The sequence below is a fragment of the Scyliorhinus torazame genome, chromosome 9 (genome assembly GCF_047496885.1).
Source record: "Scyliorhinus torazame isolate Kashiwa2021f chromosome 9, sScyTor2.1, whole genome shotgun sequence".
NCBI lineage: Eukaryota > Metazoa > Chordata > Chondrichthyes > Carcharhiniformes > Scyliorhinidae > Scyliorhinus > Scyliorhinus torazame.
Window position 1 is genome coordinate 118,404,673 of NC_092715.1, and position 144,179 is coordinate 118,548,851.

The 144,179-nt window shown below is 50.3% G+C and overlaps 1 protein-coding gene across 9 annotated transcripts; it reads right to left on the reverse strand.

Moving 5' to 3' along the window:
- Positions 1-2,201: 2,201 nt before the first annotated feature.
- On the reverse strand, positions 2,202-69,798 carry stard4 (StAR related lipid transfer domain containing 4). Of its 9 annotated transcripts, none has more exons than XM_072516426.1 (6): positions 69,658-69,798; positions 61,919-62,033; positions 40,402-40,451; positions 37,571-37,697; positions 10,103-10,220; positions 2,202-8,411 (listed from the first exon to the last, which is right to left on the reverse strand). In XM_072516426.1, the coding sequence occupies exons 2-6, from the start codon at positions 62,021-62,023 to the stop codon at positions 8,185-8,187; spliced, it is 627 nt and encodes a 208-aa protein (XP_072372527.1). In that variant the 5' UTR covers positions 62,024-62,033; positions 69,658-69,798; the 3' UTR covers positions 2,202-8,184. The 9 variants fall into 9 exon arrangements, with proteins under 9 accessions (XP_072372527.1, XP_072372526.1, XP_072372523.1 ...); XM_072516425.1 differs by having other exon boundaries at positions 69,629-69,775; XM_072516422.1 differs by lacking the exon at positions 69,658-69,798 and adding an exon at positions 62,438-62,876.
- Between the last annotated feature and the right edge of the window lie 74,381 nt (positions 69,799-144,179).

The following is a 144,179-nucleotide window of genomic DNA, read 5'->3' on the forward strand; positions in this document are numbered from 1 at the left end:
ATTCGGAGGCTGTGGTCGCACAAGATCTGAACATTCAGGGAGTGGGACCCCTTCCATTTAATTTAGGGCACTCCCTGATGTACAGAGAGCGACTTGCATGCCATCAATGGCCTACTCGACCTGGGGCATCCCAGCGATGACAGCAAATCCTGCAACTCGGGCATCTGGGTGGACGTGGTCCAGCTTGAAGATGATATAGTTGGATGCCTGGGCATACAGAGCATCCGTAACCTCCCGGATGCACCTGTGGGCTGACGATTGGGATATGCCACACAGGTCCCCACTCGAGCCCTGGAATGACCCGGTGGCATAAACGTTCAGGGCTGCAATGACTTTTGTGGCCACCGAGAGCAAGTGTCCTCCTCCTTCATGGGGTGCCAAGTCCGCGATGGTGTAGCACAAGTACTGCACGGTCTCCCACACAGTCTTCGATGACACATGGTGCTGTCAGCTCATTGAATGACCAACTATGCCTGTACACCTAGGGATCTCGCTGGCCTCCCCCTCTGGGTTCCTCCTCAGCCTGATGGGTGGCCGGGTCATAAGGGTGTGCGCAGCTCCCTCCACATGGGTTGCTGTCTCCAGCCTGTGTTGGCATTGCTGCCATCTCCGGTGTCTGCCTATCTCTGCTGCCACCAACAATGCAAGGGCAACCTCTGCGGGATTGATTCCACCAGACATACTGTTACCTGGAAGGAATTGGAGGAGAGACTCAATCAGTTAGAGCTTCCACCCTGGGACACTCAAATCCCCCACCCTCACGTGTCCTACCTTCTCTCAGAGTGCCATCCAGTGAGCCAGTTGTGCTGGCAAGCCATGATCTGCATTCACCCCTGGCCACATCTGGAGCCCTTAAACCCAGACTTCAGCTGGGAGATTAGGGAGACCGTGCTGAGCTGCTGTCCACTGATCCACACACTTCCCCTTTGGTCGCAAGAAGATCCACGGTGCTGAAGCTCTGTTCTTTAGTGTTTGATTGTTGGCAGCTGCCTCCATGGTGCTGACTCTCCTACAGTTCAGGCACAATGTCCAGACATCATAATTTGCTGGACCTGCAGTGCACTAATCATCCTCTGAGACATGGCACTTGTGCCCTCGAGGAAACACTTGAGAATTGAGGTGTGTGAAGTGTTGTCACAATTAACAAGGCTAATTCCTCATTTGAAATAGCCTTCAGCTGTGAAGCTGGAGGCTGCTCAGTCAAAAGGAGTGAGATTGAATTTCAGGATAGAAGCTACAGCAGGGCTCTGTCCTGGAGGAGTTTCATAGAATCCCTACAGCAGGAGGCCATTCGACCCATCGAGTCTGCACCAACCCTTTGAACAAACACACCACCCATTTACACTACCCTATCCACCCCGCCCTATGCCTGTAACCCAGAGCCTAATCTGCACATCCCTGGACATTAAGAGGCAATATAGCATGGCCAATTCATCTAACCTGCACATCTTCGGACTGCTGAAGGAAACTGGAGCATCCAGAGAAAACCCTAACAGACACATGGAGAATGGACAAACTCCACACCGACAGAGGCTGGAATTGAACCCGGGTCCCTGCCGCTGTGAGGTAGCATTGCTAACCGCTGTGCCACCGTTTTGTAGTACAGAAAGGCTGCAACTGTGTTTGCCCGTTATGGGTCTCCACAATGTTTAAAGATGCTTGAAGGTTACACAGACGTAAAGTCCCTCAACCCACATCCCGGGGCGACCCCTGACCTAGAATGCTTCAGCTCCCTGACCAAGCCCAACCGCCGCCCTGAGGGGTTCCCCCCTACCCTCCAAGCACTGGGGCAGCAGGTCCTGTGTCCTTGGGCTGCATGCCAGAAAATGTAAAGGGCTACCCACCTCTTGACCCCCTCAGTGCCAACCTTTGTGCCAACTTAACGTTTTTGAAAAGGAGTATTAAACAACGCCTGTGTGACTTCCCGGGAGGCCGCTGCATTTGACTTCAATCTCGTTGATGAGATTGAAATGAATGCAAATGAGGGTTAATGATATTCTGGCCATTTTGGGGTGAGATCTGGAACTCGTGATCGGGGGCAGGTCGGGTGAATCACAAAATGATTCGCGCCCAGCACGAACCTCGATTTTGACCTTTCGCGCTATTCACCCGGCGTGCCGGAATCCGCAGCAGGCGCAACATGCAGGCTGAATCACTTCCCCAGTTAGGGACCAATAATGTTTTGTTTAAAACAGAAAAAATTGAGATTCAAGATGTTTATTAAGTGAACCAAGCCACAAGACTCCATGAGCTTGGAACAAACAAAAGTGAACTTTATTATACAAGTTCAGAAAGATAAAACAATTTGCAATCTGTATCTTATACTCTAACAAAAGTATGAGGTACATGTGAATTAACATGCGAACTGTAGTCAAAAAATAACACAGCAGAATAAATGATAGATGCCACCAAACCAGATTCCATTGATTTCTCAACAACCTACCCAGATGTTTGAATGTTTGTCACATTGTATCAAACAATGTCACTGAAACTTTGTTTAACTTAAGAGGATTTCCAATCTTAAACTTTGAAGATTGTGCCTTCGAATTCTCTCCAAATGTTGTTTCTGCCACGATGGTTTCAACAATTATCCGCCTTACAGGGTTTAAATCTTGCCTTCTGAGATTCCTTTCCCCTGGATCTCCGAGTACACTGAAGCTTCACCTTCTGGGTACAAACTCAGGAGTCTTGGCAATGCCAAGCATGATACCACTGCTTCAAAGAGGTACCTTTACTTGCAGCATGGAGTCACCAACCTTTGGTTGCGTTCTTGGATCTTCAGGGCAGCACAGTAACAGTGGGTAGCATCGTTGCTTCACAGCTCCAGGGTCCCAGGTTCGATTCCCAGCTTGAGTCACTGTGGAGTCTGCACGTTCTCCCTGTGTCTGCGTGGGTTTTTCCGGGTGCTCTGGTTTCCTCCCACAAGTCCCAAGATGCGCTGTTAGGTAATTTGGACATTCTGAATTCTCCCTCTGTGTACCAGAACAGGTGCCGGAATGTGGCGATTAGGGGCTTTTCACAGTAACTTCATTGCAGTGTTAATGTAAGCCTACTTGTGACAATAAAGATTATTATTATGTCCACTTTGCTCAAAATCTGCTCCCTGCAGCTTTTATAAAATTTGGAGCGCATGTCTTTTCTCCTTTTTCTTTGAAACATGACTTAATGAGACCCATTTCTGGCCTGTCTTTTATGCCTTCCCTGGGACTTCCTTGTGGAACCTCTCCCGATATTCCTCCCTGATTTGGGATCTCTTCCTGTTCTCCTCCTATGCCCTGCACCTGGGACACTTACCAGATAATGGCACTCTGTATCATGTCATCTGACCTGCATTCTTTGCAGTGTTTTTCTTCTTACTTCTATGAGGGCCAGTCTTTGGCTTTAAGAACATAAGAAGATGGTACTGTGTATGTGCGGCCAATTCCCAACCAGGGCATGAGCAAAATGTTCAAAGATCATCGGGAATCAGAGTTTGCAACCTCTGAACTAAAGAAGTTAAGTTTATGTTTCACCACACGTTTGATACAGGATTTATTTGTTGACAACATTTTGTCATGCAGTAGAACACCAAACATTAGAAGTACTATTTTCAGCAGCTTTACATAGATTCAAACACAGAGTTCATAGAATCCTTACAGTGCTTAAGGAAGGAATTTGGCCAATCGAGTCTCCACCGACCCTCTGAAAGAACACTACCCAGATCCATTTCTCTGCCCACCCCGCCCTATCTCTGTAACCCCACCTAACCTTCACATCCCTGGAAACTAAAGTGCAATTAAGTGTGGCCAATTCACCTAATCTGCACATTTGGTGGTAAAGATGCAAATAGAATTGAGAGGTAAGGGTGTGGCGATAGTTTACAAGGCAGAGGAATCAGGGGGATTTGTTGGGTTATTTTGAGGATGGGGGTATGATGCTGATTTTAAAAAGGTACCTGAGGAAAATGAACCATTTATAATGTCAATATGCACACCGCAGCAAACACCTACTGGGTTTTTACCTTTCGGCAATGAGACCCTACACAGACTCAAATGGGATAAATTCTACATTGCTGTTTAGAAAGCAGGTTATATAATAAATACCTCTTGTGCTTCAATCCCCTCTTTACTATTTTTCATGGAATAATGCAGATTGGTTAACCAATGTTTAGCCAATAGAATTTATCTGCAGCATAGATAAAGCTGTTGCACGGTCACAAATTTAATGTTATGAGATTGGTCAGGTTTTATATGAAGTCACTGCATTATACTGCATTTACTAATTGAACTACTGTTTAAATGTCATATTCACGAAACTGGACTTTAAAAGTGACTGTCTATACTTACCTGAGCATTGACAATCCTGGGAATTAAATTAAGAATTTTTGTTAGTGGTCAATACTCCTGACAGTTTTCTGGGTGCACATGTTAACTATGCCAAAACCAATTCTGAACAACACGCATTAGTTCTGAACACAGAGACACAACAAAACATCCAAGAAAGAAGGAAAGTCAATCTGTTTCTTTTGGTTGACTGACTGTGCAGTTCCAGTTTTCATTATGCATGTCTAGATTTAGCATTTACACCGTTTCATCACTGCCTTGAAAAAATATGAAATGAAAAAGAATTAAAGATATTCTGTGCAAAAGTGTTTAAAATACAAACTATTTACTTGCACACATTTCAAACGATTTTTTTCGATAGAATCTTGGAACACTTGAAGCTTGACAGGTCCTTGCAAGCACTCACCACTATTAAATCATGGAATTGTCTACATAGCTTTGTGTATTGGTTATCCACTGGAGTCAGTAACATGGTCAATAGATTGCCTGACCACCCAGAAGCCATCCTGTGGTGTCTTGTTGGCAGGTGGGGAGAGCAGGCTACATGGAATGAAGACAATATGACTGCTGCCAGGATACCAGGCCTTTACCTGCATAATTTGCTGTATGTGGTCACACGCCAGCAGGATGAGGGAGTGAAATCTCTTTTGGTTGTGGTACATCTCAGATGTATGGTGCCCAAAATATAGGAACATCGGACTTAGGAACAGGAATGGCCATTCAGCCTTTGAACCTGCTCTGCCATCCAATAAGATCATGGTTGATCTGCTTGTGGCCTCAGCTCAATTTTCCTGTCTGCCACCCCAACCTCCCAGCCTCCACTGCTTTCTTAGAAAGAGAATTTCACAGACTAATGATCCTTTGCGAGAAAATATTTCTCCTCATTTCCATTTTAAAAGTGAGGCTTGTTCGGGCAGCACGGTGGTTAGCACTGCTGCCTTACGGCGCCGAGGACCCGGGTTTGATCTCAGACCCGGGTCACTGTCCGTGTGGAGTTTGCACATTCTCCCTGTGTCTGCGTGGGTCTCACCCCCACAACCCAAAGATGTGCAGAGTAGGTGGATTGGCCACGCTAAATTGTCCCTTAATTGGAAAAAAAAAGAATTATTATTCCTAAACTGTGTCCCTGAGTTTAGTCTCTCCCACAAGTGGAAACAGCCTCCCAGTATCCTCTTTGTCTAGTCCCCTGAGGATCTTACATGTCTCAATAAGATCACCTTTCATTCTTCTAAACAATGGATATAGCCCAACCTGTTCAATCTTTCTTTATAAGATAACCCCTTATCCCAGGTATGAGTCCAGTGGACCTTCTCTGAACTGCTTCTAAAACAATCATATATTTTTTCGAATAGGGAGGCCAAAACTATCCAGTTCTCCAGATGTCTTCTCACCAATGCCTTGCTGCAGTAAAACTTCTCTACTTTTATATTCTATTTCCCTTTCAATAAACACCTGCATTCCATTTACCTTCCTAATTTCTTGCTATGCCTGTATAATAACCTTTTGTGATTTGTGTACCAGGGCGCCCAGATCCCTGTGTTACTGAGTTCTGCAATCTTTTTCCATTTAAATAGTATATTTTGTTTCTATTGTTCCTGGCAAAGAGGACAAGTTCATAGCTACGCACACTATATTCTGTCCACCAAATTTTACCCACTCACTTAACCTGTCTATATCCCTTTGCAGGCTCTCTGGGTGTGATCTACTGGCCGCATCCCGCTGGAACCGGGAGAGATCGCCCCCAGGATTCCCAACGGCCATTATGCCTCGTGACATCTAACCACAAAGGGCGGGACCCAGTCTCGGATGACTAAGTGAGTTTAAGAAGCCACTTAATCATGCTCATGCCAGATCTAACGGCCGCCCGGCATCTATGGGCCTTGCTAAGGAGATCCCAGCTGGGCACCGTCCAGTACTGGTCCCCACAAACGGGGACATGGCGGAATGGAACCGGGGGGGGGGGGTTCGAGTCGAGGTCGCTCCAGTGATCGGATTTAAAAATGGCGTCCCAATTTCTTCCTGCATGGAGGCGGTCTGCTCGCCGGAGCTCCTCAGTGCAGGAAATGACGCTAAGTGCGGCCTCAGTTTGGGGGAAGGGGGGCATTCTCCACCAGGGCACAAAAAAAAGAGTACCGTTCGATAGCGGGGTTATTTCCCGCCATTTATGACCATGATAAGTCCACCCCAGTTAGATCGCACCCTCTACCTACTTCTCGACAACTTACTTTTCTATCTTGGTGTCATTAGCAAACTTAGCTACTTCAGTCCCTTCAACCAAGTCATTGATAAAGATTGTAAATAGTTGAGGCCCCAGCAGTGATCCTGTGATACTCCACTTGTTACCAAAGGCACATTTCAAAGGGGCTTTTCACAGTAACTTCATTTGAAGCCTACTTGTGACAATAAGCGATTTTCATTTCATTTATCCCTACTTCTCTGCTTGGTGTTAGCTAACCAATCCTTTATTTATGCTAATGTGTCCCCCTCCCCACACACATAATCCTATCTTGTGTTGTGACAAGTGGTAAATGGAGTGTGTAGTCAATGGCAACTTGAACCATGGGGAAGCCTACATTCCTTACAAAGCTGCCTGCTCTCTTTGTTTCTCTCTGACAAGTGAGAATTTGACCACTTCCAAAGAATAGTCCACTTAATACCTACTTGAGTTCTGTAACAAAGCAAGGAAGGAATCTGTATCAAAGAATTATAAAAAATATATATTAAAGGTTGACTGTAGTAATTGTTTTAGTTTAGGCCTAAGTTTTAAAACATTCAGAAATTATCGTAGAAGTGGAATACAGAGCCTTAGTAGTTTACCTTTGTCAACAGCAAAAGGTGTTGAAAGTTCCAGGAAGAGCCAAGGGCATAAATATCTTGGAGATGATCTCACTTTCCCAGACATTGCCAATGTCATCCTCACCCTGCTTTGGGGTTGTAGTTGTGGATGAAGCAGGTGTCATATTTCAGTGAGGACATACTTAGTGAGGCAGAGATGTCTGGCACCATTGTTCCTAACTGAGGTTCAGGGAGGGGGATTCGCCCTTGAACATTCTGGGCAAGTATGATCGCCTGCTAAAGAGCCTTCTGCCTGCTTTGTGTTGGCTCTGCTCATTGACCCTTTAATACCAAAGACAATGCATCCATGTCTGGGGAAAAGTGGATTGTGTAGAATCCGTGAAGCCAGGACAATCAAATCTTAAAGTAATGCTAGTGGGAGGTTCTTCCTACTGCTGAACATATATTCTGCTGTGTGAGGTTACGACAGGGTGAGTTGACTGGGTAAGACAGGTTAGTTGGAGTGTTACAGCACAAAATAACACTGCTGGCAGAAAACCAGCATTACACGCTGATCATGATCTTCCAATTCTGCACAATTCCTGAGAACACTCTCTGCATGCATAAACTAATGCCCTCATCAAAATTATGTCCTGTACATCCAGCTTTAGCAGTGCATAATCACACAGCAGATGCCATTTTGGTGGTCAAAATTACAGATGGCATACATTTGAATTTTGTGGCGTTTCAATTTTCAGCCTGTAGGCTAAACAGATCATTTTGATTTGTTGAATTACAATATCTAAATTTCAGATTATGGAATTAAAATATAGTGCACCACCAGCAAAATTCAAATCCACGAGCTGTAAACAGTTACTTATATTATTACATTGAAATTGTAATATTGCTTTCATACACAGAAATAGAATATAATGTTTTTCATCATTAAAGTATGGCCGCAGCCAAAGAATATTGCACTTATTACCTACCCAAGCTTTGGGCATGGTAGGAAAGAACTTGCATCAAAGAGCTACAAGAAAAAAATATTCTTTAAAAAATTGTCTATAGTTATTGTTTTAGCTGAGAATTATGTCTTCAAAGCATTCCGGAGTTCGTTGTAGAAGTTAATTAATGTATTTGCCATTGCAGTGCCCACTACAGTCTGTGGTAGCATTCCTCGTAAATCAGTCTGAATAAAGCCAGTTAAGAGGCTGTGATCCGGGTCATTCTTCAAAGGAATGCAAAACCATCCACATGGGTGATTAAATCCACGAACAAAATTAGGTTGTTCTATCCCATATTCAACACTGACTCCTGTGTTGGGTTAACAAAAAGATTGTCCTTTAATACAATTAGACATTTCAAAGCATCACTTTCCAAAATAACTAAATCCTTCTTCCAAATTATATTACATGTTCTGAAAAAAAATCATGGGGATACAATGGTGAATTCACATAAAAACTTGTTTTTAAATCACCTTTTTTCAGAAAAAAACTGAATAAAACATTAATTATGTTCATAGTATTTAGGTATGGCCATTTAGTTGGGGATGGGTTGAAACTAAACAGCAAATTTTATAAATATGCAGCCTTGGGACAAAAGCATTGCCCATTGGGAGCACACACCAAGAATCCAGGTCCTTGCAAGGCTCTCAGAGATGGACGATTTGTATAATAAACTTTTATATTGGTAATTATTCCTGCCATTTGACAAATGCAGTATATAGTGTTCAAAGTAAACATTTTGGGTGAGATTCTCAGTTTCTGAGACTAAATGTTGATGCCAAGGCAGAATTCGTGGACTTTCAAGACAGAAAAACTGGCGACACACCTGGAGCAATTCTGCTACTATTGAGGGGTTAGCACCGGTGCCACGTGGAACACAATCGATTCCAATGAAAAACGGTGCAGGATTCGCCAGGTCCATGATTGACACTTGAGAGGCTGACAAGCTGCAGTCGCACATACACATTACACTCCCCACACACAATCATCCCAGCCAACAAGATGGTACTGGTTGTGCTGGAGCGCGTCCATACAGCTGATGGGGCCAGAGGGAATCTAGGGTGGGTGCCCTGGGGGGACATCTATACGACCCATGGCACTAAGTTCAAAGTGGGCTGTTAGCAGTGTGTGCAGCTGCACAGCTGCCTTGCCGGCTGCGGCAATGGTGTTCCATGCCCACCCACCCCATCCCCACAGCCCACCTCCTGGCCACACCCTGCTGTGTCCCCCAGCCCTGGCAGAAGCCCCCCGGCGAGTGGCACAACTGTCAGCAAACTATGGCGATGTTGGACACTTTTCGTATCCCCTCTCTCCCTCAGCAGCCACCACAATTTTTAAAAGCGTAAGTGAACCGTGCCGTCGGGAACTCGGCCCATTGCAGGCGGAGAATGGCGGAGACCCCGGAGAATACCGGGTCGGGCCCGCTAATGATATGCAAATGGTATCTACTGTACGTGCGTTCCAGAACGCATTGACGCCGCTGTCAAGGTGATGGAGAATTGTGATTTGGCTCCAAATCGGCACCTTCCGCAATTTTGGCGTCAGAACCGATTCTCCGCCCAATCGCCTTTCGCGATCTCAGCGTCGATTACTGTAGAATCCCACCCTTTCTATTTTTCATCTACTTGCAGTAAATTGGGGGCAATCAGCTGCAAATATGCAAAATTGAAAACTAGACGTTGAGGATCAATAAATAAAAAGCTGAATGAGAAATTAATGGACTTAAGCTGCTTACAACTGAAAAATGTGCAATAAGTGAAATAACCTTGATGCTGTTTGTCTTTGAAGTTAAAACCTCTCGCAGCTTAATGTAACAAAAATTGCGATTGTATACCATCAATAACATCTTAAAACTCTAGAGTAGTGAATTGCTTTGTCATTTCTTTTTACCCGCAATTCCAAAAATTTCCACAATCAAAATCAGGTAGAAGTCGGCAGAAGACTCGTGTTCCTCTAAAGAAAGGGAGCAAAGGTTATAAACATAGCTACATATGTGCTCACCGCAAGAGAGTAGCCCATTCTGGTAATCTGTGGTAAAGGAGAAGTCGATGAACTCTCTTGGGGCAATGACATTCCACAACTGTCCTGCTGTGGTGTAATGCATCAAACAACAGCCCTGCTGTATAAAATAATTGGATATTAGTACATATTTAATAATATTTCTTTTACATATTCCACCATTAGGTGTTTGCCTGCATAAATAACAACAATATGTATTTATATAGCACTTTTAACATAGTAAACCATCCCAAGGCGCTGCACAACTATTATTAACAACATTAGGAGACATTAGGACAGATTACCAAATCTTGGTCAAACAGGTAGATTTTAAGAATTGTTTTAAAGGAACAGAGAGGTATGGAGAAGCTGAGAGAGTTTTCCGAACTTGGGGTTTTAGCAGCTGAAAGTATAGCAAGCAATGGTGGAGCAATTAAATCACGTTCCACAAGAGATCAGGAATTGTGAAGCACAAAGATTTGCCACAGTCCAGGGCTGATGGAGGTTAAAGAGCGGCAAGACCATGGAGGGATCTGCAAACAAAATTTGAAAATTGAGGCATTCTTATACCTGAAGGTACATTCTTATACCCTAGATCAGTGAGCTCAGGGTGATGGACGGACAGGACTTGGTGCAAGTTGGGATACAGAAGGCAGAATTTTAGATGAGCGCTAGTTTAGGTAGGATAGAATATGGAAAACCAATCAGAATAGCTTTGGACTAGTCAAATTTTGAGGTAAAAAAGGCATGGATGGGTGTTTCAGCAGCAAGCTAGCTGAGTCAGGAGGTATTACTGAGGGAAACGTAGTGGTGCGAATGGGATCAGAGGCTCACCTTGGGGCTAAATACAAGGCCTTACATGTTTTCAAGGGACAGGGATGCAGTTGGTGGTGGGGACCAATAGCAATGGCTTCAGTATTCCCAATATTTAGTTGGAGGAAATTTATGCTCCTCTGGTACTGGGCGTCAGACGAGCAACCTGACAATCTGGAATAGGATTTGAGGAAGTAATGGTGTGGAGAATATTGTCGACGTGCATGTTGAGCCCGACATGTTTTGGGATGATTGTGTCTTGGAGGCTAAGGTTTGAACCTTCCAGGTGAACAGAGGTACAGTAATGGTGTGACAGTGGTAAGATAAGTCATTGAAGGTAGTTGGTGGTTATGATAAGTTCGATAAGAGTGGAACCAGATGAATGCAGTTCCACCCAACTGAATAATTGTGCAGAGGTACTGCAGGAGGATGGTATGGTCATCTGTGTAAAAGGCAGACAAATATTTTGTTATATATGTGAAATTGATCATTAAGTAAATAAACAACTGATAATCAAAGAAAAGAAAACAGAAAGTGTTGCAGTTAATCTTTAATAAACTGGTCTTTCCCAATGCCATGCGTGACCTCGACATTCTAATTTCTATGGAAGTTCTCTCTCCCTACTTTACGTCATAATTTATTTTTGTTTTTTTTGTCTTTTCTCTTGTTTCTACCTCAGAGTTAACCCTCTTTGCTCCAAGCCAGCCTCCATCCCATGAAATATTTTTTGATTCTCACCTCCCTTGTCATGGCTGTCATTATCCTTCTTTACACCTGCTTTCAATCATTTTTGGTCCAGCTTTTTCACTTTCAGTGTAGCTACTTCTCAGTGTCCAAGGATTAAAGCATTTTTGTGTCAGTCCATAGTAGCAGAGCATAGAGGGAGGCGTTAACGTATTGGTATTGTCACTAGACTTATAATCCAGAGACCCTGGCTAATGCTCTGGGGACACGGGTTCGAATCCCACCACAGATGGGGAAATTTGCATTCAATCAACAAAAATCTGGAATTATAAGTCCAATGATAACCATGAAACGATTGTTGTAAAAGCTCCATCTGGTTCAATAATGTCCCTTTAGGGAAGGAAATCTGCTGTCCTTACATGGTTTAGCCGACATGGTTGACTCGTAAATGCCCTCTAAAATGGCCTAGTAAACCTCTCATGGGTGTCAAACTACTAGAAAGTCTGTACGGAATGAATCCGGGTGGACGAATGGGTAGTGACCTAGGCACTGGAAATGACAATGGCAAACTCAGCCTTGTTGGCCCTGCAACGTCTAACATCTGGGACCTTGTGCCAAAATTGGGAGGGCTGTCTCACAGGCTAGTCAAGCAACAACTTGACAAACTCATACTCAAGAAATCACATCTTACAGATAATGTCCCAGATAACACCCAGCACCATCTCTGAATGAAATGAAATGAAAATGAAATGAAAGAAAATGAAAATGGAAATGAAAATGAATGAAATGAAAATCGCTTATTGTCACAAGTAGGCTTCAATGAAGTTACTGTGAAAAGCCCCTAGTCGCCACATTCCGGTGTATACTCCATCGTGTTGTGTAGCACTACTACCATGCTAAATGGGATAGACTTTGAAGAGATCCAGCAATTCAAGACTGAGCGCGGTGGGCCATCAGCAGCAGAATTGTTTTTGACCACAATCTGTAACCTCATGGCCTGGCATATCCCCCCTCTACCTTTATCCCTGTGATGAATGATATCTGTATACATATGTACCTTTAATGCGTAGGCCCCTTTAAGACCGGGTTTGGAACCCTGGGGGACTCCGCCTGCGGCACCGCCCCCAGGAAGCTGTATATAAGGTTACGTTCAGTAGGCAGTGTGCAGTGCTAGCAAGCAGAATTTGTTTAGCAATATCTGCTCACTGACACAGTTTGGGTTCCGCCAGGGTCACTCATCATCTGACCTTATTACAGTCTTGGTGCAAACATGGAAAAAAGGTTTGGGGCATGATTCTCTGTTTCTGAGACTAAGAGCGGGGTTCTCCGATTGCCGACGGCGAAATCGCATTTGGCGATTGGCCAGAAAATCTCTTTAGACGCCGAAATCGGGGGCGGTGCCGTTTTTCGGATGCTCCGCCCCCTCCAACACAGTGTCATCGCTGAGTACGCCGCACGCTGTTGGGACGGCCTCAGGTCTCACCTGAAGGCCGTCCCCACCCCCCATGGGCCGACTTCCCAACAGGGTGGATCACTTGTGCTCTGCGTTTTCGTCAACCTCGCGTGGCGGCTGTGGACTGTGTCCAGCACCGGCAGTTGGGGGGGGGGGGGGAAGCTGTTCCGCTGGCCAAGGGAGGCTTCGGTAGGGGTTGGGGGGACTGGTGGGGGGTGGTCCGGAAGTGGATAGGGGGGTTACAGCGGGGCATGATCTGGCAGACCGGGTCCGCACGTGGCCGGCGCCATGTTGTACGGCGCGCCCGCTGCAGGTCAACGCGTATGCGCGGCCACGGACTCGGCAATTCTCCGTCCGGATCTGCAGGTAATGCCGGGGGCTTTACGTGATGCGGTTGCTAGCCCCCCACCGGGCGGAGCATCAGATCGGGGACGCCACCGACATTTTGGTCGTAAGACTAGGCACAAGCTCCGGACATAGCCTCAAAATCGGTGAATCCAGCCCTAAGTGTTGACGCCAATGCAGAATCAGTAGACTTTTCCGACAGAAAAACTGGCGCCACAACTGCACCGATTCTGCTACCGTTAAGGGGCTTGCACTGGCGTCACGTGGAACAGAATTGATTCCAATGAGAAACGGTGCCAGATTGACACCCAAAGGTTGACAAGATGCAGCCGCATTTAAACAATTCTCCCCCCCCCACACACACCATTCCAGCCAACAAGATGGCAGCGAGGAGGGCAGCCCCGAGGTTCACAGACGCCGAGCTGGAGACCCTGTTAGATGCGGCGGAGGAGCAGCGTATCACCCTGTGCCCTGGCCCGAGAAGGAGGGTGCCAGCCGCTGCCGTTCACAGTACCTTAGCGCAGGTGGCAGAGGCCGTGAGTGCCGGACAAAACTGCACAACCTCCTCAGGGCGGCCAGGGTGAGTAGGCAGCAGTGTGCCCCGGCACAAAACCCCGTCCCACATAACCGGAACCCTGTACACACCCACTGGAGGGCAGCCGAACCCCACCCTGCACAGCATGCGGGCACCCATGCCACCTGCTATGGCCGGGTGGCCTGGCCGTTGCGCCATCACCTACCCACCCCCTGAGCTGCATGCATCGGATTATCTAACACCACCATTTTCTGTGTCTCAACACTTCCCGCCCTCAGGAGAAGGTCGTGCACAACCGCCGGGAGCAGGAGAAGACAGAAGGGGCACCACCGACCTGCGGCCCCTGACTGTGGCAGGGCAGAGGGCCCTGGACGTGTGTGGCGGCCCGGAGGTGGCCGAGCTGGAGATCGGCCGCAAGCGAGGAAGTGAGACCTTGCTGAGTTGCGGTTCTCTGTGACATGTGTCAAGTACCCCCCCCCAAAAACGCCCCCACCCCTACGCTACAGTCACCCTACACAACCCTTACCCCCACAACACCATCACCCTACACCACCCTCAACCCCATCCTCACCCCCACACACCCTCACTCCCAACCACACTCTACGCCACCCCCCCATGCGCGTCTAATCATGCGTCTTGTCTTGTGTCTTGCAGGACCTTCTGGAGATGGGGCAGGTCCATCCGGCACCCCATCCCAGCCAGTGCTGCAGGATAGGGCATCAGGAGGCTCGTTCAGCTTCTCGGGACGATACAAGATCTCATAGCTGTAGGTGGAGAGTTCGATTCTCCACCGTAAGATCTTGTCGTTTTTTATCTTGCCCAGCTGTGCATTATCGAACATGAAAGCAACTGACCGTTAGTCAGTGAAGAGAGTGAATGTCCTGCCGGCCAGGTAATGCCTCCAATGTCGCACAGCTTCTAATATGGCCTGGGCCGCCTTTTCGACTGAGGAATGGCGGATTTCAGAGGCGTGGAGGGTGCGTGAGAAGAAGGCCACGGGTCTGCCCGCTTGGTTGAGGGTGGCCGCCAGAGCTACGTCGGACGCGTCGCTCTCGACCTGGAAGGGGAGGGACTCGGCGATGGCATGCATCGTGGCCTTTGCAATGTCTGCTTTGATGCGGCTGAAGGCCTGGCGGGCCTCTCTCGACAGGGGAAAAATTGTGGATTGGCTTAGTGGACGGGCCTTGTCCGCATAGTTTGGGACCCACTGGGCATAGTAGGAAAAAAAAAACTAGGCAGCACTTCAGAGTCTTGGAGCATTGCGGGAGTGGGAACTCCATAAGGGGGCGTAGGCATTCATGGGTCGGGGCCTATAACCCCATTACGCACCACGTAGCCGAGGATGGCTAGGCAGTCGGTGCTGAACACACTTGTTATAAGTGAGGTTAAGGATTTTTGCGGTCGGGAGGAATTTTCGGAGGTTGGTGTTGTGTTCCTGCTGGTCGTGGCCGCAGATGGTGACATTATCGAGATACGGGAATGTGGCCCGTAAACCATACCGGTCAACCATTCGGTCCATCTCGCGTTGGAAGACCGAGACCCATTAGTGACACCGAAGGGAACTCTTAAGAAGTGGTAGAGCCGCCCATCTGCTTCGAAAGCAGTGTATTTGCGGCCACTAGTGCGGATGGGGAGCTGGTGGTAGGTGGACTTAAGATCCACCATGGAAAAGACCTTGTATTGCGCGATCCTGTTGACCAGGTCGGATATGCGGGGTAGAGAGTATACGTCAAGCTGCGTAAACCTGATGGTCTGACTGTAGTCGATGACCATCCTATGCTTCTCTCCGGTCTTTACAACCACTACTTGAGCTCTCCAGGGGCTGTTGCTAGCCTCAATGACACCTTCCCTCAGTAACCGTTGGACCTCTGACCTAATAAAGATCCGGTCCTGGGCACTGTACCATCTGCTCCTGGTGGCGACTGGTTTGCAATCCGGGGTGAGGTTCGCAAACATGGAAGGTTGATCGACCTTGAGGGTCGTGAGGCTGCAAACAGTGAGGTGGGATACAGGGCCGCCGAATTTGAAAGTTAGACTTTGGAGGTTGCACTGAAAGTCCAACCCTAGGAGTGTGGCCGCGCAGAGGTGGGGAAGGACGTAGAGTCGGTAGTTTTTGAACTCCCTTCCCTGGGCCGTGAGGTTAGCTACATAAAACCCCTTTATCTCTACTGAGTGAGATCCGGAGGCCAGGGAGATTTTTTGATTAACGGGGTGGACGGCGAGAGAACAGCGCCTTACCGTGTCGGGGTGTATGAAGCTCTCCGTGCTCCCAGAGTCGATTAGGCAGGACGTTTCATGCCCATTGATAAGCACCGTCGTAGCAGTCGAGAGTGTTCGGGGCCGAGACATGTCCAGGGTCACCGAGGCTAATCGTGGCAGCAGTTGGGTGTTCTCTTCGGGCGGTGTGTGGTCAGCCGAACTGGGGTCCTGGGAGTCCATCCAAGATGGCGGCGCCCACTGGTCGCACATAGCTGGGGGTGCACAAAATGACGGCACCCATCCATCGCACGTGGCGCCCGCGGGACAAGATGGCGGCGCCCGGAGGCCACACGTGGCCCTGAAGGAGGAAGATGGCGGCGCCCGCTGGCCGCATGGGGTCCGTGGAAAGGTTTGTGATGGCGGTCCGTATTCACCTCCGGAGACCGCAGCCTGGCATACCGCCACGAAGTGGCACTTTTTGCCGCATCCCTATCAGATGGATGAACGGGCCGGACAGCGCTGTCGGGGGTGCTTGGCTTGCCCGCAAAAATAGCAGCGGGGCCCCCCGGGGCTGCCAGGCCGTCCCGCAGCACAAGCTTGTGGGGGGATGGGAGATGCCTTGGGGTCGGCCGCGGGGGGGTTCCACACTGCCATGGGGGCTGCCGCGCGGTCGGGGACGTAAGCACGGGCGTTTCGGGAGCCACATCCAGGGAGCCGGCAATGGCCCGTGCCTCCTTGAGGCCTAGTGTCTCTTTCTCCAGCAATCGCCGGCGGATTTGGGAGGACAGCATACCTGCAACGAAAGCGTCCTGAATCAAAGGTTCTGTGTGGTCGTTTGCTGAAACTTGCGGGCAGCTGCAGTTTCTCCCCAACACCAGGAGCGCACGGTAGAATTCGTCCAGTGATTCCCCAGGGATTTGTCGCCTCGTCGCTAGTAGATGTCGGGCGTAGACCTGGTTTACAGGGTGAATATAATGTCCTTTCAGCAGCTCCATTGCGGCATCAAAATCATCCGCGTCCTCGATGAGGGTGTAGATTTCTGGGCTCACCCTCGAGTGCAGAATTTGTAGTTTCTGTTCTCCCGTGGGTGTGTTTTCGGCCATCCCGAGATATCCGTTGAAGCACGCCAGCCAGTGCTTGAAGGTTACCCCTGAGTTTTCCACGTGGGGGCTGAGTTGCAGACACTCCGGCTTGATTCGGAGCTCCATTCTTTAAAAACTAGCGTATTAAATTGATGATAGTCCAGGATTCTCTGAAGGTAAACTTGCAGGTTGAGTCCGTAATTAAGAAAGCAAATGCAATGTGTCATTTATCTCAAGAGGCTTGGAATATAAAAGCAGGGATGTACTTCTGAAGCTTTATAAAGCATTAGTTAGGCCCCATTTAGAATACTGTGAGCAATTTTGGGCCCCACACCTCAGGAAGGACATACTGGCACTGGAGCGGGTCCAGCGGAGATTCACACGGATGATCCCAGGAATGGTAGGCCTAACATACGATGAATGTCTGAGGATCCTGGGATTATATTCATTGGAGTTTAGGAGGTTGAGGGGAGATCTAATAGAAACTTGCAAGATAATGAATGGCTTAGATAGGGTGGACGTAGGGAAGTTGTTTCCATTAGCAGGGGAGACTAGGACCCGGGGGCACAACCTTAGAATAAAAGGGAGTCACTTTAGAACAGAGATGAGGAGAAATTTCTTCAGCCAGAGAGTGGTGGGTCTGTGGAATTCATTGCCACAGAGGGCGGTGGAGGCCGGGACGTTGAGTGTCTTTAAGACAGAAGTTGATAAATTCTTGATTTGTCGAGGAATTAAGGGCTATGGAGAGAGAGCGGGTAAATGGAGTTGAAATCAGCCATGATTGAATGGTGGAGTGGACTCGATGGGCCGAATGGCCTTACTTCCGCTCCTATGTCTTATGGTCTTATGCACCATCAATAACTCCAGAAGCGAGATTGGAGATGTTTCCCCCAGCAGCGCAGGTACAGACGAAAGCTGCTGGGGCGGTACGGGCTCTTATACCCCGCCTTGCAGGGCGGAGCTAAATTACAGGCTTAACCAATGGGAACAAGTACATTCTCCACCAAAGGTATTCCAGCATTACCAGGTACCATAATCCTTCTAACACAGACTACCACAGTGCTGCAGTCCCAGACGGAGATGGTCCACTCCCTGTGCTCCATGGCCACAAGCATGCAAACGCTGGTTGAGATCAGAGCGGGCTCCAGAGTGGGCAGTACGGCGGCATAGTGGTTAGCACTGCTCCCTCACAGCTCCAGAGTCCCAGGTTCGATTCCCGGTTTGGGTCACTGTCTGTGTGGATTTTGCCCTTTCTCCCCGTGTCTGCGTGGGTTTCCTCCGGGTGCTCCGGTTTCCTCCCACAGTCCAAAGATGTGCAGGCTCAGGTGGATTGGCAGTGCTAAATTGCCCGTGTCCAAAATATTAGGTGGTGTTACTGGGTTCCGGAGATGGGGTGGAGGCATGGGCTTAAGTAGGGTGCTCATTCCAAGGGTCGGTGCAGCCTCGATGGGCTGAATAGCCTCCTCATGCAGTGTAAATTCTACGGCTAATTCTATGGCTATCCAGGATTGGCAGTGCCAGGTGTCAGGGGAGCCTCAATAGTTATCTCCCCTTAAACCCCTGTGCCATTGAGTAGACCGGGGGCCATCGGCCATCCCGATGGAGGAGGAGGTGATGGGGCCCATGCCGGTGACTCCCGCAGGGGAGATGCGGAACACGGCAGCACCTCGGACTCCCTCCCTCCTGTCCCTGGTGCATCCGGTGGGCAGTGGGCAGAACAGGGTGGCATGGTGACACCCGAGCAGCAGCTGGGCTCATCCAGGCCTGGTCGCCCAAGAAACAGACCACCAACTGGAACCCATGTCGCAGGGCGGGAATCACTGCAGGCCATCTCCACTACTGCTGTACCATCTGGGAATCCACCTAGATGTAGCAATAGGGCCCATAAGGCCAGAAGAGTACACAAAACTTAAATTGGCATGGGTTCAGGGCATAGTTTAGTTATCGGGGCTAGGGTACAAATCAGTAAATATTTGTCCACAGTAAATACCTGTTACCAATGTTACAACCTGCCTCAGTGCTCTATCTGATGGGTGTGAGGGGTTAGCTGGTCTGGCTGGCCAGTGGGAGTAAGGGCGGATGTTGGGAGTGGGCAGGGGCAGACCCTGTGGGTGGCCCGTGCTACACACCCCGACCAACCCCATCACCGCCACCCCAGGGATCCGATGGGACTGTATGATGGATTGGCCATCTCGCATGCAGGGATCACCCAGGTGGACGGTGGAAAGTGCTACCGTGGGCAAGAGTCAGACGTTATCAAACGATGTGGAGCACCAGAGCTCATCGCAGAGCGGGTTGTCATCATCCTTCATCCCATGGACCAGACCCGGTGTTACTGCCAACCCAGGGCCTCCACCCCGTAGTGGTGCATCACGGAGGGAGTTGCCGGCGGAGGGTGGCCGGGAGGACCGGGGGGCACGGGGGGAGTGAAGGAGAGTGGAGTTGGGATGCGGTGCCTGTGCCCCTGGCTAGTTCCGATCCCAACCGTCAGTCGGTGAACCTGGAGCCGATCAGTGAATTCCGTGCGTGTTGGCCCTGGCACACACATTGTGCGGCCTCCCATGCCTGCCTGGGCCCTATGTCCTGCCCACCCTCCCCCTCCCCCACACCCCCTCATCGGACGAGGCCTGGCGTTCCTCCTCCTCCTCCTCCAACACATTGCCCCTCTGCTGTGCGATGTTATGGAGGGTGCAGCAGGCCTCCACAACGTGGTCGACCCTCTCAGCATCAAACTGGAGGGGCCCTCCAGAGCGCTCCAGGCACCTGAACCTCATCTTCAGGAGGCCAAAGCACTGCTCAATCACGACTTTACTCAATTTTCCATTCCGATTCTTGACTTCAGTTTTACTGAAGTTCCTTGGTGCTACACTGTGGTTTTGAGGCACTTACTTCGCCTGCAATTCCATTGGCACACAATCTAGATCAGTATTACCATTGTTTGGGCATAATAAGTGATGTTCGGTATCTAGAGTGGTGTCTCCGGCATGTGCACACATTTTGAGTGAGTTATGCTAGATATAATATCGGTGAGGGTTCTAGTACAGGTGTCGCGAATGATCACTGGAAGTATACAGAGTAGAAAGATCATAATGTCAATCAGTGTGCAATACTGATCTAATGTCAGCAAACACACTCTCAACTCACACAACTGAACACAGAGGAAGGATCACCTCCAACCATTAATACTTAAAGGGTACATCCACTCTTTACAGGTTTGTTACTGGTTGATTTTCATGGCTTAAGCTTTGACTGAAGTACTTGGTGTTTTCTACAGTTGTTTCAGGTTGCCAATGTCTACAGTGGGTGTTGTGGCAGGTGCTCAGGTTATTGCTGGCATTCCCCTTGGAATACAGCACGACTTGAAGAATGAACAGAAGCAACAAACAACAAGGCAAGTTGCTGGAGGATGGAGGAGGGGAAGAAAAACTGGAGGCCATATCTACCCTGGATAGTCAGGAATCAATTCTCCTTCATGCACTTCAGTAAGGAACAATATGTGAGATATCTGTACTTAAGTAGCGGAGTGCACAATGAAACCCACTACCTGCTCAAGCCACAACTGCAACTTCAGAACATAGCGAGGACCACATGGCAAGTAGTTATGAAGGCGACTATGCGCTTGGCTCCTTTGAGGCTGCAGATATTTGCATTATCCAGCAGTTTGCCATCAACTGTTGCATGAGAGAGGCCAGTAAGAAACTTTATTCATTGAGAGCAAAGTATATTTCTTTTTATCTTTCCAGGGTGAAACAGGCAGATTGATCATGTAGCTTCACTAGAATTGCCAGTCTTCCCATTCTCTAGGGCGCAACTGGCTTCATACATATCACTTTTTAGGTGGAGGGACAGTAAAAAGTAAGAGGTGTATGTTAATGCCTCTGGAGTTTCCAAATCAGAAGAGAAGGATGGATGAGATGGAGATGGAATGTGAGGTGAAGGATTAGATATGAGGATGCAATCACCTTTGATACTTCCAGCACCTCCGCAGGCCAAAGCCTCAGCTATGGGTCTCCCAATAATAGCCAGCACTGCCAAGTCCACGGTGGTCATGTAGGTGCGCCTTTTTCACTCTGGTTAGGTCCTGCTTCCTCGGATTGCATGCCACCTTGTCCAACAAGATGGAAGCATGTCATCCATCTATTTGCTATTTGGAAGTATGACCATCATGGCTGAAGTGTGAAAAAACTATGAAATGCAAGTATTAGGCTTGCAACAATGTTAAGTGTGAGGGTGTGGTGTAGCATGTGATACAGATACGAGTCCTGACTGACAAGATTAGTGGCGGGTGAATGGTGGGACTTGGTTCAATTGAACAGCATCTATGCTAGTGCTGCATTTTGAAGGAATACAGCATTTGACGATATATTAACTGGCATTGACCATTTTTATGAGGTCACTGAGCTCCTTGCATCACTGCAACTAGATCCTCAGGCTTGACTCCGCCACGACTATCTGTGCTCAACGCCTTCTGAGAACACGTCTGGAGGGCCCCCTGCAAAGTGGGATATCTCTCTTGTCAGGATCCTCCTGTTAATTCTTGTTTGCCCTTGTTTTCCCGTTTTAATTTCTGTTACTTCGCTATTTCAATTTTTGTACCTGGACAATTAGTGGGACTTATACCTTTAAAATGAACTGCACCTTTAATTCGAGTAGCTGGTAAACTGAGGATTGCCTTATGGCCTCAGGCAAAGCAGGTTGCAAAGAGCTGTTTATATTTCAGATCAGCAGATTCAAGGGATATGAGTGCTGATACATCGTGATGGGCCTGGCTGTCGGCCAATGGACTGTTTCGAATTGCCGGGCCTTACCAAAGGCCCCTGCCGATTGGTCGTGGTTTTCATTGAATGTTCCTTCCTCTCTGTGACTCTGTTTGCTTTTACTTTCATTTTGGCCTGAAGCTGGAAGGCCACATCCCTAGTCTCTCTTTCTCTCTCATCTAATGGATTCTTTCTGAAGATCCAAAGTAAAGACTTTTCATTCCACAGCCAAACTGAACTATAAGAAAATTTGGTCCAGCACTAGCTGCAGGCAAAGTCAGTTGTTTAAAATATGTTTTTTGCGTGGGGAACTGTTTTTATCTCAGTAAGGCTGCTGGACATTCTAGTGGAGTTGTAAAAAAGTAAGAACTCAACAGGCCTGAGACAAATCCTTTGAGTGAAGGCCCAGGTTGATAAAAGCTAAAGTGACCCTCCAGAAGAAATCCTACAGTCTGGGAGTTCTGACTGAATGTTCCTGCCAGAAGTTTCTCATTAGCAATCCAGCCAGTGGCTGCGATCCCTAAGCATCCTGGGAGGGCAGTCTGCATCAACAACCTTGACATTGGAAGCAAAGACACTCATCTTATATTTCATTTTAACTATTATTATTTACCCCTCCCTCTGTGTGTCTGTCTTACGTTTGTTTGGGTAGAGGGTGGGACGGTAAAAGGGGGGAGTAGTAGATTAGCTGGCAATTAGTTTGTTACAAATTACATCATGTTTGAACTCTATTTCTGTTATAAATAAACATTTGTTGTGTTTAACTTACAAATCTGGGGCGAAATTCTCCGGAAACGGCGCGATGTCCGCCGACTGGCGTCCAAAACGGCGCCAATCAGACAGGCGTCGCGCCGCCCCAAAGTTGCAGAATGCTCCGCATCTTTGGGGGCCGAGCCCCAACATTGAGGGGCTAGGCCGACGCCGGAGGAATTTCCGCCCCCCAGCTGGCGGAAACGGCCTTTGTTGCCCCGCCAGCTGGCGCGGAAATGACATCTCGGGGCAGCGCATGCGCGGGAGCGTCAGCGGCCGCTGACAGTTTCCCACGCATGCGCAGTGGAGGGAGTCTCTTCCGCCTCCGCCATGGTGGAGACCGTGGCGGAAGGGAAAGAGTGCCCCCACGGCACAGGCCCGCCCGCGGATCGGTGGGCCCCGATCGCGGGCCAGGCCACTGTGGGGGCACCCCCCGGGGCCAGATCGCCCAGCGCCCCCCCCAGGACCCCGGAGCCTGCCCGCGCCGCCTTGTCCCGCCGGTAAGGTAGGTGATTTAATTTACGCCGGCGGGGCAGGCAATTTATCGGCGGGACTTCGGCCCATCCGGGTCGGAGAATCGAGCGGGGGGGCCCGCCAACCGGCGCGGCCCGATTCCCGCCCCCGCCGAATCTCTGGTGCCGGAGACTTCGGCAACCGGCAGGGGCGGGATTCACGCCAGCCCCCGGCGATTCTCCGACCCGGCGGGGGTTCGGGGAATGTCGCCCCTGGTGCCTGTAAGTCATTAGAACATAGAACATTATAGCGCAGTACAGGCCCTTCGGCCCTCGATGTTCCGCCGACCTGTGAAACCACTCTAAAGCCCATCTACACTATTCCCTTATAGTCCATATGTCTATCCAATGACCATTTGAATGTCCTTAGTGTTGGCGAGTCCACTACTGTTGCAGGCAGGGCATTCCACGCCCTTACTACTCTCATTGGAGTAGTCAAGGGCCTAAGATCAGAAATGTTATGCAAATTATTGGTTCGTTCACTTGTGCTGGGACTCAGGAGCCTGTGCAGCTGCAATTGACCGAGCACCTGCCCAGGGTGTCATAACACTCTCTTTGCACTTCTCCCAGCAAGATTTCAATCACTGAATCCAGAAACCCTGGAGCTCTCTTTCTTCCATATTGTCATATTTTTCTGTCTTTCCCAGGTTACATTCAGCTCCCACGAAACTGTCAGCACATACGAATATATGAATTAGGAGCAGGAGTAGGCCACTCGGTCCCTCGAGCCTGTTCCGCCCTTCAATGAGATCATGGCTGATCTAGTTGTAACCTCAATTCCATATTCCAGCCTATTTCTGATGACCTTTCAGTCCCTTGGTAATCAAGGATCCATCTAGCTCTACTTTAACGCAATGCAAAGCTACTGCTTCCACTGCTTTCTGAGGAAGAGAATTCCAGAGGCTCATGACCCTCAGAAACAAATTCACCTCATATCTGTCTTAAATGAGTGACCCCTTATTTTTAAACAGTTCTATTTTCTCCTACAATAGGAATCATCCGCTCTGTCAATACCCCTTATGATCTTAAAAGGATTTGATCAAGTTGCCTCTTACTCTTCTAACCTCTCCACCTTTTCCGTATAAGAAAACCCGCTCATTCCTGGTATTAATTTAATAAGAGGAGTTGGAGGTGTAGTGATATTATCACTGGACTAATAATCCAGAGACCCAGGGAAATGCTCTGGTTCAAATCCCACCACGGCAGATGGTGAGATTTGAATTCAACATAAATCTGGAATTAAAAGTCTAATGATGACCATGAAACCATTGTCGATTGTTGTAAAAACCAATCTGGTTCACTAATGTCCTTTAGGGAAGGAAATCTGCCATCCTTACCTGGTCTGGCCCACAGATGACTCCAGATCCACGGCAATGTGGTTGACTCTGAAATGGCCGAGCAAACCACTCAGTTCAAGGGCAATTAGGGATGAGAAATAAATGCTGGCTTTGAACGAATAAAAAATACAACATTCTAATTGCTTTCCTAATTATTTACTGTATCTGTATACTAACCTTTTGTGATTTATGCACTAGGTCACCCAGATCCCTCTGCATCTCAGAGCTCTGCAATATTTCACCATTGATATGTTTTTTATTCTTCCTGTTAAAATGGACAATTTCACATTTGCCCACATTATACTCCATTTGCCTGATTTATTTGCCCACTCACTTAACCTATGTCCCTTTGTTGCCTCCTTTTGTCCTTTTCATAATTTACTTTCCGACCTATCTTTGTGTCATTAGCAAAATTAGCAACCATTCCCTTCATCCAAGCCATTTATAAAAATTGTAAAAAGTTGAGGCCCCACCGCTGATCTTTGTGGCACATACCACTTGTCACAACCTGCCAACAAGAAAAAGACCCATCTGTGCCAACTGTTTCCTGTTAGCTAGCACATCTTCAGTCCATGCCGATATATATTACCCCCTGCACCATGAGCTTTTATGTTCTGCAATAACCTTTGATGTGCAATCTTATCACCTGCCTGACCCAAAATGCACCTCTAGCTTTAACTGGCGCAAGTCAGATACAATATCAGCCTCTGTTCAGTCAGCACTCACCGCACTGCTGATTGGCTGGACACAGCAATTAGGTAAAACAGCAGGCTGCAAGAACTAAACGGCTGTGGGTTAATCACACATCCTAATTCCTGCATCAAATCTAGTCGCACAGTTATATTGTTCATGCTTGGACCAAGGCTGTAATGGGATCTGGAACTAAGTGGTCATGGCAAAACCCCAACTGAGCACCAGTGAATTGCCACAAAATAGCACTGTCAATGACAGCTACCCTGTTTACAGATGGTCAAGGTAGAATTACTGTTCTATCATATATTAATTGGTTAAATTGGATTTTCCCTGCTTTTAATAAGCTCTACACACTCAGTCAATTTTCCATTCTGTAGGATAGACACCAGTCGCTGGAGTGGAATAGCTGGCTAGAGGTGCTGCTAGTTTTGGAGCACAGGTCTTCAAACCTACAGCTGTTTTTGTTTTGCACAATGGCATTGGCAATCCCCCAGTTCCCTGGTTCCATGCCAATATGCAATCAGAATGGTCAGAGCTGAAGCTATCTTCGTTCTTCCATCGTAGGCTGCTGAGGAAATATTATATCTGCTCTGCTTGACCTGTGACAGAACAGTAGAGGTAACAAACGATAGCCAGCCAGATAATCTCACAACCAACATATCAGATTCTAAATCTGCAATCTTTCCACATCCAGTTGTCAATGGTGGTGAAAAACTAAACATCTAACAGGAGGACTCTGACGAACATTCCCATCGGACGGCGCCCCCCCGTGATGGGCCGAAGTCCCGCTGCTGGAATGCCTGTCCCGCCGGCGAGAATGAAACCACCTCTCTTCCCAGCGGGAATAGGTGGCACGGGCGGGCTCCGGGGTCCTGGGGGGTGCCCCATCGGTGGCCTGGCCCACGATCGGAGCCCACCGATCCGTGGGTGGGCCTGTGCTGTGGGGGCATGCTTTTCCCTCCGCCTCGGCCACAGTCTTCACCATGGCCGACGCGGAAGAGACACCCCCCCATGCATGCGCGGGGATGATGTCAGCAGCCGCTGATGCTCCCGCGCACGCGCCTGGTAAAGTCCTTTCGGCCCCGGCTGGCGTGGTGCCAAAGGCCTTTCCCGCCTATCGGCGGTGCGCCAACCACTCCGGCGCGTGCCTAGCCCCTCATGGTGAGGGCTTGGTCCCTAAAGGTGCGGATTTCTGCACCTTTGGGGCGGCCCGACGCCGGAGTGGTTCACGCCACTCCATCCCGCCGGGACCCCCCGCCCCGTCGGGTAGGGGAGAATCCCACCCCTGGTCTATCTCAAGGTATTTGATTCAAGTACCTCATAACAGATATCTGTGGAAAATAGAAGCATATCTTATTAAAGGAATGTTGGCAACTTCAGCGCATCTAGGTCAAATATAGTACAGGCAGAGGAAGAATAGTGCTCACTATACCTTGCCCAACAAAATATCTCTGCCCCAATGTACCAGTATTCATTTTCCCATTTCTTACATAAAACATATAATTGCTGTCTTAATTTCCGACATAAAACATCTTGGGCTGGATTCGCTGAATCTGAGACAAAGTGCTGACGTCGTCGTAGGAACAGTGGCCTTTTACGACCGGAAAAACAGCGCAAAACGGCCACCGATCCCCCATCTGGTGGGGTGCTAGCAGGCAGGCACAATAGAGCACCCAGATCTAGCTGCCAATATGGCCGGAGAATTGCCTGGTCCATGGCCGCGCGCGGACCCGGCCTGCCAAATATTGCCCCCCTTTGGCCAGGCTTGCCACGTCTGGACCACACCCCACCATAGAACATAGAACAATACAGCGCAGTACAGGCCCTTCGGCCCACGATGTTGCACCGAAACAAAAGCCATCTAACCTACACTATGCCATTATCATCCATATGTTTATCCAATAAACTTTTAAATGCCCTCAATGTTGGCGAGTTCACTACTTAGCAGGTAGGGCATTCCACGGCCTCACCACTCTTTGCGTAAAGAGCCTACCTCTGACCTCTGTCCTATATCTATTACCCCTCAGTTTAAAGTTATGTCCCCTCGTGCCAGCCATTTCCATCCGCGGGAGAAGGCTCTCACTGTCCACCCTATCCAACCCCCTGATCATTTTGTATGCCTCTATTAAGTCTCCTCTTAACCTTCTTCTCTCCAACGAAAACAACCTCAAGTCCATCAGCCTTTCCTCATAAGATTTTCCCTCCATACCAGGCAACATCCTGGTAAATCTCCTCTGCACCCGCTCCAAAGCCTCCACATCCTTCCTGTAATGCGGTGACCAGAACTGTACGCAATACTCCAAATGCGGCCGTACCAGAGTTCTGTACAGCTGCAACATGACCTCCCGTCTCCGGAACTCAATCCCTCTACCAATAAAGGCCAACACTCCATAGGCCTTCTTCACAACCCTATCAACCTGGGTGGCAACTTTCAGGGATCTATGTACATGGACACCTAGATTCCTCTGCTCATCCACACTTTCAAGAACTTTACCATTAGCCAAATATTCTGCATTCCTGTTATTCCTTCCAAAGTGAATCACCTCACACTTCTCTACATTAAACTCCATTTGCCACCTCTCAGCCCAGCTCTGCAGCTTATCTATATCCCTCTGTAACCTGCTACATCCTTCCACACTATCGACAACACCACCGACTTTAGTATCGTCTGCAAATTTACTCACCCACCCTTCTGCGCCTTCCTCTAGGTCATTGATAAAAATGACAAACAGCAACGGCCCCAGAACAGATCCTTGTGGTACTCCACTTGTGACTGTACTCCATTCTGAACATTTCCCATCAACCACCACCCCCTGTCTTCTTTCAGCTAGCCAATTTCTGATCCACATCTCTAAATCACCCTCAATCCCCAGCCTCCGTATTTTCTGCAATAGCCTACCGTGGGGAACCTTATCAAACGCTTTGCTGAAATCCATATACACCACATCAACTGCTCTACCCTCATCTACCTGTTCAGTCACCTTCTCAAAGAACTCAATAAGGTTTGTGAGGCATGACCTACCCTTCACAAAGCCATGCTGACTATCCCTGATCATATTATTCCTATCTAGATGATTATAAATCTTGTCTCTTATAATCCCCTCCAAGACTTTACCCACTACAGACGTGAGGCTCACCGGTCTATAGTTGCCGGGGTTGTCTCTGCTTCCCTTTTTGAACAAAGGGACCACATTTTCTGTCCTCCAGTCCTCTGGCACTATTCCTGTAGCCAATGATGACATTAAAATCAAAGCCAAAGGTCCAGCAATCTCTTCCCTGGCCTCCCAGAGAATCCTAGGATAAATCCCATCAGGTCCCGGGGACTTATCTATTTTCAGCCTGTCCAGAATTGCCAACACCTCTTCCCTACGTACCTCAATGCCATCTATTCTATTAGCCTGGGGCTCAGCATTCTCCTCCACAACATTATCTTTTTCCTGAGTGAATACAGACGAAAAATATTCATTTAGTATCTCGCCTATCTCTTCAGACTCCACACACAATTTCCCATCCCTGTCCTTGACTGGTCCTACTCTTTCCCTAGTCATTCACTTATTCCTGACATACCTATAGAAAGCTTTTGGGTTTTCCTTGATCCTTCCTGCCAAATACTTCTCATGTCCCCTCCTTGCTCGTCTTAGCTCTCTCTTTAGATCCTTCCTCGCTACCTTGTAACTCTCCATCGCCCCAACCGAAACTTCACACCTCATCTTCACATAGGCCTCCTTCTTCCTCTTAACAAGAGATTCCACTTCCTTGGTAAACCACGGTTCCCTCGCTCGACGCCTTCCTCCCTGCCTAACCGGTACATACTTATCAAGAACACGCAGTAGCTGATCCTTGAACAAGCCCCACTTGTCCAGTGTGCCCAACACTTGCAGCCTACTTCTCCACCTTATCCCCCCCAAGTCACGTCTAATGGCATCATAATTGCCCTTCCCCCAGCTATAACTCTTGCCCTGCGGTGTATACTTATCCCTTTCCATCATTAACGTAAACGTCACCGAATTGTGGTCACTATCCCCAAAGTGCTCTCCTACCTCCAAATCCAACACCTGGCCTGGTTCATTACCCAAAACCAAATCCAACGTGGCCTCGCCGCTTGTTGGCCTGTCAACATATTGTTTCAGGAAACCCTCCTGCACACACTGTACAAAAAACGACCCATCTATTGTACTCGAACTATATCTTTTCCAGTCAATATTTGGAAAGTTAAAGTCTCCCATAATAACTACCCTGTTACTTTCGCTCTTATCCAGAATCATCTTCGCCATCCTTTCCTCTACATCCCTAGAACTATTAGTTCTAGAACACCAGTGCCCACAGCCCCTGCCAAAGTCCCTCCTGCCCGCAGATTGGCTCTCCCTCGACTGTGGCGGTGCTGGACTCAGTCCGCAGCCGCCACACCGAGTTGCCGACAAAAAGTAGCATGAGACCCACACGCCGGGAACCTGGCCCGTTGGGGGCGGAGCATTGGGGGAAGGGCCGCAGGTAACGTCTTGAAAAGCAGCGCCCCCCCATTTCGGCGCCAACGTGGATTCTCCAGCCGATCGGCATCAGAGACTGGAGAATCATAGAACATAGAAAATACAGCACAGAACAGGCCCTTCGGCCCACGATGTTGTGCCGAACCTTTGTCCTAGATTAATCATAGATTATCATTGAATTTACAGTGCAGAAGGAGGCCATTCGGCCCTTTGAGTCTGCACCGGCTCCTGGAAAGAGCACCCTACCCAAACTCAACACCTCCACCCAACACCAAGGGCAATTTGGACATTAAGGGCAATTTATCATTGGCCAATTCACCTAACCCGCACATCTTTGGACTGTGGGAGGAAACCGGAGCACCCGGAGGAAACCCACGCAGACACAGGGAGGACGTGCAGACTCCGCACAGACAGTGACCCAAGCTGGAATCGAACCTGTGACCCTGGAGCTGTGAAGCAATTGTGCTATCCACAATGCTACCGTGCTGCCCTTGAGAACAAATAAATCTACACTATATCATTTTCCCGTAATCCATGTACCTATCCAATAGCTGCTTGAAGGTCCCTAATGTTTCCGACTCAACTACCTCCACAGGCAGTGCATTCCATGCCCCCACTACTCTCTGGGTAAAGAACCTACCTCTGATATCCCTCCTATATCTTCCACCATTCACCTTAAATTTATGTCCCCTTGTAATGGTTTGTTCCCGCCCCTTATTTCTGTCGATTTTGTACTGTATATTCATAGGCACTAGAAACTGTATTGGGACTGTAAGGCAGCACTAAGGCACAGTGGTTAGCACACCTGCCTCACAGTGCTAAGGAATCAGGTTCGATTCCGGCCTTGGGTGACTGTCGATGTGGGGTTTGCATGTTTTCCCAATGTCTGAGGGGTTTCCTCCCTTAGTCCAAAGATGTTCAAGTTAGGTGGATTGGTTGACTTCCGGCGGCGGCATGTAGAGGGGAAGCCACATGTTTGGTGGCGCCTGCTTGAGGTGTGTTTTTAAGTCTGGTCCTGGGGGCAATTTGTGAATGATTGAATGAAAGAATATACAAGGAAGGCAAAGGATGTCAAAAGGATTAAGAAAAACAGCTGTGAAGAAGGAAGGGAGTGAGTATTCACCATCGAGTGAGAGGGCCAGCCATGGAACTAGCAAGATGGCGGAGGTTAGGCTGCCGGTGGGGCCGCACTGTTCACAGCAGAGAGGATGACTGAGGTGATGTCTTTGGAGCTGGAGAAGCAGTTTGCGAAGCACATGGAGGCGTTGAGGAAGGAGATGGCGGTGGCATCAAAGACGTTGGTGGAGGAGGCAGTTGCCCCGGTGAGAGTAGCTGTGGCGAAGACAACGGCCGAGGTGAGGGAGCAGAGCGAGAGGATGAAGGGAGTGGAGGAGGCCATGATGCAGCATGGCGATCAGCTCACCTCGATGGGGGATGGGCTACGGAGGGTGGTCGAGGACAATAATGTGGGCTTGTCCGAGGGAGTGGAGGGCTCGAGGCTGACGGAGTACTTTGCCAAGATGTTGGCGGAATTGATGGGTGAGGGTGAGGAGCCCTCCCGAGCCCATCGGTCACTGAGGTTGAAGCCAAAGTTAAGTGAGCCGCCAAGGGCAGTGATCATCTGCTTTCCACTGGGCGAAGCAGAAGCGGGAGGTGCAGTGGGCTGGTGCTGGAGTTTGCATGCCATTGCCAGAGATTTCTACTTCGAGATGATGGAGGCGTTCGTGAAGGAAGAAGGTCTGGGACAGAAGTGAAGACTGGAACTGAAGAGGGATTGTGGACTCTGAATGGGGAGCTGGGAGAGTGTGTAAATATGTTATTTTTTTTACCTACATAGTTCTTCATTTACTTTGCGCTGTTATAGAGTTTAATTTTTTGATTGTCATTCTTTGTTGCGATGGTTTTATGTTTTTTATTCAGATGTTTGTATTTGATTGTTTTACTGGGACTGGGTGGGAGTGGATGGGAGGGAAAGCCTTGGATGGGGGCTACCTAACTTTTTTTTCAATAAACATTTTATTGAGGTATTTTTTGGTATTATAACAACAACACAATAAACAATGTACATGAAATTATAAACATAGTGCAAAATAGTCCCACCTTTATTAACCCCCTACTCTAAGCGAAACCCTCTTCTGCTGACGATTAATTTTCCGCGAAGAAGTCGACGAACGATTGCCACCTCTGGGTGAACCCTAACAGTGACCCTTTCAAGGCAAACTTGATTTTCTCCAAACAGAGAAAGCTAGCCATGTCCGATAGCCAGGTCTCCGACTTTGGGGGCTTAGAGTCCCTCCAAGCTAATAGTATCCGTCTCAGGGCTACCAAGGAAGCAAAGGCCAGAACGTCTGCCTCTTTCTCCTCCTGGATTCCCGGGTCTTCTGACACCCCGAAAATCGCCATCTCAGGACTCAGCGCCACACTTGTTTTTAACACCGTGGTCATGACATCTGCAAACCCCTGCCAAAATCCCCGAAGCTTCGGACATGCCCAGAACATGTGGACATGGTTTGCTGGTCCTCCCGCACATTTTGCGCACCTGCCTTCCACCGCAAAGAATCTGCTCATCCGGGCCACTGTCATGTGAGCCCGCTGAACGACCTTAAATTGTATAAGGCTGAGCCTGGCACATATTGCGAACGGGTCGACTCTGCTCAACGCGGTCGCCCATAGACCATCCTCTATCTCTCCTCCCAACTCCTCCTCCCACTTGCGCTTCAGCTCCTTGGTCTGCATCTCCTCTGACCCCATAAGTTCTTTGTAAATGTCCGAGATGCTCCCTTCTCCTACCCACCCTCTGGAAACTACCCTGTCCTGAATCCCCTTCAGCGATCGGAGCGGGAAGGTTGACACCTGTTTACGTAGGAAGTCCCGTACCTGCAGATACCTGAATTTGTTTCCCCTCGCCAACCCAAACTTCTCCTCCAGCGCCCTCATACTCGGAAAGCTCCCCTCTATAAACATATCCCCCATCCTCTCAATTCCTGCTCTCCGCCATATCCGGAACCCCCCATCCATACTTCCTGGGGCAAACCGGTGATTATTACAGATTGGGGACCAGACCGGTGCTCCCTCTGCTCCCACATGTCTCCTCCATGGCCCCCAGACTCTCAGGGCCGCCACCACCACGGGACTGGTGGAGTACCGTGCCGGCGGGAACGGCAGTGGCGCAGTTCCCAACGTCCCCAAACTGGTGCCCTTGCAAGAAGCCACCTCCATACGCTCCCATGCCGACCTCTCCCCCACCACCCACTTCCTGATCATGGCTATATTCGCCGCCCAGTAATACCACGCCCGCCTTCAGTCCCCTAAGATGTGCGAACATACGTGCCCTCTTGACCGGCCCATTTAACCCTCGAACATTCCAGGTTATCAGCCTAGTTGGGGGGCTCATTGCCCCCCCCCACTTCACCAATCAGCCATCCCCTTTTTTGGGCCCGCTCCAACCCATGCTCCATGCCTCCACCGGCCTGCCCCCAGGCAGCCTCCGCCCCCAACCTCCTCTCTGTCTCTTGGCCCAAGTCCCCCCCTTGTCAGCAGAACCTTTCCCCCCTCTTTCCCCAGTAACAATACTGTTACCCAACCCCTTTGATAAACCGAACATATGCACACCCCCCACTGTGCTTCCGTGAGCTAGCCCGCCCAGCTAGCTTGGTAGCCCCCAACCTTTGGTGCCGGACAGTCTCCCACCTATTGTTCCCTCCCCACCCTCCCACCCCGCTCATACAAACATACTCCAACATCAAACAATCCCCACACAATTGCCCAACAGAAAAACATTAAAATCTAAACAAGCACACCTCCATCCCCCAACAGTGCAAATGAAAACCTTAACTCACTCAGCTCTGCCACTGGTCCCAAATCAATACAGAAGGCATTGCAAACAGCTTCCACAAAACGATAAACGAGAAACTATTTTTTAAAAAGAACAGAGAAACAAAAAGAAAAAAAAAACATGAACATTGCAGCAAAGTTCAAAAGTTCTCAGTCCACCACCAGTCCTTTCCTTTTCACGAAGTCCAAAGCATCCTCAGGCGACTCAAAATAAAAGTGCTGTTTCTTGTACGTGACCTAGAGACGTGCCGGATACAACAGTCCGAACTTCACCTTTACTTAAAAAGGATCGGCCTAATCTGGTTGAAGCCTGCTTTTCTCCTGGCCACCTCCATACTCAGGTCTTGGTAGACCCGCAGGATACTATTGTCCCACTTAAGCTCTGTGTCTGCTTGGCCCACTGCAGAATGCGCTCCTTATCCAAGTACCTGTGGAATCTCACCACCATTGCCCTCGGGGGATCTCACGTTCGCGGCTTCCTTGCGAGTGCTCTGTGAGCTCTGTCCACCTCCAAGGGTCGGGAGAATGCCCCATCCCTCAGCAGCTTCTCAAACATATCTGCGATGTATGCCCCAGCATCCGCTCCTTCGGACCTCTCCGGGAGCCCAACGATTTTCAAGTTCTGCTGGCGGAACTTATTCTCCAGGTCCTCCACCTTCTCCAGGAGCTTCTTCTGCTGGTCTCTCAGCGTCCCCACCTCCAACTCCACCGCAGTTTGATGTTCCTCCTGGTCAGCCAGTGCCTTCTCCACCTTCTGGATCGCCCGATCTTGGGCGTCCAAGCTAAGCTCCAGCCACTCAATCGACTCTTTGATCGGGTCCAAGCAATCCCGTTTCTGCTTAGCAAAGCCTTCCTGAATAACTTGCATCAGTTGCTCCGTTGACCGCTGGGTCGACAAACCAGAGGTCCGGTGCCTCTGCCATGCTGTCTCCCGCTGCAGCTTCAGCCCAAGCCTTCTCTGTCTTTCTGTTTCTGCCTTTACGAGCACTTCTAGTCCTTCTCTCCATGCACCAATGTGGGAATTCAGTACACAATTGCCTCTGTCTTCAGTTTTACAGTAGTAGTCCGGTAGAAAATCGGGGTAAAAGGTCCAAAAGTCTGACCCGTGCGGGAGCCACCAAATGTGCAAATTACTCCTTCATAGCCGCCACCGGAAGTCCACGCGAGCTATTTTAAGTCGGATAGTGAACGGAAGTGAGGTGGGGGAGGGGCTGCGGACATTGGAGCCTGGCAAGCAGGTTTTGATGGGCCTAAGAGGTGTGAAAGGGGGGGGGGAAGGGATCAATACTGGGTGAGGGTTTTTCGAGGGGAACTGCAGGGGGGATGCTGGGAGGGGAGGAGGGAGTTTGATGTTAACAATGGATAGGGGCGGGTCAGGCTCATGGACAGGGCCCGGTGTTACGATGATGGTGGATAAGAAGGGAATGTGGGGGGGGCGGGGAGAGACTCCTGGTTAGGATAGTTACGTGGAACGTGAGGGGGTGGCCCAGTCGAGAGGTCAAGGGTGCTGGTGCATCTGAAAGATTTGAAGGCCGATGTGGCGATGGGGCAGGAGATTCACTTGAGGGTGAAGGTCAGGTGAGCCTTAGGAAGGGCTGTGTCAGGCAGGTGTTTCATTCGGGATTTGATGGTAGGGTTCAAGGGGTAGCGATCCTGGTTAACAAAAGAGTACGGTTCCAGATGGAGAAAGTGGTTGCAAACCAGGGAGGCAGGTATGTGATAGTGACAGGTGCATTGGAGGGGAGGCTGGTGGCGCTGGTAAGCATGTCTGGTCCCAACTGGGATGATCTTTGATTTGTGAAGAAGGTGTGTGGGACCATCCCCGACTTGGATTCACACAAGTTGATATCGGGTGTGGTCTGGAATCTAGTGCAGGAGCCGAGACTGGACAGGTCACGGCCCCGCTCGCTTGTCCCATCGGGAGGGGCGTAGGCATTAGCTGGACTAATGGCGGAAATGGGAGGGGTGGACCCTTGGAGGTTTCTGCACCCAGGGAGCAGGAGTACTCTTTTTTTCTCCTCGGTCCACAAGGTTTATTTGCGAATTGACTTTTTTGCGGTGGGGTTTAGGGGTCGGAATACTCGGCAATTGCGATATCGGATCATGCGCCGTATTGGGTGGATATGGTGTTGGAGAGGGGGGCAGTGCAGAGGCCGGGGTGGAGATTAGAGGTGGGGCTGTTAGAGGACTGACGGTTCCGTGATAAGATTGGGAAAGTAATCGAGGAATATGTGGGGTTCAATTGTACGGGGGAGGTTTCGCAGGCAGTGGTTTGGGAAGCTCTAAAGGCGGTGGTAAGGGGGGTGGTGATCTCGTTTAAGGCAAAGGTGGATAAGGAGGAACGCCAAAGGTTAATAGATGTGATGCTGGAGGTAGACAGGAGTTATACAGAAGATGGGAATCGAGCAAAGTTGGAAAAGAGGAAGGGGCTACAGGCGAGTTTTGACCGGCTGTCCACAAGAAAGGCGGTGCACCAATTGAGGCGGGCAAGGGGAGCGGTTTACGAATATGGCGAGAAGGCATGTTGGCAGGCCAGCTGCGGAGGGAGGCAGCAGCGAGGGAAATTGTTCAGGTGCGGGATAGGGAAGAGAAGTTGGTGGTGGCTTCGGATCAGATTAAGAGGGTGTTTGAGGAGTTTTTTGAGAGATTGTATAGGTCGGGAGCCACCTGGGGGAGATCGGGAGATGAAGGAATTCCTGGATGGTCTGGAATACCCGAGGTTAGGGGAGGGGGATAGAGACATATTGTCTGGGGCGATAGCGGAACAGGAGATAAAAGATGCGATTGGAAGGATGTAGTCGGGGACGGTAGCAGGGCCAGATGGGTTTCTGTTGGAGCATTACAAGAAATTGAAAGATAAGTTGGTGCCGCTGATGGTGGGGATGTTTGAGGAGATGATAGGGAAGGGGGTGCTGCCACAGACTTTGGGGCAGGCATCAATCTCCCTGTTGCTCAAAAAGGATAAGGATCCGACAGAATGTGGGTCGTATAGATCCATATCACTTTTGAATGTGGATGCAGGATGCAAAGATGTTGGCGAAGGTATTGGCAGGTAGGTTGGAGGAGTGCCTCCCGAAGATGATAGGCGAAGATCAGACGGGGTTTGTGAAGGGGAGGCAGCTCTTTTCGAACATTAGAAGGGTATTGAATGTGGTTATGGCACGCACTGGCGGAGGGGAAGCAAACAGAGGTGATTGTGGCATTGGATTCTCTGGACTGCCAACAATAACAACTTAATATTTATACAGCACCTTTAAACAAATATTAAAAAATTCAAGACGCTTCACTATAAACCAACATTGGATGTTGAACCACATAACGTCACTCCTGCAGCTGTCCAAACTTTAAGCTCTCGAATTTCCTCCCGATACCTCTCTTTCTTTGACAAAGCTTTTGGTCATCTGTCCCAATATTGTCCTTATTTATTTCATACAGGATCCTTACAGCACAATAGTGTAACCCACTGAGGTGCCCAGTTCCTCAATGGAATAATCAACACCTATGTGAACCAGTAGAACAGGAAGACTAGATCTCACTTTAACATTTCATTCAAAAGTTGGACCTTCAACCACCTAACACTCAGTATTACATTGGAGTGTTAACCTAGGTTATGTGCTCAATGGAAGTTGACAGATTTTGTCCTTGAACTAAAGGACAAAATCTTGTTGACGAGATAAGTCAGTTCTACTAAGAGGTAAAGCTCTTTCATCGCAATCCTGTAAATGTTAATTAAATAAAATTGACAATTTTAATTAGGATGATAGCAGCATGTCTTCATGATAGGACAAAAAAATCAACTGAAAAGCTGAGAGTTCTAAAGAGAAACATGGAGAGAGAGAAAACATTTTGAAAGCTAGATATTGAAAAAAGCACAACAAAATCCCACAGGATTTGCCTATATGTAGTATTGCAGAGAAAAATCTCCCAATAGATGCAAGAGGCAAATAGCAAAAAAAACCCACATCATCTCTAACCTACAAATCATCTTACCTGTTCAAATTCCCCAATAATGTCCATGGAGGTCATTAGACTGTCCCAATTTAATCTATATGGCCCAGGGCGGATGTAATCCACTATCCTGTTTGGAATCTCCTTCACAATCCCCTGAGTTTTGTACCTGAAAATCACATTTATGTGCCTTGTTAAAAATCTGTACATATGTTCTTCGACATGAATTTACTGCTTCTTTTCATAAAGGAAAGATTACAATGCTTCCCATCAGAATTGTGTTTGAAAGAGCATAATCCTTCCCTTCTCCCCATTCACCTGTGTCTTGGGTATTCTCCTGAATTCTTCCTCCCAGTTTACCGTTGCCGCCTCCTAATTTGAAGTAAAATTTTGATATTGTTGCTTTTGTACCCAAGCATAATCCCTAGCATAAATTTAAAACAATTGCCCCTATTTTCAATAACAAATCTCTTTTGTGACCCCATAAAACTGCCTCCAAAAATCCATAAATCAAATACAGGGCATTTCTGCACACAAAGCAATGCTTTGGATCTTCTAGACAGCAAATATTGGAACATTTGGCTGGGGGAAAATGGCACCTAGAGAACCTAAGCATAGCATAACCATGTAATTAATATGTGAGAGGACTCAACTGAATATCTTTCCCTCAAAGCTTATCGGAAATGTCCTGGTGCCAAGGTAGAGGACATCTAAAGTCGGCTTGAAAGGATACTGGAGAGGGAGGGCAAGGATCCAGTTGTTGTGGACAACATTGGCAAGGGTAGGCAAGAGGTCCTGATTGGGGAATATCAGGAATTAGGAACAAAATTTAAAAACTGGACCTCAAAGGTTGTAATCTCTGGATTATTACTTGAACCACATGCAAATTGGCAGAGGTAAGAAGATTAGGAAAGTAAACACATGGCTAAAGGGGTGGTATGGGAAAGAAGGGTTCCATTTCATGGGGCACTGGCATCAGTATAATAATAATAATCGCTTATTGTCACAAGTAGGCTTCAATGAAGTTACTGTGAAAAGACCCTAGTTGCCACATTCCGACGCCTGTTCGGGGAAGTTGGTGCGGGAAATGAACCCGTGCTGCTGGCATTATTCTGCATTGAAAGTCAGCTGTTTAGCCCACTGTGCTAAACCAGCCCCTACAGGCCCCTTGTATTGGGACAGAAGGGAACTATACAGTCGGGACAGATTCCACCTGAACCGATCTGGAACCAGAAGCCTAGTGGAAAGGCTAAATAGGTGGTCACAAGGACTTTAAACTAGTTAAAGGGGCCGAGGGCTCAGGAGAATTTAGTAAAGTTTCCAGAACAAATAATAGAACAGAGTGTATGGAAAGTGGCAGGAATCTAACTTCAGGCACTGCAGATAAGGGGACAACTCTGAGAAGGGGGAGGGCGATCAATGCAAGACTGAAGGAGTTGTATCTAAATGCATGCAGTACATGAAAGAAGGTAAATGAGCTTGTAGAGCACATTGAAATTGCCATGTACGAATAGTGGGCATCACAGAGACGTGGCTGCAAGGGACTCAGGGCTGGGATCTAAATATGCAAAGATATGTTTCCTATCGAATGGACAGGCAGATGGGCAGGGGGGTGTTGCTTATTGTTAATAAGAAATTAAATTAAATAAATAACAAGAAGCAATATAGGATCAGAAGGCATAGAATCTGTGTGGCTCGAGTTGAGGAATCGTAAAGGAAAAAAGACCCTGATGGGTGTTATGTACAAGCCCCCTAGCAGTAGTCAGGATGTGGGGGCAGAAATACATCAGGAGATAGAAATGGCATATAAGAAAGGCAATATTACGATAGTCATGTGGGACTTGAATATGCAGGTGGACTGGAAAAATCAGATTGGTAAGGGATTCCAAGAAAGAGAATTTGTGGAATGTCTATGAATTAGTTTTTTGGAGCAGCTTGTGGTAGAGCCACTAGGGAACAGACAGCTTGTGGTAGAGCCACTAGGGAACAGACAGCTTGTGGTAGAGCCCTGCAGGGAACAGTTGGTTGGATTGAAAAAAGCCACCTCTCAGAAATAATATGCTGAGAATGGCTTTAACGAGCTGAGGGTGAGACTTCTATTTTTGGATGGGGAAGGATTGTAGGAAGGGCGGGGGGTGCAGATTTTGGAGGCCAGGTTTAAAGGCATGGGGGGGTGGTGAATGATTTTAAGGCAATGTCCTCGATAAACACAGGGCCCCCCAAAGGATGTACTTCCTCTCCTTCCTTCCTGCCTTTTCACCAACTTGGGTGCAAAAATAGCTTCCCACTCTCACCACTTCCACTGCCCAGCATATTATGGCAGTGCAGCAGGATTGAGGACCTTAAATTGCAATAATAATTTTGGGGGGATTTTCATTTCATTTCATTTCATTCATAATCGCTCTCTTAAGGGCCTCAATAGACCTCAGGGAGGATGGGCTATTGGCACCTTACCCACATCACCACCTGCAACTGCCCACCATGCTCTCTGCCCCTTGTATCATGGTTCAGAGTTGGGCGGCAGGAGATGGTCTAGCTATCAACATATTTAAAGTGCCACTCTCTGACTTCCTCAGTTTCAGTATGCTCCTTTACATCTTGAAATAATCCCATCTCGTCTTGACAACCATTTAATTTTCCAATTCCTTATTGCAACAGTGACAATAATTTAAACGTAAAATTACATGCATTAAAAAGTCATGAAAGGCACAATATGAATGAACGTCTTCCTTTCCCTTGTGATTTCCCTTTATTTGGCCTGCTGGACTAACTTAATACACCTGCTAACCTTCTTAATCTCTTCGTGCTTATTCTCTTATATTTCTCACATATATCCTGTGAACGTGAGGGTTAAATTAAAAAAGGACACTTACAGAAATCCCCCAAATTCTTCTGAAGGTTTTTTCCAAACAGTTACGTCTTTCTACAAAGTCAAAAAATGAAAAAAAGAAATAAAACATTTTTGCCAAATAATTTATACATGTTACTAAAGTTGCAGCTTTCTAAATGCTCCAGAATTGCTAACCTGCCAGCTGTAAAATAAAAGATAACAGAGACAAAGGAGGGTCATGTTGTCTAGCCAACTTACCATATGCACGACTTCTGGTGGTGGCTATGAGGGAGTAAGTCGCGCATTTGGTGGCTCCCGCTCTGGCGGGACTTTTGGACCTGTCCCCCCGACTTTTTTGCGGTTTTTAGCGCTGGCTTTGAAGGCGAAGTCAATTTGGCACTGGATCCACACATTGGTGTATGGAACGAAGAACCCCAAGGGATTGAAAAGGGAGAAATAAGAAGACAAGCAAGGGCTGGGTGGAGGTTGCGGCAGAAGACAATATGGTTGAGGTTCGGACCCCTGCTGTGACGGCCCAACCATCAACGGAGGAATTGATGCAGGTCATCCAAGAGGGCTTTGCTAGGCAGAAACGGGACTGTCTTGATCCGATAAAGGAATCGCTCGATCGGCTGGAGTGCAGGCTAGATGCCCAGGATTGGACGATTCAGAAGCTGGAGAAAACGCTGGCGGACCAGGAGGAGCACCAAATGGCAGTTGAACTGGAGGTGGGGATGCTGAAGGATCAGCAAAAACGGCTGCTGGAGAAGGTAGACGACCTGGAGAAGAGAGCTCGCCGGCAGAACTAATTGTCGGTCTCCCGGAGAGGGCTGAGGGGCTGATGCTGGCGCATTTGTGCCGAGTATGTTTCAGAAGCTACTGGGGGAGGGGGCTTTTCCCCGATCATTGGAGGTGGACAGGGTGTACAGAACGCTGGCGAGGAAGCCGCCGTCGGGGGACCCCCCCCCAAGGGCGATGATGGTCCGGTTCCACAGGTTTTTGGACAAGAAGTGTGTTCTCCAGTGGGCCAAGGGTATGTGGAGCTGCAAATGGGACAGCAGATCATATAGGTCGGTCTCACTGCTTAATGTGGACGCCAAGTTGCTGGCCAAAACTTTGGCCTCCAGGATTGAAGATTGTGTGCCGGATGTGATTATGAGGATCAAACCGGGTTTGTCAAGGGCAGGCAGTTGGTGGCCAATATAAGAAGGCTGCTCAATGTGATTATGATGCCCCCGGAGAGTAGAGAGGTTGAGGTAGTTGCGGCAATGGATGTGGAAAAGGCGTTCGACTGGATGGTGTGGGACTATCTATGGGAGGTGCTGGGATGATTTGGGTTCGGTAGGGGCTTTATCGACTGGGTCAGGCTATTGTATCAGGTCCCGGAGGCTAATGTAAGGACGAATATGACGACCTCGGAATATTTTAGACTGTACCGGGGGACGAGACAGGGATGCCCCCTCTCCCCACTGCTGTTTGTGTTAGCTATAGAGCCGTTGGCAATTGCTCTGAGAGCTTCAAGGGTCTGGATCGGGGAGGGGGGGCGGTGGACCATAGGGTCTCACTATACGCGGATGACCTGCTCTTATACGTATCAGATCCAGGGGCAGGGATGGGTGAAATTATGACGATTTGGGAGGAATTTGGCCGGTTTTTGAGGTATAAACTGAATATGACAAAGAGTGAGATGTTTGCAGTACAGGCGAGGGGCCAGGAGGGTCGGCTGAGGGAGCTGCCGTTTAGGTTAGTAGGGGATAGTTTCAGGTACTTAGGGATACAACTGACGCGCAACTAGGGCTGGTTACACAAATTGAACTTGTCCCGGTTGGTTGAACAGATGAGGGGCGAGTTTCAGAGATGGGATGCGCTCCCGCTGTCGTTAGCTGGGAGAGGGCAGACGGTCAAAATGACGGTCCTACCAAAATTGTATTCATATTTCAGTGTCTCCCAATTTTCATCCCGCAGTGCTTTTTTAAGAGGGTTAATAAAATCATCCTGGGCTTTGTGTGGGCGGGTAAGTCCCCGCGAGTGAAGAAGGTGATGCTCGAGCGGAATCGGGGGGAGGGGGGGTGTGGTAGTATGCATTAGGGGTCATGTGGGACTGTGAAGCCGTGATGTCATTGGCTGACAGATCCCGGGTCCTGGTTGGCTGTTGACCTCTAGCTCCGCCCTGAAGGCGGAGTATAAGAACCAAGAGTTCTCCCCCGCAGGCCAGTCTGTTACTGAACTGCGGGGAACAAGTCACGCTTAATAAAGCCTCATCGACTTCACCTCTATTCGTCTCTCGGGAGCCTTTGTGCGCTACAATTTATTAAGCGTGCTTAAAGGACTATGGAGCTCAGGATCATCCCGGAATACCTGAGGATCAGCCCCCACGCAGTGAACTCAGCAGCAGTTTTTAAACACTGGCAGACTTGTTTCGAAGCATACCTCCGAACGGCCCCCGGCCGGGTCAGAGAAGACCAGAAACTACAGGTCCTGCACTCGAGGGTAAGCCCGGAAATTTTCCCTCTCATCGAAGACGCAGAGGATTTCCAGACGCCGTTCGCAGCACTAAGGAGCATCTATGTTCGCCCAGTGAACCAGATCTACGCACGCAACCAACTCGCAACGAGACGGCAAAGTCCCGGAGAATCGCTGGACGAATTCTACGCCGCACTGCTAATTTTGGGACGGGCCTGCAGCTGCCCGCCGGTAAACGCGATTGAACACATGGACATGTTGATGCGCGATGCTTTTGTCGCAGGTATGAACTCTCCCCAAATCCGCCAAAGACTTTTGGAAAAAGAGTCGCTGGGACTCTCAGAGGCACGGGCCCTTGCAGCCTCCCTGGATGTAGCCGCGCGAAACGCCTGCGCGTACAGCCCCGACCGCGCGGCAGCCCCTTGGGCTCCGTGGACCCCCGTCACGACAAACCCCCCCCCCCCCCCACCCCACAGGCTTGCGCGGTTCAGACTCCAAGTCGTCCCGGGGGGGGCCGCTGCTATTCCTGCGGCCAGGCGAAACACCCCCGGCAGCGCTGCCCGGCCCGCGCAGCGATTTGCAAGAGCTGCGGGAAAAAGGGCCATTTCGCGGCTGTGTGCGGTCCCGGGAGGTCGCCGCTGTCCCAGGAGAAGAAGCAGTCCTGCGCGTTTCTAACGCTCCCCAACCCCCCCAGCGCCCTATGTACGACCCGCAGGCGCAGCAATTTTGGGTCCCGGCCACCGCTGTCCCCGGAGAACAAGGAGTCCTGCGCGTTTCAAACGCTCCCCAACCCCCCCAGCGCCCCATGTGCGACCCGCAGGCGCCGCCATTTTGGGTCCCGGCCACCACGAGGGGAGGAGGGGCGCCGCTATCTTGGGACCCCCCAGCCCTGTGCGACGCACGGGGGCGGCCATTTTGTCCACCCCCGCCGCCATCTTGTGACCCCCAGCCATGTGCGATGCATGGGGGCGGCCATTTTGTTCACCCCCGCCGCCATCTTGGACAGCAACAATGGACCCCAGCATCGACGCTTCAACGGGGTTCGAGGAAGACGCTGAAGCACTACGACCACGTCTGGCCTCAATGATGCTGGACCAAGCACGGCCCCGGACGCTCCAGACGACGACAACAACGGTGCTGGTCAACGGGCACGAGACACCATGCCTGGTCGACTCCGGGAGCACAGAAAGCTTCATCCACCCCAACACAGTAAGATGCTGTTTTTTGACCATCCGTCCCAGTGCGCAAAAGATTTCCCTAGCTGCAGGATCCCACTCCGTACAGATCAAAGGCGACTGCATAGTGACCCTAACGGTGCAAGGGAGGGAGTTTAAAAACTACAGGCTCTACGTCCTTCCCCAACTCTGCGCGCCCACATTACTGGGATTAGACTTCCAGTGCAACCTGCAGAGCCTAAATTTCAAATTCGGCGGCCCAATACCCCCACTCACTATCTGCGGCCTCGCAACCCTCAAGGTTGAGCCCCCATCCTTGTTTGCAAACCTCACCCCGGATTGCAAACCCGTTGCCACTAGGAGCAGACGGTACAGCGCCCAGGACCGGACATTCATTCGGTCCGAAGTCCAGCGGCTACTGAAGGAAGGCATAATCCAGGCCAGCAATAGTCCCTGGAGAGCACAGGTGGTAGTAGTAAAGACAGGGGAGAAGCAAAGGATGGTCATAGACTATAGCCAGACCATCAACAGGTACACACAGCTAGATGCGTACCCTCTCCCCCGCATATCCGACATGGTCAATCGGATTACCCAATATAAGGTCTTCTCCACCGTGGACCTCAAGTCCGCCTACCATCAGCTCCCCATCCGCCCAAGTGACCGCAAGTACACAGCCTTCGAGGCAGACGGACGATTATACCACTTCCTAAGGGTCCCATTTGGCGTCACAAACGGGGTCTCGGTCTTCCAACGAGAGATGGACCGAATGGTTGATCAACACATGTTGCAGGCCACGTTCCCGTATCTCGACAATGTAACCATCTGTGGCCACGATCAGCAGGACCACGACGCCAACCTCCAAAAATTCCTCCAGACCGCTAAAGCCTTGAACCTCACATACAACGAGGACAAGTGCGTTTTTAGCACAAACCGGCTCGCCATTTTGGGATATGTAGTGCGCAATGGGATAATAGGCCCCAACCCCGAACGTATGCGCCCCCTCATGGAATTTCCCCTCCCTCACTGCTCAAAAGCCCTAAAACGCTGCCTGGGGTTCTTTTCATATTACGCCCAGTGAGTCCCCCAGTACGCAGACAAGGCCCGCCCCCTAATACAGACCACGACCTTCCCTCTGTCGACAGAGGCTTGCCAGGCCTTCAGCCGCATCAAAGCGGATATCGCAAAGGCCACGATGCGCGCCATCGACAAGTCCCTCCCCTTCCAGGTCGAGAGCGACGCCTCCGATGTAGCTCTAGCGGCCACCCTTAACCAAGCGGGCAGACCCGTGGCCTTCTTCTCCCAAACCCTCCACGCCTCAGAAATCCGCCACTCATCAGTGGAAAAGGAAGCCCAAGCCACAGTGGAAGCTGTGCGACATTGGAGGCATTACCTGGCCGGGAGGAGATTCACTCTCCTCACTGGCCAACGGTCGGTAGCTTTCATGTTCGATAATGCACAGCGGGGCAAAATTAAAAATGACAAGATCTTAAGGTGGAGGATCGAGCTCTCCACCTTCTTTTTTTTTAAATAAATATTTTATTGAAAATTTTTGGTCAACCAACACAGTACATTGTGCATCCTTTACACAATATTATAACAACACAAATAACAATGACCTATTTTATAAACAAAAAATGAATAAATAATAAATAACAAAAATGAAAACTAACCCTAATTGGCAACTGCCTTATCACAAGTAACACTCTCCAAAAATATAATTTAACAGTCCAATATATAATTATCTGTCGCAACGACCTATACATATTATACAGTATATGTTAACAACCCTGAGAGTCCTTCTGGTTCCTCCTCCTCCCCCCCCCCCTCCCCCCCCCCCCCGATCCTGGGCTGTTGCTGCTGCCTTCTTTTTTCCATTCCATCTATCTTTCTGCGAGGTATTCGACGAACGGTTGCCACTGCCTGGTGAACCCTTGAGCCGACCCCCTTAGAACGAACTTAATCCGCTCTAGCTTTATAAACCCTGCCATGTCATTTATCCAGGTCTCCACCCCCGGGGGCTTGGCTTCTTTCCACATTAACAATATCCTGCGCCGGGCTACTAGGGACGCAAAGGCCAAAACATCGGCCTCTCTCGCCTCCTGCACTCCCGGCTCTTGTGCAACCCCAAATATAGCCAACCCCCAGCTTGGTTCGACCCGGACCCCCACTACTTTTGAAAGCACCTTTGTCACCCCCATCCAAAACCCCTGTAGTGCCGGGCATGACCAAAACATATGTGTATGATTCGCTGGGCTTCTCGAGCACCTCGCACACCTATCCTCCACCCCAAAAAATTTACTGAGCCGTGCTCCAGCCATATGCGCCCTGTGTAATACCTTAAACTGAATCAGGCTTAGCCTGGCACACGAGGACGACGGGTTTACCCTGCTTAGGGCATCTGCCCACAGCCCCTCCTCGATCTCCTCCCCCAGCTCTTCTTCCCATTTCCCTTTTAGTTCATCTACCATAGTCTCCCCTTCGTCCCTCATTTCCCTATATATATCTGACACCTTACCATCCCCCACCCATGTCTTTGAGATCACTCTGTCCTGCACCTCTTGTGTCGGGAGCTGCGGGAATTCCCTCACCTGTTGCCTCGCAAAAGCCCTCAGTTGCATATACCTGAATGCATTCCCTTGGGGCAACCCATATTTCTCGGTCAGCGCTCCCAGACTCGCGAACTTCCCATCCACAAACAGATCTTTCAGTTGCGTTATTCCTGCTCTTTGCCACATTCCATATCCCCCATCCATTCCCCCCGGGGCAAACCTATGGTTGTTTCTTATCGGGGACAACCCCCAAGGCTCCAGTCTTTCCCCTATGCCGTCTCCACTGTCCCCAAATCTTCAGTGTAGCCACCACCACCGGGCTTGTGGTGTAGTTCCTCGGTGAGAACGGCAATGGGGCTGTCACCATAGCCTGTAGGCTAGTCCCCCTACAGGACGCCCTCTCTAATCTCTTCCACGCCGCTCCCTCCTCCTCTCCCATCCACTTACTCACCATTGAAATATTAGCGGCCCAATAATACTCACTTAGGCTCGGTAGTGCCAACCCCCCCCTATCCCTGCTACCCTGTAAGAATCCCTTCCTCACTCTCGGGGTCTTCCCGGCCCACACAAAACCCATGATGCTCTTTTCAATCCTTTTAAAAAAAGCCTTCGTGATCACCACCGGGAGGCACTGAAACACAAAGAGGAATCTCGGGAGGACCACCATCTTAACCGCCTGCACCCTCCCTGCCAGCGACAGGGATACCATATCCCATCTCTTGAAATCCTCCTCCATTTGTTCCACCAACCGCGTTAAATTTAACCTATGCAATGTGCCCCAATTCTTGGCTATCTGGATCCCCAGGTAATGAAAGTCCCTTGTTACCTTCCTCAACGGTAGGTCCTCTATTTCTCTACTCTGCTCCCCTGGATGCACCACAAACAACTCACTTTTCCCCATGTTCAATTTATACCCTGAAAAATCCCCAAACTCCCCAAGTATCCGCATTATTTCTGGCATCCCCTCCGCCGGGTCTGCCACGTATAGTAGCAAATCGTCCGCATACAAAGATACCCGGTGTTCTTCTCCTCCTCTAAGTACTCCCCTCCACTTCTTGGAAGCCCTCAACGCTATCGCCAGGGGCTCAATCGCCAGTGCAAACAATAATGGGGAAAGAGGGCATACCTGCCTTGTCCCTCTATGGAGCCGAAAATATGCAGATCCCCGTCCATTCGTGACCACGCTCGCCATCGGGGCCCTATACAACAGCTGCACCCATCTAACATACCCCTCTCCAAAACCAAATCTCCTCAACACCTCCCACAAATAATCCCACTCCACTCTATCAAATGCTTTCTCGGCATCCATCGCCACTACTATCTCCGTTTCCCCCTCTGGTGGGGCCATCATCATTACCCCTAACAGCCTCCGTATATTCGTGTTCAGCTGTCTCCCCTTCACAAACCCAGTTTGGTCCTCGTGGACCACCCCCGGGACACATTCCTCTATTCTCATTGCCATTACCTTGGCCAGGATCTTGGCATCTACATTTAGGAGGGAAATAGGTCTATATGACCCGCATTGTAGCTGGTCCTTTTCCTTCTTTAAGAGAAGCGATATCGTTGCTTCAGACATAGTCGGGGGCAGTTGTCCCCTTTCCTTTGCCTCATTAAAGGTCCTCGTCAATACCGGGGCGAGCAAGTCCACATATTTTCTATAGAATTCGACTGGGAATCCATCCGGTCCTGGGGCCTTTCCCGCCTGCATGCTCCTAATTCCTTTCACCACTTCTTCTACCTCGATCTGTGCTCCCAGTCCCACCCTTTCCTGCTCTTCCACCTTGGGAAATTCCAGCCGATCCAAGAAGCCCATCATTCTCTCCCTCCCATCCGGGGGTTGAGCTTCATATAATTTTTTATAAAATGTCTTGAACACTCCATTCACTCTCTCCGCTCCCCGCTCCATCTCTCCTTCCTCATCCCTCACTCCCCCTATTTCCCTCGCTGCTCCCCTTTTCCTCAATTGGTGTGCCAGCAACCTGCTCGCCTTCTCCCCATATTCGTACTGTACACCCTGTGCCTTCCTCCATTGTGCCTCTGCAGTGCCCGTAGTCAGCAAGTCAAATTCTACATGTAGCCTTTGCCATTCCCTGTACAGTCCCTCCTCCGGTGCTTCCGCATATTGTCTGTCCACCCTCAAAAGTTCTTGCAGCAACCGCTCCCATTCCTTACTCTCCTGCTTCCCTTTATGTGCCCTTATTGATATCAGCTCCCCTCTAACCACCGCCTTCAACGCCTCCCAGACCACTCCCACCTGGACCTCCCCATTATCATTGAGTTCCAAGTACTTTTCAATGCACCCCCTCACCCTTAGACACCCCCCCTCATCTGCCATTAGTCCCATGTCCATTCTCCAGGGTGGGCGCCCTCCTGTTTCCTCCCCTATCTCCAAGTCTACCCAGTGTGGAGCGTGATCCGAAATGGCTATAGCCGTATACTCCGTTCCCCTCACCTTCGGGATCAACGCCCTTCCCAGCACAAAAAAGTCTATTCACGAGTAGACTTTATGGACATAGGAGAAAAACGAGAACTCCTTACTCCTAGGTCTGCTAAATCTCCACGGGTCTACACCTCCCATCTGCTCCATAAAATCTTTAAGTAACTTGGCTGCTGCCGGCCTCCTTCCAGTCCTGGACTTCGACCTATCCAGCCCTGGTTCCAGCACCGTATTAAAATCTCCCCCCATTATCAGCTTTCCCATCTCTAGGTCCGGAATGCGTCCTAGCATCCGCCTCATAAAATTGGCATCATCCCAGTTCGGGGCATAGACGTTTACCAAAACCACCGTCTCCCCCTGTAGTTTGCCACTCACCATCACGTATCTGCCCCCGTTATCCGCCACTATAGTCTTTGCCTCGAACATTACCCGCTTCCCCACTAATATAGCCACCCCCCTGTTTTTTGCATCTAGCCCCGAATGGAACACCTGCCCCACCCATCCTTTGCGTAGCCTAACCTGGTCTATCAGTTTCCTGTAACATAACCACATCTGCCTTAAGTTTCTTAAGGTGTGCGAGTACCCGTGCCCTCTTTATCGGCCCGTTCAGCCCTCTCACGTTCCACGTGATCAGCCGGGTTGGGGGGCTTCCTACCCTCCCCCCTTGTCGATTAGCCATCCCTTTTTTCCAGCTCCTCACCCGGTTCCCACGCAGCTGTATCTCCCCCAGGCAGTGCCCCCCCGCCCATCCCCTCCCATACAAAGCTCCCCCCTCTCCCCAGCAGCAGCAACCCAGTAATTCCCCCCTCCCAACCCCCCCGCTAGATCCCCCGCTAGCGTAATTACTCCCCCCATGTTGCTCCCAGAAGTCAGCAAACTCTGGCCGACCTCGGCTTCCCCCCATGACCTCGGCTCGCACCGTGCGACGCCCCCTCCTTCCTGCTTCTCTATTCCCGCCATGATTATCATAGCACGGGAACCAAGCCCGCGCTTCTCCCTTGGCCCCGCCCCCAATGGCCAACGCCCCATCTCCTCCACCTCCCCTCCTCCTCCCATCACCACCTGTGGAAGAGAGAAAAGTTACCACATCGCAGGATTAGTACATAAAACTCCTCTTTCCCCCCTTTTTAACCCCCCTCTTCGCCCCCCACATTCGCCCCACCACTTTGTTCAAACGTTCTTTTTAATAACCCGCTCATTCCAGTTTTTCTTCCACAATAAAAGTCCACGCTTCATCCGCCGTCTCAAAGTAGTGGTGCCTCCCTCGATATGTGACCCACAGTCTTGCCGGTTGCAGCATTCCAAATTTTAACTTCTTTTTATGAAGCACCGCCTTGGCCCGATTAAAGCTCGCCCTCCTTCTCGCCACCTCAGCACTCCAGTCTTGATAAACGCGGATCACCGCGTTCTCCCATTTACTGCTCCGAGTTTTCTTTGCCCATCTAAGGACCATTTCTCTATCCTTAAAACGGAGGAATCTCACCACTATGGCTCTGGGAATTTCTCCTGCTCTCGGTCCTCGCGCCATCACTCGGTATGCTCCCTCCACCTCCAACGGACCCGCCGGGGCCTCCGCTCCCATTAACGAGTGCAGCATCGTGCTCACATATGCCCCGACGTCCGCTCCCTCCGCACCTTCAGGAAGACCAAGAATCCTCAGGTTGTTCCTCCTTGCGTTGTTCTCCAGTGCCTCCAACCTTTCCACACATCGTTTCTGATGTGCCTCATGCGTCTCCATCTTCACCACCAGGCCCTGTATGTCGTCCTCATTCTCGGCTGCCTTTGCCTTCACGACCCGAAGCTCCCGCTCCTGGGTCTTTTGTTCCTCCTTTAGCCCTTCGATCGCCTGTAGCATCGGGGCCAACAGCTCTTTCTTCCTTTCCTTTTTAAGTTCTTCCACACAGCATTTCAAGAACTCTTGTTGTTCAGGGCCCCATGTTAAACTGCCACCTTCCGACGCCATCTTGGTTTTTGCTTGCCTTCCTTGCCGCTGTTCTAAAGGATCCACTGCAATCCGGCCACTTTCTCCTCCTTTTTTCATCCGTATCCAGGGGGGATTCCCTTCTGGTTTACCGCACAGTGTTTTTAGCCGTCAAAATTGCCGTTGGGGCTCCTATCAAGAGCCCAAAAGTCCGTTTCACCGGGAGCTGCCGAAACGTGCGACTCAGCTGGTCATCGCCGCACCCGGACGTCCGAGCTCTCCACCTTCAACTACGGGATCTTGTACCGTCCCGGAAAGCTGAACGAGCCGTCCGATGCCCTATCCCGCGGCACATGTGCCAACACACAAATAGACCGTCTCCAAGCCCTCCACGAGGACCTCTGCCACCCGGGGGTCACTCGGCTCTACCATTTTATAAAGTCCCGCAACCTCCCCTACTCTGTGGAGGAGGTCCGTACAGTCACCAGGAACTGCCACATCTGCGCAGAGTACAAACCGCACTTTTTCAGGCCAGATAGAGCGCACCTGATCAAGGCTTCCCGTCCCTTTGAAGGCCTCAGTCTGGATTTCAAAGGGCCCCTCCCCTCCACCGACCGCAACGCATACTTCCTGAACATGGTGGACGAGTACTCCCGTTTCCCCTTCGCCATCCCCTGCTCTGACATGACAGCGGCCACAGTCATTAAAGCCCTTAACACCATATTCACACTGTTCGGTTGCCCCGCATACGTCCATAGCGACAGGGGGTCCTCCTTCATGAGTGACGAGCCGCGCCAGTTCCTGCTCAGCAAGGGGATAGCCTCGAGCAGGACGACCAGCTACAGCCCCCGGGGGAACGGGCAAGTAGAGAGGGAGAACAGCACGGTCTGGAAGACCGTCCTACTGGCCCTACGGTCCAGGGATCTCCCAGTTTCACGGTGGCAGGAGGTCCTCCCGGACGCCCTCCACTCCATCAGGTCGCTACTGTGTACCACTACTAACCAAACGCCTCATGAGCGCCTCCTGGTCTTCCCCAGGAAGTCCTCCTCTGGAACGTCGCTGCTGACCTGGCTGGCGGCCCCAGGACCCATCTTGCTCCGGAAACATGTGCGGGCGCACAAGTCGGACCCGTTCGTCGAGAGGGTTCACCTCCTCCACGCGAACCCGCAGCACGCCTCCGTGGAGTACCCCGACGGCCGACAGGACACGGTCTCCCTGCGAGATCTGGCGCCCGCCGGCAACACGCACACCCCCCCGACACCTATCACCCCCTCCCTGCCACCGGCGCACCCCGCGACAGCCCCCTTCCCGGGAGGATCGGTCCTCCTCCCAGGTCCGACCAGAAGTGAAGCTGAAGCAGAAACCGTAAAGCTCCCGGAGGCGACAACACTGGAACAAGCACCACCACCATCAGGGCTGAGGCGATCGACAAGGATGACCAGACCGCCCGACCGACTTGTGGCATCGGTGTAACACTAGAATGTTGTGGACTTTAACGAGAATTTTTTTACCTTTTTCCTTCTTACGAATACTGTAAATAGTTCAAAACAAAAAATACCCTGTACATACTGTGATGACATGCAAAAGTTTTTCCTCCCAGGACCAACCTTGTAAACCTCTACCACCATGCGAAGCACCACCCCGCCGGGTTCATTTTTAACAAGGGGTGAATGTGGTAGTATGCATTAGGGGTCATGTGGGACTGTGAAGCCGTGATGTCATTGGCTGACAGATCCCGGGTCCTGGTTGGCTGTTGACCTCTAGCTCCGCCCTGAAGGCGGAGTATAAGAACCAGGAGTTCTCCCCCGCAGGCCAGTCTGTTACTGAACTGCGGGGAACAAGTCACGCTTAATAAAGCCTCATCGACTTCACCTCTATTCGTCTCTCGGGAGTCTTTGTGCGCTACAGGGGGGTCTTGCGCTACCGAATTTCAGTAATTATTACTGGGCGGCTAACATAGACATGATAAGGAAGTGGGTGGTGGGGGCGGGGTCGGTTTGGGAGCGGATGGGGGCAGTATCATGTAGGGGCACCAGTCTGGGGCATTGATAACGGCACCTCTGCCATTCCCGCCGGCGAGGTACTCCACCAGCCCCATAGTGGTGGCGGCCCTGAGAATCTGGGGTCAGTGGAGGAGGTATGATGGAGCAGTGGGTGCATCGGTCTGATCCCCAATGGGTGGCAATCACCGGTTTGCCCCGGGGTGCTTGGATGGGGGGGTTCCAGGTATGGCGAGGGGCGGGAATTGAGAGGATGGGGGACCTGTTTTTAGAGGGGAGCTTCCCTAGCTTGAGGGTGCTGGAGGAGAAGTTTGGGTTGGCAAGGGGGAACAAATTTAGATATTTACAGGTGCGGGATTTTCTGCGCAGGCCGGTATCATCCTTCCCACTCCTGCCACTAAGAGGAATCCAGGATAGGATAGTGTCTAGGGGATGGGTGGGAGAGGGGAGCATCTCCGACATCTACAAAGAACTCATGGGGGTGGAGGAGACGCAGACTGAGGAGCTGAAGCGTAAGTGGGAGGAGGAGCTTGGTAGTGAGATGGAGGATGGCTTATGGGCGACACCCTACTCAACGCAACTGCAACATGCGCCAGGCTCAGCTTGATCCAATTCAAGGTGGTCCACCAGGCCCATATGACAGTGGCCCGGATGAACAGATTCTTTGGGGTGGAGGACAGGTGTGTAAAATGTGCGGGAGGACCATCGAACCACGTCCACATGTTCTGGGCGTGTCCAAAACGTAGGGGATATTGGCAAGGGTTTGCAGATGTCATGTCCAGAGTATTGAAAACAAGGGTGGCAATGAGTCCAGAGGTGGCGATTTCCGGGGTGTCGGACGACCCGGGAATCCAGGAGGAGAAAGAGGCAGATGTTCTGGCCTTTGCTTTCCTGGTAGCCCGGAGACGGATACTGCTAGCTTGGAGGGACTCAAAGCCCCCGAAGTCGGAGACCTGGCTAACTGACATGGCGAGCTTTCTCGGCCTAGAGAAGATTAAGTTCGCCTTGAGAGGGTCATTGTTAGGGTTCGCTTGGAGGTGGCAACCGTTCATCGACTTCTTCGCGGGGAATTAATCGTCAGCGGGGGCGGTCAGGGTAGCGTAGAATAGGGGGTCAATTAGGCGGGTCTTGGCGGGATGGGAGTCGGTGATTGCACTATGTTTATTGTTCTTTGTACATTGTTTTTTTAAAATATTTTATTGAAACTTTTTGGCCAACCATCACAGTACATTGTGTATCCTTTACACAGTAATATAACAATATAAATAACAATGGCCAGTTTTATAAACAAGAAATAAATAATATATAAACAAAAACAAAAACAAAACTAAATGGAAACTGCCTTGTCCCAGATAAATATTCTCCAAAAATATGTTTCAACAGTCCAATATACAATTATCTATAACAACAATCTATACATATTATACTTATATATTAACATCCCTGAGAATCCCTCTGGTTCCTCCCCCCCCCCTCCCTGGGCTGCTGCTGCTGTCTTCTTCTTTTCCATTCCCTTTATCTTTCTGTGAGGTATTCGACGAACGGTTGCCACCGCCTGGTGAACCCTTGAGCCGATCCCCTTAGGACGAACTTAATCCGTTCCAGCTTTATAAACCCTGCCATGTCATTTATCCAGGTCTCCACACCCGGGGGCTTGGCTTCCTTCCACATCAACAGTATCCTGCGCCGGGCTACTAGGGACACAAAGGCCAAAACATCAGCCGCTCTCGCCTCCTGCACTCCCGGCTCTTCTGCAACCCCAAATATAGCCAACCCCTAGCTTGGTTCGACCTGGACCCCCACTACCTTCGAAAGCACCTTTGTCACCCCCACCCAAAACCCCTGTAGTGCCGGACATGACCAGAACATGTGGGTGTGATTCGCTGGGCTTTTCGAGCATCTCGCACACCTATCCTCTACTCCAAAAAATTTGCTAAGCCGTGTTCCAGTCATATGCGCCCTGTGTAACACCTTAAATTGTATCAGGCTTAGCCTGGCACACGAGGACGATGAGTTTACCCTACTTAGGGCATCAGCCCACAGCCCCTCCTCAATCTCCTCCCCCAGCTCTTCTTCCCATTTCCCTTTCAGCTCGTCTACCATAATCTCCCCCTCGTCTCTCATCTCCCTATATATGTCTGACACCTTACCGTCCCCCACCCATGTCTTTGAGATCACTCTGTCCTGAACCTCCTGTGTCGGGAGCTGCGGGAATTCCCTCACCTGTTGCCTCGTAAAAGCCCTCAGTTGCATATACCGGAATGCATTCCCTTGGGGCAACCCATATTTTTTGGTCAGCGCTCCCAAACTTGCAAACGTCCCATCTACAAACAGATCTCTCAATTGTGTTACTCCTGCTCTTTGCCATGTTCCAAATCCCCCATCCATTCTCCCCGGAGCAAACCTATGATTATTTCTTATCGGGGACCACACCGAGGCTCCCGTCTTTCCCCATTGCCGTCTCCATTGCCCCCAAATTTTCAGAGTAGCCACCACCACCGGGCTTGTGGTGTATTTCTTCGGTGAGAACGGCAACGGCGCCGTCACCATGGCTTGTAGGCAAGTCCCCCTACAGGACGCCTTCTCCAATCTCTTCCACGCCGCTCCCTCCTCTTCTCCCATCCACTTACATACCATTGAGATGTTGGCGGCCCAGTAGTACTCACTCAGGCTCGGTAGCGCCAGCCCCCCCCCTATCCCTACTACGCTGCAAAAATCCCTTCCTCACTCTCGGGGTCTTCCCGGCCCACACAAAACTCATGATACTCTTCTCAATCCTTTTGAAAAAAGCCTTCGTGATCACCACCGGGAGGCACTGAAACACAAAGAGGAATCTCGGGAGGACCACCATTTTAACCGCTTGTACCCTCCCTGCCAGTGACAGGGATACCATGTCTCATCTCTTGAAGTCCTCCTCCATCTGTTCCACCAACCGCGTTAAGTTTAACCTATGCAATATACCCCAATTCTTGGCTATCCGGATCCCCAAGTAGCGAAAGTCCCTTGTTAGCTTCCTCAACAGCAAGTCCTCTATTTCTCTGCTCTGCTGCCCTGGATGCACCACAAACAGCTCACTTTTCCCCATGTTCAGCTTATATCCTGAAAATTCTCCAAACTCCCCAAGTATCCGCATTATCTCTGGCATCCCCTCCGCCGGGTCCGCCACATACACCAATAAATCATCCGCGTAAAGAGATACCCGGTGTTCCTCTCCTCCCCTGAGTACTCCCCTCCACTTCCTGGAACCCCTCAATGCTATTGCCAGGGGCTCAATCGCCAGTGCAAACAATAATGGGGACAGAGGACATCCCTGCCTCGTCCCTCTATGGAGCCGAAAATACGCAGACCCCCGTCCATTCGTGACCACGCTCGCCATCGGGGCCCTATACAGCAGCTGTACCCATCTAATATACTCATCTCCAAAGCCAAATCTCCTCAACACCTCCCACAAATAATCCCACTCCACTCTATCAAATGCTTTTTCGGCATCCATCGTCACCACTATCTCCGCTTCCCCCTCTGGTGGGGGCATCATCATTACCCCTAGCAGCCTCCGTATATTCGTATTCAGCTGTCTCCCCTTCACAAACCCAGTTTGGTCCTCATGGACTACCCCCGGGACACAATCCTCTATCCTCATTGCCATTACCTTGGCCAGAATCTTAGCGTCTACATTTAGGAGGGCAATAGGTCTATAGGACCCGCATTGCAGCGGGTCATTTTCCTTCTTTGGGAGAAGCGATATCGTTGCCTCCGACATAGTCGGGGGCAGCTGTCCATTTTCCTTCGCCTCATTAAAGGTTCTCATCAGTATCGGGGCAAGCAAGTCCACATATTTCCTATAAAATTCGACTGGAAATCCATCCGGTCCCGGAGCCTTCCCCGCCTGCATACTCCTAATTCCTTTCACTACTTCCTCTATCTCGATCTGTGCTCCCAGTCCCACCCTCTCCTGCTCCTCCACCTTGGGAAATTCCAGCCGGTCCAGGAAGCACATCATTCTCTCCTTCCCATCCGGGACCCGAGCTTCGTATAATCTTTTATAGAATGTCTTGAACACTCCATTCACTCTCTCCGCTCCCCGCTCTATCTCTCCTTCCTCATCCCTCACTCCCCCTATTTCCCTCGCTGCTCCTCTTTTCCTCAATTGATGGGCCAGCAACCTGCTCGCCTTCTCCCCATACTCATACTGTACACCCTGTGCCTTCCTCCACTGTGCTTCTGCAGTACCCGTTGTCAGCAAGTCAAATTCTACGTGTAACCTTTGCCTTTCCCTGTACAGTCCCTCCTCCGGTGCCTCCGCATATTGCCTGCCCACCCTCAGAAGTTCTTGCAGCAACCGCTCCCATTCCCTACTCTCCTGCTTTCCTTTATGTGCCCTTATTGATATCAGCTCCCCTCTAACCACTGCCTTCAGCGCCTCCCAGACCACTCCCACCTGGACCTCCCCGTTATCATTGAGTTCCAAGTATTTTTCAATGCACCCCCTCACCCTTAGACACACCCCTTCATCTCCCATTAGTCCCATGTCCATTCTCCAGGGTGGACGCCCTTCTGTTTCCTCCCCTATCTCCAAGTCTACCCAATGTGGAGCGTGATCCGAAATGGCTATAGCCGTATACTCCGTCCCCCTCACCTTCGGGATCAACGCCCTTCCCAAAACAAAAAAGTCTATTCGCGAATAAACTTTGTGGACATAGGAGAAAAACGAAAACTCCTTACTCCTAGGTCTGCTAAATCTCCACGGGTCTACTCCTCCCATCTGCTCCATAAAATCTTTAAGCACCTTGGCTGCAGCCGGCCTCCTTCCAGTCCTGGATCTCGACCTGTCCAGCCCTGGCTCCAGCACCGTATTAAAATCTCCCCCCATTACCAACTTTCCCACCTCTAGGTCCGGGATGCGTCCTAGCATACGCCTCATAAAATTGGCATCATCCCAGTTCGGGGCATATACGTTTACCAAGACCACCGCCTCCCCCTGTAATTTGCCACTCACCATCACGTATCTGCCCCCGCTATCCGCCACTATGGTCTTTGCCTCAAACATAACCCGCTTCCCCACTAGTATAGCCACCCCCCTGTTTTTCGCATCTAGCCCCGAATGAAACACCTGCCCCACCCATCCTTTGCGTAGTCTAACCTGGTCTATAAGTTTCAAGTGCGTCTCTTGTAACATAACCACGTCTGCCTTAAGTTTCTCAAGGTGTGCGAGTACTCGTGCCCTCTTTATCGACCCGTTCAGCCCTCTCACATTCCACGTGATCAACCGGGTTGGGGGGCTTTTTACCCCCCCCCCCCCTTGTCGATTAGCCATCCCCTTTTTCCAGCTCCTCACCCGGTTCCCACGCAGCTGTGTCCCCCCCAGACGGCGCCCCCCCCCCCCCCCCCGCCCACCCCACCCCATTCCGGCTCCCCCCTCTCCCCAGCAGCAGCAACCCAGTATCTCCCCCCTCCCACCCACCCCGCTAGATCCCCCACTAGCGTAGTTACACCCCCCATGTTGCTCCCAGAAGTCAGCAAACTCTGGCCGACCTCGGCTTCCCCCCGTGACCTCGGCTCGCACCGTGCGACGCCCCCTCCTTCCTGCTTCCCTATTCCCGCCATGATTATCATAGCGCGGGAACAAAGCCCGCGCTTACCTTTTGGCCCTGCCCCCCATTGGCCAACGCCCCATCTCCTCCACCTCCCTTCCTCCCTCCACCACCACCTGTGGAAGAGAGAAAAGTTACCGCATCGCAGGATTAATAACATAAAACTCATCTTTCCCCCCCTTTTTTCCCCCCTCTTCGCCCCCCATACTCGCCCCACCACTTTGTTTCAAACGTTCTTTTTTAATAACCCACTTATTCCAGTTTTTCTTCCACAATAAAAGTCCACGCCTCATCCGCCGTCTCAAAGTAGAGGTGCCTCCCTTGATATGTGACCCACAGTCTTGCCGGTTGCAGCATTCCAAATTTTATCTTCTTTTTGTGAAGCACCGCCTTGGCCCGATTAAAGCTCGCCCTCCTTCTCGTTACCTCCGCACTCCAGTCTTGATATACGCGGATCACCGCGTTCTCCCACCTACTGCTCCGAGTTTTCTTTGCCCATCTAAGGACCATCTCTTTGTCCTTAAAACGGAGGAATCTCACCACTATGGCTCTAGGAATTTCTCCTGCTCTCGGTCCTCGCGCCATCACTCGGTATGCTCCCTCCACCTCCAGCGGACCCGCTGGGGCCTCCGCTCCCATTAACGAGTGCAGCATCGTGCTCACATATGCCCCGACGTCTGCTCCTTCTGCACCTTCAGGAAGACCAAGAATCCTTAAATTATTCCTCCTCGCGTTATTCTCCAGCACCTCCAATCTTTCCACACATCGTTTATGGTGTGCCTCGTGCATCTCCATCTTCACCACCAGGCCCTGTATATCGTCCTCGTTCGATGCAGCCTTTGCCTTCACGACCCGAAGCTCCCGCTCCTGGGTCTTTTGCTCATCCTTTAGCCCTTCGATCGCCTGTAATATCGGGGCCAACAGCTCCTTCTTCATTTCCTTTTTAAGTTCTTCCACGCAACATTTCAAAAACTCTTGTTGTTCAGGGCCCCATATTAAACTGCCACCTTCCGTCGCCATCTTGGTTCTTACTTGCCTTCCTTGCCGCTGCTCCAAAGGATCCACTGCAACCTGGCCACTTCCCTCTCCTTTTTCCATCCGTTTCCAGGGGGGATTCCCTTCTGGTTTACCGCACAGTGCTTCTAGCCGTTAAAATTGCCGTTGGGGCTCTTATTAAGAGCCCAAAAGTCCGTTCCACCGGGAGCTGCCGAAACGTACGACTTAGCTGGTCATCGCCGCACCCGGAAGTCTTGTACATTGTTTTTATGCTGTTGCTGTTTGTAATGCCAAAAATACCTCATTAAAATTGTTTATTAAAAAAAACTTACCATATGCACCACCACAAGAAAGCTAACAAAAGGTGGACTGAGGCAAAGTTTGCTGATAGAATCAAATAAGGAGGAGTAGCAAACTGTCACAAGAAGGCACATCATACCGGACTTTGTAATCGAAAAAACGGTCATATATATATGGATACGCAAAATGAAAGACTTGGATTTACATTGTGCCTTTCATAACCATGGGGCATCCTAAAGTACTTTACGTCCAATTAAGTATATTTGGGGTGCGATCCACTGGCTGCGTTGCCCTCTCCCTTGAGCGAGATGCGGCTGGTGAATGCTGGGTGGGAGAGCATTCTCACGGGCTTCCCGGCAGCCCCCGTGCCGCGCGTGATTCAACCAAGTCCTGCGAGGTGTCCGAATCTGAAACACGGGTGAACTTACCCGATGTCCAGTGGCAACGCGGGATCCACCGGCCTCCCAAGTGAGGCCGCAGCCAGGCACCATTCAGCACTGGTCCATGCAAATGTGGACCAGGTGGAACAGCACCCGGGGGTCTCCCGGGCCATCGGAGACCTCTGGGGGTCAGGGTAAGTGTAAGGTGGTTCCCTGACCCTCCCCTGGAATGCAGGCACCTTGCCATTGCCCAGCTGGTTCCTTGGCACTGCCACCCTGACCATGGTGGCAGGGCAAGGGTGCCTATGTGCCAAGGTGACACTGCTAAGGGCCAGGGAGTGAGGTGGGCCATGCCCATGAGAGGACGGTGGAGGGATATTTAAAGCGCGGGGGTGTGCAGGAGAGCTGGTAAGTAGGGGCCTCTGGGAGGTTGAAAGGGTGATGCGTGGGGGTCCTGGAAGGGATGGAGTGCTGTAAAGGGGCTTGGGAAGGTCTGAAGAGGGCGCCCCAAGGGACCACATAGTGGGGTGTCCTCGCTTGGGGGGTTTGGGGCAGTGCGCATATATGTGGAGGGTGACATTGTCCAAGGGTGGGAGTGACCCACAGGCTCACTTAGATCGGGGCTCCCTTTCAAAATGGCGGACCGATCTCTTGGTTCAGCTCCCCAGTGCTAAAAGATATTCTAAGGGAGCAATCCTCTGGATACGCTGCACGAGAAAAGCAGTTTGCCGCGGCGAAGCGTGGCCAGTGTAAGTCGGGAGACACCGCTCCCAGGATCTACCTGACTCACAAAGCCTCGCGAGAATCAACGCAGTCTCGCGAGACGTTGCAAGGGCAATCCCACCCACAATGGGCGGGATCAGTGATGCACTATCAATTACAACGAGACGAGAGTAGAGTGTAATCGAGGCTTTATTACGCAGAGATGTGTAGCCTCCCGCAGCTGCTGCCGAAATGGCTGCAGTTCAGAGAGCCCACACATTTATACTCCGCCTACTGGGCGGAGCCAGCCGGCAGGGATCTACCCCCGTACCTGTAGTACAGGGGCCTTACCGTAATACCCCTCGTATGCGGTATATACAATACAACAATGGTGACTACCACAATCAGTTTTTAGCAAATCTGCATATTAGAGCGAGGCAGTAAGCCTTACTCTACTGTACAGATTACCAAGAACCTGAGGCTTTGCGATTCAATCCTTTCGCCTAAGAGATCTTGGGTGAGCGTGTTTGGTACTGGCCCCCACAAACGGGGACCAGACAGAACGTCACTCGTGGGGGTCTCCAAGGGGATCAGAGGCCCCCAGCTGCATGTTCTTTGGGCAGTGTAGTGTAAAAAACAGGGCTATGTGTTCTAAACATATCTAAAATCTGTGTGCAGTTTAGGGCTTCTCATTATAAGATGCCAATAACACGTTTGGGCAAGTGTAACTCAGAGCCATGAGATCCGATCAAATCAATTATTTCCCATGGTAAGACAGTGCCAGTAGCAAGGATGACTGGAAAGGGAATGGGTAATGGTCCAGTGTCTCGGGATGTTGTCATCCAGTCCCTCTTATGGAAAACAAATTAAAATTGCACCATACAATTTCTCCCTTCATCCACACACAGACATATACAAATCACATCCTTGTAAAAGAAACAAGAAACATATGGTTAGAGTTCGCATCAGTAAGGACCTCAAAAGTGAGAAAACAATGAAATATTTGGAACATTGTGTCTACTATAAAAGATGTATGAGATACCTACTGTTTTCTTTCCAACTCTCCACTCATCCTCTCCACTGCAGTAGTATTTAATCAGAGTGCTTTCGACTTCTGCGGCCAGTCTTTGTGCATCAGGTAAAGTCTCCATGCCTTCTAAACTGCAACGTTAAAAGAGGGGGAAAAATAATCAGGCAACTTCCCCTGAAAAGTTAAACTGTTGTAGTTAAATTTTTTAGATTACATTTGTAAGCTGTGTTTCTTATCCAAGTATTAATGCACAGTGCAGAATTCTACAGACAGGCGAAGTACAGATTTAAAGCATACCCCAAATGATTTTTACGATAATTCAAAACCCATTCTCAATTCACCTCTAATGCTATATATATCAACCTTTGGCATTGATTACAAGGTTGTAACTGAGAACAATCTTGTTGTAATAAGAGGGAATATTTCTAAACCAAGACTCTTTGGACAATGACAGTAAATTGAGAAATGACAGTAAATTAGGGAAAATTTGGGCATTGGAGACTACTGCTGCCTCGTTGTTGTGACAAGGAATTACCTTTCCGCACTGCCATGAGGCCCATCGATTGTCTGCTCCTCCCATCTGAAAACCACAATGAACATAGGCCATGAGACCTCAGAAGAATCCCCATCCACCCATCCTACAGCTACACTTCCCAAGGTTGCTCTGTAGAAAGAGGTGTTGGGCTCCAGAAAGCAGCAGTAAAAATCTTTACGTGCCCAATGAGACATGAATTTGTAGCTAATGGCCGCGATTCTCCAGAAACATTTCCAAGTGCTGTAGCGAGCGGGAATTACCGCAGATTTCCCACGCTCGGCCTGGTGAGGCTGGCATCGCAATTCAACGTTAATTAGTCCGCTTAACAAGGCCTCACGGGCTTCTCGCCCCGAATGCCAGCTAGCCAGTCGATTCGCCAGGGCTGTGCGCATCAGCCCCCGCTAACAACGTTGAGCAGCACTTGGCTCACAACAATATCGCCGAGGAGACCGGCCCCAAGATTCGGGGATGCTGACCTGAGGAGGCTCCTGGACAAGGTGGAGGCCAGGATGGATTTCCTGTTCCCCGAGGGTCCTGGAGGGTGAGCCACAAGGCAGCCAGTGCTGCCTGGGATGAGGTGGCGGCAGCAGTGGAGAGCCTAGTGCACCATGAGTGAAGGTATCCAAGGCTTCGCGCAGTCGTTGAAAGCCATGGATTGGATTGGATTTGTTTATTGTCACGTGTACCGAAGAACAGTGAAAAGTATTTTTCTGCATGCAGCTCGAACAGGTAATTTAGTACATGAAACGAAAAGAAAATACATAATAGGGCAACACAAGGTACACAATGTAAGTACCTAGACACCGATATCGGGTGAAGCATACAGGAGTGTAGTATTAATCAGGTCAGTCCATAAGAGTTTTGCTTAGGAGTCTGGTAACAGCAGGGAAGAAGCTGTTTTTGAATCTGTTCGTGGGTGTTTTCAGACTTTTGTATCTCCTGTCTGATGGTGGAAGTTGGATGGCTGAGGGTCTTGGCAGTATGTCTGCCTCACTGGGGATGTCACCCAGTACCAGAACCTTGATAAGGTTCTGCGGGACATGTCCCGCTCTCAGATGGGAATGGCCGAGGCGCTGTGGAGCTTGTCCCAGTCGCAGATGGGCATGGCTGAGGCACTGCAGAGCATGGCCTAGTCACTGGGGGATGTGCCTCAGTCACTGAGGAGCATCGCCAAGAGCGTCGACATGATGGTGTGGATTATGGGGAACCACCAGGGCCGGTAAAGCCATGTGAAGCAGGGTCAGCCGGGGCTCGAACCAGCTGTCGCTATGTCCCAAGGTGAACCCCAGGGCCCTATGGGCATCAATCGGGAGGAGGGGGCACTGAGTGCCAACCCGGGCCCGTCCCATGGGCGGCGATGGTGGCCACCAGCCCTCCCAAGTTCCACCCAGGTTCAGCACACAGGACAGGGTGGCACAGCTGTGCATGTGCCGTCAGAAAGTGAGCTGGGGCCCTCCGGCCTCAGAGGACACTCGCCAGGGGCATCGAAGGTCATGGGATGAGGTAAGCAGCTAGCTGCCTCCAAGTCAGATGTGCATCCTGGGGAAACACCGAGACGTAGTGGTAGAGTAAGGAGGACCTGGCACGTTGGTCATCACTGAGGGCACCGGGTTGGGGGGAGGGGTTTGGTTGGGGGTGGGGTTGGGGACGGCACTATCAGGAATGGGGTATTGTACAGCACATTAAACAACTCTTTGCGCAAACATTAAGATGCCTCTGTCACTTTCTTCCGCAATGCGGGCTGACCCCCGGACCTTTTGCCTGTGTCTCCAGGCAACCCCCCCTCCCAGTGGCACCCACCCACCCTCTGGCAGTGGTCATGTCCCGGGAGCTGTGTCCCATCCCCTGGGTGTTCGGATGTTGGCTGCTGCGTGTGTGGTGTTGACTCCCACAGTGTCCAGGCATCAAGGTGCAATCGGAATGCGAGGCAATGACTCCCACATGCTACATGGTCCGCCAACTCACGGGAACCTACTTGGCATGTGTAAAGTGCTCACTTCACCACGATTGCCAATTCCTTATTCGCGATTGCCTTCAACTACGGAGACCTCAGCAGTCGGTGGGGTAATGGGTGATCAGTGGGGCAGGCGGGCAGGGACAGGGGTTGCTCCGGAATGTGGTTGGTATCTAAGGGTTGGCATAGTGTTGACGCTAGCGATTCACCCCCCAGTTCCCCCCCCCAAGCACCTAGCCCCCCCAGCCTCCCATGGCAGCCCACCCCTGCGGAGGGTCCCCCCCCCAACCTGCCGAGCACTAGGATGGCAAGCCCAGCGCCCCACTCTCTTTGACAGTGAGCAAAGAAGGCTATTCACCTCTTCAGCTCTCCACAGAAGCCCTTCCATCAGGTTCACGTTTTTAAAAGGGTGTACTAATCGGCGCCGGCATGAGTACTTGGTGGGGAGGCCGGTGAATGACCATTGGATGATGGGTGGCTCTCATTAATTGTATAGAAATGAGGCTTCAGTGGTGATAATTGGTTTCTCACCATGCTACATTGAGGTTCCAAATTCGCCTACTCGAGCAGACCGGATGCATCGCAAACTGTTTGGCGCCTGGTGCGTTTCCCGTTTTTGGCCTCTCCCATTATTCACTGGCCTCCTTAGGCTTGAGCGCGAGTGTAACAAGGCCAGAAGATCGCGCTCAATGAGCTTGCTCACCGTCAAGGTCCTCAGTGGAAATCTTGGACAAAATTTACAGGACACTGGTGCGCTTTTAAAAGATCAGTTGCAGCAACGACGGGATTTTCTCCTCTCATACCAACAAAACTCACCAGCAGTGCTCTGCTGAAATGTGCCATGAACACCGATTAAAGAAATTGGTGGTCTGGAGAGACAGGGAGAAGTCAGACCCCAAAGAGGGCAATCCGTTTGGTTACACACCTTTTGGGCGTGCTTCAGATTCCAATGCCTCCTGGGACTTGAGTAGATTCCACTAATTGTGAAGGTTGCCGGGAAGCCCGCAAGAGGCCTCGCCTGGGATCTACTGGCCACATAGTGCTCTCGTTCGAGCGCAACGCAGTCACAATATTTACTCGACATAATTCAAGTTAATGTGTTCATATTTTGGACTTCCTACGCTACTTACCAGCACAAAACAATTGCTTGAAATGCTATTTTCCAATTGAAATTAAACAGGATCACCCAAATTCCAGAATTCGTACATCATATTGGTATTATTTAAGGAAAGAAATGATCACTTATTTACTTATCCTAGATGGGTAAAATATACAAGTAAAAGTTTTTCAAGTTAATAATAAACTTTGTTCACAAGCGGCTGAGCATAACACAGACATGAATGTACTGTGCTCGAGTAATGAGTTTGTTATTAAACCAATCATTTCAGTATCCAGGAAAGCTCCTAATGTTTCTCTCAGACGTATCTGTGATTTTCCAAAATAAAGTAGGTTTACCATGAGTACAAAGGAAAACATACCATAAACAACAACCCAAGCTTTCTTTTGGAAGGTTATCATGGTTATAAAAATGCTTCAGATAATTTTGAGCAAAGTCAGCTACCTTGAGCCGATGAAAGTAATTTTCAGGGCAATTTTATCCCTCCCAGGATCAGAGTGGGAAAGCAGTTAGAATTAAATTGGAGAAGAAATTCCAAACGAAATAATGGTGCCAATTTGAGTTAACCTCTGGGGAAATGTAAAGATACTTAATTAATGAACACAGAAAGGATTTATTAATAAGAATTGTTCAGCAGCCATATGGCTGCAGCTATCTCCCTACATATTTCCCATCACCGGGGCCCTACCCCCTGGGGATGATTACCCACTGCAGTCCCAATTGGTCACCCAGTGATCCTTTTTTGCTGTGTTGACTATTGCCATAAGAGCCAAACTGAGGAATCATGGGTGGGATTCTCCGGTTACCATGCCAAAATCACGTTCATCGATCGGTCGGAGAATACCCGTTTCCGATGAAATCGGGGGCAGCGCTGCTTTCGCGATGCTCCGCCCCCTCCAAAGGGGCATACTCAGAGAGTACGCCGTGCGTCGTATCCACGGCCTCAGGATATTGCCTGAGGCCCACCCCCCGATGCTCAGTCCCCCACCGGCCGACTTCCCGACGGCGTGGGTCTCTCATGGTCTTACCTGTCGGGAAATCATGGCGGCTGCGGACTCAAAGTCAGGGGAGGCCCGATCCGCGGGCAGGGAATATGTTGTCGGGGGTTGAAAGAACTGTTGTGGGGTGGTCCAGGGCTCGCGTGGCGGCCAAAGGGCCATGCTTCATGGTAGGCCGGGTCTGCACACAGCCAGCGCCATGCTGCATGGCAGGCCGCCATTGTGCGCATGCACGGCCACGGACCCGGCTATGCTCTGGGCCGTATCAGCAGCTAAAGCCGGGTGCTCTACCCTGCTCGGCTGCTAGCCCCCAGCCAAACGGAGGATTGGTGGCCGTTATACGACAAATTTTCAGTCTTAAAACGCCACTGTTCCCATGCCCGCGTCTGGACATAGCCAAAAATCAGGGAGTCCAGCTCCATATTTTTGTAGCACCCTGCCTTTCCACCCGATTCACAATAATTGAGTTACGAGGATAGGTTCACCCAAGTACTGTTTAACCCAAGTACTGTTTAACTATTAATCATAAAATATACCCATAAACTCGCTGTGAATGGGGCAAAGGTGTTGTTGGTGCATATGAGATTTCAAATGCACCAACAACACCTTTGCCCTATTCACAGCGTGTTTATTGCAGATTAGTAACTAGCTACAAATGACATCCAAAGAGCAACAGTGACTGGCTGATGGTGAAACTCACCAGAAATGTAGTAAATGTGATTTTCAGAATTGACTAACCGCAAAAGAACACCAGCTATCAATGTTTGCCAATAATTCAAGATAACAGTGATGATTTTGAATTGGAAGAGCATTGAAGTTCCAGTATTAAAATTTACAGAGCAGTTGCTTCCCTCCATTTGCAATCTTTAGCTCATCCAAAAACACACTTCACAAAATGGAGGCAAGTTTAGAAACATACACTGCTTCTGGTCTTTGGAAAATTGATGTTAAATCCTCACTTTTTCCCATTAGCTTCTCAGTCATCATGATGGTGTGTGTCAAGGATTCAGCAAGAATGTCAACATTACTGATACCTCCTCCAAATATTTACTACTTCTTGGCCTCCCTTTACCCTTATCTTTGATGTTTCTGTTTCCTATCATCTCATTCATGTTATGGATGATATCAAAATTGAACAAGGTTTATGGAAGATACAGCTCTGGCAAATTCTTGTACTCAGTTTGACTAATGCCACTTATGACACTACTTTTGTTTCTTTACTTATTACTTAATCCACTTTCCTTTTGCACCATCACCCCTTTAATCACTTAGTATCTCCTGCACACAAACCTACCCAGTCCATCCCCTTTGTTCCTTCTTATCCCCCTTTCTTTCCCTTCTGAACTTGTTCATAAAGGTCATTAACATGAACTCTAACTGTTTTGCTTTCCACAGATGCTGACTGACCTGTTGAATATTTCCAACATTTTTTACTTTACTTTTGAATTATTCTGATATCCTTTTTTGATCTAAAGTTCTTTCTATAAAAAACACGCAAGAATAAAAGTAGCCCGTAGAAACAGACATGGAATATGAAAGGATGGGATTGGTTGATAACTTTACACAGCTCAAAAGTAAAATGTCCTTCAAAGAAAAAGGTTAGCAAGAAGTGTTGTATTGGTATAATTATAAATATTCTAAGAGTAATAGAACTTCACTGAAAGAGTATCATGGTATATGAAGTAGAATGGACAAAGTGAACGTACAATAAATCTTTCTACATCATCGGGTGATTTAAGATAGTTTCAGGCATTTTGTGAATGTAATGAGGATTATTAGTTTTTACGTAGTAACAATGACTTGTATTTCATAGAATCTCTACAGTGCAGAAGGTCTGCACTGACCCCACAAAAGAGCACCTCACCTAGGCCCATGCCCCCACCCGATCCCTGCAACCCAGTAACCCCACAGAAACATTTGGGAACAGAGTGGCAATTTACCATGGCCAATCCACCTACCTTGCACATCTTTGGACTGTGGGAGGAAACCGGAGCACCCAGAGGAAACCCACAGACAGATGACAGGGGAAAATATACAAATTCCACACAGTCACCCAAGGCTGGAATTGAACCAGGGTCCCTGGCGCTCTGAGGCAGCCGTGCTAACAACTGTGCCATGCACTGTACAATATTTATATTGTGCTTTTATTGTTCTACTTTGTGGATAGGCAGACAAGAAAAAAGAAGAGAACCAGAAGAGTGACCAAAAGTTTGTTTCAAAATAGAAAACGCTAGAAAATACTCAGGTCAGGCAACACCTCTGGAGAGAGAAACAGAATTATTGTTTCAAGTCAATGATCTTTCATCAAAACTGAGGAAAGTTAGAGAGGTAATAGGTTTTGAGCAAGGGATGGGTGAGACAAGGACAAAAAGATGGTCTGTGATAGGGTAAAATACAGGCGGCATTGAATTAAAGAAGAGTCTTACAGGACCAAAGGGAATGATAATGGAACTAGAAAAGTAACAAAGAAACAAAAGATGTGCTTGCAATAGTTGTGCCACCGACTGAAAGCAAAAGAGAAAAACAGAATCCTTTCATCAGCCTGAAACAATAACTTTGTTCCTCCCTGAAGAGAGGTTGTCCGAACTGAGTATTTCCAGCATTTTCAGTTCTTATTTCAGACTTCCAGCATCTGCAGTACTCTTCCTTCCGCTAGCATCTAGTTCAAGATTTGTCATTGTGTACAACCACTTCCTCCAAAACGTCACTTTGATGCGGTAACAGCAGATGAGGAGCAGTCAAGACATTCAACAGTTGATTAGAGAATGGCACGATGTATTTACCCACAAAACAAGTCAACCTGATTGTCAGTCAGATCTGTTACTGTCCCCACTCAAGTTCACACCAATGACAAGAATCTGCTGGCACCATCACCCCTCACCATCACTCGACACAGGCACCATCACCTCTCACCATCATCACCACCGCTCACCTCACCCTCACCCGGCACCATCACCGTCACCTGGCACCATCATCCCTCACCATCACTCGACACAGGCACCACCACCTCTCACCATCATCACCACCGCTCACCTCACCCTCACCTCACCCTCACCCGGCACCATCACCCCTCACCATAACCCGTCACCATCACTCGGCACAGGCACCATCATCTCCATCACCTGGTATCTAGTTTCTTTGAACGCGGCACCTCGGCTTGTTTTTCAGAGCAGTATTATTTCTTCCTGCGGGTATTCACACTCCGCTGCCGATTAGCGGTCCAACTGACGCCCAGAGGCTCCCAATCACCGGTCACTGACTTCCCTCAATTTTCAGTTGCGTTGTGATTCGGCAGCGCTCTGATTGACGGTTCGCCTATTCAATCAGAAGCCACCATTCCCGCCTCGGCGCCGACAGCTGACATCATCCGAGACCAGCACCAGTGAGCGTCAGGTGGAGGCGGGCATCTGACTGTCAGACCAGAGCTCGCGGGGCGGGGAGTGGGTCTGACTGTCAGACTGTGACCTGAGCTCGCGGGGCGGGGAGTGGGTCTGACTGTGACCTGAGCTGGCGGGGGGGGAGTGGGTCTGACTGTCAGACTGTGACCTGAGCTCGGGGGGGGGGGGGGGGAGTGGGTCTGACTGTCAGACTGTGACCTGAGCTCGCGGGGCGGGGAGTGGGTCTGACTGTCAGACTGTGACCTGAGCTCGGGGGGGGGGAGTGGGTCTGACTGTGACCTGAGCTGGCGGGGGGGAGTGGGTCTGACTGTCAGACTGTGACCTGAGCTCGCGGGGCGGGGAGTGGGTCTGACTGTCAGACTGTGACCTGAGCTGGCGGGGGGGGAGTGGGTCTGACTGTCAGACTGTGACCTGAGCTCGGGGGGGGGGGGGGAGTGGGTCTGACTGTCAGACTGTGACCTGAGCTCGCGGGGCGGGGAGTGGGTCTGACTGTCAGACTGTGACCTGAGCTCGGGGGGGGGGGAGTGGGTCTGACTGTGACCTGAGCTGGCGGGGGGGAGTGGGTCTGACTGTCAGACTGTGACCTGAGCTCGCGGGGCGGGGAGTGGGTCTGACTGTCAGACTGTGACCTGAGCTGGCGGGGGGGGAGTGGGTCTGACTGTCAGACTGTGACCTGAGCTCGCGGGGCGGGGAGTGGGTCTGACTGTCAGACTGTGACCTGAGCTCGCGGGGCGGGGAGTGGGTCTGACTGTCAGACTGTGACCTGAGCTCGGGGGGGGGGGGAGTGGGTCTGACTGTGACCTGAGCTGGCGGGGGGGAGTGGGTCTGACTGTCAGACTGTGACCTGAGCTCGCGGGGCGGGGAGTGGGTCTGACTGTCAGACTGTGACCTGAGCTCGCGGGGCGGGGAGTGGGTCTGACTGTCAGACTGTGACCTGAGCTCGCGGGGCGGGGAGTGGGTCTGACTGTCAGACTGTGACCTGAGCTCGCGGGGCGGGGAGTGGGTCTGACTGTGACCTGAGCTGGCGGGGGGGAGTGGGTCTGACTGTCAGACTGTGACCTGAGCTCGCGGGGCGGGGAGTGGGTCTGACTGTCAGACTGTGACCTGAGCTCGCGGGGCGGGGAGTGGGTCTGACTGTCAGACTGTGACCTGAGCTCGCGGGGCGGGGAGTGGGTCTGACTGTGACCTGAGCTGGCGGGGGGGAGTGGGTCTGACTGTCAGACTGTGACCTGAGCTCGCGGGGCGGGGAGTGGGTCTGACTGTCAGACTGTGACCTGAGCTCGCGGGGCGGGGAGTGGGTCTGATTGTCAGACTGTGACCTGAGCTCGCGGGGCGGGGAGTGGGTCTGACTGTCAGACTGTGACCTGAGCTCATGGGGCAGGAGTGGGTCTGACTGTCAGACTGTGACCTGAGCTCGCGGGGCGGGGAGTGGGTCTGACTGTGACCTGAGCTGGCGGGGGGGAGTGGGTCTGACTGTCAGACTGTGACCTGAGCTCGCGGGGCGGGGAGTGGGTCTGACTGTCAGACTGTGACCTGAGCTCGCGGGGCGGGGAGTGGGTCTGATTGTCAGACTGTGACCTGAGCTCGCGGGGCGGGGAGTGGGTCTGACTGTCAGACTGTGACCTGAGCTCATGGGGCAGGAGTGGGTCTGACTGTCAGACTGTGACCTGAGCTCGCGGGGCGGGGAGTGGGTCTGACTGTCAGACTGTGACCTGAGCTCGCGGGGCGGGGAGTGGGTCTGACTGTCAGACTGTGACCTGAGCTGGCGGGGGGGAGTGGATCTGACTGTCAGACTGTGACCTCAGCTCACGGGGGGGCGAAGTGGGTCTAACTGTCAGACTGTGACCTGAGGTCGCGGGGCAGGAGTAGGTCTGATTGTCAGACTGTGACCTGAGCTCGCGGGGAGGGGGGGCGGTGGAGTGGGTCTGATTGTGAGACAGTGACCTGAGCTGGCGGGGGGCGAGGGTGTGTGGAGTGGGTCTGACTGTCAGACTGTGACCTGAGCTCACGGTGGGGGGTGGAGTGGGAGTGATTGTCAGACTGTGAGCTGAGCTCGCGGAAGGGGGGGGGGCGGGAGGGTAGAGTGGGTCTGATTGTAAGACTGTGACCTGAGCTTGCGGGGCGTGAGTGGGTCTGACTGTCAGACTGTGACCTGAGCTGGCGGGGGGAGGGAGTGGGTCTGATTGTCAGACTGTGACCTGAGCTCGTGGGGCAGGAGTGGGTCTGACTGTCAGACTGTGACCTGAGCTGGCGGGGGGAGAGAGTGGGTCTGCTTGTCAGACTGTGACCTGAGCTCGTGGGGCAGGAGTGGGTCTGACTGTCAGACTGTGACCTGAGCTCACGGGGCAGGAGTGGGTCTGACTGTCAGACTGTGACCTGAGCTGGCGGGGGGGGGGGGGGGGGGGGGGGAGTGGGTCTGATTGTCAGACTGTGACCTGAGCTCGCGGGGCGGGGAGTGAGTCTGACTGTCAGACTGTGACCTGAGCTCGTGGGGCAGGAGTGGGTCTGACTGTCAGATTGTGACCTGAGCTCACGGGGCAGGAGTGGGTCTAACTGTCAGACTGTGGCCTGAGCTCGCGGGGAGGGGAGTGTGTCTGACTGTCAGACTGTGACCTGAGCTCACGGGGCAGGAGTGGGTCTGACTGTCAGACTGTGACCTGAGCTCGCGGGGAGGGGAGTGTGTCTGACTGTCAGACTGTGACCTGAGCTCGTGGGGCAGGAGCGGGTCTGATTGTCAAACTGTGACCCGGGCTCGCAGGCAGGAGTGGGTCTGATTGTCAGACTTTGACCTGAGCCCGCGGGGGGAGTGGATCTGATTGTCAACTGTAACCTCAGCTCGCGGGGCAGGAGTGGGTTTGATTGTCAGACTATGACCTGAGTTCGCAGGGCGGGAAGTGGGTCTGACTGTGACCTGAGCTAGCGGGACGGGGAGTGGGTCTGACTGTCAGACTGTCACCTGAGTTCGCGGGGCGGGGAGTGGGTCTGACTGTGACATGAGCTTGCGGGACGGGGAGTGGGTCAGACTGTGAGCTGAGCTCGCGGGGCAGGAGTGGGTCTGACTGTGACCTGAGCTCGCGGGACGGGGAGTGGGTCAGACTGTGACCAGAGCTCGCGGGGCAGGGAGTGGGTCCGAATGTGACCTGAGCTTGCGGGACGGGGAGTGGGTCTGACTGTCAGACTGTCACCTGAGCTCGCGGGGCGGGGAGTGGGTCTGACTGTGACATGAGCTTGCGGGACGGGGAGTGGGTCTGACTGTGACCTGAGCTCGCGGGGCAGGAGTGGGTCTGACTGTGACCTGAGCTCGCGGGACGGGGAGTGGGTCAGACTGTGACCTGAGCTCGCGGGGCAGGAGTGGGTCTGACTGTGACCTGAGCTCGCGGGACGGGGACTGGGTCAGACTGTGACCTGAGCTCGCGGGGCAGGAGTGGGTCTTACTGTCAGACTCTGCCCTGAGCTCGCGATGCAGGAGTGGGTCAGACTGTGACCTGAGCTCGCGGGGCAGGAGTGGGTCTGACTGTGACCTGAGCTCGCGGGACGGGGACTGGGTCTGACTGTCGGACTGTGACCTGAGCTCGCGGGGCAGGAGTGGGAAGACTGTGACCTGAGCTCGCGGGACGGGGAGTGGGTCAGACTGTGACCTGAGCTCGCGGGGCAGGAGTGGGTCTGACTGTGACCTGAGCTCGCGGGACGGGGAGTGGATCAGACTGTCAGACTGTGACCTGAGCTCGCGGGGCAGGAGTGGGTCTGACTGTGACCTGAGCTCGCGGGACGGGGAGTGGGTCAGACTGTGACCTGAGCACGCGGGGCAGGAGTGGGTCTGACTGTGACCTGAGCTCGCGGGACAGGGAGTGTGTCTGACTGTCAGACTGTGGACTGAGCCCGCGGGGCAGGAGTGGGTCTGACTGTCAGACTGTGACCTGAGCTCACGGGGCAGGAGTGGGCCTGACTGTCAGACTGTGACCTGAGCTCGCAGGGAGGGGAGTGTGTCTGACTGTCAGACTGTGACCTGAGCTCATGGGGCAGGAGCGGGTCTGATTGTCAAACTGTGACCCGAGCTCGCGGGCAGGAGTGGGTCTGATTGTCAGACTTTGACCTGAGCCCGCGGGGGGAGTGGGTCTGATTGTCAACTGTAACCTCAGCTCGCGGGGCAGGAGTGGGTTTGATTGTCAGGCTGTGACCTCGGCTCGCGGGGCGGGAGTGGGTCTGATTGTCAGACTGTGACCTGAGCTCACGGGGCAGGAGTGGGTCTGACTGTCAGACTGTGACCTGAGCTCGCGGGGCGGGGAGTGGGTCTGACTGTCCTGTGACATGAGCTCACGGGGCAGGAGTGGGTCTGACTGTCAGACTGTGACCTGAGCTCGCGGGGCGGGGAGTGGGTCTGACTGTCCTGTGACATGAGCTCACGGGGCGGGGAGTGAGTCTGACTGTCAGACTGTGACCTGTGCCCGCGGGGGGAGTGGGTCTGATTGTCAACTGTGACCTCAGCTCGCGGGGCAGGAGTGGGTTCATTGTCAGACTGTGACCTCAGCTGGCGTGGAGCGGGGTGGGGGGGGGGCGAGTGGGTCTAACTGTCAGACTGTGACCTGAGCTCGCGGGGGGGCTGATGGGGGTGGGGGGGAGTGGGTCTAACTGTCAGATTGCACCTGAGCTCGCGGGGGTGGGGGGAGTGTGTCTAACTGTCAGACTGTCACCTGAGCTCCTGAGGAAGGAGTGGGTCTGATTGTCAGACTGCGACTTGAGCTCGCGGGGCGGGGAGTAGGTCTGATAGTCAGACTGTGACCTGAGCTTGCGGGGAGGGGGGGGCCGCGGGGGTTTGTGGAGTGCGTCTGATTGTGAGACAGTGACCTGAGCTCGCGGGGGGTGGGGGGGTGTGGAGTGGATCTGACTGTCAGACTGTGACCTGAGCTGACGGGGGGAATGGGTCTGATTGTCAGACTTGGACTGGAGCTCGCGGGGCAGGAGTGGGTCTGACTGTCAGACTGTGACTTGAGCTCAGGGGGCAGGAGTGGGTCTGACTGTCAGACTGTGACCTGAGCTCATGGGGCAGGAGTGGGTCTGACTGTCAGACTGTGACCTGAGCTCATGGGGCAGGAGTGGGTCTGACTGTCAGACTGTCACCTGAGCTCATGGGGCAGGAGTGGGTCTGACTGTCAGACTGTGACCTGAGCTCATGGGGCAGGAGTGGGTCTGACTGTCAGACTGTGACCTGAGCTCATGGGGCAGGAGTGGGTCTGACTGTCAGACTGTGACCTGAGCTCATGGGGCAGGAGTGGGTCTGACTGTCAGACTGTGACCTGAGCTCATGGGGCAGGAGTGGGTCTGACTGTCAGACTGTGACCTGAGCTCGCGGGGGGGGGGGGGGGGGGTGCAGTGGGTTTGATTGTGCGACAGTGACCTGAGCCTGCGGGGGGCGGGGGGGTGTGGTGTGGGTCTGACTGTCAGACTGTAACCTGAGCTGGCGGTGGGGGTGGGGAGGGGGGTTGGGGGTGTGTGGGGGTGAGGGTGGGTGGGTTTGGGGGGGGGTTGGGGGGCTGGTGGGGGGGGTGGGGGGTGGGGTTGGGGGTCGGGGGGGGGAGGGAAAAAATCTGTAGAGACTGGGTAGTTGATTGCTGGAAAGTATGCTCTTCAGGGTGTTTATTTGCTGTAACCTGTTTTGATTCATGTTTGTGATAAAATATATGTTTAAAAAAGGACACTCAGATCCATCTGCCCAGACACATTTTGAATCTGTTTTCCATTTAGATAATTTGCCTTTCTATTTTTTCGACCAAAATGGATTTCCGGAGAGCACATTTAGTGAGGTGTTAGGATTGAACAGGCAGAAAGGGCATGGGTGACCACCAGGCAGAGTAGAGGAAGGCAGGTAGTGCTGGAGTCCTCTAAGGCCCTTTCTAGAAAATGTACTATTTTGGATACTGTTGGGGGAGTTGATTGTGTAGGAGAAAGTAGTGGCAGCCAACTTCATGGCACCATCAATGGGTCTGCTGCACAAGAAGGGAGGAGGAAGAATGTAAGGGCTATAGTGGTAGGGGATTCAAAAGAGCCTCCAGGATTGTATGCTGCCTCCCTGGTGCCAGGATCAAGGATGCCACTGAACGCTTACAGGGCATACTGAAGGGGGAGGGCAAACAGACAGATATCGTGATATATACTGATACCAACGTTATAGGCAGAAAAAGGGATGAGGTCCTGATAATAGAATTTAGGGAGCTAGGAAGGAGATTAAAAAACAGGCCCCAAAAGGTAGTAATCTCTGGATTACTTCCGGTGCCACATGCTAGTGAGTATAGAAATATGAGGTTAGTCCAGATTAAAGTGTCCAGAAGAAATGGTGCAGGAGGGAGGACTTTAGATTTCTGGGACATTGGAACTGTTTTGGGGGACAGTTGGGACCTGTACAAAGCAGATGTTTTACACCTGTACCAAAATAAGACCAGAGTCCTTGCAGGGAGGTTTTCTAGTGCTGTTGGGGGGGTGGGGGGGTTACACTAACATGGCAGGAGCCTGGGATCCTGAGAGAAGGTTCAGCAGGGATAGATGCACAGCCAAAATTAGAGGAGACATCAAGTGAGTCAGGAAGGCATAGAATGTTGAGACCAGTTAAGTCACCAGGGAGTTTGACAAGATTGGATGGTATTTATTTTAACGTGAGGAGTCTGACAAACAAGGCAGATTAATTAAGGGCACAAATTAAAACATGGGGCTATAATGTTATTGCTGTCACTGAGACATGGTTGGGAGAGGGACAGGATTGACAGCTCAATATTCTAGGATGCAGAATCTTCAGGCGAGGTAGGGAAGGAGGTAAAAGAGGAGCGGGTGTCACAATTTTGATCAGGGAATCAATTACAGAGGTAAGGAGGGACAACATCATAGAAGGCTCTTCAACGGACTTCCGGCGGCGGCCATGGAGGAGAAGGTCGCACATTTGATAGCTCCCGCCCGTGACTGACTTTTGGACCTTTTTCTCCCATTTTTTCCTGGATTTTATTGGATGAATTGGTGGAGAGAGAGACGGTGAGGAGAAATTCCCCTCCAGTGTCTGGAGAATTAGACTAGAAGTGGCCGTGTAAGAAGACAAAGTTCTACAAGAATGACGTGAGCAGAGCTGGCAACGCGGGAAAGCATGGCGGTGAAGCAGGGCCGCGGGGAGAAGGCACAGTGGTCAACGGAGCAGCTGGTGAGGTTTTTTGAAGATTACTTCGCCAAGCTTAAGAAGGACACGCTGGACCCGATCAAGGCTTCGATTGATCAGGTGGTGCAGAATCAAGAAACCCACGGACGGGCGATCCAGGAGGTGGAGAAAAAGGTGTCCGAACATGAGGAATACCTAACCATGCTGGGGATCAAGGTGGAGATGATGAATGACCGCCAGAAAGAATGCAGGAGAAACTGGAAGACTTGGAGAACAGGTCCAGGAGGCAGAACCTGAGAATCGTTGGCCTCCCTGAGGGCAGTAGGGATCGGATGCTAGGGCCTATGTGATGAACATGCTGGAGAGGTTGATGGGTGCTGAGGCGTTCCCTCAGCCCCTGGAAGTGGATAGAGCGCACAGAGCCCTCGCGAAGATGCCCCAAGTGAACGAGCCACTAGGGCGATGGTGGTACGTTTGCATCGATTCCTGGACAAGGAACACATTCTGCGGTGGGCCAAGAAAGAACAGAGCAGCAGGTGGGAGAATTGTGAGCTGCGCATTTACCAAGACCTAGGCGCGGATTTGGCCAAGAGGCGAGCTGGGTTTAATCGGGCAAAATCGACCCTCTTTAAGAAGGGGGTGAAGTTTGGGATGTTGTACCCAGCGCGTTTGTGGGTCACATATGAGGACCGGGAATTTTATTTCGGAACACCAGACGATGCATTGACTTTTATCAGGAAAAAAAGACTGGATGTGAACTAATGATATTGAATCCTTGGGGAGAGTACTGCAGTGGCGATTTGTTGTCAATCACTTTTGTGCTGGTTTGAATAAGTAGTTATGTGCAATAAGGGGCTGCTTCGATGGCTAAAGTTAACTTTGGCTTACTGGGAGCTGGGTGGAGGGGGAGGGGTTGTGGTTGTTTTTTCTGTGGTTGTTTTTACACTTTTTTCTGCTGTTTGTTTACTGGGGAATGTGATGCTTTGAATATGTATGTTCAAATGGGGGGGAGAGGTGAGAGAACAATGGGGAGACAGTCTGTTTGGTGCCATGGGTGGGAGCTATCAGGTCAGCTGACCCACAGAAGCACAGTGGGGGGCAAGCAGGTGATAAGCTTGAGCTTGATATGGGGGTTGGGTTTCTGGTGCTGTTACCAGGGGGGAGGGAGGGGGAATTAAAAAAACAAAAAAAATAGAAGGCTCTTCAACTGAGGCCATATGGGTAGAACTTAAAACCAAAAAGGAGCCATCAGATTGGTGGGAGTGTTCTATAAGCCCCCAAACAGTCCAAAAGAAAGAAAAGAACAGATACGTAGGTTAATTTCAGAGAAGTGTTAAAGTAATAAATAGGGTAGCGATAATGGGGGATTTCAACTTCTCAACATTAACTGGGGTAGTCACACTGTGAAAGGTTTAGAGGGAGCAGAATTCTTAAAATGCATCCAGGAGAACGTTTTAAGCCAGTACGTAGAGAGTCCTACAAGAGAGGGGGGGTGGTCCTGTACTTAATTTTCCGTAACAAAGCCGGGCAGATGGCTGAAGTATCAGTGGGGGAACATTTTACACACAGTGTTCAAAACTCCGTTAGATTCAAGATTGTTTTGGCAAAGGACAAAAATGGGCCTCAGATCAAAGTTCTAAACTGGGGGAAGGCCGATTTTAATAAGGTCAGACAGGATTTGGCCAGAGTGGACAGGGAGCGGACACTTTTAGCTAAATCTGTGACAGTGGAGTGGAACGCATTCAAGAAGGAAATAAGGAGAGTGCAGGGCCAACATGTTCCAATCAAGTAAACTAGTGTGACCACCAAATCCAGTGACCCCTGGATATCAAGGAATATACAGCATTGGATAAGGAGAAAAAGGAAGGATTATGGCAGAACTCAAAACAGCAGAAACCCTAGCATTGCATAGAATGTACAAGAGGGACTTCCGGTTGCGGCTATGCGGAGCTAAGTCACACATTCGGCGGCTCCCGTAAAAACGGACTTTTGGGCTCTTCAGGGCCCCCAACAGCACTTTTTCGACGTTTCTCGGTGTGGGAAGGAGATTATAACAGCTCCCCGATAGTATATGGCTTCTACTAGGAGCGAGGCGACTAAAAAGGTGGTGGTGGACCCAAAGAAGGTGCGAGGGAAGAAGAACAAAATGGCGGCAGGCGGGGACCAGGCAGCGTGGATGCAGTGGGCGGAGGAGCAACAGGAGGGTATCCAGCACTGCTTCAGAGAGATTAAAGCGGACCTGCTAGAGCCGATGAAGGCTTCTATTGATAAGCTGCTGGAGACACAGACGGCCCAGGGGGTGGCGATCCGAGAGGCTCAACAAAAGATCTCCGACAACGAGGCCAAGATCTTAGGCCTGGCGGTAAAGGTGGAGGCGCACGAGGCGCTCCACAAGAAATGGCAGGAGCAGTTCGAGGAGATGGAGAATCGGTCGAGGCGGAAGAATCTGCGGATTCTGGGCCTCCCAGAGGGGCTGGAGGGGCCGGACATGGGGGCCTATGTGGTCACCATGTTGAACTCGTGATGGGAGCGCGGTCCTTCCAGGGGCCCCTGGAGCTGGAAGGGGCCCATAGAGTGCTGGCGAGGAGGCCCAAGGCTAACGAGCCTCCGCGGGCGGTGCTGGTGAGGTTCCATCGGTTCGTTGATTGGGAGTGTGTGCTCAGGTGGGCCAAGAAGGAGTGGAGCAGCAGGTGGAAGAACGCGGAGGTTTGAATATACCAGGACTGGAGTGCGGAGGTGGCGAAGAGGAGGGCCGGGTACAATCGAGCAAAGGGGGTGCTGCGCAGGAAGGGGGTGAAGTTTGGCATGTTGCAGCCGGCGCGACTGTGGGTCACCTACAAGGACCGGCACCATTATTTTGAGTGTCCGGAGGAGGCGTGGGCCTTTGTTCAGGCCGAGAAGTTGGACACAGATTGAGGGTCGGGATGGGCGTTTGGGGACTGCGGTTGATATGTTAATTTTTGTAGGGGTGTAATTGATAATATGGAAAGATGTGTCATTTGAAACATGGAAGTCTGGCAATATCTGGTCTGAGAGAAACATGATAGGATACAGGGAAAGATCCCACAAAGGGTTAACAGCAGCTGCCAGGGAAGGATTGTAAAATGCAGATAGCCTTGGTCAAGCAGGCTGAGCAAACAAGACAAACAGGATTTTGAATGAAGCCAAAAACAATGGCTCACACCTTCATTGAAAGTAACTAACTTAGTAAGGATCTGGAAAAGAATGGATGAGGTTCTAGGTGTGAAAATTTGCTAATACCAGGTTTATCAGTCTACGAGAAACATAATTCAAAGCCAAAATCAAAGTCAAAATTGAGCTGAGGACACAATTGGAAAATAAAACTATAGAAATTACAGGAATTAAAAGTAACACCTATTGAAACCAAAGCATTTTGAACACCACAAAGGACACAATCTAAACAGATCTATGAGATGAAGTCATGTCAAAATGAATACTTCGTTGGATTAGACTGTTTTAGATCAAAGTTCCTTTTTACAATCAAAGAAAATAAGAGTTACTTTACAATAACATCAAAAAACCTAATTGTTAGAAAGCAAATATAAACCTCGAGACCAGGGCAGGAGATCCAGAACCAGAACTCGGGAAGAGAGAGAGCTCAGAGAGAGAGGGGAGAAGCAGAGACAGATTACAATCAGCTCGGTCATGGGAAAGATAGGACACAGCAACCGAGCTAACCGGCGAATACATCTAAAGAAGACCAGATTTTAAAAAGAAGATTGATTGTCAAGTTGGGCCTGAAGGTCCCTTCAACCAACCAGAAGGATCCAGAAGCAAGATCTTTTTCCTTTCTGTAAAGACAGTGATTGCATCTTTTAAAAAGAGAAAAAAATATATAATAATAAAATAACTTAAAAGTTTTAACCTGAAACAGTGGTTATTAGTCTACTTTACTTACTTAGCAATGCGGGACCCAGGATCGATGCTACTAAGTGGTATGTAAATGAAATCTTCGGTGAAGGTATGGTTATACCGGGGGATAACTTGAAAATATAGTTTGACCTGAATAGCACCCACTGAAGCTTGCATCGGAGTCGGGGAGTGAGAATCCCTGATCACCATTTAGAATGTCGGCCCCTTTTGGTATAGGGGGAATTCTACGAATAGTGGTGAGTTTTCAAAAACATGGCGCCCGAACAGGGACCTAGAATATTAGAAGTTTCTGGGTAACGCGAGGCTAGAATATTAGAAGTTTCTAGTTGAGCAGAGTGGGGGCTAGAATATTAGAAGTTTCTAGTTCCCAAGAAACGGTTGGAATATGAGAAGTTTCTAACCAGCACACAGGCTAGAATATTAGAAGTATCTGGTCTATGTGTGAGTCAGACTTTACCTGCCGAGTTTAGTCTGGAAAGTCATGTGTGATTGACTTTTGTAAGGATATTCTGTGGATCGAGGGGATTGAAGCTCAGGTTGGGTGTGTAAAATCAGCAGACTAGAAGATGCTGACCCTGAGATAAAGTCTGCAAGACATCTTGATGACAGCACTAAAAATCTTGCATCCATTACTGGTAAAAAGAGGCCAAAAAATAAATCATCCTTAGAGTAAGGCAGATTGTGAGGTTACATCCTAGAGAATTAGGGGACGCCTAGAATCTTTAGAGACCAATAACCAATCGACCCTTAACTAAACGGGAAGATAGTGCCTTAGTCGGCCTTGGATAGGGCCCAGAAACGGTACTTATCCTTAATTTCAGATTGCAACTGAAAGGGACAACCAGGAACAGAACTTAGAATTCTGAAAAATGGCAATTAGAATAATCCTCTTGCTCTGAAACACAGTCAAGAGAGTTGTAGAAATGAAACAGAGTGAAAAGAAATTAACAGAGGCAAAAAACTCCTGCATAAGTGAAACTTTATCAGCACGGAGGGGTCTCAATTTTTGTTAAAGTAACTAAAACCCTACTGAATAGAGATCCAAGATCTCAGTGGATAAATGAGTGTGTGTTTAATAAGGGTTTGTGAAATCCTACAAAGTAGAGATCCAAGATCTGAGTGGATGTATGTATGTCTAATAAGGAATTGTGGGACTTCCGGGTGCGGCTATGCAGAGCTAGGTCGCATATTCGGTAGCTCCCGCTTGGAACGGACTTTTGGGCTCTTTTGCAGGGCCCCCACAGCATTTGTTTGACATTTCCCGGTGTGGCAAGAGGACTGCAACACTCCCCTGACGGTGTCCCCCAGGAGTGTTGTGTCTTTTGGCTGCCAGGCCCGGCAGAAGCAGTGGAAGATTTGGCTGCAACAGGATAAACAGGGCCCCTTCCAGCATGCAAGCGGGGGAAGGGCAAGCTTAAAGCTGCAAACTGACCTGAGGACCTTTATCAAAAGTGAATTCTAACAGCAGAGGGAACAACTGTGAAAAGATCTCACCAGGGCCACTGAAGAAGCGGGGACGAGGCTTCCGGTGGCGGCCATGGAGGAGTAGGTCACGCATTCGGCAGCTCCTGTCTGGAATGGACACTTAGACCTTTTTCAGGAGTTTCCATGGACATTTTGGGGCAGATTGGTGAAGCGAACACTGCCAAAAGGATTCCCTCTCGAGACTTTTGGGCTCTTTTCAGGGCCCCCAAGGGCACTTTTTTGACGTTTCCCGGTGTGGGAAGGAGTTAATAATAGTTCCCCGTCAGTATATGGCTTTAACTAGGAGCGGGGTGACAAAAAAGGTGGTGGTGGACCAGAAGAAGGGAGGGAAGAAGGACAAAATGGCAGCGGGCGGAGACCAGGCAGCGTGGAAGCAGTGGGCGGAGGAGCAACAGGAGGGTATCCAGCGCTGCCTCAGAGAGATTAAAAAGGACCTGCTAGAGCCGATGAAGGCTTCTATTGATAAGCTGCTGGAGACACAGACGGCCCAGGGGGTGGCGATCCGAGAGGCTCAACAAAAGATCTCTGACAATGAGGACGAGATCTCAGCCCTGGCAGTAAAGGTGGAGGCGCACGAGGCGCTCCACAAGAAATGGCAGGAGCGGTTCGAGGAGATGGAGAATCGGTCGAGGCAGAAGAATCTGCGGATTCTGGGCCTCCCGGAGGGGCTGGAGGGGCCGGACGTGGGGGCCTATGTGGTCACCATGTTAAACTCGCTGATGGGAGCGGGGTCCTTCCAGGGGCCCCTGGAGCTGGAAGGGGCCCATAGAGTGTTGGCGAAAGGCCCAAGGCTAACGAGCCTCCGCGGGCGGTGCTGGTGAGGTTCCATCGGTTCGTCGATCGGGAGTGTGTGCTCAGGTGGGCCAAGAAGGAGAGGAGCAGCAGGTGGGAGAATGCGGAGGTTCGGATATGTCAGGACTGGAGTGCGGAGGTGGCGAAGAGGAGGGCCGGGTACAATCGAGCGAAGGGGGTGCTGCACAGGAGGGGGGTGAAGTTTGGCATGTTGCAGCCGGCGCGATTGTGGGTTACCTACAAGGGCCGGCACCATTATTTTGAGTCTCCGGAGGAGGCGTGGGCCTTTGTTCAGGCCGAGAAGCTGGACACAGACTGAGGGTCGGGATGGGCGATTGTGGACTGCGGTGGATATGTTATGCCTATTTTTGGTTCGGGGGGGGGGGGTCTTTGCATTGTTTTGGGTTTCTTTTTCTCTGTGTTTTTCTCTTTCGGGTTGGGGAGGGTGAATGGGGCGGGTTGGGCACTGTTTTGGTTGGTGGCGGGGCCTGGTAGGTGGAGAGCGCGGGATTTTTTTCCCGCGCCGAAGACTGGGGGGGCGGGACCGGGGCGGGGAAGCGAGGATTGTTTCCCGCGCTTAGAACGGAGGGGGAGAGCCTGTGAATTGGGAGCGGGAGAGGAGGGTGTGCCACACAATGGGAGGAGTCGAAGGGGAGGCGGGAGTGGCCGGGGTCAGCAGGAGTCAGCTGACTTGCGGAAGTGCAATGGGGGGAGTAAACCAGCTAGGATGGGTCCTAGCCGGGGGGGGGTGGGGGGGGTGCGGGCGGGGGGGAATCGAGTTGCTGCTGCTAAGATCAAGGAGGAGCTGGAGCGAGTGGGGTGGGTCAAGACGGGCGTATGCCGCTGTGGGGAACGGGCTGGGTGTGGGGTGCGGGCGCGTGGCTGGCCGAGGAGGGGTCATGGCTAGTCGGCGGGGGAGGGGGACGGGTAGCCCCCTAATCCGTCTGATAACCTGGAATGTAAGGGGACTGAATGGGCCGGTTAAGCGGGCCCGCGTGTTCGCGCACCTGAAGGGGCTCAAGGCGGATGTGGTTATGCTCCAGGAGACACACCTGAAGGTGGCAGACCAGGTAAGACTGAGGAAAGGGTGGGTAGGTCAGGTGTTTCACTCGGGGCTAGATGCCAAAAATCGAGGGGTGGCGATCTTGGTGGGAAATAAGGTGTTATTCGAGGCGTCGAGCATTGTGGCAGATAATGGCGGTAGGTACATAATGGTAAGTGGTAAGTTGCAGGGAGAGAAGGTGGTACTGGTCAATGTGTATGCTCCGAACTGGGACGATGCGGGTTTTATGCGGCGTATGTTGGGTCGGATCCCAGACTGGGAAGTGGGGGGCCTGATAATGGGGGGAGACTCGAACACGGTGTTGGATCCGGCACTGGATCGCTCCAGGTCTAGGACGGGTAGGAAGCCGGTGGCGGCTAGAGTGTCGACGGGATTTATGGACCAAATGGGAGGGGTGGACCCTTGGAGATTTGCAAGTCCGGGGGCTGGGGAATTTTCATTCTTCTCACATGTCCATAAGGCTTATTCTCAAATCGACTTTTTCATTTTGAGTAGGGCGCTGATAGCGAGAGTAGAGGATACCGAGTATTCGGCAATAGCCATTTCGGACCACGCCCCGCATTGGGTGGACTTGGAGATGGGGGAGGAGAGGGACCAGCGCCCGCTGTGGTGCTTGGAGGTGGGGCTGTTGGCGGACGAGGAGGTGAGCGAGTGGGTCCGAGGAAGTATAGAGAGGTACTTGGAGACCAACGACAACGTGGAGGTCCGAGTGGGGATGGTATGGGAGGCACTGAAGGCGGTGGTGAGGGGAGAGCTGATCTCCATCAGGGCCCACAAGGAGCGGAGGGAGCGGGGGGAGAGGCTGGTGGGGGAGATGGTGAGGGTAGACAGGAGGTATGCGGAAGAACCTGAGGAAGGATTGTTGAGGAAGAGGCGCAGTCTCCAGGCCGAATTCGACCTGGTGACCACCAGGAAGGCGGAGGTGCAGTGGAGGAAGGCCCAGGGGGCGGTCTACGAGTATGGGGAAAAGGCAAGCCGGATGCTGGCACATCAGCTTCGGAAGCGGGACGCAGCTAGGGAGATCGGGGGAGTTAAGGACAGGGGAGGGAGCATGGTGCGGAGTGGGGTTGGCATCAATGGGGTCTTCAGGGACATCTACGAGGAATTGTACCGATCCAAGCCCCCACGGGAGGAGGGCGGGATGGGCCGTTTCCTGGACCAATTGAGGTTTCCAAAGGTGGAAGAGGGACTGGTGGCGGGACTGGGGGCCCCGATTGGGCTGGAGGAGCTGATCAAAGGGATAGGAAGCATGCAGGCGGGGAAGGCACCGGGGCCGGACAGTTTCCCGGTCGAGTTCTATAAAAAATATATGGACTTGTTGGGCCCGCTGTTAGGACCTTTAATGAGGCAAGGGAGGGGGGGGCTTTACCCCCGACGATGTCCCGGGCACTGATCTCCTTGATCCTGAAGCGGGACAAGGATCCCCTGCAATGTGGGTCTTACAGACCAATTTCCTTGCTATATGTAGATGCCAAGGTGCTGGCGAAGGTCTTAGCCACGAGGATTGAGGATTGTGTGCCGCAGATCATCCATGAAGACCAGACGGGGTTTGTGAAGGGGAGACAGTTGAACGCGAATGTGCGGAGGCTTTTGAACGTTATCATGATGCCGGCGAGGGAGGGGGAGGCGGAGATAGTGGTGGCGATGGACGCTGAGAAAGCCTTCGATAGGGTAGAGTGGGGGTACCTGTGGGAGGTGCTGAAGAGGTTCGGGTTTGAGGAGGGGTTGTCAGGTGGGTTAGGCTGTTGTACGAGGTCCCGATGGCGAGTGTGGCCACAAATAGGAGGAGGTCCGAGTACTTTCGGTTGCACCGAGGGACGAGACAGGGGTGTCCCCTGTCCCCCCTGCTCTTCGCACTGGCGATTGAACCCCTGGCTATGGCACTGAGAGAGTCGAGGAACTGGAGGGGGTTGGTGCGGGGTGGGGAGGAGCATAGGGTGTCGCTTTATGCGGACGACCTGCTGCTGTATGTGGCGGACCCGGTGGGAGGAATGCCAGAGGTAATGAGGATGCTTAGGGAATTCGGGGACTTTTTGGGGTACAAGCTCAATATGGGGAAGAGCGAGCTGTTTGTAGTTCACCCAGGGGACCAGGAGAGGGGGATTGGCTAGCTCCCACTAAAAAGGGCAGAGAGGAGTTTCAGATATTTGGGGGTCCAGGTGGCCAGGAGCTGGGGGCCCCTGCATAGGCTTAACTTTACAAGGCTGGTGGAGCAAATGGGGGAGGAGTTCAAGAGGTGGGACGCGTTGCCGCTGTCCCTGGCGGGTAGGGTGCAGTCAATCAAAATGACGGTGCTCCCAAGGTTTTTGTTCCTGTTCCAGTGCCTCCCCGTGTTTATCCCGAAGGCTTTTTTCAGGCGGGTTAACAGGAGTATAATGGGGTTTGTGTGGGTGCGAGGGACTCCGAGGGTGAGAAGGGTGTTCCTGGAGTGGAGTAGAGATAGGAGGGGGCTGGCGCTGCCCAACCTCTGTGGGTAGTACTGGGCCGCCAATGCGACAATGGTGCGCAAGTGGGTGATGGAGGGGGAGGGGGCTGCATGGAAGAGGCTGGAGACGGCGTCCTGTGTGGGTACGTGTCTGGGGGCGCTGGCAACGGCACCGCTGCCACTCCCTCCACGAGCCCGGTGGTGGTGGCGGCCCTCAAAATTTGGGGGCAGTGGAGGCGGAATAGGGGGGAAGTTAGGGCCTCGGCGTGGACTCCATTACGGGCGAACCACCGGTTTGCCCCAGGAAGAACAGGTGGAGGGATTTTCGGGGTGGCACAGGGCAGGCATACGAAAGTTGGGGGACCTGTTTGTGGACGGGAAGTTCGCGAGCTTGGGTGAGCTGGAGGAGAAGTACGGGCTCCCCCCGGGGAACACCTTCAGGTACTTACAGGTAAGGGCGTTTGCCAGATGGCAGGTGGTGGAATTCCCACGGCTACTGCCACACACAGTACAGGACAGGGTGCTCTCGGGGGGGTGGGTGGGAGTGGGGAAGATCTCGGAAACTTACCAGGTGATGCAGGAGGAGGAGGAGGCCTCGGTGGTGGAGTTGAAAGGTAAGTGGGAGGAGGAGATGGGAGAGGAGATCGAAGAGGGGACGTGGGCAGATGCCCTAGGGAGGGTGAACTCTTCCTCTTCATGTGCGAGGCTCAGCCTCATACAGTTTAAGGTGCTGCACAGGGCACACATGACCGGGACAAGGATGAGCAGGTTCTTTGGGGGTGAGGACAGGTGTGTTAGGTGCTCAGGGAGCCCAGCAAATCACACCCATATGTTCTGGGCATGCCCAGCGCTGGAGGAATTTTGGAAGGGCGTAGCGAGGACGGTGTCGAGGGTGGTAGGATCCAGGGTCAAACCGGGCTGGGGGCTCGCAATATTTGGGGTGGCAGAGGAGCCGGGAGTGCAGGAGGCAAAAGAGGCCGGAATTCTGGCCTTTGCGTCCCTGGTAGCCCAGCGAAGGATTCTCCTTCAGTGGAAAGATACGAGGCCCCCAAGCGTGGAATCCTGGATCAGCGATATAGCAGGGTTCATTAAATTGGAGAGGGTGAAATTCGCCTTGAGAGGGTCAGTACAAGGGTTCGGTGGCAACCGTTCTTAGACTTTCTGGCAGAACAGTAGACATTGGTCAATGGCAGCAGCAGCTCGGGGGGGCGGGGTTTACTTTATTTTTGTTTATGTTATTTACACTGGAAGGGTCTGAGGGGGTGTGTACACCTGTTGTCTTAAGTCGGGGTGTTAATGTTAATTTATTATTTAGGTACGGGGGGGAGGGGTTTGGGGGATTGCTTTTTTAGATTGTGTTTTGTACTTAACCCTGTTGGGTTCTTTTTTCTTTCTCATTTTGTTATTGATATTTTATGAAAACCTTTAATAAAAATTATTGTTAAAAAAAAATAATAAGGAATTGTGAATTTCCTTTGGTGTTTGTATTTTTAAAAAATGTTATCTTTTGTGAAACTGAGTTTCACATTAATTGGAAGTTATAAAGGGCAGGTAGAAATGTGATCAGTATTATGAGGAGATAAATCAGTATGTTCAGAACTAAATTAGTCTTAGAATACATGGATAAAGAGTTTGTACTGGGCAGCAGTCAGCTACTAGCAGGCTTTGAAACTGAGCATTGAAATTGACACTGCATAGCTCCGCAGGGTCCTAGTGCCTGATGATGACATGATCAACTATCAAAAATAATGATGTTTAGAAAAAATACATGGAAGAAGGAGCTTTGGAGAATAAAGATTTTGGATCAAAAGTTAGATTAAGAGAATTACTGGCAGTATAAGGAAATGAGAATCTGATGGCAGGATAAGATTTAATAAAAATAGATGCAGGAAAAATTAAGATATTAAAACCAATTGATAATACAGAGGAAGTGTGGGTGAAGCTACCAACTAAAACTGCAGGAAAAATAATCAGTGAAGCTGTAAAATGTAAAGATAAGGTTGTTCAGAATCTGGGTAAACATACAGTTGACTTAGAGAAGCATGGTGTCTGGAGCAAAATAAATTATATCATAATTAAGACACATAACCAATTGGTGGGAAGACAATGAATTAAAACCCGTTAGCAGCATTGATTGGACAGATGATGAAGTTAAAATGTCATATTTGGAACTTACTTTCATAAAGATCCAGTTGTAATCAAAATAAAGTAATTAAAGTAGCAACATCAGGAATGTATCAGGGTAAGGTTTCGACAGATTGGATCAGAGTGAGCAAAAGGGGAGGAGTTCGAGATTCTTCGAATCTCACTCAGGGGTGCAATGACAGAAGGAGGAGGCTTAACAGGCCTTAATTGTATGAAGGACATAAAGGATAAGGAAAATAAACCAGTTCAAAAAGAAAAAAGAAAGAAATGGTAGCAAAAGAAATCCGGAAGTCCTGGAGAGGGCACTTCTGGGGAATTCAAACGAAAATAGAAAGTACAAATTAAAGAATAGGGCCCTCTCCACACTTGACCTGTTCATTTGATTTTTCAGATGGAAAAAGTAAATAACAGACAAACCAGTTCACAAGAAGGAAGAGAACTACATTCCAGAGAAGAATGTTTTAGACAGGACTGGGGGGAAACTAATTGATACAATTGGCTACATATTTGAGGGAATAAAATGACAAGAGCCCGTAGGAAAACTTTACGGGTTAGAAACAAATCAAAATATCAAATTATTACTGAGCGATGAAACCTCCGGTCAGACATCTCTAATTGGACATCAGCTGATGGATGATCTGTGGTCTCCATGGGGTATGTACTACGCGATGGAGTTATTAAGGGTCTCGGCAGACAGCAGCGGCTGACGAGGAACCCCAATATGATAAATTATAAAAGTTTAAGAATTTATGTAGCTTGATGCCACGGCGGGAAAATTATTAACAATGCAGCAAACAATATTGCATTGAAGAGCTGTAATAGTTATTAAAGAAGAAATGTCATGTAAATTGGTAGGGACTGTTATGTTATGATAATTGGATATGTGTGCCGTTCAAGGAACTTGATCAGCATTTCTAAACTGTGTGGATGTTTTAATAGAGGGGTATAGTGGTAGTTTAGTGTGTTTTCTTGATTTAACTGCATAGAATATCACAAATAATATTGATGTTGTTTACACACCATATTTAGTATATAATGACTATTGGTCCCAAAGCCACAAAGGGATGTGTCGATATTGTACTTTAGATTTAGTATTGAAATTGTGACAACAGTTGCAATTATGTAAAGTTGTAACACATGGTCTATTTGTGTAGTTAGGTTAGCAATGTGTTTAAGACAAGATGACACCCTCAGCCATAATCCGTTGCCACTGGGCCAAGCTCTGGTGCACTGGTGCAATGTCCAGGTGACCCTGGTACATAGCTGTGTGCGACAGGACAGCCCTGTCCTGTGCTTTGGCCACCACCCACACAGAGTGCCCCAGGCCTTGGACATCCTGACCAATACCTTTGGCCCCAAGGCCTCCATTGTGTACGCCGCCTGTGTGATGTTGGCCTGATTGGCACGCATTGTTAGAACAGTTTGTTGCTCCTGCACGTGAAAATTATTGCCAGCACCCCAGCTATTTCCTCCCTTGGCTCAGTCAGCAGGCTGGAATACATTTCATCTGGCTCCGGAGGTTTGTCTACCTTTAAGCCTGCCAGACCACTCAGAATTTCCTCTCTGTCTATGTTAATCACTTTAATTTTATTACAGTCCTTCTCCCTGATTTCTATACCCACAATGTCCCTCTTACAACTGAACACTATGTATTGATGTATTGGTGTATTGATTTAGAAACCTACCTCTATCCTCCGGCTTCACTCAAATTACCTCAGTGGTCCTTAATGGGCCCTACTCTTTCCCTAGTTATTCTTTTACCCTCAATGTACTTGTAAAAGAAATTAGGATGTTCCTTTATTTTACCTGCCAGTATCCTTTCAAGTCCCCTTTTTTGCTCTTCTAATTTCCCTTTTAAGTTCCCTCTTGTACATTCCTTTTTAAAAAAAAATAATTTTAATTAAGGTTTTCATAAAATATCAATAACAAAATAAAAAGGAACCCAACAGGGTTAAGTACAAAACATGGTTTAGAAAAGGAACCCTTCCTCCCCCCTCCCCCCTGTACATAAATAATAAATTAACATTAACACCCCGACTTCACACAAATGGTATATACACCCCCCTGGACCCTCCAGTGTAAATAACAAAAACAGAAATAACCCCCCCCCCCCCCTGAGTTGCTGCTGCCATTGAGGCTCTCCTCCTCCCCCGTCCATCGCAAGCGCGGGAAACAACCCTCGCTTCCCCGCCCCCTCCAGTCTTCAGTGCCCGCGCTTTCCACCTACCCGGCCCCGCCACCTCTGACGTAGCTCCTTTTACAGGCCCAGTCCCCTCACCCCCGACTCGGGCCTCCCCCTCCCCCCGCGGGGCCTCATCTCACCGCCGGCCACCACCCCTGTTCCGTTTACCTACCCCCCTCCATCGCACCCCCTTTCCAAGGAGTAACCCAGGGGCCATCGGGCACATCGAGATAGGAAGAGAGGAACTCTGTGATGGAATGGCCAGCTCGCACGCAGGGATCACCCAGGTGAACGGTGGAAAGTGCTACCATGGGCAAGCGTCAGATATTGTCAATAGATGCGGAACACCAGAGTTCATCGCAGAGTGGATCATCACCATTCTCCTTCCCATGGGCCAGACCTGCTGTTACTGCCAACCCAGGGCCCGCTCCCCATAATGAGGTTGGTAGGAATCACTGAGGGGGTTACAGGAGTGGGGTGGGTGTAGGACGGGTTGTCATGGGAGAGGTGGTCGGCTGGGTGGGCTGGGGGTAGGGGGTGTGGGGTGGAATGGGATGTTTGTGTCATTGGCCATGCCCCCAGTCAGTGAACCTGGAGGAGATTAGAGCGTCCCGTGCATGGCGGCACTGGAGCACCCGTCCAGTGCTTTCCTGTTGGGGCTACTGTTCGTGCCCCCCTTAGGTGGGCCGTGTGGTGCTGCACTGCCGGTGACTCCCGGTTATGGGGGAAGGGTGGGGGTTGGTAGGGTCAACAGCAGGCCATGATGGGCGGTCAGTGGTGGGCACAGCACCCTTGCAACTGCTGTAATGGTGGTCCGTACTTGAACACCCCGGTCCCAGTGGGTAGAGAGTTCACCACAACCCCATCCGCTGGTCACCCCCGCTACTCCCCCCCCCCCCCCCCCCCCCCCCCACCACCACTGAGCCCTGCCAGATGCCCCTCCTCCGCCACCCCAGCCAGCGGCAGGACCAGCAGCCCACAGTTGCGCCTCTGGTGATGTCCAACCTCCTCTCTCTCCCTCTGCAACCACGCGCCTGCTTCCCAATTTTAAAACCACAAGTTAACTCTCCGTTCCTACTGGCGGAGCATCGCGGAGGCTCCGGAGAATACTGGGTCAGGCTTGTTTTTTAAAACAAAATATTGTTATTCTCCTTTTTCACATTTTCTCCCGAATTCACACCCACCAACAATAAAAAATAATCAGCAACAGATATGTCAATCCCCATAACAATAACAACGATCCCATCCTCTCACCAACCCCCAAACATCAGCCCGCATGTTTACATAAACAAATGACAAAAAGGAATCAGGGATTACCCATTGTCACCCTTAATCTACACCACCCCCCCCCCCCAACTAATGTTTGATGTTATCCAGTTCTTGAAAGTGCATAATGAATAATGCCCATGAATTGTAGAACCCCTCCGTCCTTCCCCTCAGTTCAAACTTAACCTTCTCAAGGGTCAAGTATTTCAACAGGTCCCCCCCGCCAAGCCAGGGCACAGGGAGGCTGCTCTCCATCCCAGCAGGATCCGCCTTCGGGCGATCAACGAGGCGAAGGCTACGATCTCTGCCTCCGCACCCGTTTCCAACCCTGGATGGTTCGACACCCCGAATATGGCCTCCCGTGGACCTGGGTCCAGTTTCACGTGCACCACCTTGGAAGTTACCCTAAAAACCTCCTTCCAGTAATCCTCTAGCTTTGGACAGGACCAAAATATGTGAACATGATTAGCGGGTCCCCCCCCCTGCGCAACGCTCACACACATCTTCTACTCCTTCAAAGAATCGGCTCATCCTTGCCCTCGTGAGGTGTGCTCTGTATAAAATCTTCAGTTGTATCAGCCCCAACCTCGCACATGAGGTGGAGGCATTCACTCTCCGGAGCACCTCACACCAGGCCCCCGCCGCTATAACCTCTCCCAACTCTTCCTCCCACTTTGCTTTGATCCCTTCCAATGGTGCCTTATCCTCTTCCAAAATAGCTCCATACACTGCTGACACTACCCCCTTCTCCAGTCCCCTTGTCGTCAGCACCTCCTCCAGCAATGTGGAGGCCGGTTCCTCCTGGAAGCTCTGTAACTCCTTCCTGCAAAATCTCGAACCGGCATGTATCTAAACATTTCTCCCTGCTCCAGCCCATACTTCGCTTCCAGCTCCCTCAATCCTGCAAACCGACCCCTAAGAAACAAATCTTTTAGCGTCTTAATCCCCTTCTCTTCCCATTTCCGAAAACTTCCACCCCACTTCCCTCGCTCAAATCTGTGGTTCCCCCGAATCGGCATTTCCCTTGATCCTGGCCCCAACCCGAAGTGCTGGCGAAACCGCCTCCAGATTTTCAATGAAGGTATTATTACCGGACTCCCTGAGGGGGTCAGGCTTGTTAATGATATGTGAACAGCGTTTTTGTACGTAAGGAGTAGAATGCATTGACACCGCTGTCGAGGCATGGCATTCTATACTGTAACACAGTGGTTAGCATCAGGGAACCGAGTTCAATTCCGGCCTTGGGTGACTGTGTGGGGTTTGCATATCTCCCTGTGTCTACATGGGTTTCCTCCCTGTGACCCGGTTTCCTCCCACAGTCCAAAGATGTGTGGGTTAGGTGGATCAGGGGCTAGTTTAGCACAATGGGCTAAGACAGCTGGCTTGTAATGCAGAACAAGACCAGCAGCGCGGGTTCAATTTCCGTACTGGCCTCCCCGAACTGGCGCCGGAATGTGGCGACTAGGGGCTTTTCACAGTAACTTCATTGAAGCCAACTTGTGACAATAAATGATTATTATTATTATTATGGATTGGCCATGCTCAATTTCCTCTTTGTGTCCAAAAGGTTAGGTGGGATTACTGGTTGATAGGGACAGGGTGGAGGTCTAACCCTAGGTAGGTTGTTCTTTCAGAGGGTCAGTGCAGACTCTATGGGCCGAATGGCCTCCTTTTGCATATGGATTCTATAATTATGATTCCATTGGGCGCCCGGCAGCGGCCACCATTTTCAGTAGACGCGTTATTCTCCGCCCAATCACATTTCCCAGATTCCGGCGCCAGCCGATGGAGAAAACCGTCCCTTTTCTGTGCTTTATGATTCTATGACTCTAAAATGGATAACCTCATACTTGTCACCTGCCAAATTTTGGCCCCATCTCCTAGCCTATGTATAACTCTGTAAAACCTTTATCTCCTCTTCTCAGCCTGCTCTCCCACCTATCATCCACATATTTTCCTGTATTACACTCTGTCCTTGCTTCCAGATCATTTATATAGATTGTAAATAATTGAGGTCCGAGGGCGGCACCCCTCTAGGTGCAATTCACCAGCCAGAGAAGGACCCATTTATCCCAACCATCTGCTTTCTGGCAGTCACCCGTACCAGCCTCCCCGAACAGGCGCCGGAATGTGGTGACTAGGGGCTTTTCACAGTAACTTCATTTGAAGCCTACTTGTGACAATAAGCGATTTTCATTTCATTTCATTTCGTCAGTCAATCCTCAGTCCAACCTAGTACTCTCTCCCCAATCCCCTATGATCTTACCTTCTGGATCAGTCTTTTATATGGGACTTTGTCAAATCCCGTCTAGAAGCCTAGATGTACCACATCCACAGGTTCCCATACTCCACCTTGCTGGTTATGTCCTCAAAGTACTGAAGTAAGGTTGTCAAGCATGACTTGCCCTTCATAAAACCATGCTGACAATGGTAGGTTGAACTTTGTCTTTCTAAATGTTCAGTCATCTCCTCCTTAATTTTTTTTTAAATAATATTTTATTGAAAATTTTTGGTCAACCAACACAGTACCTTGTGCATCCTTTACACAACATTATAACAATACAGATAATAATGACCTTTTTTATTTAAACAAGAACAAAAGAAAACAACAACAAATAAATAAATATTAAATAACAAAAAATAAAAACTAGCCCTAATTGGCAACTGCCTTGTCTCAGGCCACCCCCCCCCCCCCCCCCCACCCCCCACCCCCCAAGTCCTGGGCTGCTGCTGCTGCCTTCTTTGTTCTCCCCTATCTATCTTTCCGCAAGATATTCGACGAACGGTTGCCACCGCCTAGTAAACCCTTGAGCCGACCCCCTTAGGACGAACTTAATCCGCTCTAACTTTATGAACCCCGCCATATCATTTATCCAGGTCTCCACCCCCGGGGGCTTGGCTTCTTTCCACATTAGCAATATTCTGCGCCGGGCTACTAGGGACGCAAAGGCCAAAACATCGGCCTCTTTCGCCTCCTGCACTCCCGGCTCTTGTGCAACCCCAAATATAGCCAACCCCCAGCTTGGTTCGACCCGGACTCCTACTACTTTCGAAAGCACCTTTGTCACCCCCATCCAAAACCCCTGTAGTGCCGGGCATGACCAAAACATATGGGTATGATTCGCTGGGCTTCTCGAGCACCTCGCACACCTATCCTCCACCCCAAAAAATTTACTGAGCCGTGTTCCAGTCATATGTGCCCTGTGTAATACCTTAAACTGAATCAGGCTTAGCCTGGCGCACGAGGACGACGAGTTTACCCTGTTTAGGGCATCTGCCCACATCCCCTCCTCAATCTCCTCCCCTAGCTCTTCTTCCCATTTCCCTTTTAGTTCGTCCATCATAGTCTCCCCTTCGTCTCTCATTTCCCTATATATATCCGACACCTTACCGTCCCCCACCCATTTCTTTGAGATGATTCTGTCCTGCACCTCTTGTGTCGGGAGCTGCGGGAATTCCCTCACCTGCTGCCTCGCAAAAGCCCTCAATTGCATATACCTGAATGCATTCCCTTCGGGCAACCCATATTTCTCGGTCAGCGCTCCCAGACTCGCAAACTTCCCATCCACAAATAGATCTTTCAATTGCGTTATACCTGCTCTTTGCCACATTCCATATCTCCCATCCATTCCCCCCGGGGCAAACCTATGGTTGTTTCTTATCGGGGACCCCCCCAGTGCTCCGGTCTTTCCCCTATGTCGTCTCCACTGTCCCCAAATCTTCAGTGTAGCTACCACCACCGGACTCGTGGTATAGTTCCTTGGTGAGAACGGCAATGGGGCTGTCACCATAGCCTGCAGGCTGGTCCCCCTACAGGACGCCCTCTCTAATCTCTTCCACGCCGCTCCTTCCTCCTCTCCCATCCACTTACTCACCATTGAAATATTAGCGGCCCAATAATACTCACTTAGGCTCGGTAGTGCCAGCCCCCCCCTATCCCTACTACGCTGTAAGAATCCCTTCCTCACTCTCGGAGTCTTCCCGGCCCAAACAAAACCCATAATACTCTTTTCTATCCTTTTGAAAAAAGCCTTCGTGATCACCACCGGGAGACACTGAAACACAAAAAGGAATCTCGGGAGGACCACCATCTTAACTGCCTGCACCCTCCCTGCCATTGACAATGCTACCATGTCCCATCTCTTGAAATCTTCCTCCATCTGTTCCACCAACCGCGTCAAATTTAGCCTGTGCAATGTGCCCCAATTCTTAGCTATCTGGATCCCCAGGTAACGAAAGTCTCTTGTTACCTTCCTCAACGGTAGGTCTTCTATTTCTCTACTCTGCTCCCCTGGATGCACCACAAACAGCTCACTCTTTCCCATGTTCAATTTATACCCTGAAAAATCCCCAAACTCCCCAAGTATCCGCATTATTTCTGGCATCCCCTCCGCTGGATCCGCCACATATAGTAGCAGATCATCCGCATATAAAGATACCCGGTGTTCTTCTCCTCCCCTAAGTATTCCCCTCCATCCCTTGGAACCTCTCAGCGCTATCGCCAGGGGCTCAATCGCCAGTGCAAACAGTAATGGGGACAGAGGACATCCCTGCCTTGTCCCTCTATGGAGCCGAAAATATGCCGATCCCCGTCCATTCGTGACCACACTCGCCACTGGGGCCCTATACAACAGCTGCACCCATCTAACATACCCCTCTCCGAACCCAAATCTCCTCAACACCTCCGACAGATAATCCCACTCCACTCTATCAAATGCTTTCTCGGCATCCATCGCCACTACTATCTCCGTTTCACCCTCTGGTGGGGCCATCATCATTACCCCTAACAACCTCCGTATGTTCGTGTTCAGCTGTCTCCCCTTCACAAACCCAGTTTGGTCCTCATGAACCACCCCCGGGACACATTCCTCTATTCTCATTGCCATTACCTTGGCCAAGACCTTGGCATCTACATTGAGGAGGGAGATTGGTCTGTAGGACCCGCATTGTAGCGGATCCTTTTCCTTCTTTAAAAGAAGCGATATCGTTGCTTCTGACATAGTCGGGGGCAGTTGTCCCCTTTCCTTTGCCTCGTTGAAGGTCCTCGTCAGTAGCGGGGCGAGCAAGTCCAAATATTTTCTGTAAAATTCAACTGGGAATCCGTCCGGTCCCGGGGCCTTTCCCGTCTGCATGTTCCTAATTCCTTTCACCACTTCTTCTACCGTGATCTGTGCTCCCAATCCCATCCTTTCCTGCTCTTCCACCTTGGGAATTTCCAGCCGATCCAAAAACTCCATCATTCTCTCCCTCCCATCCGGGGGTTGAGCTTCATACAATTTTTTATAAAATGTCTTAAACACTTCATTCACTCTCTCCGCTCCCCGCTCCGTCTCTCCATCTTCGTCTCTCACCCCCCCTATTTCCCTCGCTGCTCCCCTTTTCCTCAATTGGTGTGCCAGCAATCTGCTCGCCTTCTCTCCATATTCATACTGTACACCCTGCGCCTTCCTCCATTGTGCCTCTGCAGTGCCTGTGGTCAGCAAGTCAAATTCCACATGCAGCCTTTGCCTTTCCCTATACAGTCCCTCCTCCGGTGCTTCCGCATACTGTCTGTCCACCCTCAAAAGTTCTTGCAACAACCGCTCCCGTTCCTTACTCTCCTGCTTCCCTTTATGTGTCCTTATTGATATCAGCTCCCCCCTAACCGCCGCCTTCAACGCCTCCCAGACCACTCCCACCTGAACCTCCCCATTGTCATTGAGTTCCAAGTACTTTTCAATGCATCCCCTCACCCTTAAGCACACCCCCTCATCCGCCATTAGTCCCATATCCATTCTCCAGGGTGGACGCCCTCTTGTTTCCTCCCCTATCTCCAAGTCTACCCAGTGTGGGGCATGATCCGAAATGGCTATAGCCGTATATTCCGTTCCCCTCACCCTCGGGATCAATGCCCTACCCAACACAAAAAAGTCTCTGCGTGAATAGACTTTATGGACATAGGAGAAAAACGAGAACTCCTTACTCCTAGGTCTACTGAATCTCCACGGGTCCACCCCTCCCATCTGCTCCATAAAATCCTTAAGCACCTTGGCTGCTGCCGGCCTCCTACCAGTCCTGGACTTCGACCTATCCAGCCTTGGTTCCAACACCGTGTTAAAGTCTCCCCTCATTATCAGCTTTCCGGTCTCTAGGTCTGGGATGCATCCTAGCATTCGCCTCATAAAATTGGCATCGTCCCAATTCGGGGCATACACGTTTACCAACACCACCATCTCTCCCTGTAATTTGCCACTCACCATCACGTATCTGCCCCCGTTATCCGCCACTATAGTCTTTGCCTCGAACATTACCCGCTTCCCCACTAATATAGCCACCCCCCTGTTTTTCGCATCCAGCCCCGAATGGAACACCTGCCCTACCCATCCTTTGCGCAACCTAACCTGATCTATCAGTTTCAGGTGCGTTTCCTGTAACATGACCACATCTGCTTTAAGTTTCTTAAGGTGTGCGAGTACTCGTGCCCTCTTTATCGGCCCGTTAAGCCCCCTCACGTTCCACGTGATCAGCCGAGTTGGGGGGCTTCCCACCCCCCCCCTTGCCGGTTAGCCATCATCTTTTTCCAGCTTCTCGCCCAGTTCCCACGCGGCTGTATTTCTCCCAGACGGTGCCCCCCCGCCCATCCTTTCCCGCACCCACTCCCCCCTTTCCCCAGCAGCAGCAACCCAGTAATTCCCCCCTCCCCCCCCCCCCCCGCTAGACCCCCCGCTAGCGTAATTACTCCCCCCATGTTGCTCCCAGAAGTCAGCAAACTCTGGCTGACCTCGGCTTCCCCCCGTGATCACGGCTCGCCCCGTGCGGCGCCCCCTCCTTCCTGCTTCTCTATTCCCGCCATAATTATCATAGCGCGGGAACCAAGCCCGCGCCTCTCCCTCGGCCCCGCCTCCCATGGCCAACGCCCCATCTCCTCTCCCTCCCCACCTCCCCCCATCACCACCTGTGGGAGAAAGAAAAGTTACCATACCGCAGGATTAATCATACAATCCCTCTTCGCCCCCCCCCCCACTCGTCCCACCACTTTGTCCAAACGTTCATTTTCGTAGTCCAATCAATCCAATTTTTCTTCTACAATAAAAGTCCACGCTTCATCCGCCGTCTCAAAGTAGTGGTGCCTCCCTTGATATGTGACCCACAGTCTTGCCGGTTGCAGCATTCCAAACTTTATCTTTTTTTTGTGAAGTACCGCTTTGGCCCGATTAAAGCTCGCCCTCCTTCTCGCCACCTCCGCACTCCAATCTTGATAGACGCGGATCACCGCGTTCTCCCATTTACAACACCGAGTTTTCTTCGCCCATCTAAGGACCATTTCTCTATCCTTAAAACGGAGAAATCTCACCACTATGGCTCTGGGAGCTTCTCCTGCTCTCGGTCCTCGCACCATAACTCGGTATGCTCCCTCCACCTCCAACGGACCCGTCGGGGCCTCCACTCCCATTAACGAGTGCAGCATCGTGCTCACATATGCCCCGACGTCCGTCCCCTCCACACCTTCAGGAAGGCCAAGAATCCTCAAGTTGTTCCTCCTTGCGTTATTTTCCAGTGCCTCCAACCTCTCCACAGATCGTTTCTGGTGTGCCTCCTGTATCTCCGACTTCACCACCAGGCCCTGTATGTCGTTTTCATTCTCTGCTGCTTTCACCTTCACGACCCGAAGCTCCTGCTCCTGGGTCTTTTGTTCCTCTTTCAGCCCTTCAATCGCCTGTAGTATCGGGGCCAACAACTCTTTCTTCATTTCCTTTTTTATCTCCTCCACGCAGCGTTTCAAAAACTCTTGTTGTTCAGGGCCCCATATGAAACTGCCACCTTCCGACGCCATCTTGGTTTCTGCTTGCCTTCCTTGCCGTTGTTCCAAAGGATCCGCTGCAATCCGGCCACTTTCCTCTCCTTTTTCCATCCGTGTCCAGGGGGAACACCCTTCTGGTTTACCGCACGGTGTTTTCAGCCATTAAAATTGCCGTTGGGGCTCCTATCAAGAGCCCAAAAGTCCGTTTCACAGGGAGCTGCCGAAACGTGCGACTCAGCTGGTCATCGCCGCACCCGGAAGTTCATCTCCTCCTTAATGATTGATTCCAGAAATTTCCCCACCACAGAGGTCAAGCTAACCGTCTATAGTTTCTTACTTTTTGCCTCTTCCCTTTTTGAACCGGGGCATCACATTAGTATGTTTCCAATCCAACAGGACTCTTCCAGAATCCAGGCAATTCTGAAATATCATAACCAATGCATCCACTGTCTCTGCTGCCACTTAATAATCTAAGGTGCAGGCCATCAGGTCCTTTAATCCCAGTAGTTTATTCAATACCTTCTCCCTGGTGATGGTCATTGCACCAAGTTCCTCTGCATTAACTGCAGTTTTTTGAATTTTTTTATTATCCTCTACCATGAAGACAGAGGCAAAATATCGGTCTTCTCTCGCTCAATCTGAAATTGAAATTCTAGCATGCTGTGATCACTCTCCAAGAGGATCCTTAGCGACAAGACTATTTATCAACCCTTCTTCGTTACATAATACTAAATCTAAAATAGCCTGCTCCCTTGTTGGCTCCATAATATACTGCTCTGAGAATCAATCCCTCATACACTCTATAAAATCACCCTCAAGACTACCCTTGCCAATTTAATTAATCCAATCAATATGCATGTTAATGGTCATCATTACTGATAATGTATTTTTATTCCAAGTTTATTTTATGAATTGAACTTAAATTTCTCAGTTGCAATGCTGGGTTTTGAACTCATGTCATCAGATCATTAGTCCAAGCATCTTGACAACTAGCCTAGTAACACAATCACTTTGCTCTGTTTTCATCTTTCCACGTTCATTGCTTTGGACCAATATGATTGAGCTGGGAGGAAGAAAAGAGTTTTACATATAGTTAACTTAAAGGTTGACATGGTGTTAGTAACCCAATAGGAAGAGGAATTGTTGCTTGTTACATTTTTAAATTTAAATAATTCAAATAAATCACTGTTAAACCTCTGCTTCGAAGCACAACATTGTCGCATATTATTTCAAAATGAAGCAATTTGACAGTTATGTGTGTCTCATTATGATGAATATGATGACAGCTCTCCGCCATTCCTCACTCTTCAAGCAAAATGAGGTGTGCCCAATGTTCTGTTATGAAAACTTTCTGTTTAGAAATGAAAACACAAAATCCATCTTGCAGCTGTTGTACAAAAACTGGTTTCACATCATGTCAGTTTCTTGATGTAACTAGACATTTCCATTTCAAGTTACTATCCACTTTTCAATTAAGATTTGCTACCTTCTTGTTTGTTTCTAACTTAAGTATAAATAGAAAAGCTGCTAATGTTAAATTCCCCCTCCAAGTTGAGTTCATTCAAGGTCAGACTAACTAGGGTTATTTTAGGACAATTAAAATTGCATGCAGAAATTGTACAGGAGGAAAGCTATTTTTAGAAGGTATGTAGATTGGCATCCTATTATATCTAATGAAAATGAAGTGTTCTGCGTGTCTTTTAATAGGATATTAACGTATTGTTAAGTTTATCAAGTCCAAGTGGTGTATATGTATGTGATTCTAACCCCACTCACAATGATAGACTAAACCCCTTTATGTGGAATGAAGTCATGTACATAAAAGCTGAAGCAATATCAGGGGACTAAAGGAAGTGAGCATTGAATCCTGCCAAGTACAAGTCTTGCTGTGTAGGAAAATTATAGTTTGGTTTTGGTAGCAGGGGACAAAAATAATGAGTAGTTCCCGCTGAGCATTGTGCTAACATGAAACTTCTGGAAGAGTTATTCGAGGACATGTTCTTGTAGGTATTTTCTCTAAAGGTTCCTTCTGAAAAATAGATTAAGCTGAAGGGTTAGAGTGGAACCAACCAGTAGGAGTAGTGATAGGAATGAGGGGGTGGTCGGAATGGGAGAAAGTAATGGAAAGGGAAGACAGAATGGGAGTAAAAGGCAGGGAAGTGGGTGTGATGTGAATAGAAGAGTGGAAAGTAACACCGAGCCAGATTTTCATCACGTCTACCCTATATGTAGCCAGAAGCTGTTGGTGGCTAATTTCTTCACCACACCATGCCCACACTCTTAAGAGGAAAGAACAAGAGACGCAGAAGAGAAGGAGAAAAACCAAGAAGGGAGAAAATGAAACACAAAGACAGTAAAGGCTGGAAGGAACGAGATCTCTAACTTAACACGTGTAATGTAATGGGAATCTACAAATACTTGTTTTATTCCTTTAACCCACAATTCAGTCAGCCACTCATGATCAAAGAATCATTTAGCTATTCGAAATAACAAATTATAATAACCTGAAGTAATCCAATAGAATGCTAATGAAATGTTAACTGCACATTGGGCAAGATCCATATGCCATTCAGTGAATAATCTGATCAATAATATTTTAACCTCAACTAATTCTTGATCAAAAGAATTCTGTTGGCGAGATCCACCCATCGTGTTGCGCTCTCGCTCGAGCGCAATGCGGCCGGTAGAACAGAAGAGGCTTCCCACAGGCTCCCCGGCAGCCTTGATGCCTTATGGGATAAACCTAAGCCTACAAGGCATCGGAATCAGAATCCCATCCAAAGGGTACATGACCAAATGGCTTTAAACCTAGTTAGATGAACTTGCCCATGAACTACTGGCCTCCAGGGATCCGGGCACCGTTCAGTACTGATCCACACAATCATGGACCAAGTGGAACAGCACCCGGGGTTCCCCAAAGCTATTGGAGGTCTCTGGGTGACCAAGGACAGTGCAGTATGGCCCACCGGCCCTCCCCCTGGAATGAGGCACCTTGGCACTGCCCAGCTGGCACCTTGGTACTGCCACCCTGGAACTGCCAAGCTGGCAGGAACACGGTCAGGCTGGCGGTGCAAGGGTGGTACTGCCAAAGGTCAGGGCCCCAGGGGTGCTATGCCCATGAAAGGAAGGTGAAGGGGGTAGGACTTTAAACTAAAGATTGGGGGGGAAGGGAAAGTCAGGGAACCAAGAGGTGAAGTAATCAGTGGGAAGCGTAGCTGCTTAGGAATACAAAAAAGCACGAAAAGACAAAACTCAGGAGAGGTTACGATAGTCCCCATCCCACAAAATATGACACAGTGTATGGAAAGGCTCAGTAAACCAAGGTCCACCACACTAAGAAAACAAAAAGGGACGGTCAATAGAGAATTAAAGGTGCTATATTTAAATGCGCGCAGTGTACGGAACAAGGTAGATGAGCTTGTGGCCCAGATTGTGACTGGCAGGTATGATGTGGTAGGCATCACAGAGACATGGTTGCAGGGGGTTCAGGACTGGCATTTAAACATCCAGGGATTCATAACCTATCGAAAAGACAGGGAGGTGGGCAGAGGGGGCGGGGTTGCCTTGTTAATTAGGAATGAAATTAAATCAATAGCACTAAATGACATAGGGTCAGATGATGTGGAGTCTGTGTGGGTAGAGTTGAGGAACCACAAAGGCAAAATAAACATAATGGGAGTTATGTACAGGCCTCCTAACAGTGGTCAGGACCGGGGGCACAAAATGCACCACGAAATAGAAAGTGCATGTCAGAAAGGCAAGGTCACAGTGATCATGGGGGACTTCAATATGCAGGTGGACTGGATAAATAATGCTGCTAGTGGACCCAAGGAAAGGGAATTAATTGAATGTTTACAGGAGGGCTTTTTGGAACATCTTGTGATGGAGCCCACGAGGGAACAGGCCATTCTGGACTTAGTGTTGTGTAATGAGCCAGACTTGATTAAAGATCTTAAAGTAAGTGAACACTTAGGAGGCAGTGATCATAATATGGTAGAATTCAATCTCCAATTTGAAAGAAAGAAGGTAGAATCAGATGTAAAGGTGTTACAGTTAAATAAAGGTAACTACAGGGGCATGAGGGAGGAACTGACGAAAATCGACTGGGAGCAGAGCCTAGTGGGAAAGACAGTAGAACTGCAATGGCAGGGGTTTCTGGGAGTAATTGAGGACACAGTACAGAGGTTCATCCCAAAGAAAAGAAAGGTCATCAGAGTGGGGATTAGGCAGCCATGGCTGACAAAGGAAGTTAGGGAATGCATCAAAGCAAAAGAGAAAGCCTATAATGTGGCAAAGAGTAGTGGGAAGTCAGAAGATTGGGAAGGCTACAAAAACAAACAGAGGATAACAAAGAGAGAAATAAGGAAAGAGAGGATCAATTATGAAGGTAGGCTAGCCAGTAACATTAGGAATGATAGTAAAAGTTTCTTCAAATACATTAAAAACAAACGGGAGGCAAAAGTAGACATTGGGCTGCTCCAAAATGACGCTGGTACTCTAGTGATGGGAGACAAGGAAATAGCTGAGGAACTAAATAAGTACTTTGCGTCAGTCTTCACAGTAGAAGACATGAGTAATATCCCAACAATTCAGGAGAGTCAGGGGGCAGTGTTGAATATGGTAGCCATCACAAAGGAGAAAGTGCTAGAGAAACTAAGAGGTCTAAAAGTTGATAAATCTCCGGGCCCAGATGGACTACATCCTAGAGTTCTAAAGGAGATAGCTGAAGAAATAGTGGAGGCGTTAGTTATGATCTTTCAAAAGTCACTGGAGTCAGGGAAAGTCCCAGAGGATTGGAAAATCGTTGTTGTAACCCCCCTGTTCAAGAAGGGAACAAGGAAAAAGATGGAAAATTATAGGCCAATTAGCCTAACCTCGGTTGTTGGCAAGATTCTAGAATCCATTGTTAAGGATGAGATTTCTAAATTCTTGGAAGTGCAGGGTCGGATTAGGACAAGTCAGCATGGATTTAGTAAGGGGAGGTCGTGCCTGACAAACCTGTTAGAGTTCTTTGAAGAAATAACAAATAGGTTAGACCAAGGAGAACCAATGGATGTTATCTATCTTGACTTCCAAAAGGCCTTTGATAAGGTGCCTCACGGGAGACTGCTGAGTAAAATAAGGGCCCATGGTATTCGAGGCAAGGTACTAACATGGATTGACGGCAGAGAGTTGGGATAAAAGGTTCTTTTTCGGAATGGCAACTGGTGACGAGTGGTGTCCCGCAGGGTTCAGTGTTGGGGCCACAGCTGTTCTCTTTATAAATTAACGATCTAGATGACGGGACTGGGGGCATTCTGGCTAAGTTTGCCGATGATACAAAGATAGGTGGAGGGGCAGGTAGTATGGAGGAGGTGGGGAGGCTGCAGAAAGATTTAGACAGTTTAGGAGAGTGGTCCAAGAAATGGCTGATAAAATTCAACGTGGGCAAGTGCGAGGTCTTGCACTTTGGAAAAAAGAATAGAGGCATGGACTATTTTCTAAACGGTGACAAAATTCATAGTGCTGAAGTGCAAAGGGACTTGGGAGTCCGAGTCCAGGATTCTCTAAAGGTAAACTTGCAGGTTGAGTCCGTAATTAAGAAAGCAAATGCAATGTTGTCATTCATCTCAAGAGACTTGGAATATAAAAGCAGGGATGTACTTCTGAAGCTTTATAAACCATTAGTTAGGCCCCATTTAGAATACTGTGAGCAATTTTGGGCCCCACACCTCAGGAAGGACATAGGCACTGGAGCGGGTCCAGCGGAGATTCACACGGATGATCCCAGGAATGGTAGGCCTAACATACGATGAACGTCTGAGGATCCTGGGATTATATTCATTGGAGTTTAGGAGGTTGAGGGGAGAACTAATAGAAGCTTACAAGATAATGAATGGCTTAGATACGGTGGATGTAGGGAAGTTGTTTCCATTAGCAGGGGAGACTAGGACCCGGGGGCACAGCCTTAGAATAAAAGGGAGTCACTTTAGAACAGAGATGAGGAGAAATGTCTTCAGCCAGAGAGTGGTGGGTCTGTGGAATTCATTGCCACAGAGGGCAGTGGAGGCCGGGACATTGAGTGTCTTTAAGACAGAAGTTGATAAATTCTTGATTTGTCGAGGATTTAAGGGCTATGGAGAGAGAGTGGGTAAATGGAGTTGAAATCAGCCATGATTGAATGGTGGAGTGGACTCGATGGGCCGAATGGCCTTACTTCCGCTCCTATGTCTTATGGTCTTATGGTCTTAAACTCCATGTATGTTTGACCAAATTCTTTCCTTAAATTTCTAAACCTTTGTATGTAGGCTTCAGGCACTAGTTCATATGCACCTAAGATGGATTTTTTCACCTCCTCATACGTCCCAGATACTTCCTCCAGTAGTGATGCAAACACTTCACTCGCCCTATCTATCAGCTTTGTTTGAATCAGTAATACCTACATGTCCTGTGGCCATTTCATTTGTTTAGCCACTTTCTCAAATGAAATTAAAAAGGCTTCTACCTCCTTCTCGTCAAACCTTGGCACTGCTTGGACATATTTAAATAGATTCCTACCAAGCCTTCGACTATGACGCTCTTTCTCACTATCCTCATCACTATCCACCAACTGTACGTTTCCTTTACGTCCGCCATTTTTAACTGACTGTCCTGTTTCATGGCCATTTTTCTGAAGTTCAAACTCTCTGGGCGCAATTCTCCCATCGGGAGACTAAGTCCCGACGCCGGGGTTAAAACCGGAGTGTTTCACTCCGGCGTTGGAGGTCGTTCCCAGCCCCCTATTCTCCTGCCCCCGGGGGGATAGGAGCGGCGCCGCGTCATTTACACGTGCCGGGCCTTGGCGCTGCGTAAAAGCGGCGCTGCATAAATGACGTGACCGGCGCCACATAAATGACGTAACCCGCGCATGCATGGATTGGTCGGTGCCAACCTGCGCATGCGCATTTGCTGTCCTCCCCGCGGCCGACCCGCAAGAAGATAGCGGATCGATCTTGCCGGGCAACGGAGGAAAGGAGGTCCTCCTTCAGAGAGGCCGGCCCGCCGATTGGTGGGCACCGATCATGGGCCAGACCCCTTTTGAGCCCCCCCCGGTGCAGGAACCCCCCTCGCCCCCCCACAGGCAGCCCCTCCAGCGTTTCGGCGCTATTCCCGCCGGCAGCGACCAGGTGTGGATGGCGCCGACGGGAACCTGTCATGTTGGGAAGGCCGCTCGGCTCATCCGGGCCGGAGAATCGCCGCTCGCCCATTACCAACGGCAAGCGGCGATTCTCCCAGCGGCCAGCCGTGATTCGCGCCGCGCCAGTTTGGGGCAGGGGGTGGGAGAATTGCATGCGGGTGTTGGGATGGCGTGGTGGGACTCGCGCGGTGCCCGGGCGATTCTCCCACCCGGCGTGTGGGGGGAGAATTCCGCCCTCTCTCTTTATCTTTTTCCTTGATCTATATCTCCCTTTCTCTTTCTTTTTGTTCTGCTAGGGCTATTCTTTCTGTTTTCCTTTCTTCTCTCTCTTTTTCCTCTCTCTCTCTTTCTCTTTCTCTTTCTTTTTCCTCTCTCTCTCTCTTTCGTATTCAAGTTGCTTTAATTCTCATGTTCCATTTGTTTTATTTGTAACTGAATTTTTGCCATTTCCAATGAGTCAAACTGTATCTCAGGTAACTTTAAATGCTTAGCCACCGGCATAATTACCTCATCTTTTCGCATTTTGTCAGGTCATTTTAACTGCAATGTTTTTGCCAAATCTAACAGTCTGCTTTTAGTCTCTGTCCGTAAGGTACTGCGTGTAACCATCTCCACCCCCAAAATCTTCAGAGCCTCTGAAAGAGCCATGGCCCACAACACGCTCCCTACTTAAACTAGAATACCACACCTGGAAAGCAACCACAATATGCTCACCCCTCGCTGTCTTTAAGTTCACAAAGCCAATCCAATAGATATATTTTTATCCCCCTCGAGCCGCCAATTTGTTATGGGCCAGGGTTTAGAGAACCCCAAAGTGTATCATGGAGTTCACCTGACCCACAACTTTTAATAGATTGTGGTATGGGGAGCACACGGCTCACTCTACAGGTGTGGTACAGCAGAAATGGAGAAGTATTTTTCAAAGCAAAACAATCTTAATTCTATGAACTCAAGTTAACCTTTTTAAAACATACAGTGAACATCTTAGCAACCATCAATTCAAATACAACCCCCAAATAATACAATATTAAGTAATCCTTAATAACTTCCCAAACAACATCCAGAAGACAAAACAAACACCTTTTAACAGAAGCACATCAGGTTTACATTCACTACTGAAAACATTTATAATTCTGAATTCACTAAATGATCAAGAGATAATCTTTTCATGGCAGAGAGATCAACAGTGCACCTGCTTTGTCTGGCTTCAGCTCCAACACTGAAAACAAAACTAAAACACACCCTGCAGCAAACAGCCTAAAACAAAAGTAAAAAGCTGACAGACAGCCCAGCTCCACCCACTCTCTGACATCACTACAGTAATAAACACCCATTTCTTAAAGGTACTCTCACTACAGATACTTATATACACACCCATTTATAAACACCCATTTCTTACAGGTACTCTCACATGACACCAGAAATCAGTTGACTTATGTCCTTAACCCTTTCATTCCTAGGCTCACCAATTCTGAGCTACATTTTATAAGGTAAGAGTTTTTTTGTGTCTTTTTCTTTTCCTTTTCACACTTACTTTAGGGGCAGCATGGTAGCACAGTGGTTAGCACAGTTGCTTCACAGCTCCAGGGTCCCAGGTTCGATTCCCGGGTTGGGTCACTGTCTGTGCTGAGTCTGCACGTTCTCCCTGTGTCTACGTGGGTTTCCTCCTGATGCTCCAGTTTCTTCCCACAGTCCAAAGATGTGCAGGCTAGGTGGATTGGCTATACCAAATTGCCTTAGTATCCAAAAAGGTAGGTGGGGTTACGGGGATAGGGTGTGTTTAAATGGGGTGCTCTTTCCAAGGGCCTGTGCAGACTCGATGGGCTGAATGGCCTCCTTCTGCACTGTAAATTCTATGATCTACTGGAGGGTAGCAAGCCAGAGTCAGTCTCCTCGACCAGCAGGTCAGTGATTGGCTGGTGACTGGTAAGTCGTTTTTCCTTTTATTTTTCTCTTGGCATTGTAGTTGTTGTTGTAAGTTAACTTAAGGGTTTAGACATGGCAGGAGATCCCAGACCCGTGTCATGCTTCTCGTGTGCAATGCAGGAGTTCAGGGACACGTCCACTGTCCCTGGCTCTTTCACGTGCAAGAAGTGTGTCTAGCTGCAGCTCCTGTTAGACTGCGTGATGGCTGTAGAGCTGCAGATGGACTCCGTAGTCGGTGACCCTGGAGGCGATTAGACTAGGTGCACCCACACATTGTGCGGCCTCCTATGCCTGCACGGGCCCCATGTCCTGCTTATTCTCGCCCTCCTCCACATCCTCCTCGTTGGATGAGGACTTCCGTTCATCCTCCTTCTCCAGCATGTATCCCTCTGCTGTGCAATGTTGTGGAGGACGCAGCAGGCCACCATGATGGTGGAGACTCACCGAGCGCTATACTGGAGGGCCCCTCCAGAGCAATCCAGACCCTGAATTGCATCTTCAGGATACCGAAGCACCACTCGATCATGCCCCTGGTTGCGGCATGGGCATTGTTGTAGCGGTTCTTCACGTCGGTCTTTTTTTTTATTCGTTCATGATATGTCACTGGCTGGGCCAGCATTTATTATGCATCCCTGATGGCATTTAAGAGTCAACCAAATTGCTGTGGATCTGGAGTCACATGTTGGTGTAGCCATGTAAAATGGCTGACTCCGATTAGAATGGTCAAACCCCGATTTAAAATGGCGAACGGAAGAGGCTGATGGGAAAATCAGCCAACAGGACTCAAACGGACAGCTGCAGGTAAAACAGTGTATTCGCCTCTGGGGAAGTCATTCCAGACCGATACCTGCAGCCATTAACATCACAACAACCCAGCCATCTGCATATTAAGCAGCCATCCCCGGGAACAATTACTACAAATTAGCAACTCAAAGCCGACCCAGACCTTTCGGCGCCAGCAGGGACTAACACAAAGAAAGGTAAACGACCACCCCCCCCCCGATCAAGGAATCGCTCCAGTATTGGAGCATATCGAACCAAGTGATTGGGACCAAGTCCAATCACTTGGAACCAGGTACAAGGTCCGCCCCAAGAGGCGGGAAGCCCCTGGGGACTATAAGAATAGGGGCCAAGTTCAACTCGACCCTTCTTTTCCTGCTCGCAACCTTCGAGACCCTTCTACAAGAAACCGTAAGTTTTACTCCAGCGATCGCTACCAGATAGGCACTCCTGACTATCGACTTGTACCAGCTTTTGAATCCCGCAGGCTCAGAACCAATTCGAACGACCATCCGTTTCCCTGACCTGGTGGGCCATTTCCAAAAGTTAAGTATTGGCCTTTAGTGGTAGGTAGTACTCTAGAAGTAGGATTATTGTATAAGTATTAATTGCTGTATATAATAAATGAGCGTTGATTTAACTCTTACTAAGCGGTGTGTTGCATTATTAATCATTACTTGGACTTGAACCATGTGGCAGTATCAGAAAGATACCTGGCGACTCATGAGAAAAGGTGACAGAATAAGAATAAGTAAACTAAGGCTAAAACGAGCAACATTGGCCAGACCAGGTAACGATGCCAGATTTCCTTCCCTAAAGGGCATTCATGAACTAGATGGATTTTTATGACAGTCAACAGTGGTTTCATGGTCATCTTTTAATTCCAGTTTTTAAATTGAAATGTCATCATCTGCCATAGCAGGATTTGAACCCGGGTCCACAGAGCATGATTCTGGGTCTCTGGGTTACTAGTCCAGCGACAGTGCCATGACGCCACTTCTTCCCCTGAGGCCTCCGGATATACGTCGTCAGCCATGACCACACCGGATAGCCCCTGATGCTCAGGGGCCAGCCCCTTGGCTGGGGCTGTGCCTCAAAGAGGTTAGGAACCATGGAGTGTGCCAGGACGAAGGCATTGTGCACACTGCCCGGGTATCGGGCACACATGTGCATGATGCGCAGCTCATGGTCACACATTTGCTGCACATTCATTGAGTGGAACCCCTTTATGTCTGTGAAGACGACCCATCATGGGCTAGTGCTTGTAGGGCAAAATGCATCTCATTGATCACCTCTTGGACCTGGGCATCTCGGCGATGGCAGTGAACACTACTGCCCGGGCACCGTGGTGGGCCCTCCACATTGAATTTGATGTTTGTGCCGACCGGGCATATAGGGCCTCTGTGGTGGCACGGATGCACCTGCGCACCGAGGGACACAGGTCCCCGACTGGAAGGACCCAACGACGTAAAGTCAGAGCCGCCGTCACGTTGACGGCCACTGGGAGCAGGTATCCTTCCCCATACCCCCCGGGGTGTCAGGTGCAACATGACCTGGAGTCTTCAACCGCATGCCCGGTCCGGCAAGTCCTCAAAAGACAAATGCTTCAGGTACACACAAGGCCTGATGCGATGCCTTCTTCCCACCTCCACCTCAGCCTGTTGGGTGGACGGCTCTCCATTCTCACCAGCTGGCTCCTGTTCCTTTGGGGCAGGCTCCACTGCTACTGGCCGCATTCGAGCAGCTGCAGTTCACTCAGCCTCAGTACATCCCCCAAGGCTACGGCGACCAGGACGAAGGTCACCATTCTTGGTTGGATTCTGAAGTCCATTGCCTGCAAGGGGTGAAAGGAAGACATGTTATCATGGTGCGTACTCCCATGCCCAACCAGGTCCAATGGGCCACATGTTGGCCCTGCTCTGCACTGCAGACCTTGCCCCCGCATGCCCCCCTCCCCTCCTCATCCCCACACCCACACCTGGCCATTCACCCCACACTCTACCCTCTGCACCCCTGGCCCCGTCCATGCTCGGCCCCATGGGGGCCTCTCATCCTGGCACCCGTCCCTGCTACCAGGGAATCCGTTGGCTGGTGAAACCCATGCCTGCGGTACGCTATGCGGCCCCCATCAGGCACCCTCCTCTGGAGACTACTATGGGCATTGCCCTTGGGTGGGCCATGTACTACCGTGCTGGTGGATGGCAGCCCGTTGTGGGGAGGGGGAGAGAGTTGGTGGGGTGGTGGGTGATATGAAGGGGTGGTGGATTCGAGAGTGGGGGCAGGGATGCTGGGTGTGGTAGGGTGGGTGCACCCATACGACCGGTGTCACTCTGCTCAACCACGGGCCACGGAGGATGATCAGTGGGATGCGCAGCAAGGTGGCTGCCTTGCAGGCTGCAGCAATGGTGGTTGATGCCTGACACCCGGTCCCATGGGAGGGTCACCTTGACCCCATGGCCCATCCCCAGGTCACCCACCCATCAGCCCCACTGCCCCCCTGGGCCTGGTTAACCCCTCTGCCGTCCAACCAGCCCTGCCTACGACTGGTCCGGCAGCCCATAATCGCGCCTCTGCATGTCCCACCTCTCCTCTAGCCGTCATCAGCCACAGCGCTTGTTTTCCAATTTTTGAAACCACAAATGAAACCATCGGTAATCCTCCCAGTGGAGCTGGAGCATCGCAGAGGTCCCGGAGAATACCAGGTCAGGCCCGCTAATGATATGTGGAAAGCGTTTACTGTGCATGTGGAGTTGAACACATTGACACCGCTGTCGAGGCACCAGAGTATGATATTCTGACGGGTGCCCAGCGCCGGCCACGATTTCGGCCTCACGACCGATTCTCCGCCGATTCACCTTTCCCAATTTCTGCGTAGGCCGACGGAGAATACGTCTCTGCTCCCCAGAAATCATAACAAAATCCCATTAGGCCTCTCCTTATAAACGTAAGCATGGCTTGAAAGACTGATGATCTCAACTTTACGACATCTTTATTGCACCTTTTGCAGCCACAAAGTTTGTCTGTCTTTTAAACCCGAATTTTTAAAAAAATTACTGTGGCAGATATTTTCACTTACCCCAACCCAGGCTTTTAAAACATTGCTGCAACAAATACGTATAATACAATATGTAAACCAATTTCTTACATTCATCACAAGTGCCAGCTTGAATTTCTGTTCTCAAGCGCTGTGGTGTGACTTGAGCCTAGAACATTGTGACTCAGAGATAAAACTGAGTCATGACTGAGCATTATAAAACAAAACTGCCATTGAGTCACATAAGAGATATATTGGAGAGGTTGGATCTGTTTTTCTTGAAATAAAGAAGGCTGAGAGGATACTTGATCGAGATATTCAAGATCCTGAGGGATATGGGCAAGGTTAATAGGGAGAAACTGGTTCCTCTCAAGAGTACATGAAGAACTGAAGGGTACAGATTCAAAAGAATTGAACAAGGAGTAGAAGTGATGTGGGGAAATATTTTCTCACCCAGTGGGCTGGAGTCTGGAATGAACTTCCTGGGAGAGTGGCGGCGGCAGATTTGATCAAGGTATTCTAAAGGGAATTGAATTGCTATTTTAAAAGAAAGAATGTGCAAGATTACGGGGATGTGGCAGAGGAGTGGGATTAGGTAGAATGCTCTTTTTAGAGAGCCAGTACATACTCGATGGGCCAAATGGCACTGTACAGATTCTGTGATTTGGGTATATTAGGGCAGATAACCCAATACTTGGTCAAAGAGTTAGGTTTTACAATAATAATAATCTTTATTATTGTCACAAGTAGGCTTACATTAACACTACAATGCAGTTACTCTGAATATCCCCGAGTCGGCACACTCCGGCACCTGTTCAGGTACACTGAGGGAGAATTCAGAGTGTCGAATTCACCTAGTAGCATGTCTTTCAGGATTTGTGGGAGGAAACCGGAGCACCCAGAGGAAACCCACGCAGACGTGGGGATAACGTGCAGACTCCACACAGACAGTGACCTAAGCCAGGAATCGAACCTGGGACCCTGGTGCTGTGCAGCAACAGTGCTACCCACTGTGCTACCGTGTCACCCATATGGAGTGCCTTTGAGGAGGAAAGTGTTAGAGGCAATAAAGTTTAGAGAGGGAATTCCTGAGCTCCAGGCCATTGGCAGCTGAAGATACGACCAACAGTGACAAAGCAATTAAAATCAAGGATGTGCAGGAAGCCAGAATCAGAGCAACACCAATATCTCAGAGGGCTTTTGGGCCATCAAAAGGGAGGGCAAGGCTGTGGAGGAATTTGAAAATAAGGATAATAATTTTAAAATTGAGATGTTGCTTAATTGATCAGTGAGAACAGCAGTGATGGGTGTATAGATTATTGTGCGAGTTAGCACAGAGCTGGTTTTGGATGACCCAGTTTACAACAGGTGAAACACTGAGGCCAGTCAGGAGCATGTTGGAATAGTCAATTTAAAGGTGACAAAGGCATAGATGAGGGTTTCAGCAGCAGGTGGATTGAGGCAGGGGCACAGACGGGCGTTATTATGGAGAAGGAACTAGGAAGTTATGGTGATGATGTGGATACAGCTCATCTTGAGGTCAAATATGAGATCAAGGTTCATAAAAAGTCTGATTCAGCCTCACAGTTGCCAGGAAGTGGGGTGGAGTTGATGAGTAATGAACAGACTTTGTGGTGAGGACTGAAGATGTTCTACCAGCATTGCACCCATGCCAATGAGTTTCCCGGTGGCGTGGGATGGCCACAGTGGGAAATCCCATTGGGATTAGGTGGCAGGAATGGAGAATCCTGCTGCTGGTGAGGGAACGCTGCCCAGGAAAATGTGGCTGGCGGATTGGATTTTCCCGCCCAATGACTTTGGACTTCCAATATTTAGTTGGAGGGAAGATTTCTGCCCATCCAGTACTAGATATCAGACAAGCAGTCCGACAATTTAGAGACAGAGCAAAGGTCACGAGAGGCAGTGGCGTAGTGGTATTGTCACTGGACTAGTAAGCCAGAAACCCAGGGTATGCTCTGGGGACCTGGGTTCAATCCCACCACTGCAGATGGTGCAATTTGAATTCAATAAAAATCTGGAAAAATGACCATGCAGAACAATGCCAGCAGCGCGGGTTCAATTTCCGTACCAGCCTCCCCGAACAGGAGCTGGAATGTGGCGACTAGGGACTTTTCACAGTAACTTCATTGAATGAATTAATGAATGAAAATCGCTTATTGTCACAAGTAGGCTTCACTGAAGTTACTGTGAAAAGCCCCTAATAAGCTATTATTATTATTGTGAACCCATTGTCAATTGTCATAAACACCCATCTGGTTCACTAATGTCCTTTAGGGCAGGAAATCTGCCGTCCTTACCTGGTCTGGCTAACATGTGACTGCAGACCCACAGCAATGTGGTTGACTCCGAACTTCCCCTTCAAGGACAACTAGGGATGAGCAATAAATGCTGGCCCAGCCAGCAAGACCCATGTCCCATGAACTAATTTTTTTAAAAAGTGGTCGTTGTGGTGATATGCATCACTGTAATATGATATTCTGTAATATGATTCAGGCAGCACAGTAGCACAAGTGGATAGCACAGTAGCTTCACAGCGTCAGGGTCCCAGGTTCGATTCACCGCTGGGCCACTGTCTGTGCGGAGTCTTCATGTTCTCCCCGTGTGTGCGTGGGTTTCCTCCGGCTGCTTCGGTTTCCTCCCACAGTCCAAAGACGTGCAGGTTAGGTGGATTGGCCATGCTAAATTGCCCTTAGTGACCAAAAAGGTTAGATGGGGTTATTGGGTTACGGGGATAGGGTGGAAGTGAGGGCTTAAGTGGGTCTGTGTAGACCCGATGGGCCGAATGGCCTCCTTCTGCACTGTATGTTGTATGTCTATGTAAATACACAAGGGGTTAATGTAAATGCACTAAGACTAAGTAAACACGAGAGGGAGCACCAGAGACATCATGATATGCAGACATAAAGCTAATGAACACTTAGAATAGGACACGACCAATGGGCAGTCAAGACACCCAGGGGTGACACTACCACAAAGGGGCAATCCATATAAAAGGACAGGACACACATGCTCTTTCTCTTTCCATAGACGACACTCAGAGAGGACAGGGGCAGATCAGAAGCATCAAACCCACCGCATGGCTTAGAGCAGACTGGTTAGTTAGACTGAGTTATCATAGCAAGATTAGCAGGAGAGTCGAACTCAAGTAGGAGAATTGTTAACTGTTCAAGAAATGTGTTAAACCTATCTCCAAGTCTGAACCTTCCTTTGTCAGAGTATACATCAAGGAAGCAGCTTATGCTACATGAAGAAGCATAACACAACAGTCGTGAGATAGAGCTTGGAATTATCTGTGTATATATGTATATTTATGGAAACTGATGCTGTACCTTTGGAAAATGTCATGAAAGGCATCATGTAACTAAGAACGAAGAGGAGGCCAACCATTGATCCTCGGGGATGCCTGAGGTTATAGTGTAGGAGCAGGAAGAGAAACCATGGGGTTGGATTCTCCGCAGCCCCACACCGGAATTGCATTTGACGCGGTGGCGGACAATCAAATATCCCAACGGAATCAGGCCCGGCGCCTCTCCGGCGATTCTCCGGGGCCCTGAATATCCGCGCATTTGTGAATTATGCCGCGCGGCTGGGGGCCCATTGCCAGAGGCCCGCCCAGCGAACCTCCGCTCCAGACCGGCCGAGTTCCCAACGGCGTGGAACTACCATGCTATGGCCGGTTGGGACACTCCCATGGCAGCTGCGGATTCAGTCTGCGGCCGGCCCGGTGGGGGGCGGGGGGGGGGGGGGGGGGGGGGGGGGGGGGGTCTGGCACCGGCGGGGGCCTTATGAGCAGCCAGGGGAGAGATCGGGCTGGACGGATCCTCGGGCGCGCGGCCAATCAGGGGGCCTAGTTTCTTTGTGTGGGTCCACGGTCTGAGTCCGCCATGGCGCTTGGCGTGGCCGCTGGAGGCCGCCTCCGTGCGCATGCGTGGACTCGGAACCGGAGGTGCGGGGGCCCGTATCACTCCGGGTCCCTGCTAGCCCCCTGAAGGTAAGTGAATCGGATTGTATTTTTTTCAGGTAACTCGGGAGTGCAATGCCTGCGTTTTTACACCTGCGTGGGGACATAGTCCCATTTTGGGAGAATCCAACCCCATAGCAGCTAATTATCTGGCTATGACCGGATGGGTGAGATTGGAGTCAAAGCTATTCCACCCAACTAGACTATGGTGGCAAGGTTTCTTGTTATTTGTTCATGGGATGTGGGTGTCGCAAGCTGGGCCAGCATTTATTGCCCATCCCTAATTGTCCTTGAGGGGGCATCAGATATGGCAGGGTCTTCCGGGTTCGCTGCCCTCGATTCAGACCCTCAGAACACCCCGGCCCAGATCTCCAGGGATGGCACAGGTTTGGTAGCACTGCTTCCATCTGCACCATCCATCAGCACAGAGACAGTCACCTCGGTGGGGCATGTTATCAGTCGGGTTCCTGGGTCACCCTCTGGTGAACACCATACACCTGCTGTAGCACATAAAGTGGAGGCAGAAACTCCCGAGGGACCAGCCAGATGGAAGGCTGCCCATCCCCAGCGAACAGCTGTCCCCAAGACAGATGTCACGCCTCTGGAAAAGGTTATCCCATCCCTGGCCCGAATGCAAATTCAGAGCCAGAATTTAGAAGGGGAGGATGGCTGGTGTCAGCAACATTCCGGCACCTGCAAGTCCAATTGGAGGAATCCAATCATCTTCAGGTGCAGAAGATGGTGGGGACAATGCGTGGTACCCAGGCCAATATTGAAAGGGTAGTATCCGCAGTGTAAGAAGTCAGAGGCATGTGTCATGATGTCCAAGTCTTAGGGCACACTGTGCTGTCCATGGCTGGGGCGCAGGAGAGGAGGGCCCAGCCACAGGCAGGCATGTCCCAGGCGCACATGAACATTGCTGCTTCATTCCAGAGCTTGGCCCTCTCACAAAGGGTCATGACTGAGGGCATCAAGAGCATTGGCCAGGTGTTGGGGAACCATAACCAAACACAGAGGGACATGTCTGAGGCACTGAGAGGCATGACACAGTCACAGAGGAACATGACCAAGGCAATGAGGGACATGGCTCATTCACTGAGGGACATATCCCAGTCAGAGAGCACCATGGCTGAGGGCATCGACACCATGGTTCAGATGATGGCGGACGTCCATGACTGGCAGTAAAGTGCCAGATGACATTTTGGCTTCTGGAGCTCGCTCCAGCAGCACCTCCATCCCAGTGGCCAGTGAGCACCCCAAAGGAGAAGGATGCGATGGGTCCCATCCCAGGGCCTAACACTCCAGCCCTTCTAAATCCCCCCTCTTGACATTGACACATCTCCTGGGCAGCAGGCAGAACAGGGTAACATGTCATCACCTGTGACACCTGAAAGTCAGCCCGGTCCACCCAGGTCCATATCCTCCAGAGGACATGTGGTAGTCACCACTGTTTGTATAATACATGTATCAGAGGTAATACGGTAAGGCTCCTGTACTACAGGTATGGGGGTAGATCCCTGCCTGCTGGCTCCGCCCAGTAGGTGGAGTATAAATGTGTGTGCTCACCGAGCTGCTGCCATTTCGGTAGCAGCTGCAGGATGCAACACATCTCTGCTTAATAATGCCTCGATTACTCTCTACTCTCGTCTCGTCGTAATTGATAGTGCATCAATTTATTAAGCAGAGATATTACAGTGATGGAACTACGCATCAAGCCTGATCGCCTGCAGCTGCACCCTCAAGCAGACAACGCCACATCGGCCTTCGACCATTGGCTAACTTGCTTTGAAGCCTACATCGGATCAGCGACAGAAACCCTCAGAAACTCCAGATCCTGTACTCACGGGTGCGTTCCGATATTTTTCCCCTTATCCGGGATGTGCCCAACTACACTGAGGCCATGGCGCTTCTGAAAGGGAACTACACTCGTCCGATCAACAAACTCTACGCCAGGCACCTCCTGTCCATGCGGCAACAACTCCCCGGTGAGTCATTTCTGGCATGACCTGCACATCCTGCCGAGGAACTGCGATTGCCAGGCAGTTTCGACCATTGAACATACTGGCCATTGAACATACTGAACTCTTAATCAGGGTCGCTTTCGTTACGGGCATGGGGTCGGCGTACACCTACCAGCGCCTCTTAGAAGGGGGTATGCTCGACCTCGCGGCGACCAAGCAACTGGCGACCTCACTAACGGTAGCCTCCCGTAATGTACAATCGTACTCCCCCAACCGCACGGCGCCCCCTCATGGACATCGTGGGCCCCACCAGCGGCTGCCCCCAGCCAACCCCAAGCCTGCACCGCGTGGCAGCCAGCCAACCCCAGGGGGCCCAAGTGCTATTTCTACGGGCAGACAAAGCACCCCCGGCAGCACTGCCCGGCGCGGAGTGCGATCTGCAAGACCTGCGGGAAGAAGGGACATTTCGCTGCGGTGTGCCAGGCCCGGTCGCTCGCCTGACGGCTGAGGCCCACCAGGCATTCAACCGTATCAAGGCTGACATCGCCAAGGCCGCGATGCACGCAGTCGATGAGACCCTCCCCTTTCAGGTCGAGAGCGATGTATTTGACATCGCTCTGGCCGCCACCCTCAACCAGGCAGGCAGACCCGTGGCATTCTTTTCCCGCACCCTCCATGCCTCTGAAATTCGGCACTCCTCTGTTGAAAAGGAGGCCCAAGCCATCATAAAAGCTGTGTGGCATTGGAGGCATTACCTGGACGGCTGGAGATTCACTCTCGTCACTGACCAACGGTCGGTTGCCTTCATGTTCAATAATACACAGTGGGGCAAGATCAAAAATGGTAAAATCTTAAGGTAGGGGATCGAGCTCTCCACCTACAATTACGAGATTTTGTATCGCCCCGGTAAGCTCAACGAGCCCCCCGATGCCCGATCCCGAGGTACATGTGCCAGCGCACAAGTGAACCTGTGGTGATGTGCATCACTGTAAATACATGTAAGCTAGCCAGACACTAGAGGGAGCACCAGAAACATCACACACACACATTCAACCAATAGATAAGTTAGATAGGAGGCGACCAATGGACATTCACGATACACAAGGAGGTGACACGACCACAGGGGGGCATTACACCAACCCATATATAAAGGACACCACACACATGATCTGCCCTTTGGCCAGTGGAGACAGTCAGTGAGGAGAGGCACAGGGTTGATTCAATATTACACCCAGCACGTGGAAGACAGCAGCTGGTTAGTCAGTTTAGGTAGCTATAATAGGATTAGCAGTAGTGTCGAACTCAAGTTATAAAAGTGTACATAGTGTAAATAAATGTGTTGATGTTATCTACATGTCTGGACCTTCCTTTGACAAATGCAACACAAGGAAGCCACTTATGTTACAAAGGAAACATAACAAAACATGGTACCAGGAGTGAACTGTTTAAATCCAGATAGCCATACCTCAGCGTACATTGACAACCAGCAATACCCAGGCAAGATGTTTGAACTCCCGGTTCCGCAGCAGGTCCAGTGCCACGGCGATCTACGCAAAAACTGGCAGGTATTCCGGCAAACGTTTGAATTCTTCCTGGTGGCAACCGAACTTAAAGACCTGGCTGATGATGAAAAAACAGAGCTTCTCCTCACCATCGCCGGTGCAAGAGCAGAAGAAATCTTTTTAAAATTCAAGTTTTCCAAGGGGCAAAACAGATGCGACTTCCAGGCAGTCCTGGACAAATTCAGCAAATACTGTGAGGAAAACACACTCCAATCGGCATGAAAAGGTAAGAGAAGCACCAGTACTCACCTCGAGGCCGAAATCCCGGACCAGAGAACGATTTGGGTCGCAGTCGGTGGCCATCTTGCTAAAGGGATTACACTAGCGCAGTTGCGCGAGAAGTGCGCAGAACCGGAAGGTTCGTTTGCGCATGCACAGCGTCTCGCGCATGCGCAATCAAGAAAACGGCCATCGATAAAGGAACAGCGATCTGCGCATGCGCAATCGCTTCCGACGTGCTACGTCACGCGCGTCATGACATCAGAGGCCTCAGACCGCACCAATTTAAAGGGGAAACGTCCCAAATCAAAGAAAAAATCTTTTAAAGCTGTAAAGCAACCTTACTTCACCTGGAATGACAGCACAATGCCTCAAATTGAACCAGGAAATGAATTTAACCTCCGAAGAACCCGGCAACAAGCAGTCACCTACGCACAATCTGATGATTCCGACCTTGAATACTTCGATACCGACCTTTACATTTTCTCTGGACCTCGCGAGCCCAATGATACCTCCATGGTCCTAGACGACTACGACTCGGACGAACCTTTCACCTTGAGAGGCTACCCCAGTACCAAATCCGAAACGCAACTGGACGTGTTGCACATTGGCGACCCCCGCATTGAATCCGACGCAGTTGCGGATTCATTCTTCGGATTTGAGGATCTTCAGCCCAGCAGATATGACGTCCCAACTCATCAGTGCAGGATGATGCTGCAGCCTGAAATTAAGAGACAGAGAGCGGTACAAGCCCACAGAGAGCGGCCTGCTGCCACACAGAGCGTGGTCCACGCCCCGCTCAGGGTTCCCAACTCTACGAAAGAAGACATGCAAGGCTCCACACCGCAGTCCTTGCATGCACAAGAAGTAACTCCAGTATCACAAGACTCCACAGCAAGCTCATGGACAGACTCCACAATGGCAGAAACGCATGACTCCGATGCGCAGTCCTTGCAGGAACAAGACCATGAGGGTCTAGCAACCTCCTCTGATCAACTAGCGGCAGACGATGCAAGTCTGCCATGCTCACGTAAACTGCAAGAAGACTATAACAGTCTACCACGCTCGACTGCACAGCAGGATGACCATGACGGTCTATCATGCTACAATGAAGGACAAAGCGATGATGACTGTTCAAGCCCAAATGAAGGACAACAGCAAGACAATGACAGTCCACCCACATTGTTTGCACCACCAGATGAAAACTCTGACAATTTACCCAATCCTAGTGAACAGCAAGCAGCAACTGAGGATCTACCCACGGTATGTGAAACGAGTGACGACAACATCCCACTTCCCATGCAAGAGGTGCAAAGTGACAGACCTCAGCTAGTGCGTACAGAGGCACTCGACGATCACGGTGAGACCACTGGTGACTCCGGTGACACCACGGTACTTCCACCCTCAATTGCTCGAACCTCTCCACAAGTCAATGCATTCCTGCATGTTCCGGCTCCAGACGTGCAGCTTCAAGAAATCTCAGCTGACTCCAGTGAACCTGCTCAGACTCCGGATGGGGAGCATCAACAAAAAACAGACCAGACTCCAGATGGGGAGCAACCAAACGCCGACTCTGATTAACGTAAGCCAGACTTAACTCCAGACAGGCAGTGTCGCAACCTCAGTGATGGCACGCTCAGGGTGACAGCAGATGCCACAACGACAGGAGATGGATCACGTGACAATCACACTGGGTCAGCAATAACAAGCAGCGGCCACAGTCCAGGAGGAATACACCAATTTTCACCACAGCTATGTCCACACATTTGTTCCACACCGACAGTGCGGCCAATGACAGCTCATGCTGGACAAACCCAGTATTCAAGCCTGCAGCAGCCAGCAGTCTATGCAGCATATTCTCAAACAGGCCAGCACTACGGATTGCCCATTAATGGAATGAAGACCGAAGGAGGACTACCGCCAGCGCAATCTGCACTACAGACTGGATGCCTTAGTTACTGCCCAGGATTTGCTGCACCACGGCCTGGCCAGACAGCATATTCCTATCAGATGCAATGTTCTAGTTTCACACCATCACCAGACATTGATGCGAGCAGCAATTCTGTCTCCAAATCGACATGCTTCAACGCTTCTCAGCAGAATCACCCTTCCAGCACAGCATGTGGCCAGAACCAGTATGCACAGTCTCATCCGACTTCAACATCTGGCACATCCATGACCTCGAATGATACTGTTGATGGTACCTCTTCAATGTCAACGACCTATCAGCTACAAGATGCCGTCTGACAGCACCACCACAAACATAAAAAAAGAAAAAGACTCCAAATCAGACAGCGAAGTGATTTGACCACTTCTTGGTTCCTGTGGCTCGGAAACGTTGATGGCGTTCATAATCAGGAGAGACATTTGACCATGATGATTGATAGTTTATGGTCTCACATGAATGATTTGGACTTATTGTTTAATCACCGTTCCCATGACTTGTATATACCTTACCTTCTCTACCTGTTCTTTGTTCAGTTTTTCTTAAAGTGTACAGAAAATATGAACATATAAAAAAGGGAGGATGTGGTGATGTGCATCACTGTAAATACATGTAAGCTAGACAGACACTAGAGGGAGCACCAGAAACATCGCACACACACACTCAACCAATAGATAAGTTAGATAGGAGGCGACCAATGGACAATCACGATACACAAGGAGGTGACACGACCACAGGGGGGCATTACACCAACCCATATATAAAGGACACCACACACATGATCTGCCCTTTGGCCAGTGGAGACAGTCAGTGAGGAGAGGCACAGGGTTGATTCAATATTACACCCAGCACGTGGAAGACAGCAGCTGGTTAGTCAGTTTAGGTAGCTATAATAGGATTAGCAGTAGTGTCGAACTCAAGTTATAAAAGTGTACATAGTGTAAATAAATGTGTTGAAGTTATCTACAAGTCTGGACCTTCCTTTGACAAATGCAACACAAGGAAGCCGCTTATGTTACAAAGGAAACATAACAAAACAGGACCAACTCTGGGTCCTACACAATGGTCTCTGTCACCCAGGGGTCACCTGGCTCTGCAAGACCTGCGGGAAGAAGGGACATTTCACTGCGGTGTGCCAGGCCCGGTCGATCGCCGCTGTATCCAGGCCCATTGTTCCTGCACCCCCATGTGCGGCCCATGGGCGCCGCCATCTTCCCCTCATCAGACCTCGTGCGGCCCGTGGGTGCCGCCATCTTTAACGCTGCCCGCCATGTGCGCCCGTGGGTGCCGCCATCTTCGGCGCCATTTTGGATGGCGGCTCAGGATCCCTGCTCGTTGGGCACCTCATCTGGCCGCTCATCGCCCGTCGCCAACCAGCCCGGGGCCCACCAACACCAGCCACAGCTCGCCTCCATCACGCTCGACCAGTCCCGGCCGCACAATCTCGCAACCACGACAACGACGTTGAAAGTCGATGGCCACAAGACACCTTGCCTTCTCGACTCCTGGAGCACGGAGAGCTTTATCCACTACATTATGGTAAGGCGCTACTCGCTCGCGGTACACCCCGTTACCCAGAGAATCTCCCTGACCTCCGGATCCCACGCCGTGGAAATCTGGGGGTACTGTATCGCCACCCTCACTATCCAGGGCGTAGAGTTCAACAACTTCCAGCTCTACGTCCTCCCCAACCTCTGCGCTGCTTTGCTACTCAGCCTGGACTTCCAGTGCAACCTCCAAAGTCTAACTCTAAAATTTGGCGGACCCCTACCACCCCTCACCGTATGTGGCCTCATGACCCTTAAAGTCGACCCACCTTCCTTGTTTGCAAACCTCACCCTGGATTGCAAACCCGTCGCCACCAGGAGCAGAAGGTACAGGGCCCAGGACAGAACCTTCATCGGGTCGGAGATCCAGCGGCTACTGCGGGAAGGCATCATCGAGGCCAGCAACAGTCCCTGGAGAGCCCAAGTAGTAGTTGTAAAGACTGGGGAGAAACACAGGATGATTGTTGACTACAGTCAGACCATCAATTGGTACACGCAGCTCGACGCGTACCTCCTCCCACGCATATCTGATATGGTCAATCAGATTGCACAGTACTGGGTTTTCTCTACAGAGGACCTGAAATCTGCCTACCACCAGCTCCCCATCCGCAAGGCGGACCGCCAGTACACCGCGTTTGAAGCAGACGGCCGCCTTTACCAATTCCTTAGGGTTCCTTGCAGCGTCCCTAATGGGGTCTCGGTCTTCTAACGGGAGATGGACCGAATGGTTGACCGGTACGGACTGCGGGCCACCTTCCCGTACCTGGATAACGTCACCATCTGCGGCCACGACCAGCAGGACCACGACACTAACCTTTTCAAATTTCTCCACGCCGCCAAACTCCTGAACCTCACGTATAACAAGGAGAAGTGCGTGTTCAGCACCAACCGCATAGCCATCCTTGGCTATGTGGTGCAAAATGGAGTTCTAGGGCCCGACCCCGACCGCATGCGCCACCACATGGAACTCCCATCCCCCACTGCCCCAAGGCCCTCAAACGATGCCTGGGGTTCTTCTCATACTACGCCCAGCGGGTCCCTAACTATGTGGACAAGGCCCACCCACTCATCCACTCCACAGTTTTCCTCCTGACGGCTGAGGCCCACCAGGCCTTCAACCGTATCAAGGCTGACATCGCCAAGGCCGCGATGCACGCAGTCGACGAGACACTCCTCTTTCAGGTCGAGAGCAATGTATTAGACGTCACTCTGGCCGCCACCCTCAACCAGGCAGGCAGACCCGTGGCATTCTTTTCCCGCACCCTCCATGCCTCGGCACTCCTCTGTCGAAAAGGAGGCCCAAGCCATCATAAAAGCTGTGCGGCATTGGAAGCATTACCTGGACGGCTGGAGATTCACTCTCCTCACTGACCAACGGTCGGTTGCCTTCATGTTCAATAATACACAGTGGGGCAAGATCAAAAATGCTAAAATCTTAAGGTAGGGAATCGAGCTCTCCACCTATAATTCCGAGTTTTTGTATCGCCCCGGTAAGCTCAACGAGCCCCCCGATGCCCGATCCCGAGGTGCATGTGCCAGCGCACAAGTGGACCGACTCCGGGCCCTACACAATGGTCTCTATCACCCAGGGGTCACCCAGTTCTTTCACTTCATAAAGGCCCGTAACCTACCCTACTCCATTGCGGATCTCAGGGCGGTCACCAAAGACTGCCAGGTCTGCGCGGAGTGCAAACCGCACTTCTACCGGCCAGACCGTGCGCACCTGGTGAAGGCCTCCCGTCCCTTTGAACGCCTCGGCATGGACTTCAAAGGGCCCCTCCCCTCCTCCGACCAAAACACGTACTTCCTGAACGTGGTCGATGATTACTCCAGATTCCCCTTCGCCATCCCATGCCCCGATATGACGTCTGCCAGTCATCAAAGCCCTCAATAGCATCTTCACCCTGTTCGGTTTCCCCGCTTACGTCCACAGCCACCGGGGATCCTCCTTTATGAGTGATGAGCTGCTTCAGTTCCTGCTCAGCAAGGGCATTGTCTCGAGCAGGACGACCAGCTACAACCCCTGGGGAAATGGGCAGGTGGAGAGGGAGAATGGGACGGTCTGGAAGGCCGTCCTGCTGGCCCTACTGTCTAAAAATCTCCTGGTCTCCCGCTGGCAGGAGGTCCTCCCCGACGCCCTCCACTCCATCCGATTGCTACTTTGCACCGCGACTAATGAAACCTCCCGTGAACGTCTCCTTGCCTTCCCCAGGAAGTCCACCTCCGGGGTTTCGCTCCCAACGTGGCTGGCAGCTCCAGGACCCATCCTCCACCAGAAGCACGTGCGGCTTCACAAAGCGGACCCGTTTGTCGAAAGGGTACAGCTGCTGCATGCGAACCCGCAGCACGCCTACGTGATGTACCCGACGGCCGCCAAGACACAGTCTCCCTCAGGGACCTGGCACCAGCTGGTTTCCCCCCCCCCCCCCCTCCGATTGCCCCGGCGCCACCCATCCTCCCCCCAGCGCACCTCACTACAGCCCCCGTCCCAGGATGATCCATCCTCCCATTGGTTCCACCAGGGGATGAAGATGAGGACTACACGCTCCCGGAGTCACAGGCGACCAAGCCGGCGCCTGCATCACCACCGGGACTGCGGCGCTCACAGCGGAGGATCAAGGCACCTGACTGGCTAAATTTGTAAACTTCCACCAAACCGTACACTTTAAAAATTCTCACATACCTGTAAATAGTTTTTCCACCACCCCCGCTGGACTCCTTTTTTTAACAGAGGGTGAATGTGGTAGTCACCACTGTTTGTATAATACGTGTATTAGAGGTATTACGGTAAGGTTCCTGTACTACAGGTACGGGTAGATTCCTGCCTGCTGGCTCCACCCAGTAGGCGGAGTATAAATGTGTGTGCCCACCGAACTGCTGCCATTTCGGTAAAGCCTCGATTACTCTCTACTATTGTCTCGTCGTAATTGATAGTGCATCAGGACGCTTGCTAAGGACATCGCAGGTCAGTGAGTGAGATAAGCAACAGGCTGCCTTTTCCTTTTGTTTAAAAGGTATTTGATTCCAAACATATTCAGCATTGTAACACAACCTTAACATCCAGCAGAGTATAAGATTTGGACATTTTTCCCCCCATTTACTCCCCCCAACCCACAAAAAACAACTCCTCAAATAAAGTCATGAACGACCTTCACCGTACCTCAAATTCCTCCGCTGACCCCCTTAGGGCACACTTTATTTTGTCCAACCTGAGCAACTCGCAAAGTCTTCCACCAATGCCACAATCCCGGTGGCACAGCTGACCTCCAATTCAAAAGTAACCGTTGCCGGATAATCAGAGAGGTGAAGGCCACGACATTGGCCCCCTTCCCCTCCAGAAGCTCCGGCATCTCCAACACCCCAAAGATTGCCGCCATAGAGTCCAGCTTCATCTCAAACCCTACAATCCTCAATGGGCTACGAAACACAATCTCCCAAAAGTTCTCCAACTCCTCACGCCCCCATAAATTATGGGTATGATTCTCCGGCCGCTCGTACATCTCTCGCACCCGTCCACTACCTCCAGGAAAAACAGTTCCAAGTCCCTTGAAGGTAGACAACACATAAGCTGACATGGGTGTAGTTTCGCAAAGTTAGTCAGAGAGAAAGGAACACTAATTGTAAAAACGCATTAAACAATTTTTCAACACCAGTCCAAACTACCTTTCTCTGTCTGCCCACGGGCTAGACGATTGGGCTGGGGCTCGATATGGGGCTGTGAAGGGGTGGGGTTAGTGTGCATCGGACCCATGCATGTCCCAAAGGCCCTTCACCCTCATCCAGGAGTGGCAGGTATGAGAGCTGCCCTGTGAGACACCCAGGTATGACAGCATCCTCAGTCTATAATCACAAAGCTTGCTCCATCCCCCCACCCCCCCCCCCTCCCCCCACCCCGCAAAAAAAATAATGTGGCACACGAGAAGGAGTACCCATAGTTCAAGCAGGCATCATCTGGGTGGACAGTGGTATGTTACCTAAAAGTCAGGAGTCAGACTTAGTCAGATATGAGCAATACCAGAGTTCATCTCACAATAAGTCATCATCTTCCTCCACCTGTAGGCTAGACCTGCTGACACTGCCAACTGAGGCCCAACACCTGGTGTGATGCAGAGATGCCACTTGAAGGGGAGCTCCGGTCGTGGAAAGGGGGGAAATACAGAAAGGCAGGGAGGGGAGGGAACAAGGTTCGATGGAACAGGGGGTGTTGCAGGGTGACGGGAGGAAAGGGTGAAAGGGTCACAGGAAAGTGGGTGAAAGGGTAAGGGAAAGGTAGGGTGAAAGAGTAAGGGGAAGATAGGGTAAAGGGCAATTGGGGGAGGAGGATGGAAAAGAAGGGCTTAAGGACAAGGCAGGTGATGGCGTTGGAGCTACCAATCTTTAGGTCTCCTAGATAGTGAAGCGAGAGTTGATGAGACTATCCCTGGTTCAACGGCCCTGCATAACCCTTTCTGCCACCTGTCGAGTCAGCTCTGGGTCCTCATTGAGCTCCTCCTGAATGCCCTCCTTCTCCTCCTCAAAAACGAGGCCTGATATTCGTCCTCCTCCCCCATCATGTCACTCTGCTGCTGGGTCCGGTTGTGTAGCATGCAACGGGCCACCACGATGCGCAAGACCCTCTGGGGGCTGTATTGAAGAGAATCGATGACGATCCTCCTGGCTGCTGAGTGGGCTTCATTGTACCTGATCTCTGCCTCGGTCTGGGGTCTCCCCACACGTGGCATCAGTCATGATCAAGCAGGTAGGCCTTGTCACACACTAGCAACCCCTCACCGAGGGAGCACCTGAAAGGCGCTCAGAGTGTGGCAGGATCCTCAGAGTGTGGCAGGATATATGTGTCATGCACGCTACCTGGATAGACATGCATGATGTGCAGATGGTGATCGCACCAACTGCATGTTCAAGCAGCAGAACTCCTTCCTGCTGATGAAGGGTACCCCCTGTCGAGCCAGTGCATGGGGGGAAACATGGGTTCCATTGATAGCCCATTGGACCTGGGGCATGGCAGTGATGGCAGCAAATCTGCAGCCCGGGGACCTTGGTGGACTTAATCCAGGTTAAAGGTGATGTAGTTCAATGCCCAGATGCATAGGGCACTCATGAAATAGCAGGTGCACCTGTGTGGATGTTTGTGGTATTCCACACAGGTCCCCGCTCAAGAACTGGACGATCCCTAGAGGCATAAAGGTTGATGGCAACTGTTGTCTTTACGGCCATCGGAAGTAGGTGTCCTCCTCCTACTCCTCGTGGTGCCAGGTCTGCCACCACCTGGCACAAGTGCCACACGGTCTCCTTGGTGAGGTGGAATTCGGTACAAATCACCCGACAGCTCCTCGAAGGACCCGACCATAGACACGTGGTCTGATGTGGCACCGCCTTCGTTCCCCCTCCTCGGCCTGATCAATGGCTGGCACTTGAGCCTAACCAGCTGGCACCTGCTGTTGTGGGGAAGGCTCCTGTCATACAGGGTCTTGCCCGGGCTTGCCCTGGTGCTCTCGGCCACCATGCATTTGTGATGGCAACTACGGCCAAGCATCACTGGCTGAGTTCCAAATGTGATATCTGTGGGCTGGGGCGGAGGAGGGTAGCTGTGCAGAAAGCTAGTCAGAAAGGTCATGCTTCCCTTACCATCCATTCCCCCCCAAATCCCACGGTCATCCTGCGTATTGATGTGAGCCAATGGGGCCAGCACCTCTCCCCGCACCAAAGAATCGGAAACATCTCTAGGAGATATGGAGCCAATTCTGCACATGGGAGAAGTAGGAAAACTCCCTCCCTCTCTCCCTCCCTCCCTCCATCCTGGATGCCTAAACCACCAAGGATCCAACCCTCCACCTGATCCATAAACTCCCCAGTTCCTTCACCATTCCCGACCTAACCAATGTCCTTGGGCTCGATCGGTCCAACCGAGGATTCAACACCCATTTGAAATCCATTATTAATTTATGCAAGTCCAGATCCAAGATAGCTGCCACCATCCGCTTAACAAACTTCCCGTGATCCCAATTAGGCTTTTAAACGTTTGCTAGTGCTACCGGCACCTCCTCCAAAATCCCACTGACCATCACAAGCCTACACGCCGGGTCCTGCATCTTCCTAGCCACCACAAGTGTCACCCGTTTGTTAAATGGAATATCCACCCTCTTGACTTGGAATCGAATCCCAAATGGAATGTCTCACCCACTCCTTAACCTCACCTGGTCTTTTCAAATGCGCAAACATCCGAGATCGCTTCACGGCCCATTCAATGCTCTTACATTCCAAGTCACTATACTCACCGGGGACTTGTGACCCCCCCCCGCCCCCCATTCTTGAATCCCAATCCATCACAAAACCATCTCTGTCTCCATTTTCATTCCTTGTCCAAACTCACCCAACATGTCATCCACTCCCCCCTGCCCTGCCTTCACCCAATAAATTGCACACCTGTGTCACCCCCCACTCAAACCTGCCCCCCTCCCCCCCAACCAACCTCACCAGAACCCCCCCCCCCCCGTTGTGTTGGGTGCTCTGGATCCGTGGAACGCATACAGGTCACCAACACTTGAAATAGTGCAACACTATTTTATTGAATCATTGACTGTTGTAACATACTCTGACTGTGGGTTAACAAGATACTAGCTTTAACTAAATACCTTTGCCTTGTCCTAACCAGTTGATGCACTCAGCACATGGTGAATGTCTGTGCTGTAGGCTGTGAGCTTTGTCCTCCTAGCTAGCTGCAACTCGAATGAGCGGGAACTCTGATGCCCCCTGTCTTTATAGTGCGTGTGCTCTAACTGGTGATTGGCTGCGGTGTTGTGTGTGTTGATTGGTCCCACTGTGTGTCCATCAGTGTGTGTCTGCACCATGATATACTGGTGTATATTATGACATTCCCCCCTATTATAAAAGAATGTACCTGTGTGGCAATAAATAGTGTATGGTGAGAATGTCCCTGACTACGTGTGTGCGAAATGTTTACAGGACTATGTACATGAGAACTAAGCTATTTACACGGGAAGGTGCCTGGTGCAGAAAAACAGTATGTCACAAGAATAACGAGGGAGAACACTATATATAAACCATGTAAACGATCAAATGGGAGAACAGAACAAATCAGAAAGTCCGATTCTCCGCTCTTGTGCCGGTTGGGAGAATCGCCTGGCGAGCCATTTTTCCACGCGACACCGGTCCGACGCCCTCCCGCGATTCACCCAAGCGGCGAGAACGGCCCCGTCGTGTTCTGCACTGCGCAGGCCGGAGAATCGCCCGAGACACCCAAAATTGCGATTCTCCGCTATCCCCGCTATTCTTCGGCTCGGATGGACCGAGCGGCCTGCCCAATACGATGGGTTCCCACCAGCGCCGTCCACACCTGGGGCGAATTTCTCCGGAAACGGCGCGATGTCCGCCGACTGGCGCCCAAAATGGCGCAAATCAGTCGGGCATCGCGCCGCCCCAAAGGTGCGGAATGCTCTGCATCTTTGGGGGCCGAGCCCCAACCTTAAGGGGCTAGGCCGGCGCCGGACGAATTTCCGCCCCGCCAGCTGGCGGAAAAGGACTTTGGTGCCCCGCCAGCTGGCGCGGAAATGACATCTCCGGGCGGCGCATGCGCGGGAGCGTCAGCGGCCGCTGACGGCATTCCCGCGCATGCGCAGTGGAGGGAGTCTCTTCCGCCTCCGCCATGGTGGAGACCGTGGCGAAGGCGGAAGGGAAAGAGTGCCCCCACGGCACAGGCCCGCCCGTGATCGGTGGGCCCCGATCGCCTCGTGCCCCCCCCAGGACCCCGGAGCCCGCCCGCGCCGCCTTGTCCCGCCGGTAAGGTAGGTGGTTTAATCTACGCCGGCGGGACAGGCATTTTAGCGACGGGGAGGCCTGCCAACCGGCGCGGCGCGATTCCCACCCCCGCCGAATATCCGGTGGTGGAGAATTCGGCAACCAGCGGGGGCGGGATTCACGCCAGCCCCCGGCGATTCTCCGACCCGGCGTGGGGGGTCGGAGAATCTTGCCCCTGGTCACTGCCGGCGGGAACAGCGCGGGAACGCTGGGGGGACGGCCTGTGGGGGAGGGGGGTTCCTGCACCGGGGGGGGGGGGGGGGGCCTCAAATGGGGTCTGGCCTGCGATCTGTGCCCACCGATCGGCGGGCCGGCCTCTCTGAAGGAGGACCTCCTTTCCTCCGCGCCCCGCAAGATTCTTCCAACATCTTCTTGCGGGGCGGCCTCTGGGAGGACGGCAACCACGCATACGCGGGTGACGCCAGTTACGCCTGCGCCATGTCATTTACGCGGCGCCGCTTTTACGTGGCTCCAATGCCCGGCACGCGCTGACGACGCTGCTTTCACGACACGCCCCTCGAGTTTCTCGCGGCCCCCATCCCAGCCCATTTTCGGGCCCTGAATCAGTCGAGATCGGGGCCGTTTCGCGCCGTTGTGAACCTCAACGGCGTTCACGATGGCGTGGGCACTTAGTCGCGGGAGCGGAGAATCGCGCCCCATAAGTCCACAAAGTTCCCAAATTAAGTCTCTGAGGTGGGCGACGAATTCTGGTTGACCGTCAGAGTGGCACATCACTCATCGTCTGGATCGATGCTGTATACCCACAGCGGATGGTGTCTTCGGGGACAGCCTGTTTTTTGTCACAACGCCGACTCGAAAAGGCGCCTTCGGGTCCTTGGTGTCACTGCTGTGTGGGTTGTCTGGATTGGACTCGGTGACCGTGGGTTGAATTGCCCGGACATTCCTGCGAGGCTGGCTGAAGCGATATGAATTGGAAGGCTGAGCTGCTCGGCATAAGGCAGCATAGTGGCCAAGTCTGCCACATCTTAGGCATTGTCGTGATTTGGCAGGGCATTGCCGTTTTAAATGGGCGGAGCCACAGTTGCCGCATGTTGTAGCGTCAGCACATTCGCTGCGCCACTGCGCATGCGCGGTGCGGTTGTGCGTGGTGCGCGCCTGCGCATTACGTTCTTCGACGTCGCCGTCCCCATGTTTGGTGCGGGAGTCCGCGAAATAGCCGCCCTCATCTAGGCTGTGGCCCTGGAGTTGCACAGTCGCTTGGGCTCATTTCTGCCTCGAAGGGACCTTGCCGCGCCGTTTCAGCTGCTTGGATGTGGGAATACCGACTCGTGGCGTTTTCGTGTAAGACACAGGTCTCAATGGCGGTCGCTATGGTGAGCTGCTTTACTTTGAGGAGCTGCTGTCATAGGGGGTCCGACTGAACGCCGAAAACGATCTGGTCGCGTATCATGGAGTCAGAGGTGGGCCCGTAGCTGCAAGATCGCGCAAGGATGCGGAGATGCGTGAGAAAGGATTGGAAAGGTTCATCCTTACCCTGCAAACGCTGTTGGAACATGTCGCGCTCAAAACTTTCATTCATCTCTATGCTGCAGTGAGTGTCAAACTTGAGGAGGACCGTCTAGAACTTTGTTTTATCTTCATCATCCGCAAAGGTGAGAGAATTGAAAATGTGGATGGCATGGTCCCCAGCCGTGGAGAGGAGAAGAGCAATCTTCCTGGTATCCGAGGCATCCTCCCTGTCTGTGGCCTCAAGGAAGAGCTGGAAGCGCTGTTTGAATATCTTCCAGTTGGCCCCGAGGTTGCCAGCGATGCGGAACTGCGGCGGCAGGTTGATGTTGTCCATGTTGCAGGATGACGGAATGCTGGCAGAAGGCAGGTCACTTGCAGGTAGGTCTAAGAAGTGCTAATATCCTTCAACTCCTGGTATCATGATGTGTTGGGTGCTCTGGATCCGTGGAACATATACAGGTCACCAACACTTGAAATAGTGCAACACTATTTTATTGAATCATTAACTGTTGTAACATACTCTGACTGTGGGTTAACACGATACTAGCTTTAACTAAATACCTTTGACTTGTCCTAACCAGTCGATGCACTCAGCACATGGTGAATGTCTGTGCTGTAGGCTGTGAGTTCTGTCCTCCTAGCTAGCTGCAGCTCGAATGAGCGGGATCTCTGATGCCCCCTGTCTTTATAGTGCATGTGCTCTAACTGGTGATTGGCTGTAGTGTTGTGTGTGTTGATTGGTCCCACTGTGTGTCCATCAGTGTGTGTCTGCACCATGATATACTGGTGTATATTATGACACCCCCGGCTAACCACTGCAGCCCCCACCCCCACACTACATCCGTTCACCAGTATGTTTGCTAGCGTGGTAACTCCCGCCTGAAGACTGAAACAAAGGCCCCTGCCCATATCAACCAAAATGACCCTCCCCCACAACGCTTACCCACTCCGGCCTTCGGCGGGGTCCCAGCTCTGATCTAAACCCCCCACCTTGACCCTCACCTTCCCCTACTAACAGGAGAGAGACTCCCAGGTCTCTGACCCATCCTCCTCTCAACCATTGTAAAATACCAACACAGCCAGCATGTGAAATAAGATTGTGAAAACAGAACAAAACATTGGTAAACAAAATACAAACATCTCAGAAAAAAACCATCAAAAACATTCCCCCAATCAATCCTCCTCCAACCTGTGCTCCTTAAAAAAACCGTGTGCCTCTTTGGGCGACGTAAAATAATACTCCTTTCCCTCAAAAGTCACCCAATGTGTGGTTGGGTACAGAACACTACCCCAAGAGTCTTGCTGTATTCAAAAAAGTACCGCCTTGGCCCGATTAAAGTTTGACTGCTGATTTTCCAGTTTGGCACCAATGTCTTGGTATATTCGGATCTGCTGGCCCTCCCTAGTACAGTTTCTCATTGTCCTCGTCCACCTCAAGATCTGCTCCTTCACCTGGAATCTGTGCATCCTTACTATCACTGCCCGATCTCAACCTCTGCCTTAACTAGCGATGTGCCCGGTCCACCTCCGGGGCCTTCTTACAGACCCCCCCATCCACCAGTTTTACAACATCTTTGTGACGTGAGGCATGTCACTCATTTTCTCCACCTCCTCTGACAGGCCTACAATGCGCAGATTCTGCCGCCTGGAACAATTCTCCTGGTCATCCACCTTTATTTTCACTTCCCTGCAGACCGCTCCCAGCATCGCCACCCCTGCCTCCAACTCCACAATTCGATCACTATGGTCCGTGACCATTCTTTCTATCTCTTGGATCGTCACACCTTATGTTTCCAGGCATTTCTCCACCTGCTCCATGGCCCTGCGAAGAGGGGCTACTGATCCCTCAATCACCTTCAACGAGTCCTCTTGCATCTCCAGCCAATGCTGTTGAACCTCTTCCTTAATCAACCTATCAATTGCTCCACTGGCGATGGAGTGGATGACGACAATGCCCCAGCCTCCACCATGCCTTCTGTAACTGCGCCATGCCGACTCTCCATCTTCACCAATGTCACCTTATTTGAGGTGCAGAATCCGTCGACAATCCACCTCGGAGGAGAATTCAATTCCCACCACTTACTGCACACACTTTCCGACCAAAGGGCCCATTAACCAGACAGAAAGAGCCCAAACCAAAACCTTCAACAGAGACCAACCTGTATGCGCCCAATCAGCACATGGCCGCCACCAGAAGTCCTCCAAAATGCATGCATATTAGGTGTCTGCATGTTCCCACTGTTGTGGGGCGGGAAACACATTATGGCCGGCAGTGCAGGACTGGAGATTGAGGATGGGTCTGCCGCCTGGCGCCGATCCCGTTTTTGGGATGCCGCGGGAATCTCTGCCTGATCGGGATTCCCAATTTTAGTGGGGGGAGCAAAGAATCGTCTCCTACTGGCAGGTTCAGAAGAACGAAGAATTTTGGGAAGTTTACAAATATGGAGGGTCAAGGGTGAGTTGATGAGAGGAGAAAATAGAAGATTTGAAGGCGATGGGATAATATCTGAGGAGGAGAAGTCCATCAACAATATCAATTAACAGGGGAGTAAGGAACAGAAGTTGAGGGGACAGTAGTTTAGTGCCAATGAGATACAGAAGAAAACACCAAAGATGTCATGTAAGTTGGGTCATTCACTAATGCTGCCTATTTAAGATCCTGGATCACATGGAGCATCACCAATGAACAAGAACTACAGAAGACATGACAGAGAGGTGACTGAGGCTGGCAGGACATGTATTTCACCACCCAGAGTGGCAGTAAAATGGACATCGCCTGATGGAAGGAGATGACGGGGCCAGCCAAAGAACACCTTCAAGATCTGGACATCGCAATTGTGGTGCGGGATTTACATCACAACATCTCAGGAGATCGTGTTGGATCTCACAAGGCATGGCAAGCAGGGGTGATCGCAGGAACTGGGTCTCCTGGCTTTCATCGACCATGTTGTGCCACGGAAAGCTGCTTCTTAGCCGCAGCATGGCCGTTGGATCGCACCCTAAGTGCCATTGGATAGCGGTGGGGAGCTTGCTGGCAAAGCCACGGGGAACTCCCCGAAAAACCCGCCACAAATGAAAGTAGAATTTTTTTATTGTATTCTGCCCCCAGTTCTGTATCCATCTAGCCAACCCACCTTGAATTCCATGTGATTTTACTTTTTGTCCCAGTCTACCATGTGGGACCTTGTCAAATGCCTTACTAAAGTCCATATAAACTACATATCTCTCTTACCAGGAACCAGACTGCAGCTGAAGATGCAAAACTAGTTGGCCAGTCACAGCTGTAAGCTGATCAAAGCAATTATAAATTGTAAGCATCAGAACATTGATCAGAGTCACAGCAGTTGGGTCTTATGGTGTAGTCCTGATATGCAGACAATTCCAGGAATTTGGAAGTGAAATTTGAGAAGTGATGTAGTGCTCATTGAGAAAGGCAAGGAACAGGCATATTTGATGAATGTGCAGTGGTAGTTTAAACTCACAGTGAACTTATAGTTACGGTTAAAATGTATCCTCTATTAAAGCCCGAGGAAACTACACAATGGAAAAGAGGATATTTGAAGGAAAGGACAATGGTGGGTAAACAGAGAAATTATCTCACATTACTCCCCTGTTTTAATTCATATCTCCTGCCTCAACATGATTGATTGCAACAAGAAGTACTTCAGAGAAGAATTGTTTTAACCCTGTGAGCACTGTGACTTATAAGAACAGGCACAAAACAGGCTTCCTTTTAAGTTTAAATCAAAAGAATGGATAAACATTTATGTTTCACAGCACCCAAAATGTAATCACTATAAACATCCACTCCTTACGCACATGGGACACACACACAGTAAAAGGTGATTTACTAAGGTGATTTACTAATTGCACTTAGATTACTTGAAGTCCCAAAAGTCCATTTCTCAATTTCTCCAAGATGGTTGTCAGAAGAATTGCAGCTGCAAATTCGCTTTAGGTTCACTGAAGGAAAAATGAAGGTTGGACATTGGATGCAAGGAAGGTTGGAATCAATTATTTCCAGGATCATTCTCGACTTCTTTTCTCGACTGCAAGCTCTCTTCTTAAACTGTTCATCTCCAACAATAATCATAGATTTTATCATAGAATTTACAGTGCAGAAGGAGGCCATTCGGCCCATCGAGTCTGCACCGGCTCTTGGAAAGAGCACTCTACCCAAGGTCAACACCTCCACCCTATCCCCATAGCCCAGTCCAACACTAAGGGCAATTTTGGACACTAAGGGCAATTTGTCATGGCCAATCCACCTAACCTGCACATCTTTGGACTGTGGGAGGAAACCGGAGCACCCGGAGGAAACCCCGCACACACGGGGAGGATGTGCAGACTCTGCACAGACAGAGACCCAAGCCGAAATCGAACCTGGGACCCTGGAGCTGTGAAGCAAATGTGCTATCCACAACGCTACCGTGCTGTAATAAGGGCAAGGAACTCATGGTCATCTTTGTCACTACGGCTGGGCAGAATTCTCTCCACCAGCGGGATCAATAATGGGCGGTGGGGAGAAAATGGCACGTACTTCATGCAATAGCAGGTTTTTGGTTGTTCCCATCGACGGCTGTGGTTGAACCCCTGAGCTAAAATTATTATTGGCAGGTGTATGAAAGTTCCATTACTCTGAGGTGACATTTTTCATACAGGTTTTTTTCCTTTTAGTTTTAACTCTCTCCCTTCTGTGGCCTTGGTCCCAGACTGCTTTCCCTGTACTGTTCTTTGCATAATAAGATCCCTGCTATATCAAGCCAGTTTCTATTATGTGACCACAAAAGCAATATTTCCATTGTCTACACGGGTGATTCAATATTATAAGACATTGTCACACGTTGAGGGATGAATGTCAGATGTTCACACCTACTTGTGAAAAAATTGTTCCTTCGCTTCCCTCTTTGTTGAATTTCAAGTTTGCAGACAGCGGGGGCGATTCTCCGAGCCCCGCTCCGGGCCGGAGAATCGCCGTAACCGCGCCACAACGCCCCGATGCCGGTGCGCGATTCTCCGGGGTGCGGAGAATTGGCGGCATTTGCGCTGACGCATTTGGCGCGGCGCCGGCCGCGAGCCATTTGAATCGGCGGGGCCGCCAATACTCCGGTCCAGATGGGCCTAGCGGCCACGCCGATACGACAGAGTCCCACTGGCGCCGTTCACCCTGGTCGCTGCCGGCAGGAACTCTGCACGGACGGTCGGGGGGCGGACTGTGGGGGGGGAGGGTGGCTGCTTCACCAGGAGGGGCCTGCGATGGGGTCTGGCCCGCGATCGGGGCCCACCGATCAGCGGGCCGGCCTCCCCCCCCCCGGGCCTACTTTCTGGCGCGCCTGGCCCCTGAACACCGACGGCATCTTGAGTCGGGGCCAGCGTGCTAAAGCAGTCCCCCGTGCATGCGCATGTTGGCGCGGCGCAACTGCGCATGTGCGGGTTGGCGCGTCGCCAAATGGGCACCGCGAAAGGAGGTTGGAGCGGCGTGAACCGCTCCAACGCCATGCTATGGGGGCCAGAATCTGTCGGACCCGGGCCCGATTCGCGCCGTCGTGAAATGCGATGGCGATCACGACGGCGCAAACACTTGGGCTCCATATTGGAGAATCGCCCCCAGCAAGTCTGCGTGACTATTGTATTTGAGTTTCTGTAAATATCCGGACAATAGTAAATTCTACTGTAAATTCCACAAGTGACTTTGCATTCTGATGTTTCTTCAATGGAAGGTCCTCCACAAGCATATTTACATTTTAATGATTTTCCAGAGGAATGTTCAGACACAATTTAATCCTTGCCTGTAAAAAAACTATAAAAAAAGTCATCTGTCACTATGCAGTCAATTTTGTCAAGGTACATTGTCTATATTCCATGCTGTTTTTAAAAATAACGTGTTCATCTTCCTAATAGGTTTTATGGGCATATGACATGACCGTAACAGTAGTTTATACTATAGTTGTTATATCATTGGACAGAACATTGAGCAAGAACTGAGTGCAGCTTGTGAGTGAGGCAATGCAATAACCATGGGGAACTTTAATCTTCATGTAAACTGGTTAAAGCAAATTGTTCAAGGTAGTCTGGAAGATAAGTCGGATGCTTCTCAGTCCGTAGTGCAACCAACTAGGGATAAAGCTATCTTCATCTAAAATTATGCAATGAGCAGGTCGAATGTGCAGCAGAAGATCCTCTGGAAAAAGGTTATACAATTATACAATTGAATTCCAAATTAAGTTTGAAAGCATTATACTCCAGTCCCAAACAAAAATCTTAAACTCAAAGCCAATTACATAGGTGTGAGGGAAGAGCTAGCTAAGGTCAATGAGTAAAATAGACGGAAAGGTATGACAGCAAATAAACAGTGAGAAACATTTAAAGAAACAAATCAAAATGTTCAATAAAAATACAATGCGTTAAAAAACAAAAACATAGTAAGAAAGATCCAGTTGTAATTTACTAGGGAGGTGTTAGATTAAAATAAGCTTATAGTGTAAAGAATAGTCATAAACTTGAACACTGGGAATGCATTGGAGACCAGCAAAGACCAATCAATGATGAAAAGGGAAAACTATAATGAGATTAAACTAGCCAGGAATATAAACACCATTTTAAGAGTGTATAAAAAAGTGTCGTTAAGGTCCTTTAATAGCATAAGCAGGGGAAATTATGATAGGGAATGATGAAGTGGCAGAGATGTTGAACAAATATTTTGTGTTATCTTCACAGCGAAAGACACAAATTACAATTCAGAAAAAGAGGGTAATAATTGCGAGGAACTTAAAATAATTAACATCAAGAAAAAAAGCATTAGAGAAACGTAAGGGACTTACAGCCAATAAATCCTCAGAACCTGATGGCACTCATCCTGGATTGTAAAAGAGGTGGATGCACTGGTTATGATTTTACAAAATTCCCTGGATTCTAGAATGGGCCTTGCAGATTGGAAGTTAGCAGGTGTAACATCATCATTCAAGAAAGGAAGGAGAGAGAAAACAGGGAGCGACAGGTCAGTTAATCTAACATCAATCACTGGGAAAATGCTCGTCGATAAATCATAGAATGATGAGCTAAAGCCAACATGATTTTATGAATGGAACATTGTGTTTGACAAATTATTTCCGGGTATTTGAGACTATGTCAAGAAGAATTGATCAAGAGGAACCAGCAGGTATATGTCTAAATGCATTCAACAAAATGTCACACAAAAGTTAATACGCAGGTACGGGCTCATGGAGCAGGAGGTAATATATGAGCATGAGTGGATGGTTGGTTAACAGGCAGGAAGCAGAGATGACTGAAAAATAGGTTATTTTCAAGTTGGCAGGTTGTTAATAATGGAGTGCTACAAGGATTAGTGCTGGGGCATCAACTAATTATAACCTATATTCATCATTTAGGTGGGGAGATTTGAGTGAAGTATCTAACTCTGCTGACAGTACAACGCTAGGGGAGGACGTGAGCTATGAGGAGGACGCAAACAGGCTGCAAAGAGATATAGACAAGTTAAGTGAGTGGGCAGCAATATATCTATTTCCTTCTTAAATATATTCAGTAACTTGGCCTCCACAGTCGACTGTGGCAGAGAATTCCACAGATTCACCACTCTCTGAGTGAGTACGTTTCTCCTCATCTCAGTCCTAAATGGTCCACCCCACATTCTAAGACCCTTCTTGTTCTAGATCACCAAGACAGAGGAAACAATATCCCTCCGTCCAGTCTGCCCAGCCCTGTCATAATTTTATATGTGTAAATGAGATTTCCTCTCACTCTTCTGAATTCCAGTGAATATGGACCTAGTCGACCCACTCTCTTCTCATGCAATAATCCTGCCATCTCAGGAATCAGCCAGGGGACCTTTGCTGCATACCCTCTCTAGCAAGTATATATTTTCTTACATAGGGAGACAAAATTGCGCACAATATTCCAACAGCTGCAGTAAGACATTGATGCTCCTGTACTCGAGTCCTCTTGCACTGATGGCCAAAATACCATTTTCCTTGACTAAGGGATAAATGGCTGGGCCAGCATTTATTGCTGCAACTCCAAGAGTGCAGCACTCCCTCAGTACTACACTGGAGTGTCAATGGAGGTTATTTTCTCAAGCCTTTGTAGGGGAGTTGAACTGGGAATTTAGTGACTCAGAGGTGTAAGTGCGACCAACTGAGCCTCAACTGACACGCAATAGGTATCGGGAGAGCAAATGATATGATGGCCTTAATTGCAAGGCGTTTGGAGCACAAGAATAAAGATTTGCTACAATTATTTGTAGCTTTGGTGAGACTATATCTGGAGTACTATACGGATCTTTGGTCCTCATATCTAAGGAAGGACGTATTGCATTGGAGGAATTTTAGTCAAGGTTCACTAGATTGGTTCCTGTAATGAGAGGGTTCTCCATTGTTGAAAGGCTGTATACTCTGGAGTTAAATGAATGAGAGGTAATCCCATTCAAACATATAGGATTCTGAAGGGGCTTGACAGGGTAGATACTGAGAGGAATCTAGAACACAAGGGCTTGAACTCAGGATACCCAAACACTTGGGCAATAAAAGAGAAGTTTCTTCATGCAGGTGGTTGGAATCATCTACCTTAGAGGATTGTATATACTTCATTGTTGAATACATCCAAGGCACAGATTGATAGATTTCATGGGCAGGTTTCTCCGCCCCGCCAGCCCCGTTTTCTGGCACAGTGCACCCCCACCGGCAGCAGGATTCTCCGTTCCCACAGCCGGCTAATGGGCTTTTCCATTGTGGGCTACCCCACGACGTTAGGAAACAGGGGAGCGCTGGTGAATCCCGCAGCTGATCCCTGAAAAAAATCAAGGGAAATGGGAAGTTGGCAGGAAAGTGAAGCTGAGTGAAGATCAGGCACGGTTGCACTGATTGGCAGGACAGGCTTCGGGGGCTGAATGGGCTACTTTTAGTCCTATTTCATACATTCTTATGTTCTTAGAAAACTGTTTTGAATGTATTAGGGGGAGGTGGTTGCATAGTGGTATTGTCACTGGACTAATAATCCAGAAATCCAGGGTAATGCACTGGGGACCTGTTTTGAATCCCACCATTGTAGATGGTGAAATTCGAATTCAATAAAAAGTCTGAAATCAAGTCTAATGATGACCATGAAACCATTGTCGATTGTTGTAAAAACCCATCTGGTTCTCTAATGTCCTTTAGGAAAGGAAATCTGCCACCCTTACCTGTGCCTCCAGATGCCCAGCAATGCTCTCTGAAATGGCGAAGCAAACAACTTAGTTCAAGGGGAATTAGGGATGGACAAGAAATGCTGACCCAGCCAGCAATGCCCACATCCCCTGAATGAATAAAATAAATTTTGTGAACTTGTCTTCCAGACTAACTTTGTCAATTTAATTTGCCAGTCTTTATGAGGAGTGTTCATGATTATTGCATTACCTTTGTTGCAACTCCCATTATTCCTTGATTAATGCTCTGTTCAATGGAATAGCTAACTTAGGGCATCTAGAAACTACTGCCACCATGGTTTATGACCCCTTGTTATTCTTTATCTCCAGCTATACTGATTCTATTTTCTAATCTTCTGAGACAAGATCCTTTCTCACTACTGTCCTTATGTCATTGTTTATTATCAGGGCTACTCTATCCCAACCTTTTTTTCATTCTACCTGCCTTTTATAAATGTTAAGTACACTGGAGTATTTAGCTTCCAACGTTGGACACTTTGCAACACATCTCTGTGTGGATTTAGAACACACCCATTTATCTCTATTTGTGCCATTAGTTTGTCTATCTTGTTATGATTGCTTCACATATTTAGATAAAGAACCTTTAAAGATCAATACCCCTAAGGTCATTCAGAGGGGTGATGAAAAAACAAATAACAGAGAAGGAATATAGAAAGAGACTGGCAGCTAATGTAAAGGGAATCTCAAAGTCTTCTACAGGTATGTATATAGTAAAAGGGTCGTAAAAGGAGGAAGAGTGATGATTAGAGATCAAAAAGAGGGTTTATGAATGGGTGGAGAGGGTATGTCTGTGATAGTAAATTAATACTTTGCATTTGTTTTCATCAAAGAAGAATATGCTAACCAGGCCATTTTGAACTAGGAAGACATTCAGACGCTAGAAAGGTGTAACATTGATAAAGTGGAGGTGTTGGATAGACTGGCTGAACTTAAAGTGAATAAGGCACCATGTCTGATGGGATGCAACAAGAGAAGTGGGAAGTGAGAGCGGAAATTGCAAAGACACTGGCCATAATTTGTCTGTTTTCCTTAGACTTGGGTGGTGCCAGAGGACTGGGGAATTGTAAATGTTACACTCTTGTTCAAAAAAGGGTATAAAGATAAGCCCTGCAATTCCAAACCAGTCAGTTTAATCCCAAAAGAGGAAATGCTGGAAAATCTCAGCAGGTCTGGCAGCATCTGTAAGGAGAGAAAAGAGCTAACGTTTCAAGTCCAGATGACGTTTTGTAAAAGATTTTCCAGCATTTCCTCTTTTGGTTTCAGATTCCAGCATCCACAGTAATTTGCTTTTATCCAGTCCGTTTAATGTTGGTTGTGGGGAAACTTCTAGAAACAATAATTCAGGACAAAATTAATTATCACATGGACAAATGCAAATTAATTAATGAAAGCTAGCATGGATTTCTGAAGAAAAAAATTGTGTTTAACTAACTTGTTGGGTTTTTTGGAGAGGTAATATGGAGGGTTGATGAGGGCAATGCTGTTGATATGGTG

Excerpts from the sequence above, each read along its gene's own strand:
- stard4 (XM_072516422.1), bottom strand. The coding sequence starts at position 62,829 with ATGCGCACAGCCCTGGCGAATCGACTGGCTAGCTGGCATTCGGGGCGA. Across the intron at positions 37,698-40,401 it reads GAAGAATTTGGGGGATTTCT|GTACAAAACTCAGGGGATTG; the intron begins GTAAGTGTCCTT and ends TGTGATTTTCAG. Across the intron at positions 10,221-37,570 it reads TTATTGGGGAATTTGAACAG|CAGGGCTGTTGTTTGATGCA; the intron begins GTAAGATGATTT and ends TATTTTATACAG.